This window comes from Magnolia sinica, chromosome 10, assembly GCF_029962835.1.
Source record: "Magnolia sinica isolate HGM2019 chromosome 10, MsV1, whole genome shotgun sequence".
Lineage (NCBI taxonomy): Eukaryota > Viridiplantae > Streptophyta > Magnoliopsida > Magnoliales > Magnoliaceae > Magnolia > Magnolia sinica.
Genome location: NC_080582.1, coordinates 5,103,623 through 5,247,801, shown reverse-complemented (window position 1 = coordinate 5,247,801; position 144,179 = coordinate 5,103,623). Strand labels below are relative to the sequence as shown.

Genomic DNA, 144,179 nt, shown 5'->3' with positions numbered 1-144,179 from the left:
TAGAATCAATATTTTAAACTTCCCTCCTTTTAGGAATTTTTACCATACGTCAAAGCTAGTACGGTCCAAATCCCTATTTATAAAGGAAAGACATGTCAGAAAATCATTTATGGTATATTTCAATAATCTTTACAATGATTTCATACAAGAATATATAGAAGATATGATAAATCTATATTTGTCTATACAGGTTCCTAGCTATAATTACGGACAGCTATTGAAGAAAAAGATTTTTCATAAAAAAATGACCTCCGATCCTCCCCTGATTTCTCTCTAACAGATAACTATGACAACTTACACGAACTGTAACGCCCTGAAAATCGGGGGTCGTGCATACGCTCGACTCCCGAGTTCCCGGGGTCACTTATAACCGGTTTTCATTAATATGCGATTAATCCAATCTAAATACACATTCTGGAATTTCCTGGAACATGAAGCACAACCACACAAGTCTACTGAAATGGAAGAAAATCAACTATACCTATATATACATGTCCAAAAGAATACAAACGGGCGTACAAGGTGACGCTCAACAAAATCACAAAAAGAAAGGCATGACCAAAAGAATAAAACTGACCCGCTGCTCGGCGATCCAACGACCCATCTACTGATCCGACGGGGACCCGCTCATCAATTAGAAGTAAGGGAACTCGTCCTCCTCCTCGAGATCGCATCACCAGGCTCCACGTAATCTGCATCTCCTGCATCTACGAGCGGGTCTGGTTGGTGTTTTAAAACACCGTACCCGAGTGGGAGTGAGTGATCAACTCAGTGGGTGCTATTAGCCATAAGTTGTAACAAGCATCAATTATAATAATAATTTAATGAAAAATAATCATTCATAAACATCTATCTAGTCTTGTTAATGCGCATGCATGTAGGATGATATGATGTATACCCTCGCCACAACGCTCCCTCGAGCGACTCCATCTAACGATCGCGTATGACAACACTCCCTCAGTGCGACCTCGACTGCTGAGTCGCCAACCTAGCTAATGCCATGTAATGATGATGTTAACCGGGTTCTTAGTTAAGTACATTCATCCAGCAGATTTGAAAATCTGATACACCCATATATCAAATGCCCTGAACTAGTTGCGAGTCCAAGACCCCCCAATGTGTGAGGCCGAGACCCCGCAATCCTTGACTCCGTCGGGTTTCTCCCATCCCCGACTTCAAGCACATGGGGGGTGCTAAATGTGGGGTCGCTCGCGATCACTACGGGGAGGCGCGTCACCCCAGCGTAGGCCGACAGCTCGGACACAGTGTCCCATTCCACCATGCCCGGCTCACGAGACAGTGGATCGATATTCAATTCGTTATCGATGGGCTACAACGGTGGTAGGGTATTCCAGTTTCCATACATATGTGAACAAACAAGGTTAACAAACCAGGTGGGTCAGCCAACGGACTAAACCGTACGAGCCCAGGCAAGTACGTGGCGGAACGACATCGGGTACAAGCGACCCATGTAGTCTAACTACTGCCGCCCACACGCACTCGCCCAAACCCATGGGTTTAGCCTCAAGGTGGTCCTACCAACGGAACCACCTTCGCTCTCCTCATGTTCCTGACCAACCCAAGGGTAGGAATAGTGATTCATAGCATGCCAACTACCAATGTAACATCAAGCATATTCAACACCATGTTCTCATGTTGCTCAACATACAATTCAAATTTCTCTAGCAAGCAAACTATTAATATCATGAATAAGGTGTATGTGTGTGGTGTGGGTTGGTGAGGAAGTTAAGCACTTCCTACACCTCAAGGGATCAAATACATAAGAGCAAATGAATCATACACAATATGAAGCAACACATATGAGAAAAAGAAATCAACCAAACATGAGCATGTAATCATCCATGCACTAGATCATGAGAGAGGCAAGATTAACATCAAAGAGAGATAAACATGCAAATCATACAATTCCAACAACATGTCATCCCTAGGTTCCTCTAGATTTTTTCATACAACATACCAAGCAAATAAGATTATTAAACTCCAACTATAATTGGTGCTAGGCCACCTAAGGATAATAGTCCGCAACTATAGATCGTTGAGATCTTGGAAAACGACCTAGAAACGCCAAACTCGATGTTGATCGGCCAGAATCCTAAGACAATGCACTTGCATGTTAGGATTTCATACAAATCCTAGCTCAACACAAAAGATTACAAAAAAGGATGGGTGCTTACCTCCCCAATCGGATGAAAATCACTTGTATTTGTGGATGTGGAATTTCTTGAGCAAAGGGAAGAGGGGTTTCTAGATCTCACCTCCCTTGGGCCCACCTTTCTCTCCCTTCTTCCTTCTCTCATTCTCTCTTTCTCCTCTTTCTCTCTTTCTTTTCTCTAGGACAAATTCATATGGGGAGAGGGGTGCCCCAAATGAGGCACTTTTATAATGCCAGATTTGATGACAATGGCCCCAAGTTTTGGGTTTTTACTATACTAGACCTATGAGAGGGTCTTTTTAGCCTCTAGGGCCCACTATGAGGTGTACAAGTTAATATACACCGTAGGATAGCTAGCCCTAATAATGATCTACGTATGGATATGATCGGTCCGCCATTTGGATGCGCCGATCGACAGATATGATAAGAAGTCTGTTCAACGGTCACCGATAGTCGATCAGGGCCGCAGCTATACGGATATGAGCAGAAAAATATCCTTACTCCATGGGTAAAGTTTGGTCGCAAACCGACGGTCTGAAATCCTCAGCTTTGCATAAGAGTGGACGACTCAATTCACTTAAGTTTTAACTCCTTCTTTTAGGGTATTTACACTTCTTATGCACTCATTCTTCGGCTTAAGTTAACTGGTTCTGGATCGTACCCAGGTCCGATTCCCGCAATGGTCGTCAAGCCCAATGAGATGGATATTATTCTATAGTTTTGGAACTAGTGGCCCGCCAACAAGCCGTTTAGAGCTTGTTTGGAGAATCGGGGCAGTTCTGGTGGCCCTTTGGCCATGAAACTTATAGGACAGGTGCTCCATGGCCCATTGAAGGGCCATGCAAAATTTGGGGACGATCAGATATGGGGTTTGGTCGCACGGTTCTGATTTGCGATCAATGATCACCGTGCCACGATCGGGGCCCAGACTTTGTGGACGGGCCCAAGCAATCACATTAGACCTCTACTGTAAATTTAGAAGGAATCAGATGGCTGATACGCCTGGAATCCCCGCTCCATTGATAAGTGCCTGATTTTCATAATGGCCTTGGGTGAGTTGCATTTGGCAAGTACCACGAGAATGACTTGGATAATTCAGTTTTGGGTGTCCACTGAGTTCGTGGCCCGCGATGGACCACAAGCCCAGTAAGATCTATGCTCCCCTAAATTTTTATAATTTTCTGACCTTCCCGTGTCGCGGTATAGCCTGCATGGGCTGTCGCTAGGTGTTAACGGCCATCTGGCTTGGAGGCCCGCACCAGGTTCTATCAGGACCCGTCTGCCCAATTCAATTGGGCTAATCTTAGTCTAATTTATTTATGATACCTCACTACGAGTGGCTTAAACGAACGGTCCTATGGCAAATCCTACGTGGACGCCCCAGGACACTGTTCTGGTTGGGCGAGACGTTACACTACACCTGATGTTCAAGTGATCGGACGGATTCATTGGCTTCCTACGGCTGATTAATCGGACTGGCGCAGCTCTTTACTAGTACCGCCCCTGTATACACTGACATTGAGTGCTAATGGTCATTAAGTGATATTATAAGTTAATTAATAGAAAAATTTTCAAGGATTTTTTTAGAAATCTAAAACAGTGAAAATCTGGGACGTTACACGAACACTCCCCCTCAAGTTGATGCATACATATCTCTGATGCGCAACTTGTCAAGTGAGTTGTGAAAGTCTTTGTTCGAGACGGCTTTAGTAAGAATATCTGCTAACTGGTCTTCAAATTTAACAAATGGAAAGTTAATGATCTCGGCGTCAAGGTTCTCTTTGATAAAGTGTCTATCCACTTCCACATGGTTAGTCCTATCGTGTTGAACCGGGTTACGAGAGATGTCAATAACAGCTTTATTATCACAGAACAAATTCATCTTTGTAGTAGGAGCAAAACCAATCTCTATTAGCAACTGTTTGAGCCAGAGAAGTTAACAAAGTCCTTTAGCCGTTCCACGGAATTCCACCTCTGCACTTGAGAGTGTTACCACTTTTTATTTTTTACTCCTCCAAGTAATTAAATTTCCACCAACAAACGTGAAATAACCAGAAGTAGACCTTCTATCCGAGAGATTCCCTGCCTAATCTGCATCCGTATAGCCGTCAATCCCCAAGTGATGGTTCTTCGAAAACAAAATACCTTTCCTGGGAGAAGCCTTCAAGTATTGCAATATGTGGGTTACAGCATTCATATGGTCCTCACTTGGGCAATGCATAAAATGACTGACTATGCTTACAGAATATGCAATGTCAGGTCGAGTGTGAGAGAGATAAATTAGTTTACCCACTAACCTTTGATACCTCCCCTTATCTATTGGCACTTGGTCTTGATATTCGCCCAGTTTGTGATTTTGTACCATTGGAGTGTCCGCAGGTTTGCATTCTACCATTCCCACTTCGGATAGCAAGTCTAAAATATATTTTCATTGTGAGAGGAAGATGCCAAGTTTAGACCTAGCCACCTCTATTCCCAGGAAATATTTTAGTCCCCCTATGTTCTTCATCTTAAATTCAGCTGCTAACTGTTTTTAACATTGAGATATTTCTTCTATATCATCTCTAGTAATTATCATATCGTTGACATATACTATCAACGCTGTTACTGTACCCATTCAATGCTTTAGAAAGAGGGTATGATGTGAATTACTTTATCTGAAACCGTACTTCAGCATTGCCAAGCGAAATCTCCCAAACCATGCTCTAGGCGACTATTTTAATCCATAGAGTACACACTGCAATTTGCACACCACTTGCATTTTTGAAGACGCTATATATCCCATTGGAATCTCCATGTAGACTTATTCCTCTAGATTGCCATTGAGAAATGCATTTTTTACATCAAACTAATGTAATGGCTAATCTAAGTTTGCTGCGAGCGACAATAAAACTCTAACTGTCTTAAGCTTGGCTACCGGTGAGAACGTCTCCTCATAATCTACTCCATATGTTTGTGTGTACCCCTTCTCCACGAGCCTCGCTTTATATCGTTCAATGGTTCTGTCTACCTTGTATTTGATGGAAAAAATCCATTTACATCCCACTGTTTTTGCTCCTTCCGGTAGTGGAGCCAAAGTTCATGTCTTATTTTTTAACAACACGTCCATTTCCTCCTCTATTGCCCGAGCCCACTTAGGATGTGCTAGGGCCTCTTGGACGCTCGTGGGAATGTGGTGAGATGACACTTCATGCACAAAGGTCTTTAGAGGTTCAGATAGACCCTTTGTGGATACATAATTCACAATTGGGTATCTCGACCGTCACTCCGCAACCTCTGGGGAGTATTCATCAGGTGGTTTGCCTCTGTTATGCCTAAAAGGTAAGTTATAACCAACAGAGATATTTACTTCATCATTTTGAGCTGTAATATTGACACTCACCTCAAGGATATTCTCAGGAGGTGGGCCTTCGGGTACTGAAGAGTGGGGAAAGTGGGGTGCTTCAATTTCTGTTTTTGGTTCTTGGGAGGCTCCAATCTCGGTTTCGTGTTCCTCCGTCGCCATTTCATGAGAACTGGAATTTGCACTAGAGTTCGCCCACTAATCCCATTTCAACCAATTCATTGTTTCATCATGTGTCTCCCCTTGAAGCGTAGAATTAGGGTAATAGAAGGTTTAGGATTCTAAAAACGTGACGTCCATAGTGATATAAGTTCACTAAGTGGCAGGATCAAAGTAGCGGTATCCCTTTTGGTGAGTAGCATACCCCAAAAAAAGACACCGGAGTGCACATGGGTTCAGCGTGGTTCTTTGATTTTTGTGGAGATGAACGTACGCAACACATCCGAAAACTTTAGGTGGAAGCATCAAGATAGTGGCCAATGGAGCGAACTTTGACAGAGTTTGCAAAGGAGTCTTAAAATCTAAGACTTTGGAGGGCATATGGTTGAGGAGATGAACAGCAGTGGTAACGACAGCCGCCCAGTGTCATTTAGGAAAATGAGCGCCAAGCAAGAGTGCCCTTGTGGTCTCAAGGATGTATCTATTCTTCCTCTCAGCAACAATATTTTGTGGAGGAGTTTGTGGGCATGAAGTCTCATGGATAATGCCCCATCATTGGAAGTAGGCTTGGAATTGGTGGTTAACATATTCTCCACTGTTATCAGATCTTAAAATCTAAATTTTCCCAGAAAATTGAGTCTAAATCATAGCGTGAAAGGACTGGAATATAGGCAGCACTTCATCTTTATGCTTGAACAAATACACCCATGTCATACGGGTACAATCATCCACAAAGGTCACAAACCAGCGCATACCAGACACATTAGGAACTAGGGAAGGACCCCACACATTAGAGTGTATCAATGCAAAAAGAACTCCACTATTATTCAAACTCAGCCGGTGGGAAACCCGATGACTTTTAGCCAAAACACAAGTCTCACACTTAAAGTCAAACGTTCGCAAATGTGAAAACAATTCAGGGAACATATGTTTCATGTAGCTAAATGATGGATGTCCCAATCGACAGTGCCAAAGCCAAATTTGCTGCTCTTTGTTACTAGTAAGAAGATGCACAAAGTTTGCCTGGCCTAGGCAGAAATCCTCCATATAATAGAGACTCCCTCTCCTAGTACCATGCCCAATGATCTCCTTAGTGAGAATATCCTGAAGAAGACAAAATTTGGGATAAATTAGCACTGTACAATTTAGATCAGTAGTAATCTAGCTCATAGAGAGCAGTTTGTGCGATAGAGATGGAACAAGTAGAGTATTATGCGGTTGAAGAGAAGGAGATAAAATCACTGCCCGCTCCTATAACTGGAGAGATCACACCATTGGCATTAGCAATGTCGGTGTGTTGTGGTAACGAAGTTTGAGTGAAATCGGTGACATTAAAGGTCATGTGGTCGGTGGCTCCTGAGTCGAGCAACCACACACTCCTATCAGCATCTCGGTGAGTACTATGGAGGGCAGTATTAGAATTACCTGGATCTGAAATGGTAGGCATTCCTTGAGAGGATACATCGGTTGGTATAAGGGATGAATGAGGTTTAGAGTTACCACAGCTATTGTACCTATGCCTCCATCGGTACCTATAGCCACCCTTGCCATGCCTCCATCGGTGCCAGCCTCACGACGTTTATGAGCTTGAAGTTCGTGCCACCAGTCAGGATACCCGTGGAGTTTGAAGCAATTTTTCTAAGTATGTTTCATGTTTCCACAGTGAGTGCACTTAGTTCCATCAGGTGGGTGAGACTTGGAAGAGGCGTGTGATTTTTCGCTACTAAAGGAGAACGAGCCAGCAGAGGAGGATCCTTGTTTGAGACCTTTGGCAGCAAGGACTGCTCCGGAATGATTATCGGTATTACCAGTGATCATGACAGCCTATCGGATGGCTTCTCTACGAACATGTGCATATGCTTATTTAACAGTAGGGAAGGGACGCATCTGCAACACATCTCCATGAATCTTATCCAATCGGTCATCAAGTCCATCCAGGAAAATATATACTCTGTCCTCCTGTAGCAAGGTAGTATAGCGCTGAATGTCCACAGCACACCCCATTGGATTTGGTCTTCGGAAGTCTATTTCATGTCACAACCCCTGGAGGTTATTATAATAATTCTCCAGGGAACCACCAACTTGCTTCAGTTGTGTTACACGGCGTCTGAGGTCATAGACTTGAGATGTATCACTACCATCAAAGTATGTGGTAGCAATAGAATCCCAAACTAATTTCACTGTGGGGAAGCGAATGAAATTACCAATCAGTGATGGGTACAAGCAGTTGAATAACCACCCTTTGACAATGGCATTGTCAGTACACCATTTTCGAAAGGACAGATCGGTCTGCGAAGGTGATGGATAGTCGCCGTTGATATAACCCAGTTTGTCTTTGCCAGAAATGTACATCTCGACAACCTGGGACCATAGGGGGTAGTTCGTGCCATCCAACTTTACGACAATTGGGGCAGTGGGAGGGTCGGTAGTTTGGGTCGAGGTTTGCATTGTGGTAAGTGCTTCCATCATTCTTGTTGTTAATTCCGTTAGTATAGAGTTGGACTGGGACGCACCAACTCTGTCTTTGACATCAGATTCCGACATAGTTGTGGAGAGTAAGGGAAAATTTTGGAGAAGGCTATTAGGATTCGGAGATAGCACAGAGCCAAGGAACGAAGCCATGCTTTGATACCATGTTAGAAAATTGTTTCTGGTATATTTTGATCATCTTTACAATGATTCAGTACAAGAATATATAGAAGATATGATAAATCTATATTTGGCGATACATGTTTCCTAGCTATAATTATGGACAGCTATTGAAGAAAAAGATTACTTGTTCAAAAATGACCTCTGATCCTCCCCTTATTTCTCTCTAACAGATAACTATGACAACTCACACCAACAAGACACATAAATATTTTAGATGAGAGCCACAAAAAAGTTGTTCATCTTACCTATGATGTAAAAAAAGCTCAACTAACCGAAAAGAAGTAAAGCAAATTAAAAGAAATCATAAGGAAACCAGAGACTTCAATAGGACATGAGCCACTTTAATTATGAACCTTCTCCAAAGCCAATTAAGTCGCTAGAGCTAACCCTCTCTTGTTGAGCCCAACCCAGCCGGATCAGGTGATAAGGCTTCTATCATATCTAGAGAATTCAGCGTTCATGAGATACGTTTTGTTGGGCTATCCCCCGCTACCCATCTTTGCTAATGTGGCGCCACCTGAGGAGTGAAAAGGCCTAACGTTTAGGCCAGAAGACTGATGCTGCGGCCCAAAAGATTGCAATATCCGATCTCAAACATGAAGCAGCATCTCATGAAACCCCAGGCCCAATTTTTACTTTGATCTGAAACCTTGGTGGGCCATGAAAAATGAAAACAGTTTCTTTTCTTGATTTGCATTTCTCTTTTCTATGGCCCACCATAATTTTAGAACAGGGTGAAAATTTGTTCCTTAAGATTTCATGGGATTCCCCATCACATGGACCATTCATATTAGACACCCATGACACATGTGCAAAGGTGTGCATGCGTAGGTGAGCATGACTCTCTCTCTCTCTCTCTCTCTCTCTCTCTCTCTCTCTCTCTCTCTATATATATATATATATATATATATATATATATATATATATATATAAACTGATGTTGATGTTGATAAACCTTGAGGAAGTCTCATGTAGTCCAATGACTTGGATCACTCACGACCATGGAGATTTACACCCATAGACTTTGACTTGGACAATTAGTCCGTTATCTCAGTCCCAAACCAGCCCATCTACTCATGTGGGCAACGCGTGTATGTTGGCCTTGGAAACTCATTCATAATCCTCTAACCGTCCGATTTTCCCCTAGCGTACCGGCCTGTTTTCCACCATTTGCATGTTCACATTATACTATACTGGATGCACTGGTTGGATCTCACAAAATGGTGCCACGTTGGCACATCTAATGCAAAGAACACCCACAATCACATGCCAGAGAGTCACAGTACTGTACGACGTAAGGTTCGTGAAGATGGTAGATGCACGTATCCGTCTATTTATATGCGAGCACTCATGGTGAGAAATGAGCTTGAAGGGAAAAAAAAAAATTGTAACGGAAATGGTGAAGCTATTTCAAGGACTGTGGGTGCTTGCATACTAGTCCTAGTATTGATTGGATCATGGTATCTTATGGTAGAATCAAGGAACACATATTTCCATACTCCTCTCTTAGGTATATGTACATTTCCCCAATAAAGTAGGTATCTTTAAAAAAATTTTAAAATTTTTTTTTTTTTTTAAAAGATACCTACTGTATTTCCTCTTCGATCAGATGGGATGCTATTAGTCTTGGGCAGAAGATCTTGGTCGTTGGATTACATCTCTCAGCATGAGCAATGATACTTAAAAATAAAAAATAAAAGACATCTTGGCTTATTAGCATGTGAATGGTGACCTTCACGCCAATTTTCAATTATAGGGCCCATGGTTCATGGACCCCAACTGTTAGTATGATTAAAACAACCTTTTATGGGTAGTTGACAAAAAAAAACAAAAAAACAAAAAAACAAAAAAACAAAAAACAAAAAACAAAAAACAGAAAACAAAAAACAAAAGAAAAAAAAACAAAAAACAAAAAAAAAAAAAACAAAAAGAAGAAGAAGAAGATCACATATCATTTTATTCTGACCCTTTGATGGGTGATGGGTGGCCTGAAAATAAATTGACACAACGAAAAGGCAACAAGGGTGCAAAATAATATCCATTGATGAGATGGATATGATTGACCAGTAAGAAAAAAAAAGAAAGTAATAATCAGTCAAATGTTGGCTATGATAGCTACGGTAGAGCTAGGCATCGAGTCAAGTCGGACCGAGTTAGGTTGACCAGATTCAATCCAGTTTTGAAATAGACTTAACCTGAACTCAACCCGAATTCTATACTGAGTCTAGCATGCCTGACCTGATCCATGTCCGAGTCAGCCTAGACTAACTCAAACTTAGTCCGACCCAGTCACAAAGACCAAGTCAGATCGTGTCAACACCGAACAGGCTAAGTATGAAATGTAAGTTAGATTAGATTTAGGATTTTTAATACACACACAAACCCAAGTTGATTCAGGTTTTAGAATGAGTTAAGTCAGTACTGAGTCAGATTTTGGGTGGAGTTGAGTCGAGTTACAGGATGACCCGAACTCGACTCAGTTGGAGTTCGGATTGGGTGAGTCGATGGGTGAAGTCTACTCAGTTCGGATCGACTCACCCACTCGGATCTGAATGAGTTGGACAAGTTAAGTCGTCACATGCGGAGCTCTAAGCTAAGGTATGGATCCCCGAAACATGATTGCAAGTTGTACAAAATAGATGCACCACAACCTCATTTTTCAAACATTGGCAACATGTGTTTTATGATACTATTTACCTTCCCATGAGGGCCTCATCATTCCTCGTCTTCTTCTTTTTTTTAAACTTTTTTTTAATCCCATTGGCCCGTATATGAAGCTGCCATTGACTGGATTCACATACACAACATGGTGGGCGCCACAGATATTGGGTATTTTATGTAGCTGGGTAAAACCGGTGTTGTAGACTACTCGGGTCGGTTTGCCCGGATGTGCACGCTGACACGTGGCAACTTATCATCCAAGCCTACGAAGTGGATGTCACCACTGCTGTCCGCCTGATACTCATGTTCATCATCCAACAGCTAAGTAGCAAACCTTGCTAAAATTGCTAGCAGCGTCGCCTCTGACAGAATCTTCCTCAATTCAGCCGGCCTTCCGAGGCGTATTAAAGGCTCTTTGCTTTTAGACAAGGCCGGTGTGAGTCAAATTCTGCTCAGCAAACACAGGACAGGGATAGGCAAACTCCCCTATCCTTCACCTATGCCCCAGATGCACTCCTTTTGCTCGAGCCTCTCTAGCTACCGTCTCTTTTGGGCTTGCAGTGTAGTCTCTCTGTCTATGATCCGTGCTCGCTGCCAGGCCCTCTGCCTATCTCTCCTAGTTTTTTGGTCTCCCTTGTATAGCATGCTCGTCTTCTATATGATAGGCGCGGCCTGGGTCTATTGTTTGTAGGGGCCCTCCCAATGGCTGTACATCTCAAGTTCCCATTAATACAATCTCTATTTCAATATATATATATATATATATATATATATAGCAAACCTCGTGTATTCTCTCCTCTCTGCAGCCAGACCCTTTCATTTATGAGAAACGTTGATACTCTTGACAGACTGATGGATGATATGCAGCCCACTTAAAAATTACTTAGAACACTTGCGAGGATTCTCCACTATGGACCATCATATATTGTGTTTGGCACATGTGAGCTCATCTGAATGGTCTTACATATACCCAACTACGTGTAGGAACAGCAAAGTAGCAAAACTCATATATTATCTCACCTCACCGAAGCTCTTTTCTTTTTCTTTTTTCTTTTTTGCTTTTCAGGGATTGCAATACGTAGACAAGGAATGGAGTTCTCAGTGGATAGAAAACTACGGCAGCCTGGCTCGCCAGTAGGTAACCCGCACAGACCAATGGCCCCACCAAAGAATGGATACTAGGCATTTATATGATACTTGTACTGTTCCGTGGCTTGAATAAATATGCATAGACAGGGCACCTCATGCCATCCGCGTAGCTTTTTTTAATGCATGTTTCCAAAGTAAATGAGAAATGCTGGAACAACGGAAAAGACATAATGCCCGACTGAAGGGATGTGTACATTTTGTTCGGTTGACCGGTTCATGTCACGGCCCTTCATGCATAGAAGGTGAAGTGCGTGCTCAGCAAAATGCCAATCTAGTAATACTTGCTCTAACATTCGACTGCAGATCGTCTATGTTTAAGGTACAGGAAAATTCAGTGCAGTTGCTTTTCATTGTTATACATCATGGCCGATTGCACAAGGTTATAAAACATGCCAATTTTCTCTTCGAATAGATTGTGTGCCATACAACCCAACTTTTTACGTGTGAAACTTTATTGGCCCCACCATAATTTATGTGTTAGATCCACAACGTCCATTAAAGTTTTCAGATCATTCAAGAGTATGAGCCCAAAAACGAAGCACATTAAAAGCTTAAGTGGACCACACCATAGAAAGAAGTCAAAATTGAATGAACTATCATTGAAACCTTTTTAGGGCCAACCGTGATGTTTATTTGCTATCTAACTTATTCATGATGTCACACAGACCTAGATGAGGGGAAAAAATAAATATGACCTTAACCAGAGTCTCTTGTGGTTCCATGAAGTTTTCAAGGGTATCATTAATTTTTATTGTTTCTTATGTGAATGCACCTTAGTTTTGAGCTAGTTTTCTAGAATGATTTGAAAAAACATACAAATGGTTTAGATCTAATAAATACATCATCATGAGTCCATGTGAATTTCACACATCAAGAAATTCATTTCCTTGCTGTATGTCGCAGCACATTCAGGGGAGAGTAGAAAACCAAAAGTACTAACAGGTGGAACTTCCATAAGCCCCGTCATGATCTATATGTTAGATCCTCATTATCTATGTAACACCCTGAATTTCGGGGTCGAGTAATGCCCGACTCTCGAATTTTCAGGTGCCACTTATGCCTTGCGGATTGTCTGAATGTGGGTTTTGTTTGATTGACGTATGAGTGTTTGAAAAATTAAATGGATAATACAGCATGAACTACAATCAACTAACTAAATTAATGTATGACTATCAAATGATGAGAAAACCAAAAAGTACAGGGCCGCCTCTCGGAAAATACGTGTAATCCAAAAAAGAAAGTGTACAAAATATCCCCTGCCCTAAGGCCCTATCACTGACCCTAGGGCGACCTATAGCGATCCGCCCAATAGCTAAAAGTAGGAGAGCTCCTCCTCCTCGTCTACAATCGCCCCATCCAATGCATCAGGCTCCATGATACATGCATCAAAGATAGGGTCTGGTTAATGTTTTAAAACATTGTCCTAGAGTGGGAGTGACTGATCAACTCAGTGGTTCCAGTAGCATCAAGTTACATAAGTTATCAATTTCACAAGTGCAAATAATGAAAAGCATCTAAGCACACGATTCCTAGTTACTCTTATTAATACTCATGCATGAGATTATGATATGATGCATGCACTCGCCATCTAACGCTCCCTCAAGCGACACCATCTATACGCTCACATATGACCAACACTTCCTTAATGTAACCTCAATGTTCACTCCCCAAGTATAGGGTTGTGATATAGTATTAAACTCGGTGAGACCGAGGTCAAATCCCAAGGGATTGAAACCTGTACGTAATCTGAAACTAAATAGAACTAGAACTAGAATGAGATGAAATCTAAATCGAGTGTAAATTGAGGAATAATGATGAAATAATTATCTAAAACTTAAAGAATTCAGGGAAAGGACTCTATGGATTCAGAGGATCCACTTGCAGAAATCAGGGAGATCTTATGCTTGCTTCAAGAACTCAACTAGACTTAAAGTTCATCTTCATCCAGTTGAAGAGTATAACCATGAAAATCAAACTGAACTTTTTTTGATATAGTTTTCAAGAGATGAAAGGTATATGAATTAAAATGGATTCCATCACCAAGCCATGCCCAGGAGATAAAGTAAACAACAGAATTAAACTAATTAACAACCAATCAACATGATATGAAGGTTAAGAAGGGTACCTTCATCCGACCATGCCCAGAAGACGATGGTGAACAACAGGGCTTCCTGACATCATAAATATAAAAAGGAATGGAACGTGCTCAAAGCTATTGCAGACCCATTGTAATTTTAGTCACAACAGACCATTAAAAACAAAAAATATTTCCTTAATTAAACTAAAATCAACATCAGTTTATTATATATAAACAAAAGGCATAAGCTAAAAGTCTCTCATCACGCTACAAGCTTGACCTCTTAGCCCTAGCTAAGGGGTTTAGCCTGACATGGTGGTGGTGAGGCTAAAATCCCTTAGAAAAAGAAAGCATAAAACCAAGACAAAAATTAACGAAGAAAAGAAACACTGAAGATGTCCTCCACCCTCTCTCTATTGTGCAGACGGTCCCTGGAAAGTTCAATACCCATTCACGTTCTCTCTCTTTCTTTCTTATAGGCAGCCGAGAGTCGGTGGACGGGAGCTATCGGTGGAAACTTGCAGCGGGCGTTTTCTTTACCCATATCAGGTGCGGAAGTTTTACGCAATCCCTGCGTACGGTCTTACGCTGTGTTGAAAGTGGGGCCATTATCGGGAATTGCTGAAAAATCCAATCCATTCATTGGATCGCTTTTGAAAATTCAGTAAAATTAGACAATTTTTAGACCGAATTTGGTGTGTCCCACCCTTATTTTTCGTTGCACCGTCAGTCTTCTGTTTGGATGAACGGATACTGATCTCCGGTGTATCTTGAAATTTTGCCACCTAGGCCATGTTTATAAGGCCCTTTTAAGCCTGATCGACGGTCCCAATTATCTGAATCATCGAACATGGTGGCCCACAGGAATGGAACGCAACCTCTGTTGCGAAACAGAGTTGACGCTCGTCGATGCTGTGATGGCTGGTGTCCCACTGATTGACGTCAGGAAGGAAATCCACACCGTCCATTAAAATTCCCTCGAAAAACCGTTTGGAAAGGGTTTGTTTGGCTTGGATTAGGTGTGGTCGACTGATATTTCTGCTCCGCCGTCCATCCTGTGTTTAAAGGCTGGGAACGTGAAAAAACTTGCATGATACCAAAAGGACATCTAGTCATCGGTTAAACTCCAATTCTAGATGCAATGGACCGTTCAAATCTGCCAAAGGGATGATAGGTGGGGCCCACAATCACGAACCGTCAATCAGACGCAAGAACGCTGGGCATTCTTGAATTCTTGAGAAGTAGAGTCCGTCAGCGCACGCTGACCGACTTCTTGATTTTTGGTGTTCGTCCGGTGCACTTGTGCACCTTGCACGCACACTGTATGTGTGAGTCCCATGGCGATGTTTGTATAGAAATCTACTCCATCCATTCGTATTTTCAGTTCATTTAATGTGTTGAAACTAAATTTGAAGCATATCCAGATATCATGCGGGCCCCAAATCAGAGTTTTATAGGCTAATCTTTCCGTTGGGCCACTTCCATGAGAATCCAATGGCTAAAATTTGATTTGTACGGTTCATTTATGGTCCTTAGGTCATGTATGAGATTCAAGTCAAACAGATGGTGGAAACCCTGTGATCTTTCATTCTGTACCAATTTCGAGCCACTTGAGCTTCAGTTTCTCGATTTTCTTGGATCTCTGGCATGCAAATCTATCGATCTTGGTCTCCCGGGGTCTGTCCCTTACCTTGGTGACTTCTGAGGGTCAATTTCATGCTTTTAGCACCCTGTTTCAGTTCAAGCTCCTAAACACACCTTGTAGTATAAACACAGTTAAATTGGGCCGTTAAACAATACCATGTTCATAAATCTAGGTAATAAATACTCAACTGCTGAGTTGTCATCTTAATTAATGCGATGTGGTGATGATCATATTAGCCAAGTTTTTAGTTATTTCTATTCATCCATTAAGATTGGGAAAACTGGGACACCCATACGAAATCAATGCCTAGTCTCGATCGCGAGACCTAGGCGGTTGTGGTGGCCTTGCGCCTGCGATCTTTGACTCGTCTGGGTTCGTCACTCCCTGATAACTCATACGAATGGTGGATTTGTAAACTATGTTGGTCGCGGTCACTACAATGAGGCTCGCCGCCCCGGCGTAGGCCGACAGCTCCAACATAGTATCCCATTGCACCATGTCCGGCTTCCGAGACTTGTAGATCGCATCATAGTTGTTGCAAGTGGATGTTCTATGGGTGTAAGGTGCCTTATGTTCAAACAAGCGTGGTCATACGTGGTGAATCCTACATTGTTCGTCAGTTAGTGGGCTAATCCAGCCGATTTAGGCAAACTACGAAGCATCTGACATTGAGTGCGAGCATTCTATGTAGTCCAACTACTATCGGTTATCCGTATTCAACCTAGATTGGTCGAATCGGTCGTTGGCGGCCCAACGATAGGGCTACCCACGCTGGTCTTGCAATTTGTTGGCTAACCCAAAAAGAAAAAAGGGCAATCATTTAGCATTCCATAGGTGGTCATGCACTTAGCCCTAGAAATTGCAAGCATGTATGGCAATAAGTATGGGCATTCAATTCAATCGAAGTATATTGACGACATGCGAGCACATTACCCCAATCCGTCGAAGGTTTTTGAGATAAATTAGGATCAATTTTATATAATAGAAAACAAAATAAATAAAGGGCAGCAGTTCAGTAACTTGGCCTAATCTAGCATGGAAGCAATTATCAGCTATTCTAACACCCTGATCCATAGCTCAAGTGGTAGACCGAGTGAAAGATAGCTCGTTTCAACACTAAGGTCTTGGTATCGATCCCTAGTGGGGGTGGCTAAGAGTGAAGTGTGAACTGACAGTGGGATGTACTAACAAGCTAACAAAAATAAATAACATTATCAGCTATCCTAAGCAGATTAGGCAAATTTATGGAGAAGTAACTATCAAATAATTACCTATTAATTAACATGTACACCAACTTTGCACACACAATCATTAGTTGCAACCTAGGTTCGATAATTGGTCACCTAAGAATAATGGTCTACACCTAGGAGTAGTCCAACGGTTCGTGGTGCCGCTCCTAAGGTTTCAGTTCCATGTATTGGTGTATTGAGGCCCTGCGCAAATAAAATTTGCTTGTTAGGGCGCATGTAAGTGGCCTAAGATGTTGAAATTCGAAAAGGGACTGGATTAATTACCTTTCTACTGCCGGTGGGTCGCTTTCTACGGTGGTAGAGTTGTGGGCTCTGATGCGGGCTGTGGTAGGAGGGAATTTTCCCTAAGCCAGCTCCCTTAGGATGTCTCTTCCTCCACTCTCCCCACTCCCTCTCTCCCTTGCAACAGAAAAATTCATATGAGAGTGAGGGAGTGTGATTTTTTGGGCTTAAATAGTCTGTAATTTATGTCTAAGTGGCTCTAGGGGTTCCTTTTCTAACATGCATGCCCCTAGTGGGTTGAATTCTGGCCCATAGGGCTATTCTACAGGCCCACTGACCCATCTGCGTCATGGGGTAGGTGATGCAGGGATGAACGTGATGAGGATAACTACTCTGAATCCATGGAGCTTCTCTGGACTCCTCACAGAGACTTCTCGAATCCACGAGGAAAGAAAGCAGAAAATAGAAATAAATTCGAAATTGATTAATTAATGAATAAAAACGAGTTCACAACGCTTTAAATAGGGGTACCAAGCAATAGGAAAGAAATCAGAATCAAACTACAACTCAAACTCCTAGAATCCGCGACTTACTATAAATAGTAAACTTACTATTTATAGATGGTCGTGATGTCTACTAGTGCGCAAGGTTTTCAGCCAAAAATAGTAAGTGTCCTATTTGGCTTCACCAAACCATTCACCTAATTATTTTAAGCTCTTTTCACATTGGGTGCAACTCCTAAAACCTGACGGATGAAGAGTTATAATCAAGCTAAAAGTTACTATTTATAGTAAAAACGAAATTAAAACAGGGAAACGACCGTCGATCTAGGGGTTTTTTGCAATTTTGGGCTGCACAACCTGACGTAGCTAGGTTGGTTGGCTTCAGTAGCTTGTTCTACCCCAAAATCATATATTTTACGTCAGATAACTCATACCGGATTGCGAGATACGCCCGATCTAAGGTCCGACGGTCCGGATCACTTCTGTCATCAACCGAGCCTTTTCTGATCTGTCTTGGCCATGAAACTGTCCGCGACCCGCTCTACATCAGTCCCCTCCACTTCAAAAGAACTCTTCCTCGAGTTCTCATCCTGCTCTGGTTCATGATAATGGGTTAGGTCCGCGACGTTGAAAGTCCGTGAGATCGCCATGTCATCTAGAAGATCAACAACATAAGCGTTGTTATTGATCTTTCGAATGATTGGGACGGGTCCAATCTTCTTATTTTTCAACTTGTTGTACGTCCCGGTCGAAAATCTCTCTTTGCGCAGATGGACCATAACGCGGTCGCCCACCTCGAACACTTTTTGTCGCCGATGCTTGTCCGCTTGTTCCTTATACTTCTCGTTCGAGGCATGTAGCTTGGTCTGCACTTCTGCATGGATACCCATGATCTTGTCTGTCATATGTTCTGCTACAATACTCGTGCCTGGGTGCTTGGGTAGAGGGACCAAGTCAAGTATGTGGCGAGGCACTCGTCCGTAGATAATCTGGAACGGTGATCTCCCTGTCAAGCGGTTCACCATGTTATTGAATGCAAACTCTACTTGAGACAAGGCCAAATCCCACTGCTTCAATTTTTCTCCTGAAATACAGCGAAGGAGGTTTCCCAATGTGCGATTCACAACTTCGGTTTGCCAATCAGTCTGTGGGTGGTAAGCACTGCTGAATTGAAGTCGTGTATCAAATCGATTCCATAAAGTCCGCTAAAAGTGGCTAATGAACTTCATGTCATGATCAGAAGTAATGGTCTTGGGGACCCCGTGTAGCCGTACAACCTCCCTGAGAAATAAATTCACCAGATGTGTTGCATCGAGGGTCTTCTTGCATGGGATGAAGTACGCCATCTTTGAGAAATGATCTACCACCACGAACACCGAATCCATACCGCGTTGTGTTCGTGGGAGACCAAGTACGAAGTCCATTGATAAATCCTCCCAAGGACCATCAGGCACAGGTAACGGGGTGTAGAGGCTCATATTCTGAGATTGTCCCTTAGAGGTTTGACAAACATGACAACGTTGTACAGCCTTTCCCACATCACGTATTAATTGTGGCTAGTAATACCGCTCTTCCACAAGAGCTCGCGTCTTGTCTCACCCCAAGTGTCCACCGAGGCCACCTCCATATAGCTCCTGAATAATCTGCTCCCTCAGAGAACTTTGGGGGATGCACAATTGATTCCCTTTGAAGAGAAAATCGTCCTATATATGAAGGTCACTGGGGTGACCTTCTTGGCACTTCATCCAAGAATCTTTGAAGTTCTCATCTTCGGCATACAGCTCTTTGAGACAGTCGAAGTCGACTACCTCGTTGCTCATTGTAACTAGTAGTGATGCATGACGGCAAAGTGCATCAGCCACCTTATTCTGCTGTCCTGACTTGTGCTTCAGAACGAACTTGAATTCTTGTAAAAACGCAACCCATCTAGCATGCACACGATTTATGTTAGTCTGACTATTAATAAACTTTAATACTTGATGGTCAGTGTACAAAACAAACTCTCTTTGAATCAGATAATGCCGCCAATATCGCAGTGCCTGAACAACTGCGTACAACTCAAGCTCATAATTCGACCACTTCTTTCGGGCTTCGCTGAGCTTCTCGCTGTAGAAGGCTACCGGCCTGCCTTCCTATGATAATACTCCTCCAATTCTGACGTATGAAGCGTCACACTTAACCTCAAACAATTTGTCGAAATTAGGAAGCACCTAGACCGGTGTTGTAGACAAATGATGCTTGATCTCATGAAAGCTCTTGTCAGCTTTATCGGTCCACTGGAACGGTCATTTTTTTATGCAATCTGTTATAGGCACGACTATGGTGCTAAAATCGCGTACAAATCGACAATAGAAAGTCGCCAACCCGTGAAAACTCCTCACCTCATGAATGTTTGTCGGGATTGGCCATTCTCTAATAGCTCGCACATTTTCATCATCCACACGAATGCTTGTGAACATTACAACAAATCCTAGAAACAATAGACTGTCAGTTAAAAAACTACACTTCTTCAAGTTGAGGTACAACTTATTAATTTGTAGGACCTATAGCACCTGCCTGAGATATTTCCTGTGCTCCACCTCATCCTGGCTGTATATCAATATGTCATCAAAATATATCACCACAAATCGGCTAGTGAACGGTTTTAGAACTTGATTCATCAAACGCATAAAAGTAACTATAAGAAATATGGTTTTTACCGATGAAACTTTTACTGACGAAAATAATTTTCATAGGTAAAGATGACTTTTATCGACGAAAATAATTTTCGTAGGTAAAAGTAAACTTTTACCGACGAAATTAAATTTCTTAGGTAAAAGTCATCTTTACCTACGAAACTTTTCGTAGGTGAAGGGTGTTTTCAATTAAAAAATCTAAATGTTTACTTTTACCTACCAAATCTAATTTCGTAGGTAAAAGCCCTCTTTACCTATGAAAATTTTCATAGATAAAGGGTGTTTTGAAGTTAAAAAATCGAAAAGTTTACTTTTGCCGACGCAAGTAAAAGTCATCTTTACCTACGAAACTATTCGTAGCTAGAGGGTATTTTGATAAATTCATCTTTACCTGCGAAACATTTCGTAGGTAAAAGGTGTTTTGAATTTTTAAAAAAACAAAAAATTGAAAAGTTTACTTTTACCAGTCTATACTGATAAAATGATTCGTAGGTAAAGGGTGTTTTGAATTTTGAAAAAATCTAAAATTGAAAAGATTACTTTTGCCTACCAAAAGTTTTGTAGGTAAAAAAAGTGTATAAGACTTTTATCTACGAAACATTTCGTAGGCAATAATATAGTTTTTCATTTCAACCTTTTTCGTAGGTAAAAAACGTGTATGACACTCTTACCTACGAAATTGTTCGTAGGTTAAAATATAATATTTAACTTAAATTTTAAATGTAGTTGAGACTTTTACCTACGAAAGGAATCGTAGGTAAAGATGGCTACATTTGTAGGTAAAGAAACGTGGATGAGACCTTTTACCTACGAAATGGTTCGTACGTAAAAAAAAAAACGTAAAAAAATTTATTTTAAGGATCACACTTTTACCTACGAAAGGTTTTGTAGGTAAAAATATAATTTTTCACTTTAAAACCAAACACATATGAGACTTTTACCTACGAAATGGGTCGTAGGTAAAAATATAATATTTAACTTAGAGTGAAACGTAGATAAGACTTTTACCTACAAAGGGTTTCGTTAGTAAAAACATAAATTTTCACGACTTTTACCTACGAAATGGTTCGTAGGTCAAAATATAATATTTAACTTAAATTTAAACGTAAATGAGACTTTTGCCTACGAAATGTTTCGTAAGTAAAAAATGTGTACTCTTACGAAATGTTTCGTAAGTAAAAATATAATTTTTCATTTGTAAGACTTTTACCAACGACTATATGCGTAGCTAAAAAAACGTGTATGAGACTTTTCTCTACGAAATGGTTCGTAGATGAAAATTGAATATTTAATTACTTGAGACTTTTACCTACGACCATTTCCGTAGGTAAAAAACGTGAATGAGACTTTTACCTACAAAATATTTCGTAGGTAAAAAACATTTGTTGAAACTTTTACCTACGAAATATGTCGTAGGTAAAGTTTTTTCCCCCTCAAATATACCTATTACAATATAGTTCATCATATTTTTCCTGATATACACCTGTTATATAATATATTTCATCATATTCACATCTATCTAAACCCAAACATATGTACTACAAGAAATTTCTCAACAACTTATCATCATGCTTGAGCAATCAATACAGGAATGTACAAGTAAAATCATAAAATCAAAGATACTCAACAACTTATAACTTCTATTCAAAAAATAAAGTTGACTAACTTGGAAAACAAAACAAATTGAATCAAGCAACAACAAGCACAAACACAAGTAAATATGACTAACCATCTAAGTCCAACTAATCCAAGTCATCCAGCATGCACCTATACTGCCCATGAGTATGTGTTTCAAAGCCAAGACAGGTGGAAGTGCATAGACCAGCATCCAAAACATTGCAATGTTGTGTACTTTATTATGCGTTGTGGACCCGACTTTTTTTTTTCGTCTGATGCCCATTCATCAAAGAAACAACGGATGATATTAAAAAAATCTCAATCAATTGTTTCAACTTTCAACAAACATCGGTGTTTTCTAAACATAAATGAAGCTAAACAAGCAAAAAAGAAACTTTGCTAGCTTGGTGCATGACTAACTTACAGATTCCAATGACTGGGTCTTGCATGCGTTCCTCATGATTTATCCAATTTGGCAACATACACAAGACTCTCAAGTGGCAAACTCAGAAATTCTGCATTGCCAGCTGTAATAGGTCATGAGAATCAAGGCCCAATAAGTAGGGGACTTTGCTAGCTTGGTGCATGACCTGTGCAGTGCAGATGCTGCCCCATAGAATTCTCTTTTTCACCTTTGCTTTATCCTAGAGGTAAAAATGAATGGACAGCCTGGTTTGACGATTGCACATTCCACACATCAATTAAAAGCTCTTGGGATATTGCTAACACTAGCATTTCCCAATTGTAAATGGCTTATGAAAAGTATAAAAGTTACAATTTAAGGATGTTATATCTCAAACATAACTGTAAATAGAACTATATGATTGCTTGAGAAATGAAAATTGCATTCGTAAATACATATTCAAGTTGAAGATGGTGGGACCTCCACCCAACATGGGGAAAAAAGGATAAATTGCTAGGCCAACTATATATATATATATATATAAAGGCCTCTCCTGTGCTTAGAACTCTTTCCAATATTCAAACAAAAGAACTGGATTCTTGAGAATAGCTTTCCTGGTACCCAAACACCACATACAATCTCTTTCACTAGGAATGTATTCCTGGAAATCGATTCACGGCCCCTTTAAAGATTGTAGAAAGCCAAATGACGCCACTAATCTAGTGGGCCACATATACATGGGAAAGTATGACTAAGGACACTATCAAAAGTGGGGATTTTTTTTTTTACTGGTTTAGATTGTGGGGCATGAATGGGGCCCATCTTTTGGGTCCACTGAGATTGAAAATCTTTGAAACAGATCTCATCAGAATTATGGTTTAGCAATCAGAACTTGTACTAATGAAGCAAAAAAAAAAATCCATTTAGAGTCATTCATAAAGATATAAAGTGTTTTTTTCTTACGTTATTTGGAAAGTTTGAAATGACCAACCATAGAACTTGGCTACAGGTTTTTGGCTCCAAATTAGCTCCACGTTTGCATTTTCATCTGTTCATGCAGTGCAGTTACTGGTCGGTGATGTGAAACCTGTGTAGAGAGAGAGAGAGAGAGAGAGAGAGAGATTAGCTTCAAGCAAATAACTATTCTAATTAGCATTAAATTAGGCCTATTTGTTTAGGAGGAATCCAAGGTGAGGACATCCAAATTTGCATTTATGATTTCCAAAAAAAGAAAAGGAAACGCTATAAAGATGGAAATGCTATTGGGAATGTCTTACTGTTTCTTGCATCCAAACAGTGGAAACCAGTGATTTCGTGGAAAATAATTTCTTTGTCATGTTTGGATTGCAATGAATAAAGACAAGATTCCTCCAAATGGTATTGAGGAATGGCAATGAATGGCACTACAAGAAAAGGGGGCTTTAGCCTCGGTTCAAAATTGAGGCTAAAAAGGTTAAAAACTGAGGCTAAAGCCTTTAGCCTCAGTTTTGCCTCAGTTATCCAAACCGAGGTTGAAACCCCCGTGGCTAAAGGCTTTAGCCTCAATTTTAGCAACCGAGGCTAAAATGACTTTTATAGCCTCGGTTCTTCAAGTGAGGCTAAAAGACCTTTTTAGCTTCAGTTTTCTCGAAATGAGGCTAAATCAAAATTTTAGCCTCTATTGTTTCCAATTGAGACTAAATCCAAATTTTAGCCTCAGTTGCCTCCAATTGAAGCTAAACCTATTTTTAACCTCGGTTCTCAACAACCGAGGCTAAAGCCTTTAGCCACAGGAATTTCAGCCTTGGTTCTCAACAACCGAGGCTAAATCCAAGCCTCAGTTACAAATTGAGGCTAAAAATGTTTAATTTTTTTAAATATTTATTTAAATTACTAATCCATTCATTCAATCCACTCATGAAACAATCAATCATGAAAGCCATAATACCAACAAAATAGTTAACAACTCAATCAAACAATCAATCTCACTTGTTTACTATTTAAAGTTTTCAAAACAAACTCAATCAAACTATTACACAACATTAGGTTCCACAAATAATACAAAGTCACAACGCAAGATTTGGGTATGACTTTTGCAAAACAAACTCAAGCAAACTTCTTCTCGTGCTTGATGTACACATTAACCACAGCATTGCCTATAAAAGCAAATGCCTTAAATCAGTTCCCTTCTATATTGCATGACAAAAAGGTATGATCTCAAAATATGAACAGAAGAAAGAAACTGCAATACTAATACAATATTCCGACCAGGACCAGCACTGTTTCCTCCAATAGCAAACATAACACAGCTAAGAAATGTTGCAATTGTCTGTTACAAAACCAAAAGAAGAAAAATGAATAGTTAGAGCATTTTAAAAACTTGGACTAGTTGTTGAAAGTTTGCGGATATCAGAAGTCAACATAATAACCATCAAGAGCACATCCTGTCACCCTTGCGAACCTAACATCCAAATGTATCCTAAAGCAAGGCATGTGGTATGGTATCTTGCAAGAGTTCTTGATGAGGTTTTTACTCTTCTGAACATCTCATTTTTGTTTCACTTGCTAGATATATAAGATTCCCTGTAGAAAACTACAAGTTTCACCAGTTTCCAATTTTAAAAAAAGTACACAATGCCCGATTGAGCAACAGAATGAAAATAAATTCAAACATGAAACTATTTGAATTTCCAAAACAGAAATAACAGAAGAGCTTCACAATAGATAGAATCTTTGGCGGCAACATTCCTAGGGCCCATTTAAATACCCAAATGATAAATAAAAATGCTCTTGAAGGACCATAAAAATAAGAGAAGCCTGAACCTCAGCAGTCAACTGAAGCATACCTCAACTGGGTCATGTCCCTCGTATGGTAATTCGCTTGCAGGGACCACCAGCAACTCACATTCCACAACCTGCAACACAAACTATAGTTAACAAAGATAAAATTAGAGTAGTTTAAATAATTCCCACACTTCCCACACTTGGGGATGATATAGCAAACTTCTCCCATGATGCATGAGTCCAAGCCATATGTTGTCTGCACAGGATAATGGTTTTATTAGCAATAGCACGTCGAGAGGCAAGCAACTGCTCTGGAGCAGAAAAATCAAGAAAACAGGAGCCTGCCCAATGTGTTTCCTGTTTTGTGACCCAATCCAAATGATAAGGTGGATTTGTATCATTGATTCCTCTGAAAAAATCCAAAAAAATCCTAATTTCTTTCAAGAGATGTCTAAACAGGCCCTTGTTAAAGAGATCGAAACAGATTTAACCAACCCAAGTTGTAAATCCAGCAGAGAAAGCACAAATTAGTTGAAGTTTCAAAATAACCAAGCATTTTCTGGCTTGTAATGTATAAATAGAAGTTAAAAAGAACTGTTAATTAGAATAAAAGTTCTAATTAAGCCTTTAAAATCAAGCCTCTATGAGAATCAAACCTTTAATAACCTTTGGCTGAGAATCCATCTTGAAATAGAGGTAACAATCAACAAATTAATTTTAAAATCTATTAGGTGAAATTCATCATTCCATGCCACCTGCATCACAAACATTGAACAATAAAGCTTCGTTTATTATAGGCAAAAAGGTAATAGCATGATGAAACTACTACAGAAGAAAAAACTGAAGCTTCACCATCTAAGAACAGTACAATTCAACAAAGAAGGCTAGTTCCAATAAGAGCTACAAAATAGATCTCTACGAAAACGATTCATTCACTTCGCACGAGTGAGAGATGGAACAGATACTGGGGTGGGAATAGGCAAGTGGTTGTTTGCAAAATAGATGAGAAACAGGATTGCTGATGAGGGAATGAAAAGAAGTTTGAGCGTTCAGACAAGTCCATACAAAAATTGATACATACTCCAAGCTATTTGTATGAGTTTTCAATCTGAAACTCACCTTGCAAGACGTATAGAAAGAAACAAAGTATGACATAATAACATCATTTGCAATAAACACCAACAACAAAAATGTATGCTTAAATTTATAATACAAAGGACAGATGTTCAATAATACATGAATGTATTTTCCATTATGCACGCAAACATATCAAGATCCCTAAAGGCAAGCTTATAATTATAAAGTGCTGTCAACATCCAATTCTCAATGATTTTCCACAGGATAACAGGGATCACTAACTATTCAATTAATTGAAAGCTCTATGCACCCAGACCTACAGTTAAAGAGCAGAATATTGCAAAAAAAAAAAAGGAATTCTGAAAGGAATATGGAAAAAAACTTGGAAAAAAAAAAAGGAATTCTGTAGGGATGGTATGTATGCTCTACTCCTTCAGCCTGATTTTTTGGGTCAGAACATCTTGACAGCTGGACCAACCTGATTGATGGCTTTGATATTGTATTGTCTGCCATGGTGGCACATGTGATGCCATTAGAGGGTAGGCCTTGTACATGGGCTTAGCAAACCTCTAACAGACCTTATTTCATCATACATGAGATTGGATTTCAAAAATCCAAAGATGAATGTCTGCTAGAATACATCCATGTGCCCACACATGCCAAAGAACAGCCACCAGCAAGAGGCACCACTTGGATTGCAACCATATGATTGCAACCGGATCATGATAAGAAAACCTCCCAATCCGAATCGAGGGGGTTCCAAATCCACGCTCCCAAACAGTCCCTTAGGGTCAATTGGCACCGTGGATTCTAATCACGGGGGTTTCGAATCCAGGGGGTTTCCAATCATGGGGCCCACTGCCAAACACGGAGTGGAATTGGCACAGGACCAATTGCAATTCCATCCCACCTAATCCCTTCTAATCCCACTGCCCAAACACGCCCTAAATCCCCAAATCCTTGAGTACTTCAATCCCCAAATCCCTAAATCGATATTGAGATTGAGAGAGAGAGAGAGAGATACCTCACTGTCATGAATGACCTTCAATCGAGCTTCAGAGAGAGAGAGAGAGAGAGAGAGAGAGAGAGAGAGAGAGGGCGTGCGTGGGTAGAATGTTCGGCAACAGACCGCAAGAGAGATCAGAGAGACAGAGAGACAGAGAGGAGGGAGAGGATGCGAGAGAGATAGAGAGAGGATCGTATGGAGAGATCAGAGAGAGTGGAGGAGAGAGTTAGAGAGCGAGAGGAGGGAGAGGGCGCGAGACAGAGAGAGAGAGAGAGAGAGTCTCACGGGAGGGCTTATACAGGTTGAGTAGCGTGTTGGCTACTGAAGTGACGTCACCAAGTTGTGTGGGCCCCACTATGATGTATGTGTTGTATCCACACTGTCCATCCAGTTTGAGATATTATTTTAGGGCATGAGCCAAATAATGAGGCAGATAAAAAGATGTAGTGGACCCCACCACAGAAAACAGTAGGGAGAGTGATTCCCACCGTTGAAACTATCGTAATGCCCCTCCCCCTCGTAATGTTTATTTGAAATCTCCACAGTGGAGAGAGTAGTGTGGGCCCCACCATGATGCATGTCAAACTTCTACCCCATCAGTCAGATGCACCATTCCATGGTGGGCCCAGGGATTAAAAATCAAGTCAATTTGTGATAATTGTGGGCCACACCACATACAAAAGTTGAGAGAGGTTACAACAGAGTTCATGTTTTCTTTTATCCTTATATTGTGTATGGGAAATGATTTTGCCCTGTAATTCCAACCATTTATTTTGGTGGGTCTCATTGTGGAATAGCTACGAAAGCTACTCTAATCAAACAATCCTGACCATATCAGAGTTGATTTCCTTCTTATTTGTTATATATGTGTTGGTGATTTTTGTTTTTAAATATCCATTTTTCAGCCCATAATATGGATAATTAGGATAATCCAATTGGTGTTTGTTTTTGGGTAATGGTGTATTTGGTTGCATCATGAAATTTCTTCATTAATCAGCATAATTTTTTGTAAACACCCACTAAACTAATTCAGTAACAGTCCACTCAACAAGCAGTTAGGATCATGTCTTGGCCCAAGGACCGGTGGCACTGCTAGTGTCATTTAATTTTAACAAGTGCAGGGAACGCATGCAATTCTATGCCATGGATTCTATGTTTTAGTTTTTTTAAATTAAATACACTATCCCCTCTTCAGTTGAGAGTCTGACAGCCAAATTTGCAATGGACTGTTCTGCAGGGTGCAATCATAGCCATTGGAGCATCCCAACCAACTGTAATTGCTACCAAGGATGGCCAGATTGGTGTGAAAAGTCAAATGTACAAGTGAGAAACATTCTGTCTGGTTAGTTATTTGGAAGCCTGAAACCTCCAATCTTAAGCCTTCCACAAACTCACCTAGCCAAAACTGGAAGATCTGACTTTCTAATCTCTGCTTCAAGGCCGTTGAAGTCTTCTTGAATCATTTGTTGAGATTATACCTTCCAACAAAAAAGAAAAAATAAAAAACTGCGATTCAAGTAACTATGGGCATATGGGTGATGCAAGGTTATATAGCTAACATGTTTGGGGCAGCTGTTTGAAAGTCGGGGAAGACAAATATGTGATCCACTTGAGTAGTAGGCCGGAATCAGAGACGTCCGCGGTGGGACTCACCTGATGTACAACTTAGATCTTGCATCCATGGGCTACTTTGGTACAAATGGTGGTATCTTCTCTCCATTTCTCTAACAATGGATCTATCTAATTTTTTTTAGATCTCATTGTATCATGATTTAGAGAAAATGATGGACGGAGTGGATTTTACACTGTCATCATAGTTGGCCCACAATAATTCATATATTTTTGTGTTATCTCTTCATTCATATGTTTTTGATATTATGAATTTGTTGGATGTCAAATAAACATTACTATGGGCCCAAGGAAGGTATCAACGGTGGAAATCATTATTCCACACTGTTTTGTGTGGCATGGTCCACTTGAGTTTTGGATTTACCGAAAATTCAGGATCAACCCACATTGTTCATCCATTTTTTGAGATCATTTTAGAGAATTATCTGAAAAATGATTCATATCCAAAGATTAATTAAATGAACCACACTACAAAAAAAAGGGAATAAATGAGGAGGGTTTTAAACTTGGTGACGTCACTGTAGGGTGTCCAAGAGGGAAACGGATTGGCTACTCCCCCTGACACCAGCCCCGTGGCAAGTGGTTGGTGCTCCGTGGGTCCCACCATGATGTACGTGTTTCATCCATGCCGTCCATCCATTTTTACATATCATATTAGGGCCTGATACCAAAAATGAGAGGGATATAAATCTCAGGTGGACCACACTACATGAAAACAATAGTGATTGGTATCCACCATTAAAACCCTCCTAAGGCCCACCATACTTTTTATTTGACATCCAATCTGTTAATTAGGTCATATAGGCTCAGATGATGGGAAAAGACAAAAACCAGCTTCATCCATTCATTAATGGTGGCAAATAAACCTTACATTGGACCCTAGGAAGTTTTTAATGGTGTGGTCCACCTGAGATTTATATTGCTATGTGATATGTCTAGACCTTACAAGATCCTCCAAATTCCTAAGAATATTTGATATTATTAGTCTTAATTTCATTTTTAAATTCCAATTAAATAATTTTATTTAGTATCATTTTTAAATCTTAATTTCATTTATTCTGGTGGGGCCCCACCATGATGTATGTGTTTAATCCATGCCCTCCCCATGAGGTCAAGCTATGTGGGCCCCACCATGACGTGTGTCAAACATCAACACCATGCATTTGATGGGTCCCCTTTAAATTATGGGATATCCCAAAAATCAACCGTATACGGAACTCCGGTGGGCCATACCATCTAAAATCATGTGAAGACACGCCTAAAACATATAAAAGCACTTGGTGGGCCCCACCTGAAATTTGGATGCGTCTGAAACTTAGTATGACCCCTCATCCAAGTGGCACACACATAATGGATGGGCTGGATTTGTGGACCACATCTTTGTGGGCCCAAAAAATAATTATGAATGTTTTAATGGAGGGTAACCCCTCTCAACTTCTGTATGTGGTGTGGCCCACACAAGTCATAAATTGATTTGATTTTTAATCTCTGGGCCCACCATGGGATGATGCATCTGACTGATGGGGTAGATGTTTGACACGCATCATGGTGGGGCCCACAGAGCCATACCAAAAAAAACTCCGAAATTTGGGCGCGCTCTCAAAAAGAGGCCCGCCCAAAAAAACCCCTAATCTCTGAATCTCTCTCTCTCTCTCTCTCTCTCTCTCTCGCGCGCGCGCGCGCGCTCCGTTCCCTAACCCTATCTCTCTCCCAATCTTGCTCCAGCCCTCTCATCTTCCTCGCTCTCTCTATTCGTTCCCCAATCTCTCTCTCTCTCTCTCTCTCTCTCTCTCTCTCTCTCTCTCTCTCAATCTCTGTTCCCTAATCTCGTGCTCCATCTCTCTCCGTTTCTTGCTCCATCTCCCTCTCCCTGTGTCGTGCTCCCTCTCCCTCTATTAGATTCATCACCTCAGAAAGCCTCAGAGGACCGCGCCATTGCAAGCACTTCAAGAAAAAAAAGGTATATGCTTCATTCTGACATTTATTCTTCTATGCATGAGAAGAATTGCATTTGACATGTTTAGATATGGATTTGGGAGCGGTGTGGGAAACCTATGTCTTAAGTGAAATTAGTACTATGATGGCATACATGTTGGCCTGTTAAACTGTCTTGTGATTATACGGATAGAAACTTATGTTCCAGCTGACATTATACAGGTTCATGCTCAATTACTTCTTTGTTTCTGTAAAAATGCATAATCTACTCTTTGTAGACTTGAATCATTTGGATTATTGTGCTTTAGGAGTGCGACGGAGATACACACAGGGTATTATCAAACATGTAGGCAATGGAGTAGCTGGTAATAATGCAAGACGAATACTACCTCAAATGGCATCCTTAGTGGCATATATATTTTGGGTTTTTGCAGGATGCTGAACAGGATTATGAAAGAGAAGCTTAACGAAAGAATAGCAAAACTCTTTGGTGGTGTTGCTGTCATTCAGGTACTCTTTCGGAGTCTTCTTTTAAAGCTGTCATTTTCATGTTTTAATAGAACTCTATATGTTAAAGTGGAGGTTTTTTTAAGGGCCTGTTTGGATGCCTGTAAGTTGGGTAAGTGGGAAGTGACTTACAGGGAAGTCACTTACAGGTGGCGTTTGGGGGAGAAAAATCACCTGTAAGTAACTTACAACCTGTAAGTCACTTACAGGCAAATCTACCAAAAAACTGCAGAGGGATGGGGGTGGGAAGTCACTTCCCTGTAAGTCACTTACAGGCTCAACGGTCAGATTTTTAAAAAGAGGGGAAGAGGGAGAAACGCACCAACCCACCAAATCTCTCTCCGTCTCTGTAATCTCTCGCTGCAGTTACTGCCTTCCGTCTCTTCTCCTCCTGAAACGGTAGGGTTTCATCTACCCTTTTTTTCTCCTTTGAAAACGGAAGTGGTTTGACGTTACTCTATAAGGCACGCTGGCATCCAAACAGTCACTTATATGCACCTACGTATTTTTTCACACGTGTCATGGGCCTCTAATCCGAACGGACTATGTGATGCAGCATCCCATGAAACCGTCAGGGACTGTGGCCTGTGGTTGGTGATCCTGTAGATCGTTTATCTGGTGGGTCTCACTGTGGCCTGTGGTTGCTGATCCTGTGATGTACTCGCAGTGTTGGTGAATCTCTTAGATTGCACAGTTAGAATGCAAGTAATTTAACGATCTACATCAGTGTTGGTGAATCTCTTAGATCTTGAGCATCAAACTCCTCATTAGAGAATGAGAAAAACTTTGATGATAGAGTGGGATTGATGATGCGCTGGCCCTTGGAAATTACATCAGATTGCACAGTTGGAATGCAAGTAATTTAATTATTAGATTTTCTATTAATGTTTTTAAGTTTATTCTCAATGCTTAAATTGAGTTATTACTCCATATTATAGATTTTTTGAATTCGTGGGCCCACTTTTATAGCCCACTTGATGATTGGTTTAGCTTAATAATTATCTCAAATATTCATCTTGATGGGCTTAACAAAATAACATATTTGATCCCAAGTTTTTTTATATGATTATAACATTTTAGAATGATTCCCTAATCTAAGCTATGCTCGATGTGAATATACAGCTTTCTACCTGTAAGTAACTTACAGGTTATCCAAACAGAAAAAGTAACTTACCTGTAAGTGACTTACAACTTACATCCAAACAGGTTACCTGTAAGTAACTTTCACCTGTAAGTCACTTACAGGTAAGTCACTTACAACTTAAAAGAACTTACAGGCATCCAAACAGGCCCTAAAGCTAGTGTTTTGTGAACATAGTGTAGCCGTTGGTTTAGTTTTCCATTCTATGTACGCTCATTACTTACATGCTTATTAGCTTCCTAATATTCTCATTGCTTGTATTGTAAAAGCTCAATACAAGTGCCTGAATGGATTTCGAAATTCAGGTTCTATTTTCACTAGATATGGCATGGATAAGGCACTAGTATAACATGGATGCAGCTTGTGTACTAAAGTAGCCCAAGGGTTGAAATAAAATTAGAAGCAAGAAGTACCATATTTGATGGTCAATTCCTCATCTCTCTAGGTGCTTCAGTCGATCTCCAATCAATCCCCACACCTGGAAGAATAAAAGGGGAACAGAAAATGGTGATTTCATATCTACGATAAAATCTGATTTGCATTTGTAATTTGTCAACAATCTCACATGTTCTCATTTTATTGGAACCTGAACCAAGGGGAAGTTCCTAACCATCCACTCTTTGGCATTTTTATAGACTATTGCTGTATTTTTTTTCCTTAACCGTTTACTCCAGGGACATTGAACGAAAGATCAAGAACCTCCCTATCAGAGGGCATCTTCCATCCACACTGAGATTCATTGGATTTATAGTGTGGATTATCACTTGCCCCATTTGGATGGAATGAGTGCATCATCACAGTTTTTGCATTTATGTATTTCTATTTTGTTGATGAATTACTTTACTATGAATAATTGCACAAGTGGTGGATTCTTGAAAACAGATTTAGAAAGTAAATCAGCAACCGCAACTTTCAGGACAAATAAAATCAGGGGCAAGTTTATGTGGGCCCCATGCTACTGTATATGATTTGATACTTTGACAGGGTGTGATGGATGATACACTGGCACTCAGAAATTGCACATCTGCCTAAAATTAAACTGCCTAGAGGGTATTAAAGGCAAAAAAGAAAAAGGAAAAAAAAAATCTGAATGTGGGAATGATTGTAGCTTCTGCTGTATCAATGCCAGTTATTGGGAAATGGGTGCTTGGGGTGTATGTTATAATAAGCACTTTATGTACTTGGGGTGTTTGTTACAACTTTATACAATTTGTTGGAAAGAATAGTGATATAAGAATGAGAAGCCAACATTTTTGGTTGTTCCTAAACTTCGCAATTGGGTATAACCGTACTTGGATTTTGGATATTCTTAGAAAGGTGGGATGGGATGCTTTTCTGCAATATTAATACCTTTCTGTTTGGGGTAGGATGAAACACTTTGGATATTATTTTGCGCAGAGAAGGCAGAGACACCATATCCCATATAATGTGATTCTGGTTTCTTACTCCATCTGAAATGCTTGGCGAGTTGATGGTTGTTCTTGTTGCCAAAATATATGAATAACCAGTGATTTGGAGTACATCAAAACACAGCCTCATTGTGGTTTGTGCATAATTAGTGATGGCAGTTTCTTAAGGGTCCTCATGGTACATGTTGACAAAGTCCATCTATGCATCCTGAGAATTACATGTTGACATTCTGTTAGCAATATAAAGATGCATCCTGAGTATAGGATGTTTTTATGTTCTTCATGATTATACAGTTCTGTGCAATTTCTGAGACAGAAGAATTAGTTTTCTTCCATTGAAGATCCAGGTCAGTTCCCAACCTTAGGTGCTAAGTGAGATCAGCAAATGTGATCGAGCTTTTCTATCTTACTACCAACTTGCCTGATCTGGTTTTACGGATCCCCTTTCTTCCTAATGCTAAGGAAATTGGTTTTTCCAAATGTTGGACTTCTCTTATGAAACATTTTTAAGAAATGGGTTTGACTGAATTGTTCCATTTCAATCAGCAAATGTGATGTTGCCATGCATATCCATCATTGTTGTCATTAACAATCCACCTGCAATGTAAATTAAAATTAGTTCATCTCATTTTAGTTAAGAGTATATATGTTTCAGTGATCTTGGTTTTTATAAATTATCCATGTCATTCATATAAGAATGTGAACCTTTCATCCATGATTCAAGTTTTTCCCAAGACAAGGTGTGGTTATGAAAGGATCCAGGGAAATTGTTTTTCATGATTGGTTGAAAGGTCAATTGACATCTCGTCCCATTTTGCTTTGTTGGAAAGCACACATAGTAAAGGTGAAGTGCTTGTTTACTTGTTAGTAAACTTAATTGATGTAGTGTAATTGAAGATTTAACTTAGAACTGGATTCCTGCGAAAACTCTTTTCATGTTTCTAGTCTTGTTGAGTCCGGATCAAGACAGGATCTCCAGCAAGTTTTTTTAAAGAGTTAATCTCCAACGAGTTTTGAAGAGACGCAGCTCAAAATCTTGCCAAGTCGAGTTGAATGATAGGGTAATTAGGTTCTCATTGTCATTTTTTAAAGTGTAAATCTTACTAATTGTATTCAATATGTGCAGAGAAAAGCAGTTGTATAGCATGTACTTGGGAACGAACCTGCTGATGTTTACAGAGAAAAGCAGTTGTATAGCACATGACTTTTCCTTTTTGTTTATAACCATCTTTTGAGATGGTTGGCTCAGTTGTTTTTTGTTGCATTGAATGGTTGGTGTAGACAACACATCGTGGTCCAAGATGAAGTCCTAGCCAATAGGTTGGGCCTTACTCCCATCAAAGTTGACCCAAGGTTGTTTGAATATGTTTCGGGTTGACAGTTCGTTGACTTTTTATTTTTATTTTGGCTTTCATTAATTTGAATTGGGCTTATTTGTACATTGATTTTTAAATTTTTTTTTTTTTTAATGTATGTATTAGGTACTTCTTCAAGGTCTTTCTTCAAGGGATTTGATATGCGGAAGGAAGAAACTGTAATGAAGGTAAAAAATCAAAGATAATATGGTTTGCTAAATCTGTTTCAGGCATATGAATTACTAAATAATCAGTGGAGAATTGTGAAATTTGAACGTTTGAACTTTTTAACTGTCAAAATGCAAAAGGTTGTCCCTCCTGAAAGACTTTTCAATGATTTAGATTATAGTAAATGATTTCCTTAGTCAAGGAAGGTTTCTAGATTATCTTTTGTTGTTTGACAGGAGCATGAATGTTGACCATGAACAAAGCCTTTTAACTAAGCTGAAGCAACAATGGGGTGGCCAACTTATGTTGTAGATGGAAGGAATGGTCTGTCATATACTAACTACTTGCCTGAGCTAGTTGCATGCGTGCGTGTGTTTTCTTCTTCTATCTAAAAGGGATTTCTTGGTGGTGTTCTTTCATGTTTTTCTGGCATGCAGGTTACTGATTTTCCATTAGCAAGGGAGAATCAACAGAATGTTTTGAAGCTCCATGCCCATTTCCATCTTTATATTGCTAACAGAATGTCCTTTACCTTCACTATGGTTTTATTTAGGATGATGGTTTTCATATATATTTTTTTTTCTTTTTCAAACTATTCAACAGTCAATGTTTGTAGCTTGCTCAGCTCCAAGATACATACATGTTGCATCGTATTCTAATTAGACCAAGCTATTCAGGATGATGGTATTTTAATTAGACCAAGCTATTTGTGACAAGAGGTCTTGTGAAGAAGCTAATTGTTTTGCTAAATGTCAAATGTGCGTAGGTATGCTCGTGATTTTGTTCTGACATCTTTTGAGAAAAGCTATTGTATTTTATTACACCTTTCAAAAAAAAGGCTCTTGCGGTTTGTTTTGCCAATGTGTATAGATGTATGCTAAGTGTAGTTGTGTGCTCAGTGGAAGCCAACCCAAGAAATGTGCTGATTGGCCCCATGTATACTACTGCCGTGTTGAATGGGAAGATGCCATTTCTTTCAATATTGCCACTTCTAACATACCTGCTCATATTCTTTTAATCTTTTTTTTTTTTTTTGAGCAAATAATTTGGGGATTTTCCATATCTGTTTGGTTGTTGCTTGTTAGGTGACTTTTGCCTCACCTTTGTTTGCAGGTCAGCTTACTTAGATTTCATAGATGGGGATAGTTTCTCCAAGGCCTTGGAACTTAACGGTTCGGAACTTGGGGACTACGCCTTGAGCTAAGAAGTGACAACCTTGAAGGTGGTGACAGGAGCGGCGGTGGTAGAGGTGGCAGAGATAGTGGTGGCCGATTTGGAGGCCGACGTTGAGGCGGCCGAGGCGGTGATGGTTTTGGCGGTGGTAGGGGACGTGGAAATAAACCAAGCATGGGCGCAGCTGGTACAGGTAGGTCATGAAGTCTCATTACTTGTTAGCTAGTGTCGGGAACAGATGAATTGTATGATCTGCAACCTGAGTATGTTATGTAATATCTCAGTTCCTACAAATTGAGCCTATTAGCGTGAATGAATGTGAATATGATAAAATATATTACATAACAGATGTATATCAGGAAGAATATGATGAAATATATTGTAACAGGTGTATCTCAGGAATTTTACACTGGAATATTGGAAAAAAAATTAAAAAAAAGAGACCCAGAGGAAGAAATTTTACACGTTTTCACCTACGAAAATATTCGTAGGTAAAAGTTCGTAGTTGTAAGTTGTGTACATATTTTTAACTACGACAATATCCGTAGTTAAAAGTTTTGTAAATTTTTATTTTACCTACGAAACAATTCGTAGGAAAAAGTTTTTAGCTATATTAATATTCATAGGCATATGTTTTGTAAATATTTTATATCAGTAGGTAGAAGATTAGTAATACTTATTACCTGCGAAAATATTCGTAGCTAAAAGTTTTGTAATACTTTTTACCTACGAAAATATTCGTAGGTAAAAGTTTCATAAGTAAAAGTTTTGTAATAATTGTTACCTACGAAATAACTCATAGGTAAAAAGTTTTGTAAATATTTTTAGCTACGAAAATAATTGTAGGTATAAAGTTTTGTCAATATTTTTGCCTACGAAAAAAAGCGTTGCTAAAAGGTTTTATCGACGAAAAAATTCGTCAGCAAAAGTCTTATCTTTCCCGACGAAATTTTTTTTTCGTTGGTAAAAGTTTATCCCCTCAGTCTTTTAGCAACGAAATTACCGATGAAAATTTTCGTCAGTAAAAGTTTTTGTCTATGAAAAAAAGCCTTTTAGCGACGCAAAATTTTGTCGGTAAAAGTAGCTTTTCTTGTACTGGTGTGTTCGATAAGCCGAAGGGCATGACCAGCCACTCATACAACCCTTCCTTGGTCTTGAATATCGTTTTCCACTCATCACCGGGTCGAATACGAATCTGATGGTACCTGCTCCTTAGATCTAGTTTAAAGAACACCTTGGCCCCTTCTAACATATCGAGCATGTCGTCCAACCGTGGTATTCTAAACCGATATTTGATGATAATTTTGTTGATTTTCAGGCTATCGACACACATGCGCCGGCTTTCATCTTTTTTTGGCGTTAATAATATTGGTATGGTACATGAGCTCATGCTCTCTCTCAAAAGACCCTTATGGATGTTAATGGTCAAATATTGCATATCGGACCTAGTTATCGCTTGGATTTACGAACATGATATTGTTTAACAGCCCGATTTACTTGTGTTTGTGTCACATGGTGACTTTAGGAGCGTGGATTGAAAAATAGTATCAAAAGCGTGGATTTGACACTCCGAAGTCACCAAAGCAAGGGACACACTCCAGAGAACTAAGACTGAAGAATTTACATGCCAGGGATTCGAGAAAATCAAGCCATTCACGTTAAAGAGGCCCGAAATTGGTAAAGAATGCAAGATCACGGGGTTCCCACCATCTGTTTAGCTCGAAACTTTATATTTGGCCTGAGGACAATAAATTAACCGTACATACCGAATTTCAGTCATTGAATTCCCGTGGAAGTGTCCCAATGGACAGATTAGCCGATGAATCTCGAATTTGAGGCCCACTTGAGATTTGGATATACTTCAATTTTGGTTTCAGCTCCTTAAATTAGATAGGAAACTGAATGGACGGTTTGGATTCCCTAGAAAACATCAAGGTGGACCCCACTCGCAGTGCGTGTACCCCACGCTCGTGCACCAGCAAACCACCAAAGCAAGGTCGAGTGGTCAACAGGCGCTAACCCGTTCAAAACAATCCGGATTGAGAAATCCGGATTTTCCGCCGCACAGGGACTTGCGGACGGATCTTAGTGGGCCACCACCGTGCATCAACGGTCAGATTCGGACCGTCTATGAGACCCACGCATCCCCTCTCACTCAGGCCTAGGTGGCGTAATTTCAAATTACAGCAGATGTCAGATCTCAACCGTTTAAACGTAGGATGGACGGTTGGGTTACAATTCAATGGGCCACACCTAACTCGATCCAAAAGCATCCATCTTTGAACGATTTTTTCTTGTAAATTGAATGGACTGAATGGATCTATCTTTTGAAGCCGATCATGGACCCCACCATCGTCACAGCGTCACCGGCGTACGCAGGCCCTGTTTCCGCGCCCGTTGCTGACCAGTTTTGGGACTATTATATGCCCATGGTGATGATCGGACGGCCGATCTGGACCGTCCATCGTGTAGGCCACTCGAAAACGTCCCAAGGGATGTTATTCGTTCGAACAGGATCACAGGAGCATGGGCGTTGGGAGGATCCGTTTTTGCTGCGTAAAGAGACTTCTGCGCCGACTTATCTGCGGAGGTTCCTGACCGCCTACGGCAGCAAGGAGTCTCCCTTTCGCTCACCGATACGGACGGACGCTTGGGCTGCCTATAAGAAAGGAAGAGAGAAGGGAAGGAGGGAATCGGTTGGGATTCGAGGAGCTTGGGCTGGACGTCAGGGAGAGAGGAAGAGAAACAGAGAAGTGTCTTTTTAGAAGTTTTTTTTTTTAATGTTTTTATTTTGTTATTATTTTTAAGAGAATAGCCTAATCATGTCTTTTCTAGGCTAACCCTCTTAGCTAGGGCTAAGAGGTGAAGCTTGTAGTCTGATGGGAGAGATGCTGCTTGTGCCTTTTGTTTAGATTGAAGTGGTTTTTGATTTAATTTTATTATGGGAATATTTTTAGTTTTTAATGGCCTGTTGTGACTGAAATTACAATGGGTTTGCAATGGCTTTGAGTATTTCTTTTCCTTATTTTGATTATGACGTCAGGAAGCCCTGTTGTTCGCTATCGTCTCCTGGGCATGGTTGGATGTCGGTACCCTTCCTAACCTTCATAATTATCTGATTGAGGACGTTCAGTTCGATTTCCATGATTCTTGATGCAGGCATAAGATCTCCCTGATCTCTACAAGTGGATCCTCTGAATCCCTAGTTTCCTTCTTCTAAATTGTTTAAGTTTTTGATAATTATTCCACAATTATTCCTTAAATTCTATTTGATTTAGATTACATCTTAGTCCAGTTCTAGTTCTACTTAGTTTCAGATAACGTACAGGTATCAGTCCCTTTGGATTCGACCTCGGTCTTACCGAGTTTATTACTACATCACAACCCTATACTTGGGGAGTGAACAAGTTTTTGGCGCCGTTGCCGGGGACTGACGGCTACGTTTTCTGAAATCAACTAGTTTAGTTTAAGATTAGGATTTTTCTCACTTTAGGTTTAGTTTTTCTGATTTCTAGAAACTAATCTATTTCCTGTTTTGTAGGACCTTGACATTAACTTCTAATTTGGTAATTCTTTTCCAAACCTCTACTCTTTCTATTTTTAGAATTAGGTTTTGAGTTTTAGAAGTTTTGTAATTCTAGTTCTCTTTTAATTATAGAATTTTCTATTTTCTATTTTTTTTTGTTAGTTTTCCCTTTTTGGAAACTAACCCAACTCTTTTGTTTTGTAGGTTGGTAAATTCTTTCTTAATTTCCTCCTTGCTATTTCTAGATTAGGATTCTTTTTTTAGCAAGTTTCTAATTCTAAACTCTTTTAGACTCTAACTTTGTTTCTTATTTTATTTTTAGAAATTTTCTACTCGTAGACTTTTTGTTTAAAAACTAACTTTCCTATTTTGTAGGCCTTTAAGATAGAAATTTCTAATTCGGTAAGTTCTCTCTCTACTTTCTATTTTTCAATTAGTAATTTACTTTCTAGTTTAGGACTTTCTTCTTTTAGAAACTAATTTACTTCTATCTTTCTTTTTAAGGATTTTCTAATTCTAGACATTCTCTTTAGAAACTGACTTGTTTGTTTTCTTTTGCAGGTCTTAAACTTAGGGACTTCAATTTGGTAATTTCTTTCCATCTCCCTTATTTTCTAGATTTTCTTTTCCTTTCTTAGGATTAGGTTTCAAATTTGATTAAGGGCTGCGAGTGTTCATGCCCAAGTGGGCCTGTGACAACACTCGACGTCTCTTGACTGAAGGAGGATTGGTTGAGGAGTTGACTATCCATCGCAGGACTAGATACCACTCGAAATCCCCTGAGTTAATTGAAGTTATGGCTGAAGACCAACCTCCTCTACTTCCACCCAGGGTGGAAGATACCCAAGATGAGAATGAGGTGCATCAGACACCCCCGCCTCGTACTTTACGAGATTATCTACAACCGACGGGAGTGAGTACGCCCTCATGCATGATTTTTCCTGAAAACATAGGACAAATAGACATCAAGCCAGGAGTTATCCAACTCCTTCCCAAATTCCATGGACTTGAATCAGAAAGTCCATATTTACATTTGAAAGAGTTCGATGAGATTATAGCCACATTATATTTTCCTAATGTATCTGAGGATACAATCAGGCTGAAACTCCTTCCTTTTTCCTTAAAAGAGAAAGCTAAGACGTAGTTACATTCACTGCATCCTAGATCCATTAGCATATGGAACGACATGCAGAGGGAATTCATAAAAAAATTCTTCCCACATCATAAAACGATTACCCTTAGAAAAGCAATCATGAACTTTGCCCAAAAGGAAGATGAAATATTCTTCCAATGTTGGGAAAGGTTCAAAGATTTGGTCAGTTCATGCCCACAACACGGATTTGAAACGTGGCGCATTACAAATTTTTTCTATGATGGACTGACATCTTCCATGCGCCAAATGGTCGAGACAATGTATAATGGAGAATTCATTAATAAAAATGTTGATGAGGTATGGGATTACCTCGATAGCCTTGCTGAAAAAACACAATCATGGGACTATTATCCAAAGTCGAACACCACGTCTAGGCCGACTCAATTAAAGGAGAAAGGTGGATTATATCTCTTGAAAGAAGAGGATGATCTCAAGTGTAAAGTGACTACGCTCATAAGGAAAGTTGAGGCCATGGAAGGAAAGAAGGATAAGGTTAATGAAATTGTTTGTGGCATCTGTGATTGTAACATTCATACAACTGAAAATTGTCCTACAATACCCGCCTTTCGAGGAGTGTTGAATGAACAAGCCAATGCCGTAAACAACTATCAAAGACCTTTTACTGGACCTAACTCCAATACGTACAATCCTGGTTGGAAAAATCATCCAAACTTTAGTTGGAGAAATGGACAAACGACTACCCCTCAAGGTTTCTTCAATCAAAATCCAAATCAAGGGAAACCGCAAGAAGAACCGGTTCAAAATTCCATGCAAGAGCTGACCCATGTAATGCGAGACTTTATGCAAAAGATGGATTCACGTATGAAGGTTATAGAAAAGGGGATGCTTCCTGTACAACCGCTCCCCAATCCTAAACCGCAATACGAGATAAGTGATACTAGCTCTTCAAATCAAATGGGGCACGCTAAATCCATCACCACTCTTAGGAGTGGGAAGATCATTGATAAAACCCTTCCGGTTATGCCCGAAAAGCCTCAAGAACCAGAAGAAGACAACAATAATGGATCTAGTGAGGCCCCACAAAAATTAGAATCGGAACTTTTAGAAAAGTCAGTTGCTCCATTTTTCCAACGGTTGGTTTCACCAAAATCTCTCTCTAACTCTCAGGATATCCTAGAGGTGTTGAAACAAGTGAAAGTCAACATTCCTCAACTTGATGTCGTGAAACAGATACCTTCATATGCCAAATTCCTGAAAGACTTATGCACGACCAAACGATGGCAGAGTATTCAAAAGAAGATCTTCTTGACCGAGAAAGTGAGTGTCATCCTAAAGCAAGACGTGCCACAGAAATTCAAGGATCCCGGTAGCCCAACCATATCATGTGTAATCGGGGACCATCGAATTGATCATGCACTTCTTGACTTAGGAGCGAGCGTCAATCTGATTCCCTACGCGGTATACAAACAGTTAGGTTTGGGTGAATTAAAACCCACCCTAACCACACTACAACTTGCTGATCACTCAATTCGTGTACCAAGAGGGATAATTGAGGATGTGTTGGTCCAAGTTGATAGATTTTACTACCCTGCAGATTTTATCATCCTGGACACCGAACCCATCAATAACATAAGCACTCAGATCCCCGTCATTCTTGGCCGCCCATTCCTTGCTACTTCAAATGCAATTATCAATTGCAAGAATGGTGTCATGACTATGTCTTTTGGGAATATGACATTGGAGTCAAACATCTTTTTCAATAACAGTAAAAACTTAGAGGAGGATGACGATTTCCACGACATTAACATGATTGACTCTTTAGTGGAAGATACGACACCTCTAACCTTATCCTCTAACTCTCCAGAGACGTGCCTGGCCTACTCCCATGATTTTGATGATGACATGATTAGGGAAACATGTGCCTTACTTGATACTGCACCGGTACTTGAAGTTAACCGGTTGAGGCCACAATTTGAAGAATTGCCACAAACCGATGTAATGCCTTTACCGTCTAATCTCAAGCCGCCGAAGCTTGACCTAAAACCTTTACCCTCTGATTTGAAATATGCCTATTTAGGTCAAGATAAGACATACCCGGTGGTGATCTCTACCCACCTGGAGAAAGAACAGGAGAGTATGCTCATATCTACTCTCATTGAGCATAAAGGAGCCCTGGGATGGACAATAGCGGACCTCAAGGGAATCGATCCCTCGATTTGTACTCACCGCATATATCTTGAGGATAATGCAAAAACCGCTCGGCAATCACAACGTAGACTAAATCCAAACATGAAGGAAGTGGTTAAGGCCGAGGTTCGGAAACTATTGGACGTGGGTATCATATACCCTATATCTGATAGTTAATGGGTGAGTCCAACTCAAGTGGTCCCTAAGAAGTCCGGAATCACTATCGTAGCCAATGCTAATAATGAACTCGTGCCAACTAGAGTCACTACTGGTTGGAGAATGTGCATTAACTACAGGAAGTTGAATACCGTCACGAGGAAAGACCACTTTCCTTTACCATTCATTGATCAGATCCTGGAAATGTTAGCATGGTCATTCCTATTACTGTTTCCTTGACGGGTATTCGGGCTACAACCAGATAGAGATAGCCCCTGAAGACCAGGAAAAGACCATATTTACATGTCCCTACGGCACCTTTGCCTACCGAAGGATGCCATTCGGACTATGTAATGCCCCTGCCACCTTTCAGCGATGTATGCTGAGTATCTTTTCTGATATGGTGGGGCAATATTTAGAGGTCTTCATGGACGATTTCTCTGTTTACGGTCCATCTTTCAGCAAGTGCTTGGAAAGTCTTAAATGTGGCTGAAAAGATGTGAAGAAAAGAACTTGGTACTTAATTGGGAGAAGTGTCATTTCATGGTTCAGAAGGGAATTGTCCTTAGGCATATCATCTCGACCAAGGGAATCGAGGTAGATAAGGCAAAAATTGATCTTATCTCTAACCTACCTCCACCCAAGAACATCAGAGACGTGCGATCCTTCTTAGGACACGCGGGATTTTACAGGCGATTCATAAAGGACTTTAGTCTCCTCTCTCGTCCTTTATGTAATCTTTTTCAAAAGGATGCTCCGTACGAGTGGACTGAGCAATGCCAGGAAGCTTTCACCAAGCTTAAGGGCGCGTTAACCACTGCACCTATCATGCAGCCACCCGACTGGAGCCTTCCTTTTGAGCTTATGTGCGACGCTTCTGATTATGCTCTTGGAGCGATTTTGGGCCAGAGAAAAGATAAGAGGCCCTACGTCATTCATTACGTAAGTAGGACTTTAAATCTAGCCCAAGTGAACTACTCAACTACGGAAAAGGAACTCTTAGCCGTAGTGTTCGCCTTGGACAAATTTAGGTCCTACCTGATCGGATCCTAGATCATTATCTATACAGATCATGCGGCACTGAAGTATCTTCTTTCTAAGAATGATTCTAAGCCCCGCCTGATACGATTGATCCTTCTACTTCAAGAATTTGATTTGAAAATTAAAGATAAAAAGGGAGTAGAAAATGTTGTGGCTGATCACCTTTCTCGCCTTAATACTTCTGATTCCCTTGAGACGACCCATATCAACGATATGTTCCCTAATGAACAACTGTTCAAAGTCTCCCATTCACCTTGGTTTGCTGATATTGCTAATTATCTTGCTACAGGTGCCATACCGACACAGTGGACTGCGCAAGATAAGAAGAAATTCTTCACCAATGTGCGCAACTTTTTCTGGGATGATCCTTATTTATTTAAATATTGCTTAGACCAAATCCTAAGGAGATGTGTACCAGACGATGAGCATCAGAGCGTTATCTCCTTCTGTCACTCACAGGCCTGTGGTGGTCACTTTTCTGCTAAAAAGACCACGGCCAAGATTCTGTAGTGTGGCTTTTACTGGCCCACTATGTTTAGGGACACTCATGAGTTTTGCAAAGCTTGTGAGCGTTGTCAGAAATTGGGAGCATTGTCCCGTAGAAATACGATGCCTTTGAATCCCATCCTTATCATAGAAGCATTTGATTGCTGGGGCATCGATTTCATGGGACCATTCCCCCAATCGTTTGGAAATCTGTATATTTTGCTCGCCGTGGATTATGTCACTAAATGGGTCGAAGCAATTCCGTGTCGAACTAATGACCATCGCACGGTCATTAAATTCCTAAAAGAAAACATCCTTTCTCGATTCGAAACGCCTCGAGCCATCATTAGTGACGGGGGCTCACACTTTTGTAATAAACCATTTGAGAGCTTAATGAAGAAATATGGTATCTCTCATAAGGTAAGCACCCCGTACCACCCACAGACAAGTGGGCAAGCTGAGATTTCTAATAGAAAAATTAAACACATTTTGGAGAAAACGGTTAACCCTGATCGTAAGGATTGGTCAATCCGATTGACCGATGCCTTATGGGCATACCGTACTGCTTTTAAAACCCTTATTGGAATGTCTCCCTTTAGACTTGTCTATGGGAAAGCTTGTCACTTGCCTGTAGAGTTGGAACATAAAGCGTACTGGGCGATCAAAAATCTGAATTTCAATCTGGACAACGCTGGCTCACTACGTAAACTTCAATTAAATGAACTTGAAGAAATCCGGAATGATGCGTACGATAATTCGAGAATTTACAAGGACAAGATGAAAGCATTTCATGACTAACACATTTTGCGAAAATCATTCACGCCTGGTCAGAAGGTCCTTTTGTACAATTTTCGATTACATGTCTTTCCGGGTAAGCTTTCCGGGTAAGCTTCGATCTCGTTGGACCGGCCCTTACATTGTTGTTACTATTTTTCCTCATGAGGCCGTTGAGATAAGAGATCCCGACAATGGCAAGGAGTTTAAAGTCAATGGACATCGATTGAAACCATTTGTCGAGAAATTTGATTCAGAGGCAATGTCCATGCCCCTGATTGCTCCTATTTACCAGGATTGATCTCCTAGTCTGATGGAGGTATAGGTAGGTTTATCACTTTCATAGGACTAGGGTAGTTGCTTTATTTGTCTGGCTGAAGACGGTAAACTTAGCGCTCCTGGGAGGCAACCCAGCTCTTCATTTTATTAGTTAGTTAACATTGCTGCAAACCCTCACACGACTACAACCCTCCACTATGGGCAACCTAGGGGTTTAAAGGCTTGTTGCATACGCTAAATGCAATCGAGAGCACCTGCGAAAGTGGTGTAGGTAGAATTTTATTTTTGTAATATTTATTTTACTTCTGTTGGTTTCTCTCTTATGCTGACCCGCTCTTACGTAGATATCTTTGGAAAGCCTCTTGATTCTTTCATTCAGGTACTATCTTTCCATCACTCCTCTTATATTTTCGTTGTCCCAAGTGCATTGCATGCTCATATCTTTTACATTGAAGACAATGTAGATTTTAGGTTGGGGTGGGAGATTAGTTTTCCTAATCAGTGTTTTCTTAGTCTTGAGTGGAAATTGTGAAAATTTTAAATTTTTAAATTTTTTCTAGAATTTCGTATGAATTCGAAGCGATTTTAACGGCCATCTTGGATTTAGAATTACAAATAAGTGATGTTGGAATTTATGACTCTTGGATTCAGCTATTTGTTAGATTTCACGGTTAAGTTAGAACTATTAATCTATGATTAGAAGTTTTAAACATTGATTGAATCATAATTTTACATATTACATCTTACTTTCACATTAAGGGTTTAATTCGATATTGAAGGATTAACTTGGTAATCACTAAACATGAAAGAAACCAACTTGGGAAAATTGAATGGATTGGGCGAACAGTCTTTACCATAGGTTTGCTCCCTATAGGTGAGGATTCGATTCCCCATGGATGATATTTGAAAAAGAGTTGGGCGAACAGTCTTCACCATAGGTTTACTCCCTGTAGGTGAGGATTCGATTCCCCTTCTTGGCGTTACTTTAAAAAAAAATCAAAAATTAAAAGAATAAAAAGATAATGTGTAAGGGAAGTTTGGGTTATCGTAAATTCTCTTATTGGTTACCAATAATATTCTTAAATAGAGAGGTGAATCTTGATGTTGATAAGTCGAGATTAAACTATACATCCACAGAATTCAATATTTAGAATTGTTCTAATTGACGGACTAATATTTTGAACTTAATTATGAAGTTACCATGTGCTTGAGTCTAGGAGAAAAATTATGCCCAACATTCATGAATCTTAGTTATTTTCGTATCTGAATCGTTTTTTCAAAATATCACTCAATTTTACAGGAATTGTTTCGTAATTCTCAACTTATTTTTTCGCATACCTTGCTCGGGACTAGTAAGATGCTGGTTGGGGGTTGTGTTAAGGGTCAAATATTGCATATCGGACCTAATTATTGCCTGGATTTACGAATAGGATATTGTTTAACAGCCCGATTTACTTGTGTTTGTGTCACAGGGTGACTTTAGGAGCGTGGATTGAAAAATAGTATCAAAAGTGTGGATTTGACACTCCGAAGTCACCAAAGCAAGGGACGCACTCCAGAGAACCAAGACTGAAGAATTTACATGCCAAGGATTCGAGAAAATCAATCCATTCACGTTAAAGAGGCCCGAATTGGTGAAGAATGCAAGATCACAGGGTTCCCACCATCTGTTTAACTCGAAACTTTATATTTGGCCTGAGGACAATAAATTAACCGTACATACCGAATTTCAGTCGTTGAATCCCCGTGGAAGTGTCCCAATGGACAGATTAGCCGATGAATCTCGGATTTGGGGCCCACCTGAGATTTGGATATACTTCAATTTTGGTTTCAGCTCCTTAAATTGGATAGGAAACTGAATGGACGGTTTGGATTCCCTAGAAAACATCAAGGTGGACCCCACTCGCAGTGCGTGTACCCCACGCTCGTGCACCAGCAAACCACCAAAGAAGGGTCGAGCGGTCACCAGGCGCTGACCCGTTCAAAACAATCCGGATTGAGAAATCCAGATTTTCCACCGCACAGGGACTTGCGGACGGATCTTAGTGGGCCACCACCGTGCATTAACGGTCAGATCCGGACTGTCTATGAGACCCACGCGTCCCCTCTCACTCAGGCCTAGGTGGCGTAATTTCAAATTACAGCAGATGTCAGATCTCAACCGTTTAAACGTAGGATGGACGGTTGGGTTACAATTCAATGGGCCACACCTAACTCGATCCAAAAGCATCCATCTTTGAACGATTTTTTCTCGTAAATCAAATGGACTGAATGGATCTATCTTTTGAAGCTGATCATGGACCCCACCATCGTCGCAGCGTCACCGGCGTACGTAGGCCCTGTTTCCGTGCCCGTTGCTGACCAGTTTTGGGACTATTATATGCCCATGGTGATGATCGGACGGCCGATCTGGACCGTCCATCGTGTAGGCCACTCGAAAACGTCCCAAGGGATGTTATTCGTTCGAACAGGATCACAGGAGCATGGGCGTTGGGAGGATCCATTTTTGCTGCGTAAAGAGACTTATGCACCGACTTATCTGCGGAGGTTCCTGACCGCCTACGGCAGCAAGGAGTCTCCCTTTCGCACACTAATACGGACGGACGCTTGGGTTGCCTATAAGAAAGGAAGAGGAAAGGGAAGGAGGGGGATCGGTTGGGATTCAAGGAGCTTGGGCTGGACGTCAAGGAGAGAGGAAGAGAAACAGAGAAGTGTCTTTTTAGAAGTTTTTTTTATGTTTTTATTTTGTTATTATTTTTAAGAGAATAGCCTAATCATGTCTTTTCTAGGCTAACCCTCTTAGCTAGGGCTAAGAGGTGATGCTTGTAGTCTGATGGGAGAGATGCTGCTTGTGCCTTTTGTTTAGATTGAAGTGGTTTTTTATTTAATTTTATTATGGGAATATTTTTAGTTTTTAATGGCCTGTTGTGACTGAAATTACAATGGGTTTGCAATTGCTTTGAGTATTTCTTTTCCTTATTTTGATTATGACGTCAGGAAGCTCTGTTGTTCGCCATCGTCTCATGGGCATGGTTGGATGTCGGTACCCTTCCTAACCTTCATAATTATCTGATTGAGGACGTTCAGTTCGATTTTCATGATTCTTGATGCAGGCATAAGATCTCCCTGATCTCTACAAGTGGATTCTCTGAATCCCTAGTTTCCTTCTTCTGAATTGTTTAAGTTTTTGATAATTATTCCACAATTATTCCTTAAATTCTATTTGATTTATATTACATCTTAGTCCAGTTCTAGTTCTACTTAGTTTCAGATAACGTACAGGTATCAGTCCCTTGGGATTCGACCTCAGTCTTACCGAGTTTATTACTACATCACAACCCTATACTTGGGGAGTGAACAACGGATCAATTCCTCTACTTACCCCTGAAGTATCTCACACTCCTTCGGACTCATCCGATAATGAGGGCTATGGGGCAGGCTAGCCCCAGGGATGAGGTTTATGTGATGTTGGATGTCCCTCCTTGGGGGCAATCCATTAGGTAAATCCTCAGGTCAGACTTCTTTAAATTTGTTTAGCAACAGTCTTAAACTTGGAGGGATGTTTGTGGGTTCCTCTTCCTCGCCCTTCACCACTACGGAGTATACCTCGCCGGTTTTCTTAGATTCCTCCATGAAATCCCGAATAGTCAAGAGAGAACTCCCCTCTACTTTAGAGGCTTCAGGGTGGTTCTCTGGTGCCATAAGGGCAAGGATTATTTTTCGACTATCCTTGATGAATACATAGACATTATCTCATCCCCGATGGGTCGCATCACGGTCCGACTGCCAAGGTCAACCGAGTAACATATGACAAGCTTTTATATCGACCATGTCACAAAGTATTTGATTCCTATATTTTTTGCCAATTGAAAACGAGATAGTGCATTGTTCAGTTACCTTGGTCTCATTCACTTTTTTTATCCAGCCAATTGACTACGTGGAAAGATGTTTCAATGTTGGTAGCCGCAACTTGTCCACCATCACTCTCGAGACGATGTTCTCGCTACTACCACTGCCTATGATCACATCACAGACATTTCCATTGACGGTGCACCGAGTACGAAATATATTGTGTCGCTGTGGATGTAACTCCTTTCGTGGGGCATACAGTAATCTCCTCACAACTAGGAATTCGCCACGATCCTCACCCGTCACTTCATCGCTACCCACTATTTCTTCAGTGGTTTGTTCATATTCATCAAAGCGATGATCTTCTTCTGTGGTCTCATCTTCAGTGCCCCCTTCATTTATAGTCAAGTGTGCTGCGGGACATTAAGGACAAGTATTTGATAAGTGGCCTGGTTGGCCACAGCGGTAACAATTGTTCGACCTTGGCCGAGCATAAAGATTTGGAATCCTACTCGAACCCGCTGTTATGGGTACTGCACGTTGAGGTCTGGATGAGTCGCTCCCCGTATCACGGTTTACGGTTGTAGGAAGTTGAGGTACTGGATCTTTTCCTCCCTCGTGGCAACACTGGATCCTGCGTGAGACCCATTATGGGGGGTCGAGTTAAAGGATATGGACAAGCAAGAGCTCTTGCAAGTTGTGTTTCTGCCTTACCCACCAATTGAACTGGTTCATCCACAGTCCCGACTGGGTACATCTGAACGCGGTCCTGAATTATCGGTCGCAACCCACCTATAAATCGTGCTACCTTCTACGACTCAGATTCTGACAAATCGTTTCGTGTAGCCAACCGTTAGAATTCTTCAGTGTAATCTGTGACAGTTCGATTTTTTTGTCTGCAATTTTGATATTGCTGGAATAATATCTACTCATAATCACTGGGAAGAAATTGTGATCGAAAAAGACGTCTCATCCGTGGCCATGATGAGATGGGTGCCTTGTTTTGGCGAGCTCGTGAGAGTTGTAATTATTCCCACCATGCAGAAGCACCAGATTTTAATTTAAACGCTACCAATTTTACCCTTTTATGATCTGGCATGTCCATGTAATTAAACTATCTCTCTACTTCGGCTAGCCAATCGAGAAAATCTTCTATACATAATAAACTGTTAAAACTAGAAAGCTCAGCCTTACCTCGATAGTCGCTTTCAGCACGATCTATATGATCACCTCCATGGATTGGTCATCGGGTAAAACCCTCATTAAGGTCTTCGTCGCTAGAACTTGAATCATCTAGTGTAGCCCTACGGTTTGCCACTGTTAGTGCTCTACGAAGATCGGGGTTGCGTCGTACAGCAACCATGGGTGGTGGAGCAACCAAAGGTGGTGGAGCACCGCCTAGGGCTCGGGATGGAAGTAGTGCATCCGCAAGACGGTCGAGAGTTGCCTGCAGCCCTTGCATGTTCAACTAACTCTCCCAGTGGAAAGCTTTCATTCTTTCCGAAAGATAACGAATCCCTGGATCATCGTCCATAGGATTTTGATTCATACCTTCGTTGTTTGCCATCGACCTGAGGAGAATCTTTGCTTTGATACCAATTGACTTAGGGATGAACGTGATGAGGATAACTACTCCGAATCCACGGAGCTTCTCTGGACTCCTCACAGAGACTTCTCGAATCCACGAGGAAAGAAAGTAGAAAATAGAAATAAATTTGAAATTGATTAATTGATGAATAAAAACGAGTTCACAACCCTTTAAATAGGGGTACCAAGCAATGAGAAAGAAATCAAAATCAAACTACAACTCAAACTCCTAGAATCCGCGACTTACTATAAATAGTAAACTTACTATTTATAGACGGTCGTGATGTCTACTAGTGCGCAAGGTTTTCGGCCAAAAATAGTAAGTGTCCTATTTGACTTCACCAAACCGTTCTCCTAATTATTCTAAGCTCTTTTCACGTTGGGCGCAACTCCTAAAGCCTGACGGATGAAGAGTTATAATCAAACTAAAACTTACTATTTATAGTAAAAACGAAATTAAAATAGGGAAACGACCATCGATCTAGGGGTTTTTCGCAATTCCGGGCTGCGCAACTCGATGTAGCGGGTTGGTTGGCTTCAGTAGCTCGTTCTACCCCAAAATCATATATTTTACGTCAGATAACTCATTCTGGATTGCGAGATACGCCCGATCTAAGGTCCGACGGTCCAGATCACTTGTGTCGTTGACCGGGCCTTTTCTGATCCATCTTGGCCATGAAACTATCCGCGACCTGCTCTACATCAGTAGGTGTCCCATCGCCGGATGAGTAATCGGTTCTAATTTGGCGGCAACTGGATGTTTTGATTGACCATGGGGACTTCATTTGCGATCGACGGCTATTAATGTTCTAGCAGGGCCCTAGTTATACGGATATGAGCAAAGAAATATCCCTGACTCATGGCCCGAGTCTAATCACAATCTAATGGTTGGAAACTCACAACTTCGCAATTTAGTGGCGGAGCCAGCTTTACTTAAATTTCAGGTTTTTAGTCCCAGAGAGTTACACCTTTGAAGCACTACCTTCTCAGTCCAAGTTGTGTAGTTTAGAGTACCATTTGGGTCTGCCATCCGCGATGGACTCCAAGCCCCGTGAGGCTAATGATATCCTATAGTTTCGGACTTAGTGGATTTTCGATGGGCGACACGGGGTCATTTTAGTCTGTTGCAGTGAATTCTTAGAGAAGCCGACCCCGCGGCCCATTTTCGACACAGGTCATACTTAAGTCTAACTATATTTGTGACTTCGTCCTTTCATAACTTGGTGACAGTGGACGTCATTTATCTCTAGCTTTTTAGGGCCTCGCACGTGTGCTTCATGCGGCCACTTAGTGGGTCCTGTGGCGGTTCCCTTAATGGATGCCATGACATTTGGACCGGGTGTTACAATTCATAGGATTTTTCATATCATTTCATGGCATGAGATCTAAAATTAAATAATAATAATAATAATAATAATAATAAATTAAAAAAAAAGAGGCAAATCTAACTCTGAAGTGGGACACACTATTGGAAATAGTGGGAATTAGACACCTAGTGTTGAAAACTTTTTGGGGCTACATAAGGCTTGATCAAGCTTATATTTGTTTTTCCTCCTCCATCTAGGTCTATGTTACCCTAGGATGATTTCAGTGGTAGTCGTTCAATTGTTCTATCCCCACTACTTTCTGTGGTGTGGTCCATTTTAACTTTAGATGTGTCATTTTTGGGGTCATGCTCTATAATTATCTGAAAAAATTGATGGATGGTGTGAATCTAACACATAAATTATAGTGAGCCAGAGAAGTTTGTCACGTTAGACATTATTTTGTTATGTTGTGCAGTGGGCAATCTATCGGGAAAAAGATAAAGTCAGTGTATTTTGTGAGCCGGGGTCCACGGCCCAGAATTTCACTGTGCCTTCAGCACAGACTATCCACACTCCTAACATTCACGTTTTTTCAAATCTCACAGGAGAAACCCTCCCATCTTCTCGGTATTTCATTTCAGACGGGCTTTGCTACAACCTCATAAAATCCAAATTATGGGAGGTATAACTTGGAGAAATGCATATACAGACGCACAAACAGGCACCACTTTCAATGACCCATGCACCATCTCTGGCTCTCCGTTGGTCACTATGATCGATTTTATAGATCTTGTGATACTAAGTATGATGACCATTGAACAAGTGACAGCACGCGACTAATTAAAAATAAAAAAGTGACAGCACGATTGTGTGAATCATGATTTTAGGTGCACTCACATTTAGGGGCATGGTGAACCTAATAAAAATGAGATCGATTGGAGTCAGCGGTACATGAGCACATGGAATAGTATGGTAGGAAAAACTAAAATAAGTCCCAGAAAAAAAAAAATGTGGAAGAAACATAATGAACCTCTCTACCATACGTGCTAGCACATGGATCAATCAGTTAAAGGAGCATAACACTACTAGCACATGCTGATATGAATTTTTCAAACAAATGTGTAAATGCAATCTAGATAAGGTTGCTGCTGCTAGGTTTTTGACAGTTGGAATGCCGGTGTGCCAAAACTGAAATTGCGGACTGAAACAACTATGACCTCAAGCTCCGAGAAAGGCAGACACGTAGTGAATGACAAAGATTTGATGAAATCGGTCGCCTACTTAGCCAGTCATTTAATATGGAAACAAGATTAGGCGATATTCAAAGGGTATGGTTCGTCCTCTGATGAATCTTGAGGGAAATTCTCACTGAATTGGCCACTCATACTTTGAATTATACAACCGTATAGATAGCGCAAATGATTTGAATGATACTTATGAGGTGAAGGATACAGATATCAGAGATGTTTGACCATATCTACCTCAAGAGAAGCTATGTGATCTTGTAACTAAAGTCTACCAGCATTTTATTCTATTTCTTATTTTAAATTGTTTATTTCATGTATTTTTTTAATGGAAAGTATATATTCAAAGGAAGAGAGCCAGGAACGGCTTACAGGACTACATTCGGGGTGGGCCAATAGCAAAAAGGAATGGGCCCCCCTATCGTATGAACGCAAAGGACCGGAAAAAAAAAAAAACATGAAAGCTTGGGTTAGGCGACCTGCGGGTTACATAAGCCCACTTTATCAAGATACAGAAGACCACGGATGGAGGCCGAGAGGGAATCCCATGAGTGGAATGTGCAATTTACTTGGCTTTCACTCCATAGCCCGGCCAAGCCATTAGCAACCAAGAGTTAGCTTCTCTAGGTGTGTGGGCTATGTGCACTTTCAAGTCTTGTGAGATGAATTTGATTCTCACCTTCCAGTACCAGATGAACCAGCAAGTATTCGAGGCATTGGACAGGGCCGTCACCATAACATTAGAGTCTCTCGCCACTTCTTTTTTTTTTTCTTGTCTCTTGCCACTTGCACTCTAAGGAATCCCCAATTGGGAAGACAAAAATGCACCCTTCTAAGATCACTTTGATTTTTACCCTAGTGTTAGAGCGAAGGTTGTACCCACGGGAGAAACCGGATAGGAATTTACCATTGCTATCTCTCCCAATATGACCACCCCTTGAGAGATTCGGGTTCCCTGTGGCAAAGCCGTTCGTGTTCATGTATTTGTTAGTCTCGAGACATTAGTGTGTATTAGTATTATTGTCAGTAGCTTGTATACTTTGCGCATATGGAATATTTATTTTTTACTTTTTGGTCCCAAACGATACACGTGTACAGTGAAGAAATGCTCTACCGTATCCTGGTTCTACCGGTTCCATCTTAGGATCCCCCGAATCCTTCAACAAACATTCAAACCGGAGATTGACTCTAAAATAGACTGAACTCACGACGAGTAAGCATTTAAAAAAAAATGTATATGCCGTTTTTCTGTATATACGACTGAAGCACTCTTCCTGTACATGCAGTTCAATAAACTCTAATATTCGTAAAAAGCAAGAACCACTCTAAAAAAGCTAAAAGAGGAATCGCATATATACCCTTTTTCTGTATATATGACTGACCGACTCTACCAGTACACGTACATCTGTAAACCAATCTACATCAGTAGCTCATTCACCCATTCCAGATCCGGTCCGGTTCCATCTCTCTCACGTTCTTCACTACAAGCTTTCATGGCAGAGAACTGTTTGCCGCTGCAAGGAGCGAGATCCACGCATTTCACCGATCCGACGAGATTCGTGACCATGGTCTGGTTATAGCTAACACCAGTGAGAAGAAAATCCAACGATGATAGACGGCGGAGATCAACGGTTGATGTTTCTCGATGGTACGAAATCGGTGAATATGATTCAGGAGGAGAAAGAGGTGGAGAAATTGGAGGAGATGCATGTGATAAATTCGCTGCTGCAGCAGCGCAGAGGATGCAGTCGTCCAGAACGGCTCGAGAATCGGCGGTGATGGAGGATCGTAGCGGCAGGACGCGGAGCTGGCGAGGGGTGTGAGCGAAGAAGCAGATCTTGCGTTTGCAATCTCGACCGTCCTTGCATGGTTGCGTGCGGTAGCGGGCTGGATGAAGCCAGCACTCGAAAACACCGTGCGAGAGCTCGCACGCGTCGCCGAGGCGGCACGATCCGGAACGGCGGAAATCGGGGCAGATCTCGGCCGAGTAGTGGAACCTTCTCGGGTCCCTATGTCGGGCCTTCTCGCCGGGATGGGCGAACGGGCATTCCGTCCAGTCGTGACTCCGCCCTCGGGCGCTGCGGCGGACCTTGAATTCGTACATCCGGGACGAGTCGGAGGCGTACGCATCGTCGGAGTCGAGATCGTCTGTGTCCTCGTCGGAGTCGTCGGATGATGGACGGAGGGAAGAGATGGGCCATCTGCGCATATGGAATATATGTCTTGACTTTTCCTCGGTACTTGATTTGTTTCCTATGTATTGCTAACTATTTAAAATATGTCTCTCTTCTTATGTAATGCTAACTATATATATATATATATATATATATATATATATATATATATATATATGTGTGTGTGTGTGTGTGTGTGTGTGTGCGCGTATATATATATATATATATATATATGTGTGTGTGTGTGTGTGCGCGCGCGTGCGCGCGCACGCGCGTCATATCCTAGCTTTATATATTTATTGTCTAGTGGCTCCTGCTATAGTACATCAGGAGTAGAAGTAAATTTCTACAACTTAAGTTGTAGGACCATGATTCTTATGGGAAGATCCGAGCCCCTTATAATCCCGAGGGTTAACGTCATGCTGATCCGATCGGACGGATAACTATCAGATTGGTTCGGATTGTAAGTGTGGACACTTTGACGAAGGCTTGTTACTGGTTGAAACCTTATCTGGCAGAAGGTCTGAGCCGAGGCTGTACTCCGAGGTGGGCGTTCCATGAGCCAAGCTTAGAAACTACTGTAAGTAGACGTGGCCGATTATTTCTCTCGCAGATACGCATGATGCGCATAAGATCCTACACAATCCTTGAATTGCGTACGATATTTCCACGATCCGAAAATCCTACTGATTGAGGGAATCGTGCCGAGATTAACGGACCTAGATCATTCGACAGTCAGGTATATATACATCAACACCTCATTGCTAAAGGTACGCGATAATTCATACCTTGAACCCCAGCAACATTACTTAGACCCAGATTCCTAGCCTGACTTTAGCATCGGAGGGTCCCCTACTCTAGCCAGGGTCTCCTTTGTCTTTCTCTTGTGCAGGCACATAGGGCTAAGTTCAAGTGCTCGGAGCTTGGCGAAGGGTGAACCAGATTTTTACATTAACATTTCTGGCGCCGTCTGTGGGAATCTGATACAAAAGGTTAGGTTCCTATTCTCAAGGATAATGGCTAGAGGGAGGAAGAAAGAGGTAGCTGCCAAGCCGGAGCCGAATGAGCAAACTCGTTCCTCCTCACTATTTCATGCAGAATCAGCCTCGGGGCCCTCTCAGCGTTCTCGCAATCCGGCAAGTAAATATCGCGCCATGCAGGGCGAGATACAATCCCTACGTGACCAGGTGAATAGGATGAACCAACAATAGGAGCCATAGCCGCATCCAGCTCAGGAGAATCCTGTTCCTGAAGCAGTTGATCTGGTCATGGAAACTCATCCCGTGCTGGGAAGTGTGAGACCCGGAGCGCCTCAACACCCTCAGATGCCGGTTTCGGGGCATAATCTTATTCCGACCCAAATCCGAGACTCGGCTTGGAACGATGCCACTCAAGCTCCAACCAACGCTTCAGTCGCTTCAGCCCTGGCGTCGACGGATCTCTGCCATCGGCTAGAACAAAGGAAGAGAAGGAGAACTCCAGAGACAGAAAACACTCGAGAAATCATAGCAGAAAACAAGGACCCATAGGAGAAACGGTTCGCGGAGCTCAACGACAGATTCTTAGCTCTAGAAAAGAAACAGCAGCCGACATCAGTCCCTGCCGCCATTCAGGCAATGATGGAAGAGACCGAGCCTCCCTTCACTTCGAAAATCATGAGTGAGGTGATGCCCTAGAGGTTCCGTATGCCTCCCGTCATCTAATATTCTGGGTTTGGAGACCCATCCGAGCATATGGAAGCCTATCGTTCATGGATGTAGATCCAGACGGTGATGGACGCCATGATGTGCCGGGGGTTCTCGATCACGCTCACAGGTTCCGCTCGGAGTTGGTACCAGTAGCTCAAATCAAATTTCATCAGTTCCTTCGCAAAGTTGAGCCGACTATTCCTTACCCAGTTCATAAGTGGTAAGAGAAGTCGAAAGCCCAACACTCATCTGTTCGCTATCAAACAAGAGCCGAATGAGTCATTAAAAGACTACATCGCCCGTTTTAACGAGGAAGCACTGTTGATAGAAGATTACGACGATAAAATGACGCTTGCTGCTGTGTTCAGCGGGCTAAGAGAAGGGAAATTCACTTCCTCCATTGGAAAGAACCCGCCGAAGACACTGGCCGAGCTAGTTGCCCGAGCTCAAAAATATACCAATGCGAAAAAATTCTCCAATGCTGGTAAAAATGTCCAAGTGCAAGAGATGAATGATAAATGGAAGAGGCCAAGGAATGGGGAAGCCCAGCCGTCCAGCAAGGGGACCGACGACCGCGCCCCTCGCGATCGTCGTCCAAATAGAAGACCAGAAGGAAAATTCCGTTCCTACACCCCTCTTAACACGTCTGCCGAGCAGATTCTGTTGGATATCCGAGGAGAGAAGCTGCTGAATTGGACTGTTTGCATGAGGGCTGACCCGGATCACCGAGATAAGCGCAAGTACTTCTGCTTCCACCTAGATCACGGCCACAATACGGCTGACTGTGTAGATCTCAAAGATGAGATCGAGGCCCTTATTCGGAAGGGGCACCTGCGCCGATACACCAAGGAAGGAAAAGCCACTCGGAAAGGAGAGGGAGAGCGAGAGCAGCCAAATAACGCCACGGAAGAGCCCGCCGAAATCCATACAATCTTCGGGGGCTCATCTGGTGGAGGAGATTCAAACAGGGAGCAGAAAGCCCATTCCTGGAAGCCTGACCGGGAACATTACGTCCATTTGACCAAGCGACCCAGTAAGGAACCCCGCGTCAGCCCATGCACTCTAACCTTCACGGAAGAAGATGTACGCGGAATCTAGCATCCACACGACGATGCCCTAGTGGTTACTATGACCATAGCGAAACGTAAGGTACATCCCATCTTGGTTAACACCGGGAGCTCAGCCGACGTGATTTATTTCGAAGACTCTGAAAGAATGGAGATTCCGAGGTCTCATCTTAGGCCTGTGAAGACCCCACTGCACGGCTTTACCGGGGAAAGAGTGATCTCTGAAGGAGCCATCTCCCTCCCGGTGACTGCAGGAAAAGGACGACATCAAGTCACGCTCATGGTGGACTTTCTAGTCGTCAATGTACCATCAGTACACAACGTCATTCTAGGCAGACCTTCTCTCAACGCGATGAGAGCAGTGGTCTCCACGTATCATTTGATGATGAAATTTCGCGGCGATGGTGAAATAGGCTACCTCCGAGGCGATCAGCGAGAAGCTTGGAGATGTTATGCAATGACAGTAAAGAAAGGTTCGATTACGCAAGTACTTGCCATCAATATACTGGACCTCAGAGGGCCTGCGGAAGGCTCGTCTGTGGAAGACCTAGAGAAGGTACCGCTTGATGAAGCCGATCCGAGCAGAACCGTTTAACTCGAGACAACGTTGAACCCTGAACAGCGACTCGGAATACTAATCTTCCTATGACAACATAGGGATGTCTTCGCATGGTCCCACCAAGATATGTCCGGAATTTCTCCAGATGTCATAGTGCACAGGCTGAACATGAATCCGGATCACAGACCTGTCAAGCAGAAGAGAAGGCCGTTCGACGCTGAACGATATGAAGCAATAGCTGACGAGGTCTCCGTTCTGCTCGACGCCGGATTCATACAAGAAGTGCATTATCCCGACCGGATCGCGAATGTGGTCCTTGTGAAGAAAGCCAACGGGAATTAGTGGGTCTGCGTAGATTATTCAAATTTGAACAAAGCTTATCCGAAAGACAGTTTCCCGTTGCCGCGGATCGATCAGCTAGTGGACAGCACGGCCAGTCACGAATTACTCTCTTTTTTGGATGCATATTTCGGGTATAACTAGATTGCAATGCACCCCCCAGACAAGCAGAAAACTACCTTTTTCACAGACAAGGAACTCTACTGCTACCGGGTTATGCCATTTGGCCTGAAAAATGCTGGGGCCATGTATTAAAGACTAGTCAATCAAATGTTCTCCAAACAGATTGGGCGCATAATGGAAGTGTACGTTGATGATATGTTAGTAAAAAGCATTAAGGCAGCTGATCACCTGATGGATCTCGGAGAAATGTTCGCCGTCCTCTGAGAATACCAGATGAAGCTGAATCCCACAAAGTGCGCTTTCGGAGTCGGCTCAGAAAAATTTCTTGGGTTTCAAGTCAGTTAGAGAGGCATTGAGGCAAATCCCGATAAGATCAAGGCTCTCCTCAAAATGAGTTTGCCTCGGACCCTAAAGGAAATACAGTGCCTCACAGGGCGAGTCGCGGCGCTCGGACGCTTTATATCTAGAGCTACAGATAAATGCCTCCCTTTCTCCAATAGTTGAGGGGTAATAAGAAGGTAGAGTGGACGTTGCAATGCGAACAGGCCTTCCAACAACTGAAGCAGTATCTGGGCTCACCCCCCTTGCTATCTAAACTTGAAGAAGGTGAACCACTGTTCCTCTACCTCGCAGTCTCGACCTCGACCGTTAGCTCGGCCCTGATTAGGGAGGTCGGGGGCAAGCAACACCCCGGATATTACGTGAGCAAAGCTATGGTACCGACTAAGACGAGATATTCACCCTTGGAAAAGCTGGCGTTCGGCCTCATTATTTCAGCTTAGAGGTTACGCCCATATTTCCAAGCTCACTCCGTAGTTGTGTTAACAGACTCCCCTCTCAGACAAGTTCTTCAGAGGCCCGAGGTGTCAGATCGGATGACCAAGTGGGCCATCGAACTGGGAGAGTTCGAGATCCAGTTTCGTCTAAAGACGGCAATCAAGGGCCAAATGGTGGCCGACTTCATTGCAGAGTTCACCACTCCGAACACGAAAGAGATCAATGCTGAGGTCGAAATAAGTCCACATGTCCCCTCAGGAGACCAAAAGGAGGTATTGGACCAGAGATGGGTCCTCTATGTGAACGGGTCGTCCAATATCAAAGGGGCCGATGCCGGAATCGTCCTAATCGCGCCCGATTCCACGACTATCCAGTATGTGATCAGACTCGGATTCAAGGCCTCAAACAATGAGGCAGAATACGAGGCTTTGCTAGCCAGACTTAAGTTGACGACGAGTCTGGGTGTTCAATCCCTTCAGGTCCGATGCAACTCTCAGTTGGTGGTAAACCACATTTTCGCCGAGTATGAAGCTAAGGAAACAAGGATGATCGCTTATCTTGGCGAAGTGAAGAAATTAATTGAAAGATTTTGGAGTTGCACCGTCTGTCAGATTCCGAGAGTGGAAAATTCATGGGCAGACGCCCTAGCACGGCTCGCCTCAGCTGCAGAAGGGAAGATCCCACGGGTCATCCCCGTCGAATTCATAGAGCACCCAAGCATCGATAAGGCTGAGAAAAAGGAAGTCAATCTGAGTCATGCCATTCCGAGCTGGATGGACCCGATCTTCAACTACCTCATGACCGATGAAGCCCCCTCTTGGCGCCCATCGGACCGGGGGTGGTTCGCCGCGTGGTCCCCCGGGAGAGCGGGCGGCGCCGCGCTCCTCGAGCCATGCGCGTCTCGTTAGGGTCACCGATTCACAGGTCTCCTTTGTCCTTCTCTTGTGCAAGCACATAGGGCTAGGTTCAAGTGCTCGGAGCTTGGATAAGTCCCCTTAGATAGGTTGGAAGCCAGGCGACTGAGAGTCCGTGCAGCTCGATATACCATCTTGGAGGGTGTCCTATACAAAAAAGGACATTCTTAACCCTGCCTCAGGTGTCTCTGGCCCGATGAGGTTTAATATATCATTCGAGAGGTTCACGAAGGAATCTGCAGGAACCATTCTGGCAGCTGAGCCTTAGCTCTGAAAATACTCCGACAAGGATATTTTTGGCCGACCATCAAAGAAGACACTAAGGACTATGTTTAGAAATGTGATAAGTGTCAGCGTTTTGCAACTGTGCCGAGGCAACCTGCAGAAGAAATGACTCCCATGAGCGGTCCCTGACCATTCGCCCAGTGGGGAGTCGATATCATCGGCCCTTTGCCCACAGGGAAAGGACAAGTCAAGTTCGCCATCGTTGCGGTAGACTACTTCACCAAGTGGGCCGAGGTCGAGCCTGTCGCCAAGATCACTGAACAGAAGGTGATTAACTTTGTCTGGAAAAACATTATCTGTCGGTTTGGAATCCCGCGCACCATCGTATCAGACAATGGCCGGCAGTTTGATAACGACAAATTTCGAAGCATGTGCCAAGGAATCGGCATCACAAATGCATATTCTTTCCCTCGATATCCCCAGTCTAATGGACAGGTAGAAGCAGTCAATAAAGTTATCAAACACCATCTCAAGATGAAGTTGGAGAAAGCGAAAGGCAACTGGGCTGAGGAACTTCCGTTCGTTCTCTGGGCCTATAGGACCACGGCTCAGTCCTCAACAGGAAAAACTCCGTTCTCACTCTCTTATGACTCAGAGGCGATGGTGCCAGTCGAAATCGGTCTCCTTATGGCTCGGGTTAAGAATTATCATGAAAATCGAAACTCTGAGCAGATCGCGACCAATCTAGATTTGCTCGAAGAAGTCAGAGATATCTTAAGGCTCCGAGTCGACGCTCGTCATTAATAAGTTACGCGATTCTACAATTCAAAAGTCAAGAGTAGGCGGTTCCGTCCGGGGGACTTAGTCCTACGCCGGGTGTTCCAGAACACCATCGAGCCAGGGGATGGAGCACTCGGGCCTAACTGGGAAGGGCCTTACCGTGTTGTTCGATCGACCAAACCAGGCTCTTACCACTTACAAAATCTCGAGGGCCGTCTGCTCCTCCGCCCCTGAAATGCCGAGCACCTGAAGATTTACAACCCATGATAAGATAGCCTTTAAGGCCCTCAATAAATATGCGCTTCTAAGTGACAAGCCTTTAAGGCTCTCGACAAGTGTACACCTCCGAGCGGCTAGCTATTAAAGCTCTTAATAAAATTCATTGTTTCCTCTCTACTCAGACTAAATTTTTTTTTTTACCTCTCACATGTAGAGGCAGGTTCCATGAGCTGATCCCTTAGAGAAGGGGTTAGAGCATAAATTCGACAAGACATCCCCTCTTAAGTCAAGGGAAAGCCAAAAGACGACCCGACTCCCTAAGCATTCGGACTCCGATGATCATGCCATAAAGGCCTAAAAATTCTACCAGATGGCATTGGAAAGTGCCGACCCATCAAAGGGTCGGCCATGCCCAGAAATAAACCGACCTATCAGCGAGTTAGTTCGGCAATTAACAAACAACATTCAACATCCAAAAATTAACCACAGCTGTCATCATTTGAACGCCCTTTCCAAAGGGTCAAAAATCATCATTATCCAATAAAAAAAATCCATACACAAGGAAAAGTAGTCCACGAACAAAAGAAAAATACTAAAGATTACGCTGTCGGAGGTGCTCGAGAGTCAAGGGCTTGGTCCGGGCGGACATCTTCAGCAGGTACCTCTCCGGTATCTTCGGACAACAAGGATTCGAGGATGAGGTCCAGGTACAAGTCCTGGACCGCCTCAATGCAAGCATCAAAACCACAGTTGTAAAACTTGGTGGCTTCGGCGTCCCTTTCCTTCGAGGTTTTAAAGGCGTCTACCGCCGCAGCCACTGCCTCAGCCAGGGAGGCCTCATCCTTGGCCCGTTGGGCCTCCATTGCTTGGGAGACAGCTCGGCTTCTTTCTTCCGTCGCTTTAGCTCTGGTCCGATCTAGGACTTCGCCTAAACGAGTAATCTCCTTAGCCAATGAATCAACATGAGCCCTGGCTTGAGCGAGCTCAACTTCCGCTGCACCGCAACGGGTCTCGAGATCACTCACGACCCCTTGAAGCTGGAGCTCCCTATCTTGCCCATCCCGCTCTTTAGCCTTTCCTTCCTCAAGCTGCAGACGCAGCTCGTCTTGCTCAAGATGGAGGAAATCAGCTTCATCCCGCAAGATCCCTACCTCGGCCTTGAGGGCCTCCACCTCGGCCTCCCTCTTTTCCAACTCCCGCATCCTCACCCGAGCCGAAAGGAGCTTTGGGACAGATTGATCGAAAATAGAGAGAAACATATGGGTATAAAAGAAATGGAAACTAAGAAGTAGAAAGCTGACAAAAAAATATCGTGTAGAAAATGGAGGCCCTGTCATTCAAGAAGGAGCTATCCGATTTGTTGAGGAGGCGGGCTATATCCTCTTCTGGGGCATGTTTGGCAGCCCAAGGCATCAGGCAGGATAGGTGGTAGCCCGGTTCAAACTTTCCGCCGCTCGTCCCCACCTGGGCCGAACCCCTAGCTTCCTCGACTCCGGTCCGACTGCACGCCGAGACTTGGACCTCTGCCCTGAGATCATTCCTGTCATCAGGAGGAGAAAGCATGTCATCAGCTATCTGGATGGCCTCCTCCTGCTTGGAGGAAGAAGGGACAGCAATGCAAGCGTCGGGGGATGGAAGAGGAGCCTCCGCGGTAGGGGGGCAGCGGTAGGTGGAGGGGGAAGGGAAGGTGTCACGCCTCAAAATTTGGGTACAGAGTGTGCACCCTCAGACCCGAGGTTTGGTTCGTAACTTATACACAAAGTATACTAACTTAATTCTTTAATCAGTTTAATCGCATGTGATATTTACATTCAATATAAAGTCCATCATAATCTCAATCACTCATATATAATACATAACACCAATCAACTAAGCATTTATAAATCTTGATAATCCTTAAAATAAAATAAACATTAAAATTATTCATTTATTATACCATTATACTATAATGGTATTTATTCCATGCTAATATTGATCCAAAGAAATAAAGCTAAATAATTCCTTAAAGTCTCAAAATAAATACCAGTATGCATTATTCGTTAATTAAGTTGTGCTAACAAAATAAAACATATAATTAAAAATTTTCTAATGCAGTCACTTCATCCTTAGATAAGTATGGCCATGTTTCAGGTGGGTCGTATTCAGGTACAGTAGATCCTTCCGGTTCTTGCGCCACGTCATCTGCTAATGACTCCTCTGTATGGTTTTTCCATCAATAAAAAAATATATAAGCTGGCCAGGCTTAGTGATATAACCCAGCATAGTTCATAATCATAATAATTAAAATAATACAAAAATACATGTACAAAGATATGAATGTAAAATGGGGTATGAATGCATCAGATGGGGTGATCGTCCATCTGCTTGAGTTGGAGGTCGTCAACCCACATCCACCCGTTGGGTAGGCTTCCACCTTTCGGTAGGCTTGGGCATAGCCCGCATCTGGTAACGCTCTACCAAGATCGACATTTCTTCCACGGAGGGCCCCTAGGATCGACCATGCATTATGCAATGCAATGAATGAGGGATGGTAAGTAAATGCGTATTTTTCATATTTGGCATAGTTGTCTCAATTAAAATATTCACATATAAATTTATCGTACAATTATCATATCAAAATATTCAAACCAGTAAATAAATCAAACAATCACAATGATTTATTTTAATTTTAATGAATTATGAGATAAGTTGGGTCACTCACCTGAGTTTGGTAGCATTGACTCTGCAATGTAATTAGGTTGATTTGAGTGTCAGGGTCCTATCAATTATATCAATGGTATTATTATTCATTTATTTGTATTACATGGTGGGGCCCACCTTTGATTAACATCCTAGGTGGCTTTGATTAACATCCTAGGTGGCCAGATCCAAAATAATTAAATAATTCAAATTTATATTCTATATTTTTTTTCTCCTTTATAAGATTTTAAAATTGAATGATAATTACTTGATCAGGGTGGTCCATCGAATGGTCAGATCATTCAGATTCTTGAGGTCTTGTCATGTTTTACCTCTATGCATTTGAGAAGTAGTGTGGATCTAACCACACATTCACCAATGGCCCATCTTGACCTTCTACGCCAAGTGATAGCAACACTTGCACAAAATATCCAAGATTCCTTTATCAAGCACTTCTAGGTCTAACTAATGTGGCCCATCTGATGGTTAGATTGATCTGAATATTATGGCCTTTGTATATTTTGGCCTTAGGGATCATATGATCCGTACAGACCAAATCTAATTTGATCAGATGTGCACCAACTACAATTACATGATTTTAGGTTCACCTCACCTTTAAAGGGCCTCCACCCATAATCCAATACAATGAACGTATGACCAATCCACACTGTTCATTGCATTCACCAAATCAATTTATATTAGATATATAAAAATACTAGAATGAAGACGATATACATACTCGATGTAAGCACTCCAAAGTTTTCTTTCTCCCTTTCTTTGTTGTCGCAGGTAGCCTTTTTGTTAATATTTTAGTTTGACTAGAACTCTTTTTATCTTGAGAGATGCGAGGAGTGTTTAGATGTATATTTAAACTAAACGAGTTAAAGATTTGGATAGGATAGGAGATAAGGTAGATTTAAAATAAATAAATAATAATAAAGATAAGCTAATATATATATATATATATATATTAATATTATTAAATTATTCACGGCCCTTACATTCTACCCCCCTAAAAGAAAATTTTCGTCCTCAAAATTTACCTAAAATTATTGCTCAAAGAGATGAGGATATTTTTCACGAATTTCTCTTTCCTGCTCCTAAGATGCTTCGTCTACTTCATGATGACTCCATAAAACCTTGACTAAATGCACCGTCTTAGTGCGTAACACGTGCTCCTTGCGATCCAGTATTCGAACTGGTTTCTCCACGTAAGATGTATTTTCCTGTAAATCGAGATCTTGCCATTCAATCACATGAGAATCATCCCTCTTGTACTTCCGTAGCATCGATACATGGAAAACATTATGGACATTGGCCAACTGAGGAGGTAATACAAGTTGATATGCCACTGCTCCAATCCGCTCTAATATTTCAAATGGTCCGATAAAACGTGGTGCGAGTTTTCCCTTAGTATCAAATCGCATCAATCCCTTCATGGGAGAAACCTTCAAAAACATGTGGTCTCCTACTGTGAACTTTAGATCTCGTCTTCGATTGTCGGCGTAGCTCTTTTGACGACTCTGGGCAGCTTGTAGTCACTTTCGAATAATTTCAACTGTTTCAGCAGCTTCTTGAACAACATCTGGCCCAATTAAACATTTCTCACCTACCTCAGCCCAACAGTTTGGTGCTCGGCAAGGACGTCCATACAAGACTTCGTACGGAACCATACCAATGCTTGCTTAGTAACTATTGTTATAGGCGAATTCAACATAATGTATGTTGTCGTCCCAGCTCTCCTTGAAATCTAGAGTGCATGCACATAACAGGTCTTCTAATATTTGATTCACACGTTCCGTTTGCCCATTAGATTGTGGATGATATGCTGTGCTGTAATCTGTAGTCGTACCCATAGCTTCCTGTAGACTTGTCCAGAATCGCGAAGTAAAACGTGGGTCTCGATCCGATACAATAGAACTAGGGTCACCATGAAGTCTCACTATTTCCTTGATGTATAGCTTGGCGAGTTCCTCCATTGAATAATTGATATGGACAGGAATAAAGTGCGCTGACTTGGTCAGTCGATCGACAATTACCCAAATTGAATCGTGCTTCTTTTATGTCTTAGGAAGACCGACTATAAAGTCCATAGAAATACAATCCCACTTCCACTCAGGTACTTTCAGAGGCTGCAATAATCCTGATGGGTTCTGATGATCCGCCTTTACCTGCTGACACACAAAACATCTTGACACATAATCAGCGATTTCTCTCTTCATATTCGGCCACCAAAATGATCGTTTCACACTATGATACATCTTTGTACTTCCCGGATGAATTGTAAACTTAGTTCGGTGTGCATCATTTAGAATATCGTCTTTTAGATCGGAATATTAGGCACACAGAGTCGACCTTGATACCGAATTCCCTTATCGTCCCCCATACTCCAATCTGAAGTCTTATCATTTTGATACTTGGCTATCATTTTTAAAAACCACTCATCATTCGTTTGAGCTTCAATTATTCGCTCCATAAGAGTCCGTTTTGCCGTGATGTTACATGTGCAAATCTTCTTTTCTTGAAAATTCAATCGAATATCAAACCCTCTAATGAAATTCAACATTTTCCATTCGTGTACCATTAAGCTGGCTACACTCTTTTGTTTATATTCTTTTCTACTCAAAGCATCAGCAACCAGATTAGCCTTACCCGGATGATAGGACAATGAGAAATCATAATCCTTAAGAAATTCCATCCATCTTCTCTGCCTCATGTTCAAGTCCTTCTGAGAGAATAGATACCTCAAACTCTTGTGATTTGTATAAAGCTCGAACTGTTCGCCATATATGTAATGCCGCTAAATCTTCAATGCAAATACAATAGCACCCAACTCTAGGTCATGAGTTGGATAATTACGCTCATGGAGTTTAAGCTGCCTTGATGCATATGCGATCACCTTACCCCCTTTCATTAATACACAACCTAGACCTTTAGTTGATGCATCAGTGTAAACTTCAAATACCAACCCATCCTTCGGGAGGGTTAGAATGGGAGTTGAGGTTAAGAGTTGCTTCAGTTCAGCAAAAGCTTCTTCACACTTTTCAGTCCACTTGAAGGGCACTCCTTTTTGAGTTAAATTCGTTAGCGGTCCGACAATCTTCGAAAAATCCTTAATAAATCTTCTATAATACCCAGCGAGCCCAAGAAAGCTTCTAACTTCTGACACACTTGTGGGTTGTTCCCACTTCACTACAGCTTCGATCTTCATAGGGTCAACCGCAATACCTTTTTCTGAAATAATATGCCCAAGAAATTTAACACTCTCTTTCCAGAACTCACACTTAGAAAACTTAGTATATAACTAGTTATCTTTTAGAGCCTGCAACGCCGTCCTTAGATGTAGCTCATGCTCTTCACTGGTCTTCGAGTAAATCAGAATGTCATCAATGAACACAATGATAAAGTTATCCAGATAAAGCTGGAATACCGTATTCATCAGGTCCATAAATACTGCAGGTGCATTGGTCAACCCGAACGGCATGACCAAGAATTCATAATGACCATAACGTGTTCTGAAAGCAGTTTTACAGATATCCTCTTCTTTAACACGTAATTGGTGGTAACCTGATCTCAAATCGATCTTAGAAAAATATCGAGCTCCTTTCAACTGATCAAACAAATCATCTATACGGGGTAATGGGTACTTGTTTTTAATCGTCATCTGATTTAAGCGACGATAATCAATACACAACCGTCGAGTGCCATCCTTTTTATTTACAAAAAGTACTAGCGCACCCCAAGGAGAAGTACTTGGTCGAATAAATCCTCGGGACCTCAAATCTTCCAGCTGCTCCTTCAGCTCCTTCAATTCAATAGGCGCCATTCGATATGGAGACATAGATATTGGTGCCGATCCTGGTAAGAGATTGATACCAAAATCCACTTCTCGCCGAGGTGGTAGTCCTGGTATATCTTGAAAAACTTCAGGATATTCCTGCACAACTGGAATCAAATCCACTGTTTTTTCTTGTTTCTCATTACCAATCAATGTCATAACACGCTCGATCTTCTCATTCTTCTTCTTCTTCCCCTGAATCATAATTGGTTCCCTTCCTGGTGCTGCAAAGGTAACTGTCTTTACATAACAATCCAACGTCGCATGATTTCGAGTAAGCCAATCCATTCTGAGAATAACATCGTATCTAGCCATACTCATTTCTATTAAATTAGCTAATATAGGAATATCGCCTATCATAAGGGGAGTAGATTTACATATTTTGTCCAAAATAATTGACTTGCCGATGGGGGATTCTACCAAAATTTGCTTATCTAGGATTTCTGACTTCAATCTTAACTGAGATACTAACGACGATGAAATAAAAGATAAAGTAGCCCCAGAATCAAATAATACAAAAATCGAAGTACCATACGTTTCGATCATACCTTCCACAACGTTATTATTTTCTTTTAAATTCTCCTTAGATAAGATGGAATGAACCCGTGCACGTGGTGGCTGTTGCCTGTTGGGATGATTCCCTTGGCCTTGAGGAATTGATGGAGATGGTCGATTTTGTTGATTCTGCTATGGTCGAGGCGGTTGGGTATGTGATGCTTATGATGTCTGACTTGTTGGTTGAGATGATGCAGGAAGTTGCAATCGCGGTGGTATCTGTTGAAGAGGCGTTATACCCATATCTCTCATCTTAGTTCTGCACACCTGAGCCATGTAACCATACTTACCACAGTACGCACAATTTCCTGAAAAATATCGCTCTTGGGTTCTCGATGTTGATGATTGAATTTTCATTCTGGGTTTCTTCTCTGGTGGTTGGTGTTGTGTAAGTGTCAGCCTATTTCTTTGTCCTATTTCTTTTAACTGTACACGAGATTTGAGAAACCGCTCTGTATCTTGTTCTGCTCGTAAGGCCTTATCGACTACTTCTGAGTATTTCTTCACATCCACACAACAAAATTTTGTTCTGATATTATGTCTTAACCCTTCTTCAAATTTTGTAATCTTATAATCTTCATCTTCCATTACTTTTGGCACATAACCTGTTAATTCAATAAATTTTGCTTCATACCGGGCTACCGACATGGAACCCTGTTCTAGCTTTGAAAATTTCAGCATTTTTTGGATACAGTACGCTTTAGGAAAATGTTTCTCACGGAATTTTTTCTAAAATTCATTCCAGGTCCACACATGATTAGCTGGAACCATTCTCTTTGCAGCTCTCCACCATACATCGGCTTCGCCCTGAAGAATAAAGGACACCAGTCTAACTTTCTGATCAGCAGGGCAGTTCATGGCTTCTAGTACTTTCTCAATCTACTTCAACCAATCTTCTGCTATTGATGGGTCAGATGTACCCTTGAATACTGGTGGTCGTAACTTTGTAAACCTTTCAAGAAAATCTACCTCACGAGGCTGATCAAACCTTAGTGAAGATGTGTTCCGTTGATGTTGGGGTGTCTAATTTAAGGTGGCTAACGTGTCCCACTGAACGGCGAACTGTTCCTGTTGTTGTTTTAGCATTCCTGCCATTTGTGCTACCAACCCAAAGGCAGCAATGAACGGCTGAACATTCGGTCCTGCGAGGTTAGTTCGAATAGTGGTTGGGGATAACGGGAGTTGCGTACTAGGTCCAACATCTGCCATATTAACTGGAGGAGGAGGCGATGAAGGAGCTTGCCCTGCTTCATTGACTTCATTCTCGTCTTGCTCATTAAGAGCTATTCCAGATTCTTCGGGAATAGGAGGATTTGGTAAGGGAGTATCTGGGAGAGGTGCGCTTACGGATGGTATTAAATCACGAATACTACGTGTCTTCTTAGGGGCCATAACTCCTATAAGATAAATTATTAATAATTCAGTAAACTTTATAGATTCTCTAATTTATATTAAATATTATAAAAATACCTCAGCATTATTAACAAAGAAAAATTCTACAAATCATCAAGTTAGTAGTGCTACATTATAAACAAACCAATCCACTATCTGTGGCTACTATTCCAATCATTGGTTTATATGGTTAAAATTTTCAAATATATCTCAAAATTTTTTTGAAAGTTTTTACATGAACATACAACACTTTTACAAAATTTCAGCTCAATCAGACAACTACAAAATTTTCAAAAATTGCTGCAATCAGACTTGTTCAGATTTAGATGATTTATAACTAGTCTGCACTAATTCCTAAAATCAGTATAGTATATGTCATATTTAAATTATTCAATTATTTTTTTATTGAATTTAGACTTCTATATCTACGATTAGGCTTTTGAATCAGCTTAATCGGAGTTGTATTTATTTAGTTACATTTTTTTAAAGATAAGTAATTTCTGTTGTCCATTGCTGTCCAGCAGTACATTACAACTTAAATTACTTTAAAATTTGTTCAAAGGTCCAGATTTACGTCTCCAATGAATATAATTATATAAATAAGTTAAATTTTCACTTCATATAATAATAAATGAATTATAAATTATATATATATAATTTTTTTATTTCATTATATAAAAGCATTAAAATGGGAAGTTGTAAGTTTCTAATTCCAAGGACCTATACATTATGCATGTATGGGGTTCATACCTTATAGGTCACTTGCAGTGTTAAATTATTATTATTATTATTTTTTTCTCTGATACCAAATTGTCACGCCCCAAAATCCGAGTACAGAGTGTGCACCCTCAGACTCGAGTTTTGGTTCGTAACTTATACACAAAGTATACTAACTTAATTCTTTAATCAGTTTAATCGCATGTGATATTTATATTCAATATAAAGTCCACCATAATCTCAATCACACATATATAATACAAAACACCAATCAACTAAACATTTATAAATCTTGATAATCCTTAAAATAAAATAAATATTAAAATTATTCATTTATTATACCATTATACTATAATGATATTTATTCCATGCTAATATTGATCCAAAGAAATAAAGCTAAATAATTCCTTAAAGTCTCAAAATAAATACCAGTATGCATTATTCGTTAATTAAGTTGTGCTAACAAAATAAAACATATAATCAAAAATTTTCTAATGCGGCCACTTCATCCTCAGATAAGTATGGCCATGTTTCAGGTGGGTCGTGTTCAGGTACAGTAGATCCTTCCGGTTCTTGCGCCACGTCATCTGCTAATGACTCATCTGTATGGTTTTTCCATCAATAAAAAATATAAGCTGGCTAGGCTTAGTGATATAACCCAGCATGGTTTATAATCATAATAATTAAAATAATGTAAAAATACATGTACAAAGATATGAATGTAAAATGGGGTATGAATGCATCAGATAGGGTGATCGTCCATCTGCTTAGGTTGGAGGTCGTCAACCCACATCCACCCGTTGGGTAGGCTTCCACCTTTCGGTAGGCTTGGGCATAGCCCGCATCTGGTAACGCTCTACCAGGATCGACATTTCTTCCACGGAGTGCCCCTAGGATCGACCATGCATTATGCAATGCAATGAATGAGGGATGGTAAGTAAATGCATATTTTTCATATTTGGCATAGTTGTCTCAATTAAAATATTCACATATAAATTTATCGTACAATTATCATATCAAAATATTCAAACTAGTAAACAAATCAAACAATCACAATGATTTATTTTAATTTTAATGAATTATGAGACAAGTTGGGTCACTCACCTGAGTTTGGTAGTATTGACTCTGCAATGTAATTAGGTTGATTTGAATGTCAGGGGTCCTATCAATTATATCAACGGTATTATTATTCATTTATTTGTATTACATGGTGGGGCCCACCTTTGATTAACATCCTAGGTGGCTAGATCCAAAATAATTAAATAATTCAAATTTATATTCTATATTTTTTTCTCCTTTATAAGATTTTAAAATTGAATGATAATTACTTGATCAGGGTGGTCCATCGGATGGTCAGATCATTCAGATTCTTGAGGTCTTGTCATGTTTTACCTCTATACATTTGAGGAGTGGTGTGGATCTAACCACACATTCACCAATGGCCCATCTTGACCTTCTACGCCAAGTGATAGCAACACTTGCGCAAAATATCCAAGATTCCTTTATCAAGCACTTTTAGGTCTAACTAATGTGGCCCATCTGATGGTTAGATTGATCTGAATATTAGGGCCTTTGTATATTTTGGCCTTAGGGATCATATGATCCATACAGACCAAATCTAATTTGATCAGATGCGCACCAACTACAATTACATAATTTTAGGTTCACCTCACCTTTAAAGGGCCTCCACCCATAATCCAATACAATGAACGTATGACCAATCCACACCGTTCTTTGCATTCACCGAATCAATTTATATTAGATATATAAAAATACTAGAATGAGGACTATATACATACCCGATGTAAGCACTCCAAAGTTTTCTTTCTCCCTTTCCCTGTTGTCGCAGGTAGCCTTTTTGTTAATATTTTAGTTTGACTAGAACTCTTTTTATCTTGAGAGATGTGATGAGTGTTTAGAGGTATATTTAAACTAAACGAGTTAAACATTTGGATAGGATAGGAGATAAGGTAGATTTAAAATAAATAAATAATAATAAAGATAAGATAATATATATATATATATTTATTAATATTATTAAATTATTCACGGCCCTTACAGAAGGAGTCATATTTGCTGGAGTCGGCGCAATGTTTACTAGAACTTGGGGCCCAGCAGATGTTGTGACTGGCGTAGCAGCAGGAATTGGAGCAGCAGCCGGAGCTGCAAAAACGGAAGCAGGGCCAGAGGGAGGAATGGCCTGCCTCTTTCGAGCAGCAGTCTTCGCCTGAGGCTCGGCCCTTAACATTTCTTTAGCCGTCGGAGAAGTTTTCCTCCTCCAAGAACCAGATGTCTCGGCTATACCTGTCAAAAGCAATGGGTCAGATAATCAGGTTTGAGAGTTCAATCCCTGTAAAAAAAAAAAAAAAAAAAAAAAAAAAAACTTACTAAAAGACGTTGGAAGAGGTTGAGACTTGCATAGCCCGTACCAATGAAGGTTGGTGGCGGTGATCAGGTCCGACCAGGAACGGAGCTCTCTCGATCGTGCCCTGGCCTTAGCTATGCGATTCTTTTGGGCCGAATCAAGGAGAGGTGTGCCCCTTGGAAAATCTGCAAAGGTACAAACTTATCAACTCCTCAGGGGTCAGCTCTGGGTTCCCAACTTGACGCCAGATAATGTAAGAAGAAATCATCACTCTCCAAGCATTGGGGGTGAATTGTCCGGGAGCTAGGCCGAGGTAGGCTGTCACGGCTCGGATGAAGGGGTGCAGAGGAAGTCGGAGCCCGCATTGCAGGGCATAGAGGAAAATGGCGACCTCTCCCTCAGCAGGCACACCAGCGGTGTCTAAGGGCCCAGGGGCTCTTATCTGGACGGAGTCGGGGATTTGAAACTCCGAGCGGATCCATTCCATCTGAGACTCAGAGAGAACGGAACGTCATGGGACTACCTCCGAGGCTCGTCCACTTGCTGCATCCCCGCGGCCTCGGTAGTTGTAACCCTGCGGGCTCGAGCAGTCTTCTTAACGACCCTTCGAGTCTGAGCCCCTACTTCTTTTTGTCTTTGGGGCGGAGGGAATAAGGGTACGACTTCGTAGGGACCTTCAGAAGCCCCTCTCCTGGCGTCAGAACTCCCCGACTCGGAATCGTTGTCGTAATCCCGAATGGTCTCCAGGTCGGATGACATCTTAAAAGGAAAGTATGCAAAGAAGCACAAGGAGACTCACCGGACGATCACCGGGAATCGCTTTTGCCGAAATGCCTGATCGGTCGGAATCGCCTGTCGGAAAACCTTGAACGGTCGGAATCGCCCTCGCCGGAAATCGCCTCCTCCAGTAATAACTCAAAACACAGCGTAGAAGAAGAGCAGAGATCTCCAAATGAGGCTTATATAGACCTTGCCAGATCTCTGCATTAATGACAAGCAATGATGGCCGTAGCCGAATCATCGCGGGCCGATTTCGGAGCGTACGTGGCCGCACACTGTTGGCTCAGGATCTGTCGAGCAGTACGCCCCTGACGCCTGGATAAACGAAACGACGCCCAAGCAATGAAAGCTCCGTCCGAAACACTGATCAGGGTATACGTGGCAATAAGCCATAGGCAGACGACGATTTGAAATCTTAACCGTCGCCACGCGACAGCTGAATATTGGTCCGTGGGCGGGAAACCCTGAGGGTGCGTCGCTTCAAAATTTTGAAAACAGGATAATATCGGCACATATGGACGGTTCAGCGACCGAGGCGGTCGATCTTCCGCATGCTTAATCTCCGAGTTCGTAACCGACCTCGAAGAGTAGGGGGCTTCTGTTATGGGAAGATTCGAGCCCCTTATAATCTCGAGGGCTAACGTCATACTGATCTAATCGGACGGATGACTACTAGATCGGCTCAGACTGTAAGTGCGGACACTTCGACGAAGGCTTGTTACTGGTTGAAACCTTATCTGCCAGAAAGTCCGAGCCGAGGCCATACTTCGAGGTGGGCGTTCCATGACCTAAGCTTTGAAACTACCGTAAGTGGACGTGGCCGATTATTTCTCTCGCAGATACGCATGATGTGCATAAGATCCTACACGATCCTTGAATTGCATACGATATTCTCACGATCCGAAAATCCTACTGATTGAGGGAATCGTGCCAAGATTAACGGACTCAGACCATCCAACAGTCAGGTATAAATACATCAACACCCTATTGCTACAGGTACGCGATAATTCACACACTGAACCCCAGGAACATTACTTAGACTCAGATTCCTAGCCCGACTTTGGCATCGGAGGGTCCCCTGCTCTAGCCAGGGTCTCCTTTGTCTTTCTCTTGTGCAGGCACATAGGGCTAGGTTCAAGTGCTCGGAGCTTGGCGAAGGGTGAACCAGATTTTTACATTAACAATGATTATCTAAGTTGTCATTTAGCTAATCACGCCCACTTCGATCGTCTATTTCGATAGGGGATTCTTGTATTTATTATTTTTCTTTTGTTTATTCATTTGGTTGTCTCGCAACTTGTTAGTTGTAATGAGCATTATTTCTAAATATTAACAAAATCGGTAATATTTTACTTTTCTTTAATTCGTATGCGTATTAGTATTCCTTTGAGAAGTATACTAAACTTAGGGTGCTCGTGAAATAATAAGTCATTAAGTTCGTAGATTCATGTCTATTATCATAAGGTAAAAAGAACTCAATCTGAAAGGTTAACCCTACACTTTTACAAATCACTTGAATGGAACCACAACATCGGTGTTTGAAAAGACTATGGAACTTTGATCCCAACCTCCAATTTGTTTAGCTCAACGTGGGAGACATCTGCGGTTTAGTCAAACTTTAAGTCAAGGAGACTCTAGCTTCCCTGCGCATTTTACCAACACAAAAGTCCAATCTAAACCCTTGATCACATGCGTGATTGATCAATTTGATTGAATTGGCGACAACAAAACGGATGGTCTGACCTTTTTTGAAGTGGTGCTTCATGTCATTGTAGCCCAGACCACCCGACTTGGTTTGTATATGTCTTGTATAGTAGAAATATGCATTCCAATCATTTATTAGGCAAATCATGCATCTTCATGTAGACGATTCATCTGTTCTTCTAAGTGTATGTTTCTTTGAGCATGTGTAGCCCACTTGACCAATGTATATATTAGGCAATCAAGTGGGAATTCGGATTTTATCAATTTTCGAGCTGGCACCTTCAATTTTTTTCTGGTCTCTCACATGGCCATTTTGTACTAGTCCCATGATGGGATCCGGCCCATTGCCACCCCTACTCCACTCATTAGACAGGTGGCCTGCAATTTAAGAAATACTGGATGGAATCTATCCATTTTCTTTTTCTTTCATTTTATAATGGCTAAGTTGGCTTGGCCTGTTCTGCACAAGAATCGTATTGTGAAACACTCTCTTTTCGGTAAAAAAAAATCGTAAAACATCCACTTGGCCTATTTGATTTTTCGGCTCAACTGTAATTACCATGTAAATGGGTAATAATTATTTACCTAGATAATTAATACATCTTTTTACATTTTTAATACTTAAATTAAGAAATTTACAAAATCAATGTGGAGCCATCATGATGTATGTGACTTATCCACACTACTCATTTGTTATGCCAGCTGAGTTTAGGGCATGACCACAAAAATGAGGCAGATCCAAAGCTCAAGTGGACCACACTACAGGAAACAACGAGAATTGAACGCCTACCATTAAAAACTTTTTGGAGCCCTTAAAAGTTTAGAATCAAGCTGATATTTTTGTTTTCCTCTTATCCATGTCTGTATGACCCTATGAATGGGTTAGATGATAAAAAAACATAAATGTGAGCCCGGTGAAGGAAACAACTTTCAACTATGGATGAATTAAGGCTACTGTTTCCTTTTATGTGGGCCATTTGAGTGTTGGATCTATCTCATTTTTCAGCTCATGCCCTAAAATGTTCTAATAAAATAGATGGACGGTGCAAATATATCATATACATTATGGTGGGGTCTGCAAATTTAAGTCAAACACTTTTGTATTGATTTTTCGAGGTGGAATTACTCCCACGTTTTCAAACATGGTATTAAACAAGATTTACATGTATCATGGAAAATCAAATAGGCCCTTGCAAAAGGGACGCAGATTGCGTCCTACCCCTGCCTAGACAGTAATCTGTCCGAGTAGGGCTATGTGGGGTCCACCGTGATGTAAGTGTTTTATCCACGTCGTTCATCGCTTTTCTCAGATCATTTTAAGGTATTATCCTAAAAATGAGGTAGGTCCACAACTCCAGTGGACCACACCTAAGGAAGTTGTAGTGATAATGACACCCACTGTTGAAACCTTTCTAAGGGCCACCGTGATGTTTTTTTTACCATCCAACCTATTCATAAGGTCATGTAGACGTGGATGAAGTGAAGACACAAATATCAGCTTGATCCGAAACTTCTCCAGCTCACAATACGTTTTTAATGGTGGACGTTCAATTCTTACTTTGTGGTCCACTTAAGCCTTTCACCTGCCTCATTTTTTGAATCATATCTTCAAATGATCTGATAAAAACGATGAACGTCGTGGATAAAACACTTACATCACGTTGGGCCCCACAGAGCCCTGCCCGGATGGATTACCGTCAGGGCAGGGGTAGGATGCAATCCGCGTCCTTGCAAAAGCAAGTGGGGCTCTACCCTTTCCACTCTCATGCCCTTGCAAGATCTGAGCCTTCTGTTAAAGGGGGTACACTATTTAAATTTCCTAGCAAAAAAATTGTGCATGCGTGTAATTACTTTGCTTTCATAGGTTCTTCCTGCCCGACCTGAACAGATATTGTTCCTTGAAAGATTTTAATATATATTTGAAGATTTAAATTTTTTATCAGCACATTAAGCAATGTTCAAGAAAGATTCATTTTAAAGGAAATGAGTTAACATTCAAAGGTAGAAGTATCTCAATCTAACAGTTGTTTAAGTATCCCTCATCAGGATCACAATAAGTGAGGGCCAATACATCCGTATCGTTTATCGGCTGATACCGTTACACAAGGGCGATACGTACCCGTTTCTGATAAAACTTTTTTTTTCGGTTATATCTATGTATGCATGTGTTGCATGTGCGGTAGTTTATATATATATATATATATATATATATATATATATATATATATATATATATATATATATATATATATATATATATATATATATATATATATATATATATATATCCCATCTACTGTGAAACCCATCATATAATCGGTTTTTACTTCCTCTTTTTTTTTTTCCTTTTTCTTTTCTTATTAATAGACTGTTCTTCAAGTAGAAACGTTGTGAAAAGTTCCAAAGCTACATCTATAACAACAATTCAGAGACAGAAAATGTCAAGCTAGAACAGCAACAAATCCGATCCAGGCAGTCCCTGCAATGATTCCCGGTATTGTTAGATACGGTGATATTTGCAAATCCAAAAACCGTGTGCAGCAAGCTGTTAGATTAGATTTTTTTTTCTTCTAAGATTAGATTGCTAGTTATGTAGATTTCTTTCTAGATTTCTCTGGATTATTTCTTCTTTATTTAGCTACCCCTAGGATGAATCTAGACAGGGATAGTTTAGTAATTTCACACAATAAGAAAGCCTATAAATAGGCAGCAGTGTAATACGATTTTCTCATTCCAAAAAAAGACAGTTGCTGTTCTCTCTTCTTCTTCTTCCAAAAGTTGCTGATTTTTGTTTCATGGTGGCTGCAGCCACACGTCAGCAGGAAGCTGGGTTTTGACCCAACAAAGTGGTATCAAAGCGACTGATCCTTGGGCCTCATCAGAAAAAAGTAGGTCTTGCACTACCAGTTTTGGGTCTGCAAATACCCAACAACAAATCAGCCGTGAGGAGGCTGAACTGCATTCCTTCTTCATCTTTGTTTTTTCTGTCCAGATTGTGTTTGAAACGTCCAGATTTTTTGCTTGTAAAATCTATCAAGCCTACTATTTAGGTTTTGTTTGAAACGTTAGTTGTGGTGGGCCCATAACCCACAGGTCCCATTTTTTTAGAAAAAGTTTCCAGCAAAAATCTGATTTTTCAAAAAAAATCAGATTGCAGCAAAAAAAAAATCTGTTTTTTCAAAAAAATCAGATTGGAAAAAATCTGTTTTTTCAAAAAAAATCAGATTGCAGCAAAAAAAATCAGATTTTAAAAAAAATCAGATTTTAGCCCAAAAAAATCTGTTTAAAAAATATTCAGATTTTTTTCTTTCATCTATATTCCTTTTTAAAAAAATTAGCCGTTTTTAAAAAAATATATAGAAAAGATAGCTAGCACAATCCAGCCGCAGGTTCCTAAGTTGTCAAAGGACAACTATGAAAAATGGTGCATCCAAATGAAGGCATTGTTCGGGTCGCAAGAATTATGGGAAATCATCACGGATGGGTATGAAGAACCCACTATGGAAGAAGAAGCCGTCTTCACCAATGAAGAAAAGATCGCTCTAAAAAATCAGAGGAAGAGAGACAATAAAGCTTTGTTTCTCCTCTATCAAGGGTTGGATGAATCCACCTTTGAAAAGATTACCGAAACAATATCAAGCAAGCAAGCATGGGATGCCCTTGCCACCATCTTCAAGAGTGTAGATCGAATGAAGCAGATTCGCCTTCAAACATTAAGAGCCGAGTTTGAAGCAACTCACATGAAGGAAGGTAAGAATATTACTGATTATTTTTCACGTTTGCTTGTAATTGTCAATAATTTGAAAAGAAATGGTGAAAAGATTGAAGATGTCCGAGTTATTGAAAAGATACTTCGATCCCTCACAACCAAGTTTGAGCATGTGGTTGTAGCGATCGAAGAATCAAAAGATATTGAGAAACTCTCCATTGAGGAGTTGATGGGATCGTTGCAAGTTCATGAGCAACGAATGCAGAAGAATGTCAGTTCCATGCCGATGGAACAAGCTTTAGAGTCAAGATTGACTCTGAATAATAACAATGGTGGACGTGGAAGTTCACAACGTGGTGGACGTTTTGCTAACAATCGCGCAAGAGGCAGAGGGCGCGGATACCAACAAAGCCATAGCCAAAACCAGCAGAAAAATACCAATTTCCGTGGAAGAGGAAATGGTAGAGGTAGATCTATGCATGGACGAGGAAGTACAAAGAACATCCAATGCTACAATTGCAACAAGCTTGGCCACTATGCATCTGATTGCTGGAGCAAGCCGGTGACTCAAGACGAGCTATCCAACTATGCCGAAGCATCAAGCCACGAACAAGAAAGCTCCACACTTCTCCTTGCACAAGAGAAAGGTAGTGATCAGCATGATGTATGGTATCTCGACACGGGTGCAAGTAATCACATGTGCGGTGACAAGAAACTCTTTGTGGAACTCACAGAAGGAGTTCATGGCGATGTAACGTTTGGAGACTCATCAAAAACACCTGTGAAAGGTAAAGGTAAAATCCAAATCTTTCAGAAGAATGGTGTTCCAAACTATATCTCCAATGTGTACTATGTGCCTAACATGAAAAGTAACATACTGAGTCTCGGACAACTCCTCGAAAAAAGGTATGTCATACTCATGGAGAACTCTTCTCTTTCAATTAGAGATATGCATGGACGTTTGATTGTACAAGTCCAGATGGCAAAGAACCGTATGTTTCCTCTCCATATAAACACAATGCTTGAGAAGTGTTTTTATGGAAAAGCAAAGAATGATTCCTGGATGTGGCATCTTCGCTTTGGCCATCTAAATTTCAGTGGCCTGAAACTTCTGTCCTCATCAAGCATGGTGCATGGTTTGCCTACTATTGAAGCTCCAGAACATGTGTGTGAGGCGTGCACACTTGGAAAATAACAAAGGAACTCCTTTCCGAGTGGAGTATCCTGAAGAGCAAGAGAACCGTTGCAGTTGGTTCACACTGACATCTGTGGACCATTAGATCCAATCTCTCTTGGAGGTAATAAATACTTTATTACCTTCATTGACGATTTCAGTAGAAAATTATGGGTGTATGTAATCAAAGAGAAGTCTGCTGCTTTTACTATTTTTAAAAATTTTAAGGCCCTTGTTGAAAAAGAAAGTGGTCTTAAAATCAAAACTCTTCGATCTGACAGAGGTGGGGAGTACACCTCAAATGTTTTTCGAGAATATTGCAGGGAACATGGCATTAAGCAACAACATACTGCAGCGTACACGCCACAACAAAATGGAATTGCGGAACGGAAGAACCGCACCATCCTCGATATGACGAGGACCATGCTGAAGGAGAAAAGTCTGCCAAAGAATTTCTGGGCAGAGGCAGTTGCATGTACTGCCTATCTGCTCAATAGGTGTCCGACTAAGAGTGTCAGATTCCAGACACCGCAAGAAGCATGGAGTGGATACAAGCCGAGCGTGGCACACCTTAAGATCTATGGGTGTGTTGCCTACGCTCAAGTTCCAGAAGCAAGAAGGAAAAAGCTTGATGATCGTGGCGAGAAGTGTATCTTCATCGGCTACAGTGAAGAGTCAAAGGCATACAAGCTCTACAACCCATTAACCAATAAGTTGGTGGTGAGTAGAGATGTGGTATTTTGTGAGGAAGAAGCATGGAAATGGAACGAGGAAAACTTAGCCAAAGAAAAGCAAGTCGAGGTCGAAGAATATGAGGAAGAGAGACATGAGAAGCAAGAGCAGACACCCACATCACCCCCTTCGGATCATAGAAGTCCAGGAGTACGCTCCATCTCTCCTGGAAGTACTTCATCAAATCAGAATTCATTCAGCACATCTTCATCCGATTCTCCTTCACCCTTGGCTCCCATTAAAATGAAAAGCCTCAACAACATCTATGCTGAAACTGAGGAAGTGAATTTACTCTACCTGTATGCGGACCACGAGCCTCTCACATTCGAGGAGGCTGTGAATGAAGAATGTTGGAGAAAGGCTATGGAAGAAGAGATTCATGCCATCGAGAAGAATCAAACATGGGAGTTGACCTCACTCCCGAAAAGCCAGAAGACCATTGGTCTCAAATGGGTGTACAAAATCAAGCGGAATGCTGATGGTAAGATCGAACGATATAAGGCAAGGCTCGTAGCAAAAGGCTACAAACAGAAATATGGGGTAGACTATGAAGAAGTTTTCGCCCCAGTTGCTCGCCTTGACACTGTAAGAATGATTATCTCCCTTGCAGCTCATCACAGTTGGATGATCTACCAACTGGATGTGAAATCTGCATTCCTAAATGGGGTACTCGAAGAAGAAGTATACGTTGACCAGCCTGAAGGCTTTGTCATGCAAGGGGAGGAACACAAGGTGTATCGGCTGAAGAAAGCCCTATATGGGTTGAAGCAAGCTCCCCGTGCTTGGAATGCACGGATTGACGGTTATCTTCAAGAGAATGGCTTCGTCAAATGTCCGTATGAGCATGCAGTCTACACAAAGAAGAATGCCCGTGGTGATATCCTTATCGCTTGTTTATATGTTGATGATCTGCTGTTCACTGGGAACAGCCAGACGATGTTTGAAGAATTCAAGCAGGCTATGTTCAAAGAGTTTGAGATGACTGATGGTGGATTGATGTCTTTCTTCTTGGGCATTGAAGTGAAGCAACAAGTCGACGGCATTTACATATCCCAGAAGAAGTACACAAAGGAACTTCTTGAGAAGTTTCAGATGGTCGATTGTAAAGCCGTAAATACACCTGTAACAACAGGCCTGAAGCTCACAAGAGATGGAGAAGGAAGAAACGTCGACTCAACCCTATTTAAGAGCCTAATCGGAAGCTTAAGGTACCTCACAATCACTAGGCCAGATATAGTCTACAGTGTTGGGCTTCTAAGCCGGTATATGGAAGCCCCAAAAGAGTCACACTGGCTAGCTGCAAAACGAGTACTGAGGTATATCAAAGGGACTATTGAATTCGGTCTCTTTTATCCATACGATGATGAAGCGATGTTGTATGGATACTCTGATAGTGATTGGGGTGGTGACCAAGATGAAAGAAAAAGTACCACAGGCTATGCTTTCTATCTTGGGTCGACAGCATTTACATGGAATTCAAAGAAGCAGAGTGTGGTCGCCCTGTCCACATGTGAAGCTGAGTACGTAGCAGCTTCATCCACTGTATGTGAGGCGATCTGGCTAAGGAATCTGCTAAAGGAGCTGAAGCATCTACAGGAGGAATCCACTGTTATATATGTGGACAACAAGTCGGCAATCGAACTTGCCAAAAATCCAGTTCAGCATGGAAGGAGCAAGCACATCGACACAAGATATCACTTTCTTAGAGATCAAGTAAAGCAGAAATTGGTAAAGCTGGAATACTGTCACACCACTGAGCAAGTGGCAGATATCTTCACCAAAGCATTGCCAACTGACACATTCAGGAGACTTAGATCAATGCTTGGAATGAAGCCGGTTTTGGTTTGAAGGGGAGTGTTAGATACGGTGATATTTGCAAATCCAAAAACCGTGTGCAGCAAGCTGTTAGATTAGATTTTTTTTTCTTCTAAGATTAGATTGCTAGTTATGTAGATTTCTTTCTAGATTTCTCTGGATTATTTCTTCTTTATTTAGCTACCCCTAGGATGAATCTAGACAGGGATAGTTTAGTAATTTCACACAATAAGAAAGCCTATAAATAGGCAGCAGTGTAATACGATTTTCTCATTCCAAAAAAGACAGTTGCTGTTCTCTCTTCTTCTTCTTCCAAAAGTTGCTGATTTTTGTTTCATGGTGGCTGCAGCCACACGTCAGCAGGAAGCTGGATTTTAGACCCAACAGGTATCTGTGCAGAGAGCGAGAGAGAGAATATGCAGAGTCATGCACCTAAGAACGATGGGTATAAAGAGAAACGACCGTTTCAGGGTAATCCATTCTTGGACCCGCAAGGGAATAGTAAGCAAGTATCTGAGCTGGCTGCTCCGCAAGCCTACCCCATTGTCCCGAAGGAATGAATTCTATGTTCCAGTAAGGACGATTCATGCCCAAAAGATCACTGCCTGTTTTAGATGCTTTGTATCCTTGCACCCATATGTACTTCAGACTCTTCAGCTGCATCACAGCCAGTGCCAGTGCCCGCTCGCTGAACCAACAGCTCCTCATCTCGAGCTTCTGCAGCTTTGGGCATCCGGCAGATAATTCTAGAATCCCGGCATCAGAATCTCCCACAGAACCCAACAGCATCGACCTGATATTGTCTCCGTACTTGCCGATATAACCAAGACCGACGTCCGTCAGACACCGTTGTTGTAGATAGAGCGTGAACCTCCTTGGCCTCCGGCAACCCATTAACAGAGCACGAACCCGTCGTCGAGCGGTAGCTCCCTTACACTTTCTTCCTTGTGCAGCAAGACCAAACGGAAATCAGTGAGGTTTTTGCAGAAAGCCCCAATAGATTCCAAGGCAGAATTCGTGATATCAGATACATAGGCGGTGAGGTATTCCAGCTTCGGACAGCCTTCTGCAAGTATAGCCAAGCCCTTCTGCGAAACCACGCCTTCTTCATCGTCCCCATTCTCAATCCTAAGCCCCCGAAGTTTATTACAGTTGCGAGCAACAACTTCTAATCCGCGGTCTCCAATCGCATTCCTCACTTCAAGAACTTCCAAATTAGGGCATCGTTGAATCAGCTGGCAATGATCCTCAGTATCAAGCAATGTATATTGGAGGTCCAGCTTCTTAATTAAAGATGCACGCGGAAATAACATAGACATCTCATTCTTTCCCATGTAGTTCAGACCCACCTGGCGCAAGTTTGGAGGAAATGACATGCTTGAATACTTGCCGATGATATCTCCTACTGTGATGTTGATGAATTTGAGCTCCGTCATATAAAAATTCAAAGTCTCTAGGACTGTTGTTTACGGCAAGTTCATGAAGCCAATCACCATCTTTCTCAACAATGGAGCTCTCTTCCAAAAACAAGGTTCTTAGGCATCTGCAAGATCGAGTGACCTGAAATAATCCGTCTGTCGAGAACCCAGAACACTTATCTAGCTTAAGCTCCTGCAGCATATGCCCATGTGAACGGACCAGCACACTGAGATCAGAATCCCGCACGATCATCCGCCTCAAATTGAGTGATTTGAGGCAATTGAAGGATTCTGAGATCTGATTGACCCAGGGCTCGACGTACCCTCCCCAATCCTCAGGTGTAAGGCCCAAGCTGAACATTGCGGCCCGTGGTTTTCCCTTCAATTTCAGAGACTCGAGGTGTGGGAACCGCGTCCGGAGTCTGGCTGGCGTGGTTGTGTAGCAGAGAGCGATTGTGATGTGCTTTCGCATCAGGGAGTCGATGTTGTACCACTTCCGGCATACCAGAGAAACTGCGTGGCGGTCGTGGGGATCGTCGATGTAGGTCATCACGCACTCGAGGGCCGCAGAGCTCATCGCCCGGCCGAAGCTCTGATTCTCCATCGAAAAGTCTCTGATGAACCTCACCTACCGAACTCCAAGTCAGCAAGATGGGAAATATATGCGTACGGCTGGGATGGATCTCGGGGGGGAGGATCGAAGGGTGATGAGTGCAGATCACCAAAAAAGAGAGACTAAGAGAGAAAATGATGGTAGAGGGTGGAGGGGAGAGGGGGTGTCTTAATTCAACCATACATGGCCCAAGATCTACTGTCCGTGAAAGTGAAAGAATTTATGTAGTTATGTTGATTGAATGGAAGTAGGTGTGGGACGCGGATTCGCTACCGACGGGGTAGCAGTCGGTGCTATGTGGGCCCACCATGATTGTGTTACATCCAGGCCGTCCATCCATTTTTATTGAATCATTTTATGGCATAAGCACAATAATGAGATAGGTCCAAATCTCAAGTGGACCAGATTACAGTAAACAATGTTGATTAAATACCCACCGTTAAAAACTTCGTATGTGCAACAAAAGTGTTTGGTCAAGCTGATATTTGTTTTTTAGTTTAAACTAATTAGTGTAGGATATGATAGGCGCGCCAGGTCTTTGTTTCTGGTAGCTGCCCGATAAATCTAACTTGTACATTTGCCACATCAATGGAAATCATGTTCGTTTTTAAAAATAATAATAATATTAATAATTATTATTATTATTATTATTGTGTAGGCTGGTATTTTGGATTTGAGAGGACCAATTTTGTTTGAGATGTCAATGTAAGCTGAATAGTATTTGTGATTTTATACGTTTCAAATACATAATTTGTTAAAGTTATATTAAGAGTGAATTCATTTAAAAAAAAAAAAAGAAACCAATAAAACAGTTTGTATGTAAAATAGGCATTACAGTAGGTTTATGAGGTTTTTAATTGTGGACATTCATTCACCACTGTTTTTGAAGGGAAGCGCGAAAGGTGAGCCCTCAAGATCTGACGGTCTACATGATGTTTGGAACCTTTACAAAGCAGAAGATTGACGCTCCAACGGCTCGCCTATCTACTACTAGAGCAGATGGAACTATTCACACCTCTGATCCTACGGTATATAGTGGCCCCGGATCGCGATTTATGAATTAGATCGTCCCAAGGACAAGCCAGAATGGACAGACTCTCGTGCACAATATTTCTCTCTCTGTATACTCTCAGTATTTTGTATATTTCTTAATGCGAGAGAGAGCGCATGCTTTTTTATAGGAAAGGAGGGGAGTTTGGATGAGACCATATCATCCGGTCTTATCCCTATCTCCTATCATAAATCAAATTCAATTTTGAATTTGAAATATAACAGAAAAGGAGAAAGGCCGGAAGATGCCTAAACTTATGGGACCCACCCACTAGTGATTACTCACCTGTGGGCCCCACAGGCCTACGTCCAACATCCCCCACTCAATCACATTGTGGGATAGGCACAAAAGATTTGTCCTTCTAACTTGTCTAATAACAAAAAACCAAACATCGCGATCAAAAGAATCAGAGGCGAGGGACCAGCTGGATCACCATAATCTTCTCACAGGTGCTTAAGTACTAAGTGACCACCTGACTAGTACTCAATAACCCAAGCTTTGCAATGCCTGTCCTAGTCCGCATGACCACACCGGATGGAGTTAACTCCTGACCTGGAGTACTCGGCCAACATACGCACTTATCCAACTTATCGAGTTATTATGAAAACTTGATTTTTCACAAACTTCAAATAAAACCAATTTAAAGCAATACTTATATATGTATATGCTTTTTAAGAAAAATACTGTTCGCAAAAGTCTAATAAAAATAACTCGATACTGCCGGCGGATAAGTCTTCAACTGCATATTTATAGTTCTAGAAACTTAGTGTAGCTGTCACGGGATCTTCCTCACGCAGATGTGTAATTTGGAATCAATCAAGCTGCTTTTCTAGCGTAACCGAGTCTGGCCAATCAAGGACCTTCGTCATAGTACACTAAAGTAGCAACACTCAATCTCATCCTCATATACACAAGAAGAGGGTAGCTAAGGACACAAAGAGTCACCTACGGGACTGGCTACTCGCACGTTGCAATGATTAGATCGAATCAAAGCAATCTGTAGGTAATAGGTCCCAGCACGTAGCTACAATCCACGTCGTAAAGTAGACAATACTGGGTGAATGTCGGGTCTACAATACGCAGGTCATTCTACATAAGGTACGACTCATCTCATAACCTCATAACCTGGCTTTAATTTCAGGCCATAACATTGTTCGCATGTAACGGAATGGTGCGATTATGTTATTCGACTTTATCAGTCTCATCTTCAATCTTTATAAGATTGTAGGCGGATACGACTCACTCATATCCTCATCCTTTATTATTCACAATAAAGGGAAGTTCATACCTCAATGTATAAACATAGCTCCAAATGTACCTCTCTTGTACATTCAAGGTTGGTCAACCCGTGCGAGTGGGTGACCGGCCTGTCGACAAAAAATAGAAATCCTATAAGATTTCAAGGTAAATGTTGATGATCTTCATACCTAGTTATATTAGTGTTCAATACTGAATAAAAAAGGAATATAATATTCATTAATGAAAGATCAAAGTTACTACAAAACAAGTACATTAGTCAAGCTTTCCTCAATTCCATCTGCTTGACGTGAACCTGAAATAGATCTCTAGCTATAGGTTTCGTTATGGGATCAGCCATCATCTCCTTAGTAGGAATGTAGCTGAGGACGACCTTCTTATCTCTCACTTGATCACGGACGTAATGATACTTGATCTCAATGTGCTTAGATTTCTGGTGGTGTTTAGGGTCCTTAGCCAAGTCAATGGCAGAAGTATTGTCTATCTTCAGCGATATAGGCTGACGAACACTCGGTACAACATCCAGACTCATTAGAAATCTGCGAACCCATACACACTCCTGAACTGCAGCACAATATGCAATGTACTCGACCTCCATAGATGAAAGAGTTGTGGATGTCTGTTTCTTACTCAACCATGAGATAGCTCTCCCTCCAAGTAAGAAGACATATCCTGAAGTAGACTTTCCCTCGTTAACATCATTACCCCAAGCAGCATCAGAATATCCTTTGAGTTCGAGGCTTGTGGCTTCATAACACAACATTAGGTCTTTTATTTATCTGAGATAGTGGAATATACGTTTGACGGCTTGCTAATGAGATTGTCCCGGGTTACTCTGATAACAGCTGACTATGCCAACTGTATAGCTAATATCCGGTCTGGTGCAAAACATAACATACATTAAGTTCCCTACTGCACTTGCATAAGGTACTGAGGACATAGCCAATTTCTCGGCTTCAGTATGGGGACACAATTTTCTGTTTAGCTCAGTAACTTTATCCATAGGGGTTTCAACAACTTTTAACTTTTTTATCCTGAACCGCTGTAAGATCTTTTGCATATAGGTGGCTTGAGATAAGTCTAAAATTTTCTTAGGGCGATCCCTAATGATTTTTTACTTCAAGAATAAAGTTGGTTTCACCGAGGTCTTTCATCTCAAAGTTCGAAAATAGCCAATATTTAGTCAATATTAACAATTGCATGTCATTACCAGCTAACAGGATATCGTCTACATATAGAGATAGTATCAGATAAGATCTTCCAGACCGTTTTATGTATACACAATGATCTTCTTCACTCATCGTGAATCCAAAAGTGGTGATGACCAAGTGGAAACTCATGTACCACTGTCTTGAAGATTGCTTCAGCCCATAGATAGATTTTAACAACTTGCAGACTTTCTTTGGATGCTTTTTGTCCACATAACCCATGGAGTGTTGCATGTATATCTCTTCATCCAAGTCACCATTTAAGAATGCGATCTTTACATCCATCTGATATAACTCTAAGTTTAAACTTGCAACAATGGACAAGATCATACGGATTGAGGAGAACTTTCCAACAGGTGAAAATGTCTCCTCGTAATCAATGCCTTCTTGTTGTGTAAAACCTTTAGCAACTAATCGTGCTTTATACTTGTCCACTGTACCATCTGCCTTTTTTTTTAATCTTAAGTACCAATTTATTACCTATCGCTTTTCGATTGGAAGACAGATTAACAAGTTCCCAGACTTTATTCTTCTCCATGGAGGCGATCTCTTCGTCCATAGCATTTACCCAATCGGCCGAGTTAGAAGATAATAATGCATCCTGATATGAATCAGGTTCATCATCATCAACTGCAACGCAAGAGAATGTTTGCCCCTCAATATCGAAGTATCTTCGAGGAATCAATCTTTTTTCGCTTCGACATAACTCAGGAGCCTGCTGAGATGTCCTCCCACTGTCCTAGTGAACTATAGGAGCATCTTCATCTTGAGGAGCAGAACTCCCTCTCTCCTGAGATACATCGGGTATTTCAAAAAGTTCTATTGGAACCTTTTGCTTCATTCGGCTTGGGTATCTATCTTCAACGAAGGTCACGTCTCGGGATTCTATCTCAATCCATCGTCCATGGTCCTCATAAACTAGAACGTATCCCTTTGAATGCATAGGGTACCTAATGAACACGCATTCAATGATTTTACTATCAAGTTTACCTCTATGTTGAGTAGGTAGCAAAACATATGCCAATGATCCCCAAGGGCGTAGGTGGGATAAAGAAGGAGGCCTCCTAGACTACATCTCATATGGAGTCTTAGGAATGAATTTAGATGGGACTCTATTAAGGACGTAGACGGCTGTTAACAGTGCGTCTCCCCAGAATATGGTAGAGAGATTGGCTTGTGCCATCATCGATCTAACCATGTCCAATAGTGTCCTATTCCTTCTCTCTGCAACACCGTTTTGTTGTGGAGTGTAAGCCATTGTGTACTGCCGAACAATTCCAACGTTTTCACAATATGATTTAAACGTTTCAGATGTATACCCGCCACCTCTATCAGATCGAAGGGTTTTAATCTTTTTCTCAAGCTGATTTTCCACCTCAGCTTTATATTTAAGAAAACAATCAAAAACCTCAGATTTGTGTGAGATGAGATACACATATCCATAGCGCGAGTAATCGTCAATGAAAGTGACAAAGTATTGACATCCGTTTCTGGCATGTACATTAAAGGGTCCACAGATATCTGAATGGATTATCTCTAGTATGCCCTTAGACCTAGCCGCTTTGGGAAATGGTTTCTTCGATGTCTTCCCGGACACACAATGTTCACAAAATAGCAAATCAACTTTGGATAAGGAGTCTAACAGACCAGAACGTACTAGTCTTGTCATACAATCCTTTCCGATGTGACTTAACCTCGCGTGCCCATTTTTGAGATTCAGATACTACATTTTTATTCGACATAGCAGATAAAGCAAGATGGGCATTATCACAGTCTACGTCTAGAATAAATAAATCTGAAATTAAATTTTCCCATACAAAGATGAGGTTATTCAGTTTCAAAGAAACTCTAGTCCCAGAAAATCGAATATCAAAACCATCAAATAATAACCTAGAAACAGAAATTAAATTTCGACGCATCCCCGGTGCAAAAAGAGTATCACGAAGGATTATTGTTTGCCCTATGCGCGTACGGAGATGGAGAACGCTAATCCCTAGTACGTCTTCAACAGCATTATTGCCCATGTACAGCTTGTAACTTCCTTTGGCTACAGGCTGAAATTCCTTGAGTCCTCGACAACTCAGTGTCACGTGCTTTGTTGCGCCTGAATCCAAAATCCACTCGTTAGATATAGTATCAACGGAAAGGATTTCAGAACAAACGTCTACATACAAAGTATCTTGTGACTGAGAAATTACCGTCTTTTTGTGGGCACATTGCCGAGCATAATGGCCGGAATTTTCACAACAAAACAGATTATATTTGTCTTTTTCTGCTTCTTCTTTCCATTCCCCTTCTTGAGATTTGGAGGAGGTGTTGTGGTCTTCTGTTCTTGATTATTCTTCTTCGCCTTCTTGCGAGCTTTGAACCGTTTATTGTTAGCTTTTCGCTTATGGGTCTCTGCTACAAAGGCCTTGGCCGAACCTGGCTGAATTGCATTCATTTTAACCTCACGTACCAAGTGGCTACAAAAGTCTCTGAACTTTGTGATAGAATCAGTATGGTTCAGAATTCTTTTGATTTGGGCCCAAGATTCAGGCAAGGAACGGTGCATGGCCATAATCTTCTGATTTTCAATCAATTTGCACCCAACATTCATAGGAGCACCTATCATTTGCTCAATCTTACGAATATGATCTTTGATGGGACAGCCGACAGGCATCCTGTACTCCTAGAATTCCAATTCCATTGCCCTAACTCTCGCATCTGACTTCTGCGCATAGGCATCTGTCAGTGCTTCCCAGATTTTCTTAGCGGTTTCATGCACTTCATACGTAGGTATGAGTTCTTTGTGCATAGTGATAAGAAGGACATTACGGGCTGAACGATTTTGTTTTCGCCACTTATTATAGCGAGTCATCACAACCCTATGTTCTTGTAAATTTTCATTTTCAGCCAGGATGGGTTCCTCTTGAACTACATCGAGTGTGTGAGATATATCGTCCTCGTCTAGAAGGCATCGCACTGCGCGGGACCAGTCTTCGTAGTTGTTGCCGTCGAAATGTTGTCCTTTTAGCTGTTCAGCGATTAACGCTTTGGTGGCCATCTCTACATTGCATGAGTATCACTACTTAGCTATGATCTAAGGTATTGACATTAATCATCAACATTTTTACGTGTTATATAAATTTTCAAAGTATAAAAGTAGTTAACACATCTTAATGAGATCTGAAAGTCCACATACCCAAATGAGCGGTGTAGAACAATCAAGTTCTCTAATTAAAATGGGTTTAATACTTTTATAAGAATAAATTTATAAAACGTGCAACCTACCATTACTTAGTTGCATGCATCATTTGGTGGAGGACAATAAACTCCCACTCAGGTTATACACAACCTTTATATGTGTATATGGAGTATCTAAGCACTAAGTTTTTCTATATTTTTCAATGAAAAATAAGGGGGCTTAGATCTAAACACATCAAGCCGAATATTTTCATGCATATTAATATCATCATCAGAAAGGAAAAATCAAGTGCTTAGATATAAAGAGAGTACAATCTTCACTTGTGATCATGACCATTAGTGATGGATCCGATCATTACCATTAATGATCATTGTTGATGATGGATCCGTTCATCAACATTGATCATCATGGTTGATGATCGTTTCGTTCACTAATGAGCTCTAGATCAATAGTGAAGAAGAATGGAAACAACATTCATATTCATTATTCTTAGATCAAATCTAAAAAACAGGTATAAAGTAGTAGCATGAAATAAAAATAAATAAATAAATAATTCAAGGTTAAGGTGGGCCACATCATTCTAGCTTATATCTCTCAGGACCATCTTAAAAAATGGTGGTTTGATTGATTTAAAACCGTTGGGCACATTAGGCCTGAGTCAGCAGTCAGCACTAACCCGTAGCCCAGGTTAACGTAGTACCCTCCACTCTAGGATCCAAGTAGCCTAGGCTTTCGCCCAAGTTACATGACTCAACCGCTCATCTTAGAATAGCCGAGCCAGCAACATTGATAGGACCCTTTTCTACGGACCCAAGCCAACCGCCCTCATCACCTCAATAAAAAAATAATGGGATATTAAAACCATCTGATTCCTGTGATTTTTGAGTAGCGGATGGGTACTGGACCTAATGGAGGGTTCCTATACACTTAGCCCGCCAGAGCATAACTCTTATCTTATTTTGGCAGGTCATTATAAATGCACCATAGTTGGATTTTGGTGCAGCAAACACACTCCATTCATGTGGGTCCAGACTATGGGTGTGACTCATCCAAGTCGACTTGGTCATAATTGGGTCCAATCTTATTCAATTGAATTCAATCAGACTCCAATCAAACTATGCCCAACATAGATCCATGGATAGGATCTGATACGACCCTATGAATCCATACCCTCCAGTTAAGCGGACCATGTCTTGGATGATTTCATGTCCACAATTCCCTTTCATCGGAAGTTCCAAACTATCCCAACACATTACCCATGATGGCCAAGATGAGTTTTCAGAAACACTCCATGAAAAAAGAATGCCCATGCACCTGATGGATGGACGGTTTGGATTCATCTTATACCATGTGATCAGACCACATGAATAGCTGACGTCACTATGGTTGATGTTATGAACATCAGTCAATCCGTTTCTGCAACAGCAGTGGTGTAGTTCAATACAACATGGATATTGCTGGTACTATTTATTAGTAGTGTATTACAATACAACAAGTATTGCTTGTAGCTGATATGAAGCACATCAGCCTATACAACAGTCATATATGACACATGGGCCCACTTGTACATCAGTCATAAATAACATGTGTGTACATCAGTCATATATGGGCCCACTTGTACATCAGCCATATATAACACGTGTGCATGTATAATTCGTGTGCATGTACAGCTGCCAACACATGTATACAGTTGCCAACTCATGTGCATGTACCCAACAGCCAATTCGTGTGCATGTACAGCTGCCAACACATGTATACATCATCCAACAATATCCAATTCGTGTGCATGTACAACTGCCAACACATGTATACATCTGCCAACATGTGTAATCATGGGACTGATGTGTGAACACGTGTACAAATGGGTCTGATGTGTACACGTGCACATCACTCAAGTACTTATGTTTACACGTATTTAAGTTGAGATATGTCACAAGCAATTCATGTACACGTGTTGTAGTTGAATACAACAACTTATGTATACCATTCGTAAAACATAGATTCCAATCCAAAATAAAAAGGATGGGTTACTTACCTTTTTAGATGAATATAATCGGAGATCCGCCGTTAAATATGCTCTGATACCACTGTTGGGAAGCGCGGAAGGTGAGCCCTCAAGATCTGACGGTCTACACGATGTTTGGAACCTTTACAAAGCAGAAGATTGACGCTCCAACGGCTCGCCTATCTACTACTAGAGCAGATGGAACTATTCACACCTCTGATCCTACGGTATATAGTGGCCCCGGATTGCGATCTATGAATTAGATCGTCCCAAGGACAAGACAGAATGGACAGACTCTCGTGCACAATATTTCTCTCTCTGTATACTCTCAGTATTTTGTATATTTCTTAATGCGAGAGAGAGCGCATGCCTTTTTATAGGAAAGGAGGGGAGTTTGGATGAGACCATATCATCCAGTCTTATCCCTATCTCCTATCATAAATCAAATTCAATTTTGAATTTGAAATATAATAGAAAAGAAGAAAGGCCGGAAGATGCCTAAACTTATGGGACCCACCCACTAGTGATTGCTCACCAGTGGGCCCCACCGGCCTACGTCCAACAGTTTTCCTGTAGTGTGGTCCACCTGATATATAGATATGACTCGTTTTTGTGATCAAGCCTGGCAGACTTGCTTGGTACGGGGGATGCTGCCCAAGGGGCGATCCCAGAAGCGCCTCACTTGTCTGATCTCTGTTATTTGTAATGCTAGTAGCATTTGGCTAAATTTTATCCATGCAATTGATTTCACTAGCAGGCATGAGCTTTTTGTAGATTAAGGAACTCCCCTCTTCTTCTTTTTTCTTTAATAAAGGTGGGAACATGCTACCTGAAATCTATTAAGAAAGAAGGGGACTTAGAGCTATTCGTGTGGGCCCCAACAAAAGGGATCTAGGCCTCACATATCATATACTTTACACCTAAAACAAAGATATACATTAAAAAGACTTGACAGACAAACAGACCACCTATTGGCATAGCAGCGCAGAGACAAAACAGCGCCTGAAGAGAGACGATAACCAAAGATGCAGCAAGAAGCATCTGAGAAGGAAAACCAACAACTTCCAGCAGCAACCCAAAAAACGAAACAGGGACAGCTGATAGAGGGGCTGAAACAGAGGCAGTTGGGGGCTATGGAAAGGTTCATCCCACGCCTTTTTTGTAGAAACTCTTCCTAAGCATATAATGATGATAGTGTAACATTCACTCCACACATTTGTTGCACCATCATCTATTATATATAAAATATATCTAAACTCAAACTAATGAAAATGGTTAACTTTTAAGCCAAAAGGCCAAAACAGTGTATCCCATTAGATTGGAAGCTCCCAAAAACCTAAATAGTGTAGCCCTAAAGACCTATTGTCCCGTCTGAGAAGGTTAAAGATAAACTTACATTAGATGGAAATGATGTTAACCTTGTGTGATCTTTGTTATAAGTAATGCGGGTAGCATTTGGCTAAATTTTATCCATGCAATTAATTTCAACAGTGAAAGCATGAACTTTTGTAGATTAAGGAAGTCCCTTTATCAAGGTTCTGGTGAGCTTACCCTGATGATAGTGTAACATCCACTTTATGAATTTGTTACACCATCACGTGTTGTATATAGAATGTAGTAAAACTTGACTAATAAAAATGCCTAACTTTTAAGACAAAAGACCTAAACATTAATGTATCCCATCAGAATGGAATCTCCCAAAAACTTAAACAGTAGCCCAAAAGACCTATTATCTGTTCTGAGAAGGTTAAGGATAAACTTACATTAGATGGAAATGATGTTAAGCTTGTGTTGTGCTAGGCACCTCTAATAAACAAGAAATGCCATCGAAAAACAAGGACATAAATACATAAGAAAGTTTCTTGATGGTATATATGTCAGTGAAAGAACAATCATGGATGAAGAGGAGTAACTGAAGTAGGAAATATAAAAAATGGTTAGCTTGATCATATGCACCACGTACGAGTACAACCTAGGGTTCAGTTTTCGTGATCGTTGGTACAGATGATGGTTGGGTTATGCCCCAAAATCAATCCTAGAGAGAGGACATCCTTGGGTATTTTTAAATTTGCATTCCACATGGTCTGTCTTGGCTCTACAAACTGTAAAACTTCTAAATTTGAAAACATATATAAGTCCTAGCTGTGTTTACCCAAAATAATAATTTAAAAAATTGGAAGCTCTCATCTCCCATGTGCTTCAAATTTGGACGTTTCTATGCAAGTGGAAGGCAGGACTTTCACGTGCGTTTTAAGAAAAAAAATGAAAGGGTTGATGCTAATTTCAATAAAGCTGGAGGAAGGTTCTTGTGGTCCATTTTCATGTATGGATCAAAATAATAACCATTTTCAAGCAGAGAATTTGACTTGGAATATTTTGCACCCGTTAACAGGGACTATTAATTAGTCATGAGTGCAGATCGTCTGTGTTGAAGGCGGGCGCTTATCCATCCAGGTAGGTGGGATCCCACCTCAGTGATATATGTGCCATATATCCAAGCCGTCCATTTGTTTTGAAAACTTATTTTCAGGTATGATCTTAAAAAAGAAAATAATAATAATAATAAATCTCAGGTGTACTGTAATACAGGAACAGTGATAATCGACCATTAAAAACTTCTTGTGGGCCACTGGCTCGATCGAGCTGATATTTACATGGTCACTTCATTCAGGTCCTTTTGACCTTAAAAACAGGTTGGATGGCAAATAAAAATCATGCTGCAGCTCATATAGTAATGGTGGAGATTCAATCAGGGTGCGGTTTTCTGTGGTATGGTCTGCCTAAGATTTGGATCTCCTTCATTTTTTTTGGATCATGCCCTAAAATGAACTGTAAAAATGGATGAACGGTGTGGATGTAAGGCACATACATCAAGCTGGGCTCAAAAGTCAGGGATCCACATACCTCGGTAGGTGGAGACCACGTGGGTCTTATATCGAGGTCGTGTATATCAATGCACGGGGCTACACATGCGGGACCGAAACAGTTTAAAATCCGGCCCGGTACTTAACCCAGGCCCGGCCTATTGACAGCCTCGCATACTTGCACGACCACATCACGTGCAAGATCAAGGCCATTCTCTAGGCAAGCCATAAGGTGTATTTTAAATGATCTAGAATGTGTCTGCTGATCTTTGGCCACCAATAAATTCTCAATGGTAGGTATTCAATTCCCACTGCTTTTGATGGTGTGGTCCACTTGAGGTTTGGATCTACCTCATGTTTAGGCCCGTGCCTAAGATGATCTCACAAAATGAATGAATTGGAGTGGATATAATATATGCATCATGGTGGACCACAGAACTTTACCACATCAACACACACGTGCCTCACCAGGCAATCCCCCTGCCGCCGGCCAATGGCTTGTGGTCGGTGCTTTGTGGACCCTACCATGATATATGTGTTTCATCCATATTGTCGATATATTTTTCTAGATCATTTTATGGTATTAGACCAGAACAGAAATGAGTTATATCTAAATATCAAGTGGAGCACATTACAGGAAACAGTGTTGAATGAACGTCAACCATTAAAAACTTTTTGAGGGCAATAAAAGTTTTGAATCAAGCTGATCTTTGTTTATTCCCTTCATCTTGTCTTAATGACCTAATCAACAGATTGAATGTCAAATAAACAGTACAGTGGGCCTTAGGAGGATTTTAATGATGCATATCCAATCAATAATGTTTTCATGTGGTGTGGTATACTGGATATTTATATCCCTCTCATTTTTGGAATAAAGCTCTAAAATTATCTATGAAAATAGATGAACGAAAGGGATGAAACACATACATCATGATGGGCCCACAGAGCGGTGGCTGGTGGCGGTGGGAGTAGCCAATCCGTTTCCAGAAAACGTGGACGCCGATTCCCTGCGAAAGCCTTTCGCAGTGGGCCACCATGATATTTGTGAGAAACCCACCCTGTCCATCCGTTTTGTGATCTCATTTTAGGACATGAGGAGAAAACTGAGACGGATCCAATACTCAAGTGGAACGGAAACGTGAGGATTCAACTTCCACGGTTGAAATAGTCGTGGCCACAAAAGATTCGAATCCCGATAATATTTGTGTTTTCAACTCATCCCACTAGGAATGATGTTATTAACGGTATGGATGTCATGTAAACATCACTGTTGACCATAGGGAGGTTTCTAGGGTAGGAATTTCCCTACTTTACTTTTTCATAGTGCGGTCCACTTGAGTCTTGGATCCTGCTAACTTTTGGTCTCGAGTCCTAAACTGATCTCAGAAAATGGACAGAAGGGATGGATTTCTCACAAATATCACGGTGGGCCCCACCTATTTTCCAGAGCGGGAACCTTCTGCGAAAGGCTTTCCCAGGAAATCCGCGTCCAGAAAACGTAGGCGTATGGTGATTGTTCCGTCTCAGTCAGCGATGCAAATTCAATGCATTCCACAATCACACGGTCCAATTGCATTGCAACAATCACAGTTTTCTTGCTTGACGCAAACAGTAGATCCGTATTCAAAACGTAGAGGTTTGCTAATTCCACGCGCATGTGTAGCCCCGTGCATGGTACTACAGGGACGTGGATTAGATTAGCGAGTTGGCTATCGAAGCGACGTCACAAGTTCTGTGGGCCCCACTATGATGTATGTGTTGTATCCACACCGTCCATCCATTTTGAGATATCATTTTAAGCCATGAGCTAAAGAATGAGGCAGAAAAAAAAAATTTAGTGGACCCCACCACAGAATACAATGGGGAGAGTGATTCCCACCATTGAAACTATCCTAAGGCCCACCATAATGTTTATTTGAAATCCAACCTGTTCAAAAGTTAAAAAAGACATGAAATAATAAAAAACACAAATATCAGCTTCATCTAAGACTTTTGTGGCCTTTAGAAGTATTTAATAGTGGGCGTCACTGTCCCTACTGTTTTCTGTGCTGGGGTGCGCTGGAGCTTTGTATTTAACTCATTCTTTGGATATTGCCCTAAAATCACCTCTCTAGATGGATGGAAGGTGTGGATACAAAACATACATCATGGTGGGGCCTACGAACTTAGTGACGTCACTTCAGCAGCGAGTCTCGCTCCTCAACCTGTCAGTGGCTAATCCGCGCCCGGTAATACAGTACCCGCGGAAGGGAAAATGAGGCACCCGTGGGACGCGGATTGCGGGACGCGGATTTCCTGCGAAAGGCTTTCGCAAGAACTTCCTGCGATGGGAAGTTAGGTGAGGCCCGCTGAGATGTTTATGGTAAATCCAACACGTCCATAAGTTTTGCAAGATCATGTTATGACATGGACCCATAAATGAAGGAAATCCAAATATCATATAGGTCACACAACAGAGGATAGAATGTCCACAGTTGAAACAGGCGTGGGGCTGAAGAAGATTGAATCAGGATAATTTTCATGTTGTCAGCTCATCACAGTTGAAACAGGCGTGGGGCTGAAGAAGATTGAATCAGGATAATTTTCATGTTGTCAGCTCATCACAGTAGGAATTAATTTATGAATGGTATGGATGTTATATAAACAACAAGGTGAACCCAGGAAGGTTTCAACTATAGGAATTTACCTATACACATTTACCTAATGTACGGATCACCTGAATCTTGGATTTAGATCATTTTATGGCCCATCATCTAAAATGATATTGCAAAACTGATGGACCTAGTGGATTTCCCATAAACATTACAGTGGGTTCCACCTAACTTCCAGTCGCAGGTAGTTCCAGGTTGCGTCCTACCCCCGCCCGTCTCCAGCCACGAACGGGCAGCTCTGTGGGCTTGCCGACTGTGATTTATCTCTTTATATACGCCGTCCATCCCTTCTCTCATATCCTTATAAGGTCTGTGAACAAAAATTAGTTACATCCAATTCTCAAATGGGCCACACCACACATGACTCTTGCATTTAATGCAACTTGCATTTCATATTTTGTGCATTTAACGCAGCCCAGCTTATTACTTGGTGTTCCCATTTAAGCGTTGAATCTTACTCATTTTTGTCAACGTACCTTAAAATTATCTGAGAGAAGGGATGGACGGCATAGATAAACAGATATATCACTGTGGGCCCGCCCACAAAACTGCCCGTTCATGGCTGGAGACGGGCGGGGTAGGACGCAATCCTCGTCCGGCACCCGTGTGGGACCGAGCATTTCTTTTTAGAAAGCGGGAAGAAGGTTCTCGCAGTAAATGTATCCGTAAAAATCATGGATTCATGTGACCGCATCCTTTGGCAAGATTATTCCCTGTCAGTAGAAAACAGGGTACATTCATCAGTCACTGTCTCTCTTGAACATCGAATCTGCTCATCTACCTTTTAAGTGGATCCACGTGCATGTTTACCTTTGGAAACTCACTGATACTTTATATGATAGAGTAAGGCCATGTGCAGTGCATCCCTTTTCTTTCATAGGTCTTTCTAGCCCAACCTGAACGGCCAGATATTGTTCCTTGAAAGACTTCAATATTTAAATATTCAATTTTTTTTTTTTTATCAGCACATTAAAGGAAATGAGTTAATCATCAAAGGTAGAATTAATCTCAATCAAACAGTTGTTTAAGTATCCCCCATCTACTGTCAGACCCAAGAAAGAGGACAAAGGAGACCCTGGCTCGAGCAGGGGACCCTCCGATGCCAAAGTCAGGCCTGGACTCGGGGTCTCAAAGTATTGAAAGGTTTTTAGAGGGAATTTGTTTCGTACCTCTCAAGGTGACAGGGGTCCTCCTTTTATAGCTGCTGGGGTCCTCCTGATATTGAGCGCGGGATCTTCTCCTGGTATCACGGAGATAGGATCGTGCCCATCTTGAGCCGTCATCCGATCCCGTGAGCTTCGGGGTCGGAGATCTTATCCCAAGATATCCGGGATGAGATCTGACCTAGCGACGGTCGGTCTTGTAAGGTGGTCCGCCCGACACATGCCCGGAACGCTGATAAGTCGTCCGAACCGACTCAACCGTTGTCTCGGTTTAGCGAACCATGCCTCGGATTTGACACATCCTTCGGTGACCCGAGGTATTAAGTCCGAGTCCCGAGGCATTAAGTCCGAGTCTTCGGACTTGTATTTTTGTCCCCAACAAGAGCCGTAACAGCCTACATTAATATGACACTAAGGAGTAGCGAGTTTGGAGTCGGTTCGTAACTCAGTCCGAGATGAGTCGTGGTCATTAAATGCATTCCGTAAGGCCTTTGATGGGGGACGGTTCAGCTCCTGACATCGCATGCGCCGTCAGCCGTCAAATCGCACATCCCGCCAACGAAGATTGGACACGTAGCAAAGGTATTATTGTCGCCAGTCGACGTGCGCCACGTGTCGAATGAGGGAATCGATGCGGGCGTCGAATCATTTCCCCATTAATTGTCTCTGCCGTATGGCGACCTTATATAACGTCAGGGGCCCCGCACTTTAAACTTTTACTGCTCTTGCCATTCCCGCTCCGCATTTTCTTTGGGGTTTGCATAGCCTTTCATCTCCTTCTTTTCGTTTCTCCTAACCGTCGGTGCCTCTTTCCGCCATTTCCGTTTTCCTTTCTCCCTCCGGTGAGTTTCTCCTTCCTCTTTAGTAGATATTAATGGCGGATAGGAGTTCTCAAAGTCCCCAGGGGGGAGCTTCCGGAGACGAAGGCGAAGCGCAACGTTTTTGGAACGTTGCGGAATCGCCTTCCTTACTGACGGAGATAGCAGTGGACGCCAACGCTGCTTGTCTACCGGAGAGAGTCACCGAAGCTCCGGCGGAGCGCCCTGCTTCCGTCGTTCCTTCTCGGGGCGGGTCATCTCTATTAACCCGCCCGGGAAGGCCTAACTTGCAAAGGGACATGGAGGAAGATGAGGAGGAAGAAGATGAAATTTTAATCGCCGAAGGAACCCCTGATCTTGCTCCCGTTGGTGAATCGGCGCAGGCCGAGTCTGAAGAAGAAGGATCGGGGGAGGATTTAAGCGGTCCGGTTCCCTCAGTCTTGACTGAGACGGACTTGGACAGAATCCGAGTCGGGTACCATATTCCCGAGTCGGTCATCACCTATCTTCCCCGTCCGAATGACTTACCGGACCACCCTCCTGGGCGGTCGCGATTTACCCAGTGTCGATGCAATGCGGCTTGCGTCGGCCCCTTCAACCATCGTCCAGGGAGTTTTGTCTCGCATAAAGATTGTCCCGGGCAGATAGTCCCGAATGGGTGGAGGAACTTACTCGGATGTGCGGTGTTGTGGTGAGATGGAAGCAGACCACCACTTACGATCGGCGAATTTCTCCACTGTATCAAGTACGGTAAATCCGAACTATCCCGCTTCTACGTCTTCGCCGCTTGGCGAGGCGGAGGCGGTTCCACGATAACCGACCCTCCCACTTCCAACAAACACTGGAGAGAGCGTTGGTTTTGGGCATGTGGTCGGTGGGAGACGGATGAGTCCGGGTCCCACGAGGCTCGTGTCCCTCGGGCTTTCCAAACAGAGTAGGTGACTTGGGTTTCTTTTTTTTTTATTTTTTTATTTTTTTATTTTTGTCTTTGTAATATTCTGAGTCTGACGAGCTTATGTTTGACAGACATTCCAAAGAAGCGGCCGAAGCTCGGCACCACTGCCTCGGCTCGGATCAAAGAGTTGAGGTCGTTGGATTCGAAGAATAGGTCTTGGAAGGTGCTTCTACAGCCGGAGCGCCTTCATCTTGCAGGTCTGGACTCGGAAGTTACAGGTAATTGAGAATGAATCTTCTATTTTCCGAATTTCCCTCGACTTACTTCGCCATAACTTTTCTCTGGTTTTTTTTTTTTTTTTTTTTTTTTTACAGACCACTCTTTCCTCTTCCCAACCTCAAGATCACCCTCGAACCGGAGATGACTGGAGCTCGTCCCCCCTTAGGCCAATCACGAAGTTGAAGGCTCCTCCGCGGTCGATTCTTCTTTCGGAGCCTCGGCGCCGAAGAGGCAAAGGGTGCTGCGGAAGGAGAAAGAGCCGGCGAGTTCTTCTGCCCCTCCCGTTGTCGTAATTCCCGACCCGGACGAAAGGGCGGAAGAGACGGCGATTGCTGCCTCGGCGGATCCTGACTCGGCACGCGTTGAGACGGATGTTCCGAGTCGGGAGGAGGAGACCGGGGCCGCGTCCTCCAGGGGGGAGGGAGAGACGAGGACCGCGTCCTCCCGAGGGGAGGGGACGAACCAGGAGGGGCCGTCATTCCTGCAGCAAGTGGTGTCGGGGATGGTTCCATGGGCCCTGGCCCACGGGTGTGAAAGAAAGTTCGTGAAACTCTACAACGCCCCGTCGTCGCAGACCGTCAGCCATGCTGCCCGGATGCTTTTTGAACTCGCTCCTTGCTTAATCAAGGCCAGCAAGGAGCTATCCTCAACTCATCGACTGCAGGCTCTTCTGTCTGAGGTCGAAGGTCGACGCGAGGAGGCCGAGGTCCGGGTCGGCGTCCTGACAGGCGAGGCGTCCCTTGCCCGGAAGGCTGCCGAAGACGCGAGGGCAGAGGCGGCTTCTTCCAGAAGAGCCCTGGACGAAGCGAAGGCAGAGGTCGCTCAGGCACTGGCTCGACTCTCCAAAGCTGAAGAGGAGAATCAGCGAGTTCTAGCAGTCCATGCTTCGTGCGCGGATGACTTAGCTCGGGCTAAGCTTGAGGCGGCGGAGCACATTCAGCAGGCCGTCGAGAAGACTCGGGAGGCCGAGAGGGCTAGGGACCAAGCCGTCCAAGCATTCCTCGAGTCGGCGGAGTTCGAGGATGAAAGGGACCGCTTGTTCCAAAGCGGATATCTGGAATGCGTCAAGGACATAAAGAAATCCTTCCCTGACCTTGACCTTTCAGAAATCGAGGGTGGAGCAGCCTCGGGATCCGAGAACCCGGACACCACTGCTGAAGATACTGCTGGGGACGAGGCCGGTGCATGAGGACCATTACCGGGGCCCTTGGACATATATATATATATTTTTTTACTTTGATGTATTCGCTTGCTTTGTACTTACATATGTTTTGATGAATGAAAGAGATCTTCGCTCGCTTTGTACTTACATATGTTTTGATGAATGGAAGAGAAATGCCTATCTTTACTTATTCGACTTGGCTTTAGTAGACTTTGAGGTGTTCAGCGTTCCAAGGGTGGGGCAACGGTTGTCCGTTTAGGTCTTCTAGCTGATACGTTCCCGGTCTAATGGTGCCCGAGACGATGTAGGGTCCTTCCCAGTTGGGTCCCAGTGTACCCGAACCAAATTCCTTGGTGTTAGAAAACACTTTTCGAAGAACCATATCCCCCATTCGAAATCTTCTAATCCTAACTCGGGTGTTGTAGAACCGAGCCACTTGTCGCTGCCGCGCCTCCGTGCGCAGCCGTGCCACTTCTCTTTGTTCGTCCAGAAGGTCAAGTCCGAGTGCAAGGAGTTCTTCGTTTGCTTCTGCATTGAATGTGGTGATCCGAGCCGAAGGTAATCCGATTTCAACGGGAGTGACGGCTTCCGAGCCATAGGCTAGTGAAAATGGAGTCTCCCCCGTGGCTGTTCGAGCGGTGGTTCGGTAGGCCCAAAGAATTTTCGGGAGCTCTTCGGCCCACGCTCCTTTAGCTCGGCCAAGCTTGGTCCGAAGATGTTGCTTGATAATCTTATTAACCGCCTCAACTTGTCCGTTGGTTTGAGGATGATGAGGCGAAGAATAAACGTTTCTGATTCCGAGGTTGTCGCACATCCCGCGAAAGCTTCTGTTATCAAATTGCCTTCCATTGTCTGTAACAATGGTACGGGGTACCCCGAATCGGCAGATAATATTTTTCCATACAAATTCGGTGATCTTCTGCTCGGTTATTTTAGCTAATGGTTCTGCCTCGGCCCACTTCGTGAAATAGTCAACCGCTACCACAGCAAACTTGGTCTGACCTTTTCCCATAGGGAGCGGTCCTATGATGTCGACGCCCCACTGCGCGAAAGGCCAAGGACCAGTCATCGGCGTTAATGCTTCGGGTGCTTGCGTCGGAATTGCCGCGAACCGTTGGCATCTGTCGCATTTTTGAACGAGCTCGCGGGCGTCGTGTTGGATAGTGGGCCAGTAGTATCCCTGTCGTAGGACCTTGTAGGCGAGGGATCGCCCTCCAGAGTGGTTTCCGCAGATTCCTTCATGAATTTTCCGTAACACATAGTTTGCCTCGCTGGGTTTGAGGCACCGCAGCAACGGGGCGTAGTAACCTTTCTTGTAGAGGGTTCCGTTGAATATGGTATAACGGGAGGCTCGAATCTTAATTCGTCGAGCCTCGGCACGATCCTCGGGCAACTTTCCTTCGTTAAGGTATTGGCGGATTGGATCAATCCAGGAAGGTTCCGAGTCGATTGTATTGACAGCCTCGCTAATTGGTTCGTCTATGCTTGGCTTGTCAACGTATTCGACAGGGACGGACCTGGGTATCTCATCTTCATCGGCTGAGGCGAGCTTTGCTAACAAATCGGCTTTGCTGTTTTCCGCACGAGGGATCCGAATGACACGACAGAATTGAAATCCGTTGATAAGTTCCTTTGCTTTCTGCATGTATGCCCTTAGCTGGTCTTTTCGTGTCTGGTATACACCGGTAACTTGGTTAACAACCAACTGAGAGTCGCTGAAAACACTTAGGTGCGTGACCTCCATGCTAGCGGCGAGTCGGAGGCCGAGTAACAACGCTTCATATTCCGCCGTATTGTTCGACGCTTGGAACCCAAGTCGTAAGGCGTACTGTATATAGGTATGATCGGGGGTTTCAAGCACAACCCCAGCCCCACTGGCCTTCGAGTTGGAAGAACCGTCGACATACAGATTCCACGGAATAGGGCAAGGGGGAGCGGTCGAGGTCGGAACTGCACCGTCCTTCGGTGTATCATTTACTGAAAGTTCGGTTGAAGACGTTCCCTCGGCGATAAAATCAGCTACGGCTTGCCCTTTGATTGCTGCCTTTGGTCGGTATTGAATATCAAACTCACTCAGTTCGATAGCCCATTTGGTGAGTCGGCCGGAAGCTTCTGGTTTCTGCAGTACCTGGCGAAGCGGAAGGTCGGTCATTACTATGATGGTGTGGGCATGGAAATACGGCCTAAGTCGCCGAGAGGAAGTTATTAAAGCCAAGGCCACTTTTTCCAAGCTTGGGTATCTCGTTTCTGCTGGCAATAACGCTTTGCTGACGTAGTAAACCGGCAGTTGCTTTCCTTCGGATTCTCGTATCAAAGCCGAGCTCACCGCTGCCTCGGATACTGCTAGGTAGAGGAGCAACGACTCCCCCGGTTCGGGTTTTGATAAGAGAGGTGCATAACCGAGATATGATTTTAATTGCTGGAATGCTGCTTCACACTCTTCTGTCCAACCCATCGCTTGTCTTCCTTTCAATTGTTTGAAGAAAGGGAGACACTTATCCGTTGCTCTGGACAGGAACCGATTAAGTGCTGCGACTCGTCCAGCCAACCTTTGGACGTCTTTAATGGTTTTGGGGGATTCTATATCAATCAGATCCTTTATCTTCTCAGGGTTTGCCTCTATTCCTCGTTGACTGACCAAGAAACCGAGGAATTTACCGGAGCCTACTCCAAAAGCACATTTACTTGGATTTAGCTTCATCCGGAACTTCCGTAGGATTAGAAACATTTCTTCCAAATTATTCACATGATCAGCCGCGTGTATGCTTTTAACGAGCATGTCGTCGATGTATACTTCCATGGTTCGGCCTATAAGCCGAGCAAAGATTTTGTTAACTAACCTTTGATAAGTTGCGCCGGCATTCTTCAGACCAAATGGCATCACTCGGTAACAATAAAGGCCTTTGTCGGTGACAAAGGTCGTTTTTGATTTATCTGTTTGATGCATTACAATTTGATTATATCCTGAATATACATCCATGAAACTAAGGAGCTCATGTCCGGCTGTACTGTCTACTAGCTGATCTATCCTCGGAAGCGGAAAGCTATCCTTGGGGCAGGCTTTATTTAAGTCGGTATAGTCAATACAGACTCGCCACTTCCCGTTGGATTTCTTTACAAGCACGACATTCGCGACCCACTCTGGATAGTGTATTTCTTCTATGAAATTAGCCTAGAGGAGTTTGTTGACTTCTTCTTCGATGATAGCGTATCGTTCAGGGCCGAGCGGTCGTCGCTTCTGTCGGATCGGTCGATACGACGGATCGATGTTGAGTCGGTGAGTCACCACAGAGGGGTCGATCCCGGGCATATCTTCATGACCCCAGGCAAAGACGTCGGCGTACCTACGGAGCAGGGCTATCAGCTTTTCTTTCAAAGGGGACTGCAGAGACGAGCCAATTCGTACCGTCTTGGATCCATCTGTCTCGACCAAGGGGACCGAGACAAGATCCTCGACCGGCTGTCCTCGTTCATAATTCTCGCCCCGAGGGTCCAACGATTAGATCGTTAATATGTTGGTCGGACTTTTGTCGGCGGCTCCTTTTACGGCTATCATGTAACATCGCCTCGCATCCTGCTGGTTTCCTTTGACAATTTCATTGAAAGATGGTATGTGGATACCACGGCCTGGAGGAGACTCAATGAAGGTCGGCCGAGTATTGCGTTGTATACCGATGGTTGATCGACGACCAGGAAGTCTACCATCATCGTCGTCTGACATGGGGCGCTGCCAGCAGTGAGTGGTAACGAGACAATCCCTTCAGGCAGTACCTGTCCTCCGGAAAAACCGATCAACGGGGTCCGAACTGGGCGTAGTGTGGACTGTTCGATCCCCATTTTGTCGAACGCCTGGGTAAATAACACGTCTGCAGATGACCCCGTATCGACGAGTATCCGAAACACTTTTCGGTTAGCGATCGCCAAGGAGACGATCAGCGCATCATCGTGGGGGTGATGGATACCTCGGGCGTCTCCCTCAGTGAACGATATGCAATATCTTTCTCTTTTCCTTTCTTTTGATGGCCGATCTATAATCATGAGCTCGGACTGAGGCTGACTAAGTTTTCGTGCGTGGTTCCTTCGCGCGTTGTTTGAGTCGCCCCCACATTGTGGACCGCCGATGATCGTCCGGATTTCTTCCATAGGCTGACTCTCGGTCGGGCGCGCCTCAGATGCCCCAGCTTTGACCATATGTTCTCTGAGTCGGCCGTCTTTTATGAGTCGTTCGATCTCTTCTTTTAAGTGACGACAATCACTTGTGTTATGCCCGTGATCGCGGTGATAATGGCAGAGTACTTATTCTTGTCCCGCCGATTAGGATTACTCCTGAGCTTCTGGGCCACCTAACAAAGCCTTCGTTTTTATTTCCATCGGCACCTCTTCCCGAGTCTTATTCAGGGGAGTATATGTGGAAAATTTTCGATCCGGCCGTTTTCCTGACCTTCGCTCGTCACGTGCTTGATCCTCTTTGCGTTTCCTTCCCCCGGCCGAGTCGGCTTCCTTTTTGGCCGACTCTTTGGCCGAGGTTTTAGTTTCACGCAGGATTCGCGCTTCCTCGGCGTTGGCATATTTATCGGATCGTGCCATAAACTCTGCCAGAGTATCGGGCGGAGTCTTGTCTAGAGATGCCAGGAATGGCTTATCCCTAACTCCTTGCATGAGTGCATTGAGGGCCGTTTCTTCCGAATGTTTTCGAACTTGAAGGGATTCGAAATTAAAACGCTTGATGTAATCTTTTAGTAGCTCTCCCTGCTTCTGAACTACGTTATTCAGATGTGCAGGGGGCTTTAATTTCTTCTTTCCGCCGATGAAGTTGGTGAGGAAGGCGTCGCTCAGCTCAACGAATGAACTGATGGACTTTGGTTTCAACTGTTTGAACCACAGTCGAGCTACATCAGTCAATGTAAGAGAAAAGGCCCGACACATTACTGCATCCGAGGCATCGTGGAGTTCCATATAGGTTCTGAAGCACTCAATATGCTCGGTCGGGTCGGTTTTGCCGGTGAAAGGAGTGATTTGAGGTAATCGAAACCTCTCGGGCAACCGGGCCTTCAGTATACAAAGGGGGACGCTTTCGCTTCGGACCCGGTTGAGTATATATTCCGGCCGTGCTTTATGTCCGCCATCTCTTTTGCCATCTCTTCCCGCACTTCTTTTTTGAAATTTTGAATGTCGGCTTTCCATGGTTCGCTGCTTTCTGCCGTGCCTTCCATGGAAGGGCGATTGCGCCTTCTTCGCTCTATTTCGTGCCGAAGATCAATCGGGAAGCGTTGGTTGACTGCGCTGGAGATGGTTCCGATCCGCCTTGGGGTTGGCTCGGCCGGAAAGATCGCGGCGCGGAAGGTTGAGGATCAACCGCCGCCGTCGGTACATGCGTCTCCCCTTGAGGATGCGGGAGTGGCCGCATTTGCTGATGATTCGTTCCAGCATCTGCTTCATCGTATTCATATCAGAACGGATTTCTTGAACCTCCTTGTCCAACTGCCCATCGTCGCGACCCCGCTGATTGTTGCTTGTTCCGGTCACCCCTCGTCGGCGGTTGTTAGGTGCGTTCTGGGCTGGGGGAACGGCGATTGGACCGGGTGGCCCTGTAATCGCGTTCTCATTCAAATCTTCTTCTGGGACCGTCCTTCTAGTCATCACCATTGGACTCAGTATAGAGGTACGGGATGGCTTTTTGCACGTTCCCACAGACGGCGCCAAACTGTTGATGCGATTATCTGGTTCGTCCTCCTAGACCCTTGTATGCCTGCACAGAAAGAGGACAAAGGAGACCCCGGCTCGAGCAGGGGACCCTCCAATGCCAAAGTCAGGCCTGGACTCGGGGTCTCAAAGTATTGAAAGGTTTTTAGAGGAAATTTGTTTCGTACCTCTCAAGGTGAGGGCCCCCCCTTCTTTTATAGCTGCTGGGGCATTTAATCGTACGAGGATTCTCTTCCTGGTATTGTGCGCGGGATCTTCTCCTGGGATCACGGAAACAGGATCGTGTCCGTCTCGTGCCTTCATCCGATCCCGTGAGCTTCGGGATAGCGACGGTCGGTCTTGTAAGGTGGTCCGCCCGACACATGCCCGGAACGCTGATAAGTCGTCCGAACCGACTCAACCGTTGTCTCGGTTTAGCGAACCATGCCTCGGATTTGACACATCCTTCGGTGACCCGAGGTATTAAGTCCGAGTCCCGAGGCATTAAGTCCGAGTCTTCGGACTTGTATTTTTGTACCCAAAGGTAGAATTAATCTCAATCAAACAGTTGTTTAAGTATCCCCCATCTACTGTCAGACCCATCATATAATCGTTTTTTTTATATCCTATTTTCTTTTTATTAATACACTGTTCCCCAACTAGAAACGTTGTGAAAAGTTCCAAAGCTACATCTATAACAACAATTCAGAGACAGAAAATGTCAAGCTAAAACAGCAATGATTCCCGGTATGTGTGTAGAGAGAGAGAGAGAGAGAGTATGCAGAGTCATGCACCTAAGAACGATGGGTAAAAAGAAACGACCGTTTCAGGGTAATCCGTTCTTGGACCCGCAAGGGAATGGTAAGCAAGTATCTGAGCTGGCTGCTTCGCAATCCTACCCCACTGTCCCGAAGGAATGAATTCTATGTTCCAGTAAGAACGATTCATGCCCAAAAGATCACTGCCTGTTTTAGATGCTTTGTATCCTTGCACCCATATGTACTTCAGACTCTTCAGCTGCATCACAGCCAGGGCCAGTGCCCGCTCACTGAACCAACAGCTCCTCATCTCAAGCTTCTGCAGCTTTGGGCATCCCTTCGATAATTCCAGAAGCCCGGCATCGGAATCTCCCACAGAACCCAACACCATCGACCTGATATTGTCGCCATACTTGCCGATATAACCAAGACCGACGTCTGTCAGACACCCTTGTTGTAGATAGAGCGTGAACCTCCTCAGCTTCCGGCAACCCATTAACAGAGCACGAACCCCGTCGTCGAGCGGCAGCTCAGTTACTCTTTCTTCCTTGCGCAGCAAGACCAAACGGAAATCAGTGAGGTTTTTGCAGAAAGCCCCAATAGATTCCAAGGCAGCATTCGTGATATCAGATACATAGGCGGTGAGGTATTCCAGCTTCGGACAGCCTTGTGCAAGTATAGCCAAGCCCTTCTGCGAAACCACGCCTTCTTCATCGTCCCCGTTCTCAATCCTAAGCCCCCGAAGTTTATTACAGCTGCGAGCAACAACTTCTAATCCGCGGTCTCCAATCGCATTCCTCACTTCAAGAACTTCCAAATTAGGGCATCGTTGAATCAGCTGGCAATGATCCTCAGTATCAAGCAATGTATATTGGAGGTCCAGCTTCTTAATTAAAGATGCACGCGGAAATAACATAGACATCTCATTCTTCCCCATGTAGTTTAGACCCACATGCCGCAAGTTTGGAGGAAATGACATGCTCGAGTACTTGGAGATGATATCTCCTCCTTCATCGTTGTTGAATGAACCTCCACCAAACTCCTCTAAATTTGATGCTGCACGAAAAAAACCAGCTAGATCGAAGATTTCACAATCACTGATTTTTAAACAAAGTAAAGAATTACAGTTCTTGGCTATCAGTTCGAGGTCTGTGATGTTGATGCATTTGAGCTCCGTCAAATAAAAATTCAAAGTCTCTAGGACTCTGTTTTTAACAGCAAGCTCATGAAGCCAATCACCATCTTTCTCAACAATGGAACTCTCTTCCAAAAACAAGGTTCTTAGGCATCTGCAAGATCTGGTGACCTGCAATAATCCGTCTGTGGAGAACCCAGAACACTTATCTAGCATAAGCTCCTGCAGCATATGCCCATGTGAGCGAACCAGCACATTGAGGTCAGCGTCCCGCACGATCATCCGCCTCAAATTGAGTGATTTGAGGCAATTGAAGGATTCTGAGATCTGATTGACCCATGGCTCGACGTACCCTCCCCAATCTTCAGGTGTGAGGCCCAAGCTGAACATTGCGGCCCGTGGTTTTCCCTTCAATTTCAGAGACTCGAGGTGTGGGAACCGCGTCCGGAGTCGGGCTGGCGTGGTTGTGTAGCAGAGAGCGATTGTGATGTGCTTTCGCGTCAGGGAGTCGATGTTGTACCACTTCCGGCACACCAGAGAAACTGCGTGGCGGTCGTGGGGATCGTCGATGTAGGCCATCACGCACTCGAGGGCCACGTCGGGTATGGCAAAGCTCATTGCCCGGCCGAAGCTCCGATTCTCCATCGAGAAGTGCAAGGCACAATCTGATGAACCTCACCTAACGAGCTCTAAGTCAGCAAGATGTGACTGATATACGGCTGGGATGGATCTCCGGCCGGAGGATTGAAGGGTGATGAGTGCAGTACACCAAAAACAAAGACTTAAGGGAGAAAATGAAGGTTGAGGCTGGAGGCGATGTCTTAATTCAACAATACATGGCCCATGGAATTTATGTAGTTCTGTAGGTTTGACAGGATGGTCTGGTTCAACGCGGTATTTAAAATGGTGGTTGTTGGTGTGGGACGCGGATTGGCTACTGACGTGGCACTAGCCAACGGCTAGTAGTCGGTGCTCCCTGGGCCCACCATGATTATGTGTTTCATCCAGGCCGTCTTTTTTTTTTCTTTTCGGATCATTTTATGGCATTAGTAAAAAAAAAATGAGATAGGTTCGAATACAAGTGTATCACATCACAAAAAAACAGTGTTGATTGAATGCCCACCGTTAAAAGCTTATTGGGTCTGACAAAAGTTCTGGATCAAGCTCATGTTTGTTTTTTCCCTTCATCCAATTCTGTATAACCTAAACAACAAGTTGTATGCCAAATAGGCATTACAGCAGGCCCTATGATGTTTTAAATGGTGGGCATTCAATCACGACTGTTTCCCCGTGGTGTAGTCCACCTAAGATTTTGATATGGCTCCTTTTTGTGGTCAAGCCCTAAAATGATTTGGAAAAACAGATGGACAGCGTGGATTAAGAGACATACATCATAGTGGGTTCGACAACGTGGTTCAACGCGGTCCATTGGACTGAGTGTGTAATGCTTTGTGTGTCCTTGAGGACTATGAAAAGGATAAATATAGTAGTATGTAGGACCACCCAATGAAGCACGCACTCACTCCTACCAAGATCCATCAAGAATCGATAATCCCAACTATTTATATAAAGGGTCAAGTGGCTGATGGTTCTCACTTGTTTGATCTCTATTATATGTAATGTGAGTAGCATTTGGCTAATTAAATTTTATCTATGCAATTGATTTCAATAGCAGGAACAACTTTTGTAAATTAATGAAGTCCCTTAGTTAAGGTTATGTGAAACTTTTTTTTTTTTTTTCACACGGCACACAGACCCGTGCACTTACGCAGCAGTGGGATTACACCACCTATGGATACTCGAACTCTTGACTGGGTGTTGAAACTCTTAAGAGTCTACCACCAGAGCAAAAGTAAGGATCCAAGGTCATGTGAAGCTTACGGGTCCCTTACTCTTACTCAGGTGGTAGACTCCCAGGAGTTTCAACACCGGGTCATGGGTTCGAGTACCCATCAATGGTGAAATCCCACGGCGTGCATGTGTGGGGTGTGTGTGCGTGTGTAATAAAATAAAATAACATAAAATAAAAGGTCATGTGAAGCTTACTGTGATGATAGTGTGACATTTACTTCATACCTTTGTTACATTGCCATCTATTATGTATAATATAATAGAATATGGTGAAACTTAATGAGTGAAAATACGTACCTTTTAACCCAAAAGACATGCACAGTGTAGCCCACCAGATAGCTTCCATCTCCCATGTGCTTGGAATTGGGATGTTTCTGTGAACGTGCATGGCAGGACTTCCACGTGCATTTTTAGAAAAAATAAAAAAAGGGTTATGTTAGTCTTGATAAAGCAGGAGGAAGGTTCTTGTGATCCATCTTCTTGTATCAATTACAATAATAACCATTTGGAAGAGAGAATTTGACTTGGGCTATTTTGCCGAAGTTAATTCGGATGCGGATTAGCTATTAGAGTTGGGCATCGGACTGAGTAGGATCGAATTGGGCCCAATCCGAACTCGGACCGATCCGGGACCGAGTCCGGGTGATCTGACTCGGACCGATTTGAACCCCTGCTGGCCTGAACCGATCCGAGTTCGACTCAGTCAAGAAAACCAAGTCAGATTGGATTGGGCAAGGTTCGGATTGGATTTGGGCATCAGATTCTCAGCGACATCCGCATGAGTGATTTTGCCCTCTTCCAGCAAGTATTGCAATCCGTGCAATCTCCAAGCCTAGCTCATCTGATGTAGAGCGGGTCGCGGACAGTTTCATGGCCAAGATGGATCAGAAAAGGCCCGATCGACGACAAAAGCGATCCGGACTGTCGGACCTTAGATCGGGCGTATCTCGCAATCTGGAATGAGTTATCTGATGTAAAATATATGATTTTGGGGGTAGAACGAGCTACTTTAGCCAACCAACCCTGCTATGCCGGGTTGTGTAGCCTGGAATTGCGAAAAACCCCTGGATCGACAGTCGTTTCCCTGTTTTAATTTCGTTTTTACTATAAATAGTAAGTTTTAGTTTGATTATAACTCTTTATCCGTCGGGCTTTAGGAGTTGCGCCCAACATGAAAAGAGCTTAAAATAATTAGGAGAACGGTTTAGTGAAGCCAAATAGGACACTTACTATTTTTGGCCGAAAACCTTGCGCACTAGTAGACATCATAACCGTCTATAAATAGTAAGTTTACTATTTATAGTAAGTTGCGGATTTTAGGAGTTTGAGTTGTAGTTTGATTCTGATTTCTTTCCCGTTGCTTGGTACCCCTATTTAAAGGGTTGTGAACTCATTTTTATTCATCAATTAATCAATTTCGAATTTATTAGAATTTATTTCTATTTTCTACTTTCTTTCCTCGTGGATTCGAGAAGTCTCTTGAGGAGTCCAGAGAAGCTCCGTGGATTCGGAGTAGTTATCCTCATCACTTTCATCCCTACGTCAATTAGTATCAGAGCGAGGTTTCCCCTCGGACCGATGGTAAACAACGAAAGTATGAATCAAAATCCTGTGAATGGTGATCCAGGGATTCGTTATCTTTCGGAAAGAATGAAAGCTTTCCACCGGGAGAGTCAGTTGACCATGCAAAGGTTGCAGGCAACTCTTGATCGTCTTGCAGATGCGCTACTTCCGCTCCGAACCGTAGGCGGTGCTCCACCACCTTTGATTGCTCCACGACCCATAGTGGCTCCACCACCCATGGTTGCTGTACGACGCAACTCCGATTTTCGTAGAGCACTACCAGTGGCAAACCGTGGGGCTACACTAGATGATTTAAGTTCTAGCGACGAGGACCTTAATGAGGGTTTTGCCCGACGACCAATCCATGGAGGTGATCATCTCAAGGTAAGGCTGAACTTCCTAATTTTAACGGTTTATTACGTATAGAAGATTTTCTCGATTGGTTAACCGAAGTAGAGAGATATTTTGATTACATGGACGTACTAGATCATAAAAGGGTAAAATTGGTAGCGTTTAAATTAAAATCTGGTGCTTCTGCATGGTGGGAACAATTACAACTCTCACGAGCCCGCCAGAACAAGGCGCCCATCTTATCATGGCCACGGATGAGACGTCTTCTTCGATCCCGATTTCTTCCAAGTGATTACGAGCAGATATTATTCCAGCATATCAAAATTGCAGACAAGAAAATTGAACTGTCACAGATTACACTGAAGAATTCCAACAGTTGGCTACACGAAACGATCTGTCAGAATTTGAGTCACAGAAAGTGGCACAATTTATAGGTGGGCTGCAACCGACAATTCAGGACCGAATTCAGATGTACCCAATTGGGACCATGGATGAAGTAGTTCAATTGGCGTGTAGGGTAAAAATACAACTTGCAAGAGCTCCTGCTAATCCATATCCTTCAACTTGACCCCTCATGACGGGTCCCACACAGGATCCAGTGCTGCCACGAGGAAAAGATCCAGTTCCTCAACTTCCTACAACCGCAAATCGTGATACAGGGAACGGCTCATCTAGACCTCAACGTGCAGCACCCACAACAGCGGGTCCGAGTAAGATTCCAAATCCTTATGCTCGACAAAAGTCGAATAATTGTTACCGCTGTGACCAACCAGGCCACTTATCAAACACTTTTCCTCAATGTCCCCCAGCACACTTGACTATAAACGAAGGGGGCACTGAAGATGAGGCCGCAAAAGAAGACCATCGCTTTGATGAACATGAACAAACCACTGAAGAAATAGCAGGTGGCAATGAAGTGATAGGCGAGGATCGTGGTGAATTTTTAGTTGTGAGGCGATTACTGTATGCCCCACGAAAGGAATTACATCCACAGCGACACAATATATTTCGTACTCAATGCACCATCAACGGAAAGGTCTATGATGTGATCATAGACAGTGGTAGTAGCGAGAACATCGTCTCGAGAGTGATGGTAGACAAGTTGCGGCTACCAACGATAAAACATCTTTTTCCGTACTCAATTGGCTGGATAAAAAAGGTGAATGAGACCAAGGTAACTGAACAATGCACTATCTCGTTTTCAATTGGTAAAAATTATAAGGATCAAATACTTTGTGACGTGGTCGATATGGAAGCTTGTCATATGTTACTCGGTCGACCCTGACTGTTGGACCGTGATGTAACCCATCGGGGACGAGATAATGTCTATGTATTCGTCAAGGATAGTCGAAAAATAATCCTTACCCCTATAGCACCAGAGAACCACCCTGAAGCCTCTAAAGTGGAGGAAAATTTTCTCTTGACCATTTGAAATTTCTTGAAGGAATCCAAGGAAACCAGTGAGGTATACGCCGTAATGGTGAAGGGTGAGGAAGAGGAACCCTTAAACATCCTTCCAATTCTAAGACTGTTGCTAAACGAATTCAAAGAAGTCTGGCCTGAGAATTTACCTGATGGATTACCCCTCATAAAGGACATCCAACATCACATAGACCTCGTCCCTGGGGCTAGCCTGCCCAACCGTCCTCATTATCGAATGAGTCCGAAGGAGTATGAGATACTTCAAGGGCAAGTGGAGGATTGATCCGTAAGGGTCTCTTCAGAGAGAGCATGAGCCCATGTGTTGTACCAGCATTATTAACGAGAAAAAAAGATGAAAGCTGGTGCATGTATGTCGACAGCCGGACAATTAACAAAATTACCATCAAATATCGGTTCTCAATACCACGGTTGGACGACATGCTCGATATGTTAAAAGGGGTCAAGGTGTTCTCTAAACTAGATCTAAGAAGCGGGTACCATCAAATTCGTATTCGACCCGGTGATAAGTGGAAAACAACATTCAAGACCAAGAAAGGGTTGTATGAGTGGCTCCAAGTACTTTTATGCGTTTAATGAATCAAGTTTTAAAGCCATTCACTGGCCGATTTGTGGTAGTTTATTTTGATGACATATTGATATATAGCCAGGATGAGGCGAAGCACAAGAAACTTCTCAGGTAGGTGCTACAAGTCCTACAAATTAATAAATTGTACCTCAACTTGAAGAAGTGTAGTTTTTTAACTAACAGCCTATTGTTTTTAAGATTTGTTGTAACATCCACAGGCATTTGTGTGGACGATGAAAATGTGCGAGCTATTAGAAAATGGCCGATCCCGACAAACATGCATGAGGTAAGGAGTTTTCACGGGTTGACGACTTTCTATCATCGATTTGTGCAAGATTTTAGCACCATAGTCACGCTTATAACAGATTGCATAAAAAAAGAACTGTTCCAGTGGACCGATAAAGCTGACAATAGCTTTCATGAGATCAAGCATCGTTTATCTACAACACCGGTCTTGGTGCCTCCTAATTTTAATAAATTGTTTGAGGTTGAGTGTGACGCTTCATACGTCGGAATTGGAGGAGTATTATCACAGGAAGGCAGGTTGGTAGCCTTCTACAGCGAGAAGCTTAGCGAAGCCCGAAAGAAGTGGTCAACTTATGAGCTTGAGTTGTACGCAGTTGCTTAAGCCCTGCGACATTGGTGGCATTATCTGATTCAAAGAGAGTTTGTTTTGTACACTGACCATCAAGCATTAAAGTTAATTAATAGTCAAACTAACGTGAATCGTGTGCATGCTAGATGGGTTACGTTTTTACAAGAATTCACGTTCATTCTGAAGCACAAGTCAGGATAGCATAACAAAGTTGCTGATGCACTTAGCCGTCGTGCATCACTACTTGTTACGATGAGTAACGAGGTAGTCGGCTTCGACTTTCTCCAGGAGCTGTATGCTGAGGATGAGGACTTCAAAGATTTTTGGATGAAGTGTTAAGGACTTCATATACAGGACGATTTTCTCTTCATAGGGAATCGATTGTGCATCCCCCAAAGTTCTCTAAGGGAGTAGATTATTCAGGAGCTATATAGAGGTGGCCTCGGTGGACACCTGGGGCGAGACAAGACACGAGCTCTTGTGGAAGAGCGGTATTACTGGCCGCAATTAGTACGCGATGTGGGAAAAGCCATACAACGTTGTTATGTTTGTCAGACCTCCAAGGGGCAATCTCAGAATATGGGCCTCTACACCCCGTTACTTGTGCCTAATAGTCCTTAGGAGGATTTATCAATGGACTTCGTGCTTGGTCTCCCACGAACACAACGCGGCATGGATTCAGTATTTGTAGTGGTAGATCGTTTCTCCAAAATGATGCACTTTATCCCATGAAAGAAGACCATCGATGCAACACACGTGACGAATCTATTTTTCAGGGAGGTCGTACGGCTACACGGGGTCCCCAAGACCATTACTTCCGATCGTGACACGAAGTTCATTAGCCACTTTTGGTGGACTTTATGGAATCGATTTGATACACGACTTCAATTCAACAGTGCTTACCACCCACAAACTGATGGGCAGATCGAAGTTGTGAATCGCACGTTGGGAAACCTCCTTCACTATATTTCAGAAGAAAAATCGAAGTAGTGGGATTTGACCTTATCTCAAGCAGAGTTTGCATTCAACAACATGGTGAACCGCTCGACAGGGAGATCACCGTTCCAGATTATCTACGGACGAGTGCCTCGCCACACACTTAACTTAGTCCTTCTACCCAGGCACTTAGGCACGAGCATTGCAGCAAAACATATAACAGACAAGATCACGGGCATCCATACAGAAGTGCAGACCAAGCTACATGCTTCTAACGAGAAGTATAAGGAACAAGCGGACAAGCATCGGCGACAAAAAGTGTTCGAGGTGGGCGACCGCCTTATGGTCCATCTGTGTAAAGAGAGATTTTCGATCGGGACGTACAACAAGTTAAAAAATAAGAAGATTGGACTCGTCCTAATCATTCGAAAGATCAATGACAATGCTTATATTGTTGATCTTTCAGATGACATGGTGATCTCACGGACTTTTAACGTCGCGGACCTGACCGAGTATCATGAACCAGAGCAGGATGAGAACTTGAGGACGAGTTCTTTGAAGTGGAGGGGACTGATGTAGAGCGGGTCGCGGACAGTTTCATGGCCAAGATGGATCAGAAAAGGCCCGGTCAACGACAGAAGTGATCCGGACCGTCGGACCTTAGATCGAGCGTATCTCGTAATTCAGAATGAGTTATCTGATGTAAAATATATGATTTTGGGGTAGAACGAGCTACTTTAGCCAACCAACCCTACTATGCCGGGTTGCGCAGCCCGAAATTGTGAAAAACTACTGGATCGACGGTCGTTTCCCTATTTTAATTTCGTTTTTACTATAAATAGTAAGTTTTAGTTTGATTATAACTCTTCATCCGTCAGGCTTTAGGAGTTGCGCCCAACATGAAAAGAGCTTAAAATAATTAGGAGAACGGTTTGGTGAAGCCAAATAGGACACTTACTATTTTTGGCCGAAAACCTTGCGCACTAGTAGACATCACGACCGTCTATAAATAGTAAGTTTACTATTTATAGTAAGTCGTGGATTCCAGGAGTTTGAGTTGTAGTTTGATTCTGATTTCTTTCCCATTGCTTAGTACCCCTATTTAAAGGGTTGTGAACTCGTTTTTATTCATCAATTAATCAATTTTGAATTTATTAGAATTTATTTCTATTTTCTGCTTTCTTTCCTCGTGGATTCGAGAAGTCTCTGTGAGGAGTCCAGAGAAGCTCCGTGGATTCGGAGTAGTTATCCTCATCACGTTCATCCCTACGTCCTCATCCTTCTTGAAAATACTCTTGATAATTCCATTATTGAAATAGGGATTAGTTTACAAACCTACAACCACACTCTGAAAATTTAAAAGTAATCAAGAAGCCTGAAATAAGGCTAGGCTTAGCTAATGAATTCATAGCAATTGGTAGACAATTCCAATTAATTAATTATATATGATGATGATGATGAATCACGAAGCCTGAGAGATAAACCCCCTAAGCATTAGATGAATCTACTTCATTGCATATCTTTAGATTTGAATTTTCATTTTGAAGAACAGAGCGAAATGGTAACCTTGCATCCATGAAAAAAAGATGAAAGGGGCTCTTAAATCCAATATTTTCAGATGAATCAACGTCAGTGTCCTCAGGCATCGTTGGGGCTTCTGGGTTGTTTGGCGTAACTGCTATAGCCTCACTCTCCTTGGGCGTAGCTGGAGCGTCCATCTGTTATAACCAACTCCTCTTGAGGACGACAACTGCAAGGGAAGAAGAGAAAACTCAACTTCTGACAACACGATTCTTTCTTCTTCTAGATTCATCATAGACGAAAAAGTAGAAAACAAGTGAAAAATCATCAGATCACAACAATCGATGGATGTCCTCTTTCGAGTCTCCATGCGCATTCGTTAGCTTGAAAGGAGATTACCAGAAGGCGGAGAAGAGGGTATCAGAGAAGGAGATTATTAGGTTTTTTAGGGAACTCGACTACCTGCTCCAGATCGGGTCAGATCGGATCGGTCCGGATCCTTTCGGATCTGGTTTTCGGATCGGATCGGTCCGGATAGACCACTATCCGAACCTGACCCGAAAAAAAATTGGATCTAGATGGCCACACTTGATCTGCACCGATCCATGATAGGCTGAGTAGCGAGATGTCATTAAGTTCTGTGAACCCCACCATGATGTATATGTTGAATCCAGACTGTCCACCCATTTAGAGAGATCATTTTATGGCATAATTTAAAAAATGAGGCAGATCCAAAGCTGAAGTGGACACCACGAGAGAAAATAGTGGGGAGAGTGACACCCACCGTTGAAACCTTCCTAAGGCCCACCATGACGTTTATTTGAGATCCAACCCGTTTATGTATCAACACACACATGAAAGAAGGGAAAACACAAATATTAGCTTCTTTCGAAAACTTTTGTAGCCTTTAGAAGTTTTTAATGGTGAGCGTCACTCTCCCCACTATTTTCTGTGGTGCAGTCCACTCTAGCTTTGGATCTGCCTCATTTTTTGGCTCATGCCTTAATATGATCTCTCCAAATGGATGGACGGTATGGATACAAAAGTTAAATCATGGCGAGGCCCACAGAACTTAGTGAACGTCGCTTCAGTAGCCACTCTCGCTACTCAACTTGTTAGTAGCTAATCTACGTCGCTATAGTCTATGTTGAAGATGGGACCAATTTCCCGTGATATGGTGCGCATAAGATTTGGATTTACTTTATTTTTTGGATTATGCCCTAAAATGAGATATAAAAATGGATGGATGAAGTGGATGTAAGGCCCATACATCAAAGTGGGCTCAAAAGTCAAGGATCCAACGACCTCAGTTGGTCGAGACCTTATGGGTCTCATATCGAGGTGGATATAATATATACATCATGGTGGGCCATAGAACTTTACCACATCAACACACCATGTGCCTCACCACGCAATCCGCGTCCCCCTCTGAAACAAGAAAATGTGGAAACGGATTGGCTATTCCCCTGCCACCAGCCAATTGCTGGTGGTCGATGATTTGTAGGCGCCACTATGATGCATGTATTTCATCCATACAGTCCATCTATTTTTCTAAATCATCCTATGGTATACGACAAAAAATGAGGTATATCTAAATATCAGGTGGATCACGTTATAGGAAACAGCGTTGAAAGAATGTCGAACATTAAAAACTTTTTGAGGGCCATAATAGTTTTGGATCAAGCTAATATTTGTTTTTTCCCTTCATCTGGGTCTGTATGACCTAATCAACAGATTAGATGTCAAATAAATGGTACAATAGGCCTTAGGAGGATTTTAATGATGGATGTCCAATCAATAATGTTTTCATGTAGTGTGGTCTACCCGAGATTTATATCCTTCCCAGTTTTGGGATCAAGCGCTAAAATTATCTATAAAAATAGATGAGCGGAATGGATGAAACACATATATCATGATTAGCCTACATAGCACCGACCACCAGCCACCGGGCTGGTGGCAGGGGAGTAGCCAATCCGTTCCCTAAAAACGTGGACGCGGATTTCGTGCGAAAGCCTTTCGCAGTGGGGCCACCGTGATATTTGTAAGAAACCCACCCCGTCCATCCGTTCTGTAATCCCATTTTAAGATATGAGTAGAAAACTGAGACGGATCCAATACTCAAGTGGAACGGAAACGTGAGGATTCAACTTCCACGGTTGAAATATTTGCGGTCACAGAAGATTTGAATCCCGATAATATTTGTGTTTTTAACTCATCCCACTACCAATTACGTTATTAACGGTATCGATGTCAAGTAGACATCACTTTCGACCCTAGGGAGGTTTCAACAGTAGGAATTTCCTACCGTCCTTTTTCATAGTGCCGTCTACTTGAGTCTTGGATCCTGATAACTTTTGGTCTCGAATCGTAAAATGATCTCAGAAAACGGATAGGAGGGATGGATTTCTCACAAACATCACGGTTGGCCCCAACTATTTTCCAGAGCGGGAACCTTATGCGAAAGGCTTTGCAGGAAATCCGTGTCCAGAAAACGTAGGAGTACAGTGATTGGTCCGTCTCAGTCAGCGATGCAAATTCAATGCATTCCACAGTCACACGGTTCAATTGCATTGCAACCAACACAGTTTTCCTGCTTGACGCAAACAGAAGATCCGTATTAAAAACGCAGAGGTTTGCTAATTCCACACGCATGTGTAGCCCCGTGCATGGCAATCTTACCGTGGACGTGGTTCAGATTAGCGAGTTGGCTACTGAAGCAACGTCACCAAGTTCTGTGGGGCCCACTATGATGTATGTGTTGTATCCATACCATCTATTTTGAGATATCATTTTAAGTCATCTGCCAAAGAATGAGGCAGATAAAAATCTTTAGTTGACCCCACCACAGAAAACAATGGGGAGAGTGATTCCCACTGTTGAAACTATCCAAAGGCCTACCACAATGTTTATTTGAAATCCAACCTGTTCAAAAGTTAAAAAAAAATACATGAAATAATAGAAAAAACAGATAGCAACTTGATCTAAAACTTTTGTAGCTTTTAGAATATTTTAATGGTGAGCGTCACTGTCCCCACTGTTTTCTGTGTTGGGGTCCGCTGGAGCTTTGGATTTAACTCATTCTTAGGATACTGTACTAAAATCATATCTCCGAATGGATGGAAGGTGTGGATACAAAACATACACCATGGTGGGGCCTACAGAACTTGGTGACATCACTTCAACAGCGAGTCTCGCTCCTCAAACTGTCAGTGGCTAATCCGCGCACAATAATACATAGAGGTGGGCATGTTGGACCCGATCCGGTGGATCCGACCCCACCCGACCCGACTCGGTACCGTTCCGAACAGAACCGATGGCCTAGATCGGTTCTGATCGAGTCTGTTCATCCAGATCCGATCATTTTTCGGGTCGGATTCAGATAGTGGTGTATCCGGACAGAACCGATCCGAAACCCGAGCCGAAATGGTCCGAATTAACCCGACCCGACCCGGGATGTAAATATCCCTCTATTTTACAAAATATCCCCATATCTTTTGCTTTTCGTTTAGCGCCGAAAAAACCCGCCCAATATGCACTTGAGCCCCTAACTCCATCTCTCTTTATCTCTCTTTATCTCTGTTTATCTCTCTCTCTCCCTTTCTGTTGAAGAAGAAGGCAAGAAAAAAACTAGTTAAATATCCTAAGGTAGATCAAATACCTTTCTTCCTGCAGTTGAGTTTCGGAGATTTTTCGGTAGATAGCTGTGTACTAAAGAGAGAAAGAGAAAGACCGACGCAGTGGACATTGATTGAAGAAGGTTGACTGTTTACAAGCGGCGTGACGGTCAGGCCTAGAGACAAAAGCGGACTGTCTTATTAAATTGTGGGTTTAATCACAAGGTATGTGTTATATCCAAATCGTCCATCCATTTGGCAAAATCTTATTAAGGCTTGAGATAAAAATACGATAGATTAACTATTAAGTGGACCACATTACGGAAAGCAGTAGGGGATTGAACGTCTATCATTGAAATCCTTGTTGGGTTCACAAAAGTTTTGGATCAACATGAAATTTGTTTTTCCACTTCATTCAGGTCTTTGTGACCTTATGAACAGATTGGATGGAAAATAAACATTACGGTGGGCCTACAAATTGTGTAACGGTGAAAATCATCATCTCCGCTGCTATTTATGGTGTGGTCCAGATGATCTTTGGATATGATTCATTTTTTTGGATAATGCTCTAAAATAATTTCTAAAAATAGATGAACGGTATAGATATAATAAATACATCACTGTGGGGCCATGTAACTTTGATCTCCTTTGAACCGTTCGTACAACTTGGAGCTCAAGGACCGGCAGTGCTCGTCTTCACTCGACACGTACCTAAAGCAGGTGTATAGCTGGCGTGAGCTATAAGACCATAGGCAGTAGTGTACTTCTCGCTTTGCTTTGCGTACTGAGTTACTCGTACGCTCTTATCGTACCGAGTAAACTCAGTTGGGCCCACTATGAATGCATGTAGTTCATCCACGCCGTCCATTCGTTTTGCCAGATCATTTTATGGGTTCAACCCAAAATTGATGCATATACAAAGCTCAAGTGGACCATACCACTGGGAAAAGTGGAAATATTGATTTCAACCATTGAAAATTTTTTAAGGCCCTCAATGATGTTTATTTGTCATCCAACCTGTTCATAAGATCACAAAGACATGGATGAAGGGAAAAAACATATATCAGCTTGATCTAAACCCTGTGTTGTCCCCAAAAATTTTTCAACGATAGATGTTAATTCACACTGTTTCCGGTGGTGTGGTCCATTTGAGGTTTGGATTATACTCCATTTTTAGAATATGCCCTAAAATTATTCTTCAAAAGAGATGGACGGAGTGGATATAATGCAGGAATGTCACTGGAGCCCACTAAGTTTACTCAGTACGCTTACTGTACTGACTACGCAATCCGCTTCCCTTCCTATGAAGCTTCTTTAGGAAGCTTTCGCAGTGAAATATCTTATCCAATTGGGTAAACTACATGGGACCGTCTTAAATTTTTTTTTTGGTTTATCTACTCCGTCCATCAGTTTTTTCAGATCATTTAAGGAGTTGATGCTAAATTTTAAATATATCGAGTAATCAAGTAGATCACACCATAAGAAAATAGTGAGAATAAAGATTTCTACACCGTTGAAAAAATGAACGATCGAACCTCGCCCAATCCGATCCGACTTAGTTTTCCTGACCGAGTCGAAATCGGATTGGTTCAGACTAATAAGGATTCGGATCTGTTCGAATTAGATAACTCAAATCCGATATCGAATTTGCTCGAGTTCGGGTGAGGCTCTGCAGATTTTGATTAGGGTCGGGTTGGACCGAATCCGATCCGACTCGGTCCGATGCCCAGCCCTAGTAATACAGTACCTGCGGAAGGGCAAATGAGGGGAAACGGATTGGCTACTCCCCCTGACACCAGCCAATGGCTGGTGGTCGATGCTCTGTGGGGCCCGACATGATGTATGTGTTTCATCCATTCCGTCCATCTATTTTTACAGACCATTTTACGGTATGAGACAAAAAATGAGGTACATCCCAATCTCAATTGGACCACATTACAGGAAACAATGTTTAATGAGCGTCGACCATTAAAAATATTTTGGGACCATAAAAGTTTTGGATCAAGCTGATTTTTGTTTTTTCCATTCATCTGGGCCTTTATGACCTAATCAACAGATTGGATGTCAAATAAACAATACAGTGGGCCTTAGGAGGATTTTAATGGTAGATATCCAATCACTATTTTTTTCCAGGTGGTGTGGTCTTCCTGAGATATAAATCCCTCTCATTTTTAGTATTAAGCCCTAAAATGATCTTTAAAAATGGATGAACGGAATGGATGAAACACATACATCATGGTGGGGCCCACAGAGCACCGACCACCGGCCCCGGGGCTGGTGTCAGGGAGAGTAGCCAATCCGTTTCCCAAATGAGGCACCTGTGGGACGCGGATTGCGTCCTACCCCCGCCCGTCTCTAGCCACGAACGGGAAGTGGATTGTGTACTGAGTAACTCAGTACGGTAAGCGTACTGAGTAAACTCCGTGGGCCCCAGTGTCATTTATACATTATATCCACTCCGTCCATCTCTTTTAACACATAATTTTAAGGTTTTATCCAAAAAATGGAGTATATACAAACCTCAAATGGAGCACACCACCGGAAACAGTGTGAATTGAACATCTACCGTTGAAAATTTCTTGGGGACAACAGAAGTTTTAGATCAAACTGATATTTGTGTTTTCCCTTCATCCATGTCTTTCTTATCTTATGAACAGGTTGGATGACAAATAAACATCACTGGAGGCCTTACAAAGTTTTCAACGGTTGAAATCAATACTTCCACTTTTTACAGTGGTATGGCCCACTTGAGCTTTGTATATGTATCAATTTTGGGTAAAACCCATAAAATGATCTGGAAAAATGAATGGATGGCATGGATAAACCACACGCATTCACGGGGGGCCCCAACTGAGTTTACTCAGTACGATGAGAGCCTACTGAGTAACTCAGTACGCAATCCGATTCCCTGCGAACGGGCAGCTCTGTGGCCTTGCCACTGTGATTTATCTGTTTATCTACTCCCTCTGTCCCTTTTCTCAAATCATTATAAGATATATGGGCAAAAATTAGTTACATCCAAAGCTCAAATGGGTCACACCGCACATGACTCTTGCATTTAATGTAACTTGCATTTCATATTTTGTGCATTTAATGCAGCCCAGCTAATTACTTGGTGTGTCCCATTTAAGTGTTGGATCTTACTCATTTTTGTCAACATACCTTAAAATTATCTGAGAGAAGGGATGGACGGCGTAGATAAACAGATAAATCAATGTGGGCCCGCCCACAAAACTGCCCTTTCATGGCTGGAGACGGGCGGGGTAGGACGCAATCCGCGTCCGGCACCCGCGTGGGACCGAGCATTTCTTTTTAAAAAGCGGGAAGAAGGTTATTGCAGCAAATGTATTTGTAAAAATCATGGATACAGTTGACCGCATCCTTTGGTTCGATTATTCTATGTCAGCAGAAAACAGGGGGACATTCATCAGTCACCGTCCCTCTTGAACATCGAATCTGCTCATCTACCTAATTAAGTGGATCACATGTGCATGTTTACCTTTGGAAACTCACTGATACTTTATATGATAGAGTAAGGCCATGTGCAGTGCATCCTTTGCTTTCATGGGTTTTTCTAGCCCAACCTGAACGGCCAGATATTGTTCCTTGAAAAGACTTCAATATTTAAATTTCTACACGGCATTTACCATTTCACCGGGCGTGTTTGATTTTACGGTGAAATGGTAAATGCCGTGTAGAAAAGCAATAATTACTTTCCCATAAATTTACAACTTACCTGATTTGCCCACTTACTTTTTACACGAAAATTGAAAATATTACAAAATATCTGTCGATCCCACTGTGGTGCATTTCGCTTATCCACACCGTTCATCCATTATTCTAATTGAATTTATAGCATGAGTAAAAAATTGAGGCATATCCAATATTCAATTGGACCACGTCATACAAAAAAGGCAATCGAATACTTACCGTTAAAAACTTTGTAGGGCCACTGTTTCTTTTGGTGTGGGCCACTTGAGTGTTGGATCCGCTTCATTTTTTGTCTCCTGCTCCAAAATATTTTTATAAAACAGACTGACGGAATGGATATATCATATGCATTACCTTACAGTTCAAAAAATAAAATTACTTCTTTTGAACCAATTTCATAGGCACAAAGCCCTGTGAATTTTCAAACGCAGTGAAATCGTAATAATTACCATTTCCCTGTATTTCTCATTTCTTTGAAAAAACAAACAGGCCCTAGAGGAAATGAGCTAATCATCAAAGGTAGAATTATCTCAATCTAACAGTTGTTTAAGTATCCCCCATCTACTGTGAGACCCATCATATAATCGTTTTTTTTCCTATTTTCTTTTTATTAATAGACTGTTCTTCAAGTAGAAACGTTGTGAAAAGTTCCGAAGCTACATCTATAACAACAATTCAGAGACAGAAAATGTCAAGCTAAAACAGCAACAAATCCGATCCAGGCAGTCCCTGCAATGATTCCCGGTATGTGTGTAGAGAGAGAGAGAGAGAGAGAGAGAGAGAGGATACGCAGAGTCATGCACCTAAGAACGACGGGTAAAGAGAAACGACCGTTTCAGGGTAATCCGTTCTTGGACCCGCAAGGGAATAGTAAGCAAGTATCTGAGCTGGCTGCTCCGCAATCCTACCCCACTGTCCCGAAGGAATGAATTCTATGTTCCAGTAAGGACGATTCATGCCCAAAAGATCACTGCCTGTTTTAGATGCTTTGTATCCTTGCACCCATATGTACTTCAGACTCTTCAGCTGCATCACAGCCAGTGCCAGTGCCCGCTCACTGAACCAACAGCTCCTCATCTCAAGCTTCTGCAGCTTTGGGCATCCCTTCGATAATTCCAGAAGCCCGGCATCGGAATCTCCCACAGAACCCAACACCATCGACCTGATATTGTCGCCATACTTGCCGATATAACCAAGACCGACGTCTGTCAGACACCCTTGTTGTAGATAGAGCGTGAACCTCCTCAGCTTCCGGCAACCCATTAACAGAGCACGAACCCCGTCGTCGAGCGGCAGCTCAGTTACTCTTTCTTCCTTGTGCAGCAAGACCAAACGGAAATCAGTGAGGTTTTTGCAGAAAGCCCCAATAGATTCCAAGGCAGCATTCGTGATATCAGATACATAGGCGGTGAGGTATTCCAGCTTCGGACAGCCTTGTGCAAGTATAGCCAAGCCCTTCTGCGAAACCACGCCTTCTTCATCGTCCCCGTTCTCAATCCTAAGCCCCCGAAGTTTATTACAGTTGCGAGCAACAACTTCTAATCCGCGGTCTCCAATCGCATTCCTCACTTCAAGAACTTCCAAATTAGGGCATCGTTGAATCAGCTGGCAATGATCCTCAGTATCAAGCAATGTATATTGAAGGTCCAGCTTCTTAATTAAAGATGCACGCGGAAATAACATAGACATCTCATTCTTCCCCATGTAGTTTAGACCCACATGCCGCAAGTTTGGAGGAAATGACATGCTCGAGTACTCGGAGATGATATCTCCTCCTTCAACGTTGTTGAATGAACCTCCACCAAACTCCTCTAAATTTGATGCTGCACGAAAAAAACCAGCTAGATCGAAGATTTCACAATCACTGATTTTTAAACAAAGTAAAGAATTACAGTTCTTGGCTATCAGTTCGAGGTCTGTGCTGTTGATGAATTTGAGCTCCGTCATATAAAAATTCAAAGTCTCTAGGACTCTGTTTTTAACAGCAAGCTCATGAAGCCAATCACCATCTTTCTCAACAATGGAACTCTCTTCCAAAAACAAGGTTCTTAGGCATCTGCAAGATCTGGTGACCTGCAATAATCCGTCTGTGGAGAACCCAGAACACTTGTCTAGCATAAGCTCCTGCAGCATATGCCCATGTGAGCGAACCAGCACATTGAGGTCAGCGTCCCACACGATCATCCGCCTCAAATTGAGTGATTTGAGGCAATTGAAGGATTCTGAGATCTGATTGACCCATGGCTCGACGTACCCTCCCCAATCTTCAGGTGTGAGGCCCAAGCTGTACATTGCTGCTCGTGGTTTTCCCTTCAATTTCAGAGACTCGAGGTGTGGGAACCGCGTCCGGAGTCGGGCTGGCGTGGTTGTGTAGCAGAGAGCGATTGTGATGTGCTTTCGCGTCAGTGCGTCGATGTTGTACCACTTCCGGCACACCAGAGAAACTGCGTGGCGGTCGTGGGGATCGTCGATGTAGGCCATCACGCACTCGAGGGCCACGTCGGGTATGGCAAAGCTCATTGCCCTGCGGAAGCTCCGATTCTCCATCAAGAAGTGCAAGGCACAATCCGATGAACCTGACCTACCAAGGTCTAAGTCAGAAAGATAGGAATGATATATGGCTGGAATGGATTTTGGGTCGGAGGATCGAAGGGGGATGAATGCAGTACACCAAAAGAGAGATAAAGTAAGAAGAGAGAAAATGAAGGTAGAGGGGAGAGTGGGTGTCTTAATTCAAGAATACATGGCCCAAGATCTAATGTCTGTAAAGGAATTTATGTAGTTCTGTAGGTTTGACAAAATGGTCTGGTTCAACGCGGTCTTTGGAATGGAGGTTGGTGTGGGACGCGGATTGGCTACTGACGTGGCACTAGCCAACGGCTAAGTGGTCGGTCCTCCGTGGGCCCACCATGATTATGTGTTTCATTTTGGCCGTGCATCCATTTTTTTTTGCAGATCATTTTATGCCATGAGCACAAAAACGAGATGGGTTCAAATCTCAACTGGACCATATCACATAAAATAGTGTTGATTGAATGCCCACCTTTAAAAGCTTCATGGGTGCAACAGAAGTTTTGGGTCAAGCTGTTATTTTTTTTCTTTTCCCTTCATCCAAGTCCGTATAACTTGATCAATAGGTTGTATGTTAGACAAGCATTATAGTAGGCGTATGAGGTTTTTAATGATGGACATTCAATCGCCATTTGTTTTCCTTTGGTGCAGCCCACCTGAAATTTATATATGCTAAAATAGGATTCGATTTGGCTCGTGACTTCAACACCTGCCTGATATTGTTCATAAAAAATTTCAGCACATTTATGATATGAGACAAAAAACAAGAAAGATCCAAACTTCCAGCGGACCACAGCATAAGATCCAAATTTGTTGGGGACAAGTTTCAAATCAATATTGTTTTCCTTTGATGGGGGCTAAATTTGGCTCAACTGGACCAAACCAAACCAAGCTTGTACGATCGAACCAATCAAAGTTCAAACAGTAGAGATAGGCTCGAAGCTCAGCTCATGTAAAGCTTCAACCGGAGGTGTCACGTAAACAAGCCAAACTAAACGTGGATCAAACTCGGTTTGGCCCAGCTCATGTGCAGCTCTAATTAGTTTTAAGCAGATTTTCACCTGTCCCATCTCCGTTACATGTAAGACGAGTAGCATTTGACTAAAATTTATCCATGCAATTGATTTCAATAGGAGGCATGATCTTAATTTTGTAGATTTAAATCCTTTCATCAAAGTTTGGTGAAGCTTACTATGAAGATGGTGTGACATGTACTCTATGCATTTGTTCCGCCTCATCTCTTGTATATCTAAAAACTTAGATTATCCATTTATATTGTATATTGTAGTCCACCGGTGACTTTCAGGCCAAAAGACCTAAGCATTGTGGCCCATCATATTGGAAGCTCCCATCCATGTGCTTCAAATCGGGAAGTTTCTATGCACGTGCATGGCATGACTTCCACATGTGCTTTTAAAAAGAATAATAATAATAACTTTTTAAAAAAAGGGGGGTTGATGCTATTATCTTGAAAAAGTTGGAGGAAGGTTCTTGTGGTCCATTTTATTGTATCAATTAAAATAATAATCATTTGGAAGTAGAGACTTTGACTTGGACCATTTTGCATAATTAGTCACGAGTACAGCTAGTTTGTGTTGAAGGCGGGCGTGTAACCATCGAGGTGGGTGCGATCCCACCTCGGTGATGTATGTGCCTTATTTCCATGTCGTCATCTGCATCTCAGGTGTACTATAATACAAGGAAACACCGGTAATCCACTATTAAAAAATTCTTGTGGGCCACAAAAGTTTTGGATTGAGCTGATATTTACATGGTCACTTCGTTCAGGTACTTCACCTTAAAAACAGGTTAGATGGCAAACAAAAATTCTGGTGGATCCCATATAGTTTTAATGGTGGGGATTCAATAACGTCACGGTTTCCTGTGATATGGTCTCTGTAGGATTTGGATCTGCTTCATTTTTCCCATGATGCACTAAAATGAGCTATAAAAGTGGATGAACAGTGTGGATGTAAGGCAAATATATCAAAGTGGACACAACAGTCAGCGATCCACCGACCTCAGTAGGTCGAGACGGCGTGGGTCTTACATCGAGGTCGTGTATAACACTGCACGGGCCTACACGTGCGTAACCGAAACAGTTTAAGATCCGGCCCGGCAAGCGGATTGCGTAGTGAGTAACTCACTACACTCTGTGTGTACTGAGTAAACTCTGTGAGGTCCACCATGATTGATGTATCTTATCCTCTCTGTCCATCGATTTTAGCAGATAATTTTAGGAAATGAGACCAAAAATGAGGCATATCCAATGTTTAAATGGACCACACCACTTGAAACAGTTGAATTGAATGTCTACCGTTGAAAGTTTCTTGGGGGCCACATAACTTTTGGATCAAGCTTATATTTGTGTTTTACTTTCATCCATGTCTTTATCATCTTTGAACAGGTTGGATGACAAATAAACATCACTGTGGGGTTCAACGGTGGAAATCATTATCCCCACTGTTTCCAGTGTTATGATCCATTTGATCATTGGATATGCTTCAATTTTGGGCTCAACCCCGTATATTAGATGGAAAAACGAATGGACGGTGTGGATAGAGGACATACATTCAAGGTAGCCCCAACTGAGTTTACTCAGTGCGCAGTCCGATTTCGGGACTGAACCCAGGCTCGGTCCATTGACAGCCCTAATTTAGGCCGGTACTTGCACGACCACATCACGTGCAAGATCAAGGCCATTATCCAGGTAAGCCATAAGGTGTATTTTGTATGATCAAGAATCTGTCTGCTGATCTGTGGCCACCAATGAGTTCTCAATGGTAGGTATTCAATTCCCATTGCTTTTGATGGTGTGGTACACTTGAACTTTGGATCTGCCACGGCCAATGCCTAAAATGATCTCACATGATGAATGAATCTGAGTGGATATAATACATGCATTACGGTGGGCCATGGAACTTTATCACATCAACGCACCACGTGCCTCGACACGCAATCCGCGTCCCCCTCTCTAGGAAAATGCAGAGGTTTGCTAATTCCACACGCATGTGTAGGACCGAGTAATGTAATACCGCACCTGAGGTAGGGAAAATGTGAAACACGTGTCAGACCTGACCTTTTTTTCTTAAAAAAAATCTGAAGGAAGGTTCTTGCAGTAAATGCACCTGTCAAAATCAGATGGACGCGGATTGCGTCCTACCCACTGTAATCCGGGTGGGCAGGGATCTGTGGGGCCCACCTTGATGTAAGTGTTTTATCAACGCTGTTCAACGCTTCTTTAAGATAATTTTAATCTGTGAAACGAAAAATGAGGCAGGTCTAGGGCTTAAGTGGGTCACAAAGTGGGGATTGAACGTCCACCATTAAAAACTTCTTAAGAGGTGGAGAAGTTTCGGATGAAGCTGATATTTGTGTTTTCACTTCATCCACGTTTACATGACCTTATGAATAGGTTGTATGGTTAAAAAAAATCATGCTGGCCCTGGGAAAGGTTTCAACAGTGGATGTCATTATCAGTGTAGCTTCCTTTGGTGTGGTCCACTTAAGCCTTGGACCTGACTCAATTTTTGGTTCACTTATCAAAATTATCCGAAAAAACCGTTGAACGGCGTGGATAAAATACTTACATTTCGGTGGGCCCCACAGATCCCTGCCCGGCGGGGGTAGGACGCAATCCGCGTCCAAATCAGACATGTGACCGCAGACTTTGCTTTGATTAATATATGTCAGTGGGAAACAGTGGCCACCCATTCATCGGTCACTGTCCCTCTTGAACATCGAATCTGCCCATCTACCCATCAAGTGAACCACGTGTGCATGTTTACTTTTCAAAATTCACCGATACTTTATATGTCTAAGCACGGACGTTTACCATGACCCATGTACCAAAATGTCTCTCTCTCTCTTTCTCTCTCTCTCTCTCAATATTATAGGTTTCGAAATGATTTTTTTTTTTTTTTTTGTTTTATCACGGGCATTACATGGTTAATATGATTAATGGTTTAGATCTCATGAGAACGGGTATGTTGAATGTTGACCATGGGAAATGTGATAGTCGCGATTGTGCATTATGCTTTAAGATTAATCACATTAGCGGTGTGATGGTCATTGTTGGCCTCAATAGGAAGTACATATACTATATATGGTTGCGTGGAAGTGGTATAGTCGGCTTGAATCAATGATATCGATTGAATTAGCTGATACTCATGTATCAAGATGGACAGATTGGAGAATGGATCTGGAATAATTTTTTTTTTGTCTTGTACTAATGTTTACAGAATCGGTCCGTTTAATAAATTTCTATTTCACCAGTGCCTTAACATGATATTCTTAAATCATACTAGAACTTAATTTGTACATAACCAAATAAGGGTCGGTATAAACATGATCGATCTTTATTAATGCATTAGTTATGTTAGAACCATCGTGCTTTACATTTTTATTAAAGTGAATAGATACCCGATGTGCCTATCGGAACAGATGATTAAGACAGATGGTTAGCAGCATATAACCAAGTTATGAACAACTGAATCAGAACTAAAATGGATATGAGGATCTGAAAACTTAAGGTTGTAGATATTTAATCTACTCTTAAGATAAACGTATTACAGCGTGAGCCACTGTGCAGTAGTGAGCTAAGTTAGAGAAAGTAAAATAGGCACGAATGTAAGGTAGATATGTATATAAATGTGTTTAATGTAAGGCCTCAGCCTTTTATTCAAGTGTTCCTTTTATAACTTTCTTGAGGCGGTGGGGCTTTTGGATCCTTCATGGCAGCTTTTCGAATATGTAATCTCTTTATTATCAAATTAGGACTTGGCCTTGAATGAAAGGACTTCAGACTCGCTGACTTTTTGAATCTTCTTCTGTAGTTAATCCTTCACGAAGATGTTAGTGGTCCACTAAAGATCAGGCCTAGGAATCTTCAAGGTAGCCACAAAAATTGATCGCAGTTGGTCAATATCTCTGTTGATGGCCAACTTGTCAATCTCGAGGTGTTAGTCAGTCTGGACTAAACCGTCTTTTATTTTTAACCATCCCTAAGGTAATGATTTGGAGTAAGATGGTATTTGACACTTTCTACCGCTTTGTTATCAAATCAAGTTGAATCTAGTTCTCCCATTTTCTTGATCCCAAACTGGTCATGGTTGCGGACCCAACTCAAATGATTTTTTTTTCCTCCGAACAGATGACTATAGAATACAATGAATTAACCAAATCATTAGTCATTGGCTACTACTTAGCTCTTGTTCTTATTGTTTTGGCCCACCTTTACTGTACCCTTCATCGGCTCATATCCAGAAACCTTCATCCTTGTGGAGGGCCGTTATAGCTCCTTCAATTATGGCTCTATGAGTACTTTCCTCATCTTAGCTTTCTAATTTTCAAATCATCTCCTTGGTCTCCTACATATGGTACTTGTCAATTATCATGTTATCAACTAAAAGAATAGACGGTAACACATCACAAAGTGACGAGTAATGCATTGTGGAAGTAGAGTTTACCGATTCGAACAAGCCTCGAATCTACTTCACAAGTCCTAACTATACCATTGAAACCCTTATGGGTGTTTGGACGGTGGTATTAGATGGTATTAGGTGTGATGGTATAAAAAAAATGTAATTATTACATATGATAGGGATTGTCCCCTATTACCATGAAATACCATACGACAACCATAACTCCATCATATGTTTGCGTTACGGTGGCATTCACCCTTTGGTTTGTTATTCATTGAATAAATATACCCATCATCATTTGGAACCATTGAAAATGACATATATATGTTATATTTATACCATTCATCTGTTTTGCAACCTCATTTTATGGCATGAGCCTAAAAATGAGGTAGATCTAGAGCTTATGTGAACCACAACGTAGAAAGCAGTAGGAACAATGATGTCCATTGTTGAAATCTTCCTACAGTCCATTGTAATGTTTACTTGCCATCCAATCTATTGATAAGGTCAAAAAAGACTTGGATGAAGGGAAAACACAAATATCAGCTTCACCCAAAACTTATATGAAACCAAAGAAGTTTTCAATGGTAGGCATTCAATCCCCGCTACTTTCTATGGTGGGGTCCACTTTAACTTTGGATCTACCTAATTTTTGAGCCCATGCTCTAAAACGATCTCAAAAAATAGGTGGACGGTGTGAATATAACCCACACATCATGGTGGGACTTACACAACTCGTTAACATCAACAAGATTTTCTTAAAATTTTCAAAATAACGGGCGGGAAGCAAAAAACTTCAGTGCCCTGGACCAAATGCAATTCAATTTAACCTAATTCCAACTTTTCCCATTTTCTCCAAATGTTGGGTGGAATTGGCACAGGATCAAATACAATTCCATCCCACCTAGTCCCATCTAATACCATGCATCAAACGTCCCTTAGGAGCGAATTAGAAAGCCCTCTTTATATCTTAAATTTCGATTACACCTGATATATAAAGTACCACAACAGGAATATGAAATAAATTCTGCGCTTACATAGTTCTGTGTGCATCTTCAATGGGACTTTGATGGCATTGACTAGTCATCGAGAATTTGCCAATAGCATCCAACTTACTTCGATTATATCAAGTATTAATACTAAAATATTTCAGCAACCAACGTAAAATTTCTAAATTTTGTTAAAAAGACTGTGCATATGTTGACGGCATTTATCTGTTAGATGGCATCAAGTGACCCGTTAGTGACATTGATAGACCAGACATCCACGATATAAAGCTTTTAGGTAGCTGCTAGCTACAAACTACGCAGACGGAATCCGATACAAATGGAGGAAGGCTCGTGTGGTCCATTTTCTTCTATCAGCCGAAATTATGATACCTGTGCAGACTTCGACGCGGATCGTTATGTCGGTTTGAAAATCAACCCATCTACCCATCATGTGTGTCACGCATGTTTGTTAGCCTTTCAAACTTCTCCAACCGTTGGAATTTCTCTCATGCATCTCTCCTCCCATTAGTCCTCCGGCCTGATTTTAGACTGGCATATGTTCACATTTATACCACACTGGATGAACGGGTTGGATCTCCAAAAATGATGCCACGTTGGCACATCTAACGCAAGTAACACTCATGCAAAAGAATCCTCTTGGATGAGGCAAGGTTGGTAGAGATGTGAGAAGTACCTCTATTTATATGGGAGCGCCCATGGTGAGAAATCAGATTGGAGTGAAAAGTGTAAGAGAGAAACTAAGCAGAGAAAATGGAGAAGATATTTCAGAGAATTATGCACGCTTGTATTCTTGTCTTTCTGGTATTGCTTGGATCATGGTCTCTTACGATGGAATCAAGGAGCGTATGCTTCCGTACTCCATTCCAAGGTACATGTACTTCTTCCCGTTTTGAAATGGATACGGATGGGCTAGTAATCTGACCGTAGCAAATGGCTAATGGTCGGTGCTATACCTAACTAATTATCACGATGTATGTGTTTCATTCATGCCATTTTTTTATTTTTTATTTTAAGGATTATTTTATGATATGAACTCAAAATGAAGTAGATCCAAATGTCAATTAAATCTCATTGCACTTGTTTGTTGTACCTCGGTGGTAGACTCTCTAGAGTTTCAACTTAATGTCACAGGTTTGAGCACCTCTCGTAGTGTGAGTGTGCGAAACGGTATGTGGGGTTGTGAATGTGTGAGCATGTGCGTAAAAGAAAGAATGGAAAAAAAAAGAAAAAGGAGAGCAAGCCGCATTGTAGGAAACAGTGTTGATTGAACACCCACCGTTAAAAACTTGGTGGAGCCACAAAAGCTTTGGATCAAGCTGATATTTGCTTTTTTCCCTTCATCCAGGTCTATATAACCTAATTAACAGGTTAGGTGTCAAATAAACAGGTTGGATTCAACAGTTGGCCGCGGAGGTTTTTAATGGTGCAGATTCAATTACTTATCACGTGGTGTGGTTTACCTGAGATTTAAATCTTCTTCAATTTTTTATTTTTATTTTAATCAAGTCCTAAAATGACATGGAAAAATGGGTGGATGGGGTGGATAAAACACATACATCATGGTGGGCCCAAAGAACACCAACCACTACCCACCCGGCTAGTGACTGCGTCAGTACCCAAACCGCGTCCTTCAGAAATAGAAATACGTGCTTCTTCTCCTCTTCATCTATCCTTACTATAGGATGGGCTGCTGTTAGATATCGGCCAGAGGATTTTGGCCGTTAAGTTAGGTCTTCTCTCATCGTGTGAAATTCTATGGTCGTGGTGCATTAGAATGTGGAAATCGGATTGCGTACTGAGTTACTCAGTAAGCTCTTATCATATTGAGTAAACTATTGGGCCACCTTGAATGTATGTTATTTATCCACACTGTCCATCCGTTTTCCTAGATTATTTAAGGGGTTGATAAAAAATTGAAGCATATCCAAAGCTGAAGTTGATCATACTACAGGAAACAGTGGGAATAATAATTTCTACCGTTGAAACCTTTTTAGGCCCCACAGTGATGTTTATTCGTCATCCAAACTGTTCATAAGATCAATAAAAACATGGATCAAGGAAAAAAACCAAATATAAGCTTGATCCATAACTTCTTTGACCCTCAAGAATTTTTCAACGGTAAACGCCCAATTCACACTGTTTCCAATGGTACGGTACATTTGTGATTTTGGTATGCTTTATTTTTGGACTAAGACTCTAAAAGTATCTTTTAAGATGGATGAAAGGAGTGGAAAATGTTAGAAATTATACAGATTAATATATTTCTGTATAATGTGGAAACCGAAAAGTGCAAAATAATCAGAAATCAGGACAGGCTGAAGCACGTCTGAAACGCTGTCCTTAAAGCGTTATTTGCCCCTACTCAAGTGAATTGAGTATGCTGGTAGGTTACAGGCAAATAGCTTCTAGGATATGACGAGTCTGGTGTGGGTCTGCGTTCAGCAAATACGAAGGCCCACCAAATGGAATTCAATTACACACTTTCTGGCAGTATTACAGTATAAAGGAAAAATCCCAAAAAGAAAAAGAAAAGAAGAGAAAAATTTCTGCACAGGTCAGTTCAAATATTCAGCTACTGGTTCAGTTGAACCGTTCTAGACCACACCACTGGTCTGTTCTTCAAGCTAAGGTTTAAGCCTTAATATGTTGCTGGAAACACTAGAATATATGAGTGGAGAGGGGCTGGCTGTCTCAATTCATATGGGTTTGCTGGAGTGAGTTGAGAGATGGTTTGGAAACCCATCCAGGTCCTCCTTTTATACGTTATGGTGGCTAGGGGGTTATGGTCCAGAGACTTAAATTCCATTAAGCCATTTCTGGCTATTGGAAAACTAGCCGTTAGCGCCACTAGCACCTCTATAGCCACACTGCCTCACATGCCCATGCCCTCGCACCGAGCCCGAGCCCCAGCCCGTGACCGAGTCCGAGTCCGAGACCGAGCCCGAGCTCGTGCCCGTGCCCGAGCGCGAGCGCGAGCGCGCCCGCAGGTGTTCCAGTGCTACGCACTGGAACACGCAAGGTCCATTGTCCACGGACTAGGTAGGTAAATATTATAATACTCCACATCTTTCATATAAACCACAGGTTTTTCTCTTCTCTTTTCCATGTGGGACTATTCCCAAAAAACCCACAAAAAGTGTTTTTTCAAAACAACTTTTATATATTATATATTATTTAATTATTCAAATATATTTTATTAAAATCAATATTTTTGCAACAGAAAAATATATAAATCATGGTGGACCCGCCAGAGTTTACGCGCTACGCTTAGTTTACCGAGCTACTCACTACTCAATTGGCTTCCTAGAACGTGAATGCTATACTTATAGTTGATTCGATGGAAATCGCATTTGTTGGGTAGCAGACCTAAAAACGATCCTAGGTCAGTTTATTCTGACTATTTGTGATGTAGAGCGGATGCGGACAGTTTCATGATCATGGGTTAGAAAAGGTTCAATTGAAAGCGGATGTGATCCGATCCGTCCAGACCTTAAAATGGACTTATCTCGAGAACCGAAATGAGTTATATATGATTTTAGGGTAGGACGAACTAGTTTAGCCACTCAACCCTAATATATCTGGTTGCGCAAGCCAAATTTGCGAGATTTCGCTGGATCAACGGTTGAATAGTCGTTTTATTTCTGTTTTTACTATTTATAATAAGTTTTAGTTTGATTATAACTCTTCACCGGTTGGGCTCTAGGAGATATGTCTAACATGAAAAGTGATTAGAATAATTAAGCTAATTTGAGTATTTCACTGTTGGATTGATGTTGGATATTTATTAGATGGTTAAAAATGCTTACCGTGAGATGATGAAACTGTCACAAGTGCCCATGAATTAGAGGTTGGGATTTTTTAACGAATCCGATCTTTGAGCAATTGTATTGTTTAATGTCTTAAATTTCTCTATTAGGGTCTGTCGATGCCATTAACAAACCACTCAATTCCATCGATGGATGCACGATTCCATCGAGAAAATTTAAATTTTTTTTAGTAAATTGTTAGATAGGTTTAGATGTTGCTACTTGTTAGCATCGATAGGTCTTCAATGTCTATCAAAGCCATTGAAGGTCCCATGGAGCGTGCTCGCAGAATTGCATAAGTGCGCGATTTGTTTCATATTATAGTTGAGTAGAATATATATTGGGTATAATCAAAATTAGAAAAGGGATTAAGAGGGTTTAAGACTTTCAAAGTTGTTGTAAAGTATTCAAGGGTATTGAAGGAGATTCGAGGGTTGTTAAAATATGTAAGATTATCTGTCTTTTGTAATTTTGTTTTCATAGTGTATTATTCTTCGCTTTGTGTAGTGGTTTTGTTTCAAGGAGTTTTTCATGTAAATTTAAATTGCCTCTTTGTTTAGGTTTGTTTGTATGATTGTGATTACTTTGCTTGATTCTCTCTGTGCTTGTACCAGTCCCAAAAAGCTGCACAATCTAGTCTCCTTTTTTATTTTGCTAATGTAAGCTAGTTGTACAAGTTTTGAGCACATGCATATCAAGCATCGTAGGCAGCAGCCTCGACTATCATACTAACTCTGAATTTACAGGGATTGCACCATCTAGACGTCTAAAGGAGCTCTCCGTCCAGAGAACATCTGAATGGGCTCCTCCTCCTCCCACAGGGAATCCGAGTTCACAAGGACACTAGATATTGTATAGATGCGTGTACTACTCCATAGTTTAAATAAATTACTTTATTCAAGAACACAAGGCATCACATGCCATCCCCATGACTGTGTATCACGTATGTTTCCGAGATGATCATGTCAGTTGTAAGGTGAATCTGATGTAAGATAAAGTGGAAGAACATCTCATGGATGATCAGGATCGAAGGAAATTGGGTCGAAAAGGTCAATTAATGAAAGCATAACGTGCACTATGGCTCCTGATGGCCTTAACTTTAAGACTGATTATCTGTTAGGCGCGTGATATAAAATGTCATGAGAAAGCCACCAAAGCGCTCTATGTACAGCCTTTGCAAGAAGCCGTTGGCTCATGAATGGTTTTCCCAAAAAAATTCACTTTAACATGGAATTGTTCATCGATTGGTCAACATGAAAAATAGTGAAAATGTTGAAAAGTTGGTATAAGTTGTTTGTTTTTCTTATTAATTTCTATAGAACATTGAAAAGTTAATGGTCAACAAGATTACTTTCTCATTATTAGGAAATGCCCATTGAATAGCTTTTTATAGAGAATATATCAAATTACTCATTTTCAAGAAAAAGTGCAATCATACAAATAACTTCCTCAGCTACATTTACAAGAGCATGTCTGTAGAAATGGAATTGATTTCAATGATTTCCACTTCACAAAAATGCTCGGGATGCCAAGCGGCCATGAACAATGCATGAACAATGTGTACATTGTTGGGTTGACCAGTTCATCTAACTGAGCCCTATATGATGGACTCCATTTTGCATGACCATGTCCTCTCTCTCTCTCTCTCTTCATCTAACTGAGCCCTATATGATGGACTCCGTTTTGCATGACCATGTCCTCTCTCTCTCTCTCTCTCTCTCTCTCTCTCTCTCTCTCTCTCTCTCTCAGGGTAAGATGTTCCCTATCAAATGGATTATATTGTAAGTTTTGAATAATAATAATAATAATAATAATAATTATGAGCATTACATGGGTCATCATTATGATTGATGGTTTAGATCTTGTGAGAATAGTTGTGGTAGCAATGGGACGTGATAGTCGTAATTGTGTCGATCATGCTCAAGCCCCCTCACATGAGGGGCATGGTGACCATAAGATAATGTGTAGACTAAGAACACATCGCTTGGACCATGGGCGCATATGCTGATACGATTTTTTCAACTAAAGATCTAGATGAAGAGGCATGGTTTCTAACTGGCATTCACTCCGTCTATCAATTTCACCTGTTCATGTTACTACATGAGCGTCGAAATCAGGTGGATTCGAAAGTCAAGTTGACCACACCACATGAAATAATAAGGATGGTGAGGTCCACCATTGACTCAGTTGGCCAACATCAAAGCCATCATGATCTGTAGCAGTTCACATTCCTTCACAACCTTTAATCAAGAGAGTTTGAGCCTGACCTTGGCCTATTTATATTTTGTCTGTAATAACACTGATACAGGGAATAGTGCGAAGAGATAAATAAAACGATCACCGTCTTACTCAAATGATTAAAATCTTGAATTCACTAGGGTATTTTCTTCTTGAATGAGAGAGAGAGAGAGATAAAACTCAAATAATTATCTCTAATTGTCTTTGATTACTCCATTACATCACTAGTAAAAAAGAAAAAATATAAAGTCTAATTTGTAATTACAAA

The 144,179-nt window shown here is 42.1% G+C and overlaps 4 protein-coding genes, 1 long non-coding RNA gene, 1 other non-coding gene and 1 pseudogene across 7 annotated transcripts; 1 reads left to right on the top strand and 6 right to left on the bottom strand.

Moving 5' to 3' along the window:
* Positions 1-24,616: 24,616 nt before the first annotated feature.
* LOC131257330 (uncharacterized) lies at positions 24,617-25,882 on the bottom strand. 2 transcript variants are annotated; one of them, XR_009177318.1, is made up of 3 exons: positions 25,493-25,882; positions 25,355-25,423; positions 24,617-24,664 (listed from the first exon to the last, which is right to left on the bottom strand). XR_009177318.1 is itself a non-coding variant. In XM_058258230.1 (3 exons), exons 1-3 carry the CDS (start codon positions 25,691-25,693, stop codon positions 24,682-24,684), a joined length of 426 nt encoding a protein of 141 aa, XP_058114213.1. In that variant the 5' UTR covers positions 25,694-25,882; the 3' UTR covers positions 24,673-24,681. The 2 variants fall into 2 exon arrangements, 1 of the variants encoding a protein (XP_058114213.1); XM_058258230.1 differs by lacking the exon at positions 24,617-24,664 and adding an exon at positions 24,673-24,837.
* Positions 25,883-41,452: 15,570 nt separating this feature from the next.
* Positions 41,453-41,559, bottom strand: LOC131217812 (small nucleolar RNA R71). Its single transcript, XR_009157402.1, has one exon. It is a non-coding gene; the product is annotated as a small nucleolar RNA R71 (small nucleolar RNA).
* A 13,865-nt stretch (positions 41,560-55,424) lies between these two features.
* Positions 55,425-56,451, bottom strand: LOC131257634 (zinc finger CCCH domain-containing protein 2-like). Its single transcript, XM_058258414.1, has one exon. It carries the CDS (start codon positions 56,449-56,451, stop codon positions 55,660-55,662), a length of 792 nt encoding a protein of 263 aa, XP_058114397.1. The 3' UTR covers positions 55,425-55,659.
* Positions 56,452-84,965: 28,514 nt separating this feature from the next.
* On the bottom strand, positions 84,966-86,706 carry LOC131257329 (coronatine-insensitive protein homolog 1b-like; annotated as a pseudogene).
* A 24,854-nt stretch (positions 86,707-111,560) lies between these two features.
* Positions 111,561-113,494, bottom strand: LOC131257826 (coronatine-insensitive protein homolog 1b-like). The gene has a single exon (XM_058258736.1). It carries the CDS (start codon positions 113,356-113,358, stop codon positions 111,607-111,609), a length of 1,752 nt encoding a protein of 583 aa, XP_058114719.1. The 5' UTR covers positions 113,359-113,494; the 3' UTR covers positions 111,561-111,606.
* A 15,950-nt stretch (positions 113,495-129,444) lies between these two features.
* Positions 129,445-131,611, bottom strand: LOC131257825 (coronatine-insensitive protein homolog 1b-like). Its single transcript, XM_058258735.1, has one exon. The coding sequence runs from the start codon at positions 131,408-131,410 to the stop codon at positions 129,659-129,661; it is 1,752 nt and encodes a 583-aa protein (XP_058114718.1). The 5' UTR covers positions 131,411-131,611; the 3' UTR covers positions 129,445-129,658.
* A 6,844-nt stretch (positions 131,612-138,455) lies between these two features.
* On the top strand, positions 138,456-142,752 carry LOC131257328 (uncharacterized). The gene is made up of 2 exons (XR_009177317.1): positions 138,456-138,735; positions 142,420-142,752. It is a non-coding gene; the product is annotated as an uncharacterized LOC131257328 (long non-coding RNA).
* The last annotated feature ends 1,427 nt before the right edge of the window (positions 142,753-144,179 follow it).

What these genes read in the sequence shown, in the direction of transcription:
- LOC131257330 (XM_058258230.1), bottom strand. Translation starts at nt 25,693, where the DNA reads ATGATACAAATCCACCTTATCATTTGGATTGGGTCACAAAACAGGAAA. An exon ending in GTTTGCTATATCATCCCCAA is followed by an intron (nt 25,424 to 25,492) that starts GTGTGGGAAGTG and finishes TTTGTGTTGCAG; the next exon opens with GTTGTGGAATGTGAGTTGCT. An exon ending in AGGGACATGACCCAGTTGAG is followed by an intron (nt 24,838 to 25,354) that starts GTATGCTTCAGT and finishes GTTTTGTAACAG; the next exon opens with ACAATTGCAACATTTCTTAG.
- LOC131257826 (XM_058258736.1), bottom strand. Translation starts at nt 113,358, where the DNA reads ATGGAGAATCGGAGCTTCGGCCGGGCAATGAGCTTTGCCATACCCGAC.
- LOC131257634 (XM_058258414.1), bottom strand. Translation starts at nt 56,451, where the DNA reads ATGCGCAGATGGCCCATCTCTTCCCTCCGTCCATCATCCGACGACTCC.
- LOC131257825 (XM_058258735.1), bottom strand. Translation starts at nt 131,410, where the DNA reads ATGGAGAATCGGAGCTTCCGCAGGGCAATGAGCTTTGCCATACCCGAC.